At 46.6% G+C, this 139,071-nt stretch overlaps 8 protein-coding genes across 9 annotated transcripts in view; 3 read left to right on the top strand and 5 right to left on the bottom strand.

Moving 5' to 3' along the window:
- Positions 1 to 1,346: 1,346 nt before the first annotated feature.
- On the bottom strand, positions 1,347 to 14,731 carry DIXDC1 (DIX domain containing 1). The gene is made up of 5 exons (XM_070952569.1): positions 14,672 to 14,731; positions 4,704 to 4,833; positions 3,529 to 3,654; positions 2,318 to 2,567; positions 1,347 to 1,461 (listed from the first exon to the last, which is right to left on the bottom strand). Exons 1-5 carry the CDS (start codon positions 14,729 to 14,731, stop codon positions 1,347 to 1,349), a joined length of 681 nt encoding a protein of 226 aa, XP_070808670.1.
- Positions 14,732 to 25,811: 11,080 nt separating this feature from the next.
- On the bottom strand, positions 25,812 to 36,947 carry CUNH11orf52 (chromosome unknown C11orf52 homolog). The gene is made up of 4 exons (XM_070952520.1): positions 36,875 to 36,947; positions 32,015 to 32,055; positions 30,970 to 31,016; positions 25,812 to 29,640 (listed from the first exon to the last, which is right to left on the bottom strand). Exons 1-4 carry the CDS (start codon positions 36,904 to 36,906, stop codon positions 29,389 to 29,391), a joined length of 372 nt encoding a protein of 123 aa, XP_070808621.1. The 5' UTR covers positions 36,907 to 36,947; the 3' UTR covers positions 25,812 to 29,388.
- Positions 36,948 to 43,843: 6,896 nt separating this feature from the next.
- On the bottom strand, positions 43,844 to 48,456 carry HSPB2 (heat shock protein family B (small) member 2). Its single transcript, XM_070952519.1, has 2 exons — positions 48,276 to 48,456; positions 43,844 to 44,776 (listed from the first exon to the last, which is right to left on the bottom strand). The coding sequence occupies exons 1-2, from the start codon at positions 48,370 to 48,372 to the stop codon at positions 44,334 to 44,336; spliced, it is 540 nt and encodes a 179-aa protein (XP_070808620.1). The 5' UTR covers positions 48,373 to 48,456; the 3' UTR covers positions 43,844 to 44,333.
- A 5,112-nt stretch (positions 48,457 to 53,568) lies between these two features.
- CRYAB (crystallin alpha B) lies at positions 53,569 to 56,834 on the top strand. Its single transcript, XM_070952248.1, has 3 exons — positions 53,569 to 53,836; positions 55,327 to 55,449; positions 56,476 to 56,834. Exons 1-3 carry the CDS (start codon positions 53,639 to 53,641, stop codon positions 56,677 to 56,679), a joined length of 525 nt encoding a protein of 174 aa, XP_070808349.1. The 5' UTR covers positions 53,569 to 53,638; the 3' UTR covers positions 56,680 to 56,834.
- A 278-nt stretch (positions 56,835 to 57,112) lies between these two features.
- On the bottom strand, positions 57,113 to 61,319 carry CFAP68 (cilia and flagella associated protein 68). The gene is made up of 4 exons (XM_070952249.1): positions 61,260 to 61,319; positions 59,434 to 59,691; positions 58,480 to 58,546; positions 57,113 to 57,291 (listed from the first exon to the last, which is right to left on the bottom strand). The coding sequence occupies exons 1-4, from the start codon at positions 61,317 to 61,319 to the stop codon at positions 57,113 to 57,115; spliced, it is 564 nt and encodes a 187-aa protein (XP_070808350.1).
- Positions 61,320 to 63,764: 2,445 nt separating this feature from the next.
- FDXACB1 (ferredoxin-fold anticodon binding domain containing 1) lies at positions 63,765 to 67,189 on the top strand. The gene is made up of 5 exons (XM_070952385.1): positions 63,765 to 64,113; positions 64,240 to 64,396; positions 64,820 to 65,023; positions 65,557 to 65,715; positions 66,018 to 67,189. Exons 1-5 carry the CDS (start codon positions 63,924 to 63,926, stop codon positions 67,144 to 67,146), a joined length of 1,839 nt encoding a protein of 612 aa, XP_070808486.1. The 5' UTR covers positions 63,765 to 63,923; the 3' UTR covers positions 67,147 to 67,189.
- Positions 67,190 to 68,334: 1,145 nt separating this feature from the next.
- Positions 68,335 to 88,651, top strand: ALG9 (ALG9 alpha-1,2-mannosyltransferase). 2 transcript variants are annotated; one of them, XM_070952383.1, is made up of 15 exons: positions 68,335 to 68,466; positions 70,296 to 70,434; positions 71,855 to 71,989; positions 73,503 to 73,573; positions 74,969 to 75,057; positions 75,853 to 75,988; positions 77,218 to 77,305; positions 78,455 to 78,560; positions 78,789 to 78,911; positions 80,123 to 80,277; positions 80,459 to 80,588; positions 81,976 to 82,123; positions 83,221 to 83,350; positions 84,518 to 84,648; positions 87,708 to 88,651. In XM_070952383.1, exons 1-15 carry the CDS (start codon positions 68,345 to 68,347, stop codon positions 87,829 to 87,831), a joined length of 1,827 nt encoding a protein of 608 aa, XP_070808484.1. In that variant the 5' UTR covers positions 68,335 to 68,344; the 3' UTR covers positions 87,832 to 88,651. The 2 variants fall into 2 exon arrangements, with proteins under 2 accessions (XP_070808484.1, XP_070808485.1); XM_070952384.1 differs by lacking the exon at positions 68,335 to 68,466 and having other exon boundaries at positions 70,386 to 70,434; positions 71,843 to 71,989.
- Positions 88,652 to 95,779: 7,128 nt separating this feature from the next.
- Positions 95,780 to 139,071, bottom strand: part of SIK2 (salt inducible kinase 2) — a 65,448-nt gene continuing 22,156 nt past the window's right edge. Inside the window, exons 4-15 of the mRNA XM_070952382.1 lie at positions 120,542 to 120,703; positions 115,649 to 115,773; positions 112,406 to 112,529; positions 111,181 to 111,401; positions 107,732 to 107,884; positions 106,753 to 106,905; positions 105,362 to 105,590; positions 102,816 to 103,100; positions 101,813 to 101,976; positions 100,573 to 100,686; positions 100,190 to 100,281; positions 95,780 to 99,823 (exon numbers count right to left, since the gene is read on the bottom strand). Of these exons, the coding sequence (XP_070808483.1) occupies positions 99,256 to 99,823; positions 100,190 to 100,281; positions 100,573 to 100,686; positions 101,813 to 101,976; positions 102,816 to 103,100; positions 105,362 to 105,590; positions 106,753 to 106,905; positions 107,732 to 107,884; positions 111,181 to 111,401; positions 112,406 to 112,529; positions 115,649 to 115,773; positions 120,542 to 120,703 (2,390 nt within the window). The 3' untranslated portion in view covers positions 95,780 to 99,255. The remainder of the gene's footprint in view (positions 99,824 to 100,189; positions 100,282 to 100,572; positions 100,687 to 101,812; positions 101,977 to 102,815; positions 103,101 to 105,361; positions 105,591 to 106,752; positions 106,906 to 107,731; positions 107,885 to 111,180; positions 111,402 to 112,405; positions 112,530 to 115,648; positions 115,774 to 120,541; positions 120,704 to 139,071) is intronic.

Below are 139,071 nucleotides of genomic sequence, written 5' to 3'. Positions count from 1 at the left end.
AATGTGGATTTTGCAGTATCCTTCCCCCCAGGAGTGGGGTGAGAATGGGGATTTTGCAATATCCTTCCTCCAGGAATGGGGTGGGAATGGGAATTTTGCAGTATCCTTCCCCCAGGAGTGGGGTGGGAATGGGGATTGTGCAGTATCCTTCCCCGGCCACGCCCACCAAGCCACGCCCACAGAACTGGTAGTTTAAAAAATTGGATTTCACCACTGCTTTTTCCCCCAGTTTCATGTTTCCCAGAGCAAAAAGTCAGTTGTAGGAACTCTTCTCAGAACCTGCTGGTGAATTATAAATGCCCCCCCCCAAAAAAAAAAAAGATTCCCAAGGAACCCATGCATTATGGAAAGCCAGAAGTGGCACCTAGCGAAAAGTTACTTGGATCCCTGAACGCAAGGAGACGAACAGAGCATGCAAACTGGGAAACCGTCTCGGTTCCAAAGACAGGATTGAACGAGGATTTCAACAAGGGCATCCCGACAACACGACAAAGGTGAGTGCTGGCAGGCAGAAACCATGAGGACTGCTCACCCTGAAACTGATCCGACCGAAGCCATTTTGAAGCTTCAAGTGTTGTCACACTGGAGCTCAGGGATAGGGAGGGGGCAATAGTGATAGCTGGGGTTTTGTAGCCAAAACGAAAGGCTTCCTCCTGGGAACCAAGGTCACTCCCACTCCTCTGGGCTTACTCCAGGTTCTGTTGTGGCTCCGTTGCCTGAGCCTGGGCTATCGACAGATGCAGACTCTGAGAGTGAGGGAGAGGAGTTGCCAAGGCCTCCCTCTCCAGGACCCTCCTCTCTGGCAATGCCTCCGGAGGACACCGAAGGCCAAATGATAGGCTCAGAGCCAAGCACGTCCCCGCAGCCACAGGTGGACAGCGACGAAGGAGATAAGTGCTGGCTGGACCCTCGGCAGAGGCGCAGGGAGAAGCGTGCGCAGCAGAGGGGAAGGCATGCCAGAGATTAGCTGAGTCACTGGACCACACCCCACAGGGTATAAATGTGGGTGTGGTGGCCGGTTCAGTTTGTGACGAGCAAAAACTGGAAATAATCCATGATCTCTGCGTTACTGGACTTTGTCTGCTTGATCGGACTGCATTTGGATTAATCCTTGTATTGTTGACACTCTGCCTGTTTTATCGGAATGCTGGCAGTCTAATCTTTGTTTTGTGTGAGTAAAGTCTGAATTGGCAGCGAGCCACTGGGTTGCTGCCAGCTTTATCTTCAAAGAGTTTTGTTGTGTGGCTTATTAACTCCGGGCCATCTGTGGGGGTGCGTGTGGGGTACGGGGACAGAACAGGTTCCTAGGGGTGACGAAGGAGTGAGTAGAGGAAGGGGAGCATCTCTTACCTGGAGAAAGAGGACTCTGAAGGGCCACTGCTCTGCTGGCCTTCGTACTGCTGGACGAGCGCTCGGACACTCCAGTGCGGCCGCTCAATCTCTCCATGCAGGTGGCTGTTTCTAGAGAGAAGGACGGCACCGTCAGGAGGGAAGGCCAGAGCGCCCCAAAAAGAGAGAGACAAAATGCTTTCCCCTCTGCATCCTTTCCTCTCCATCTGGTGGTTGGTTTTCAAAAGTGCTTTACAGCTCTCTCTGAGCGGTTTACAGAGTCAGCCTCTTGCCCCCCAACAATCTGGGTCCTCATTTTACCCACCGCGGAAGGATGGAAGGCTGAGTCAACCTTGAGCCAGTCAGGATCGATCTCCTGGGAATTGGCAGATTTAGCCTGCAATACTGCATTCTAACGATAGGAAGGGAGGGAGGGAGGGAGGGAGGGAGGGAGGGAGGGAGGGAAAAAGGAAGGAAGGAAGGAAGGAAGGAAGGAAGGAAGGAAGGAAGGAAGGAAGGAAGGAAGGAAGAAAGAAAGAAAGGAATAGCCCTTAAGACTCATAGACCACTTCACCGTGCTTTTACAGCCCTCTCTAAGCGGTTTACAGAGTCAGCCTCTTGCCCCCCAACAATCTGGGTCCTCATTTTACCCACCTCAGAAGGATGGAAGGCTGAGTCAACCTTGAGCCAGTGAAATTCAAACTACCAAATTGCAGGCAGCCGGCAGTCAGCAGAAGTAGCCTGCAGTACCACACTCTAACCACTGCGCCACCGTGGCTCCTATATATAACCCCCGGAGACTGCAATGATCATAAATAGTGTGTTTAGCACCCAAATTTTGACCATGTAACCGTTGTAGGGATGGTGAACTGGTCATCAGTCACTTTTTTCAATGCCACTGTAGCTTCAAATGGTCACTAAGCGAATAGTTCTAAGCCGAGAACTACTTGTAAAGATCGAAGCGTCGTTTTTGCTGCAGATCACGTACCTGGGGTGAGGCTGGAAGGCATCACGGCCCACTCCCGAGACATCCTGGCGGACCTCTGCCAGGGCAGCCACCGCCTCCTGGGCAACAGCTACGGCCGAGCGAGACCTGTGATGGGCCAGCAAGATTCTGCTTCCCCCCTGGATCTCCTCCACGGTTCCTGGTGAAGCGATTTTGCCGGATCCAGGCTTAAAGTGAGCGGCCAGCGCAAGGACCAGCCTCATGATGCATTTCAGATTCCCATCCACGATATCTAGAAGACACAAATTCGCCAAAATGGTCGTGAGCTGATCAAGGGAAGGTGTTCTGCCCCAGCTACGGATCCCGCAGAACACAGCACACACAAAGTTTGTACAAAACTTAATTTACTAAAATAACTCAGTCTTTTTCAAAACAAAGGCTGTTAATAAACTTTCTTAACAGCCTACAAGAAACCAAAGATAAAGTAATCACAATCTTACTGAGGTTGGCAGAAAGCCCTGAAGCAATTTGCAGAGAATCCAGACGCGAAGGAGAGTGAGCTAAAGTTGTTCCCCACAAATTGCTTCAGTCAGCGTTCCTCCTTAAGTTCCTCCTTAAGTCAGCGGCCTGTGCAGCTAGTAGCTGATTCAGACAGCGAGGAGGCTGGTGTGGTGCTGCGCCAGCAGCCTGTGCAGCTGGCACTCGAGTTGGACAATGAGGAGGCTGGAGAAGATGTGTTGCCAGAGGCGGGGATTCAGCCAGGGCCTTCCGAACCTCCAGAAGCTCCCTTAAGTGAAGAGGACGAAGAGGAGGAGCCTCTTCTCGATGCATGGGCGCGCAGAGCTGTTAAAAGGCAAGGGTGGCTCCTCAGGAGGAGGTCTCCTTGAGAGTAAGGCTTGGAGCTAATTGGCCACTCCCTTAGCCTATTTAAGGAGGAACGCCGACTGAAGCAATTTGCAGGGAACAATTTAGTTCACATACCTTCGTGTCTTGTCTTGCTTATCTTATCAGCTTCCTGCAAATTGCTTCAGGGCATTCTGCCAACCATAGTAAGCTTTCGGTTATTATTCTTTGAATTCTTGGCGGCTGTTAATGCAATTAATTAACAGCCGTTGTTGTAAAAAACTGGTTTATTCAATAAACTTTGTGAACGGTATTTGTGTGTCGCTGCGTTCTTTGGGGTCCGTAGCTGGGGCAGAACAGGACTGGAATACCCAGGCCCTTCAAGGTTAACAGTTGAGGTTGAGGTTCACCTTTAGCCGAGGTCTGGTGCATGCGGATCTTCTTGGACGCCACGAATTGTAGGACTTTTTCCACGTTCTCCTTCATGGCCTGCTGGTTGGTGGGCGACTCCTCCACGGCACTGAGTTTCTCTCCAGCTGCAAGAGAGAAGCAGCCAAATTTTAGGGCAACTCTTAAACCTGCCGGTGTGGAGTTTGGCAGGATGACAATGGTCAACCTCCCCACCCCCTCCCTTGGCCTAAGGATGCCACTGTGAATATATAAAATATATTTTGTTCTCTTCTTGGAGCATCATAAAGCTACTACAGGTAATCCTCGATTTACAACGGTCCATTTAGTGACCGTTTGAAGTTACAACGGCCACTGAAAAAAATTGACTTATGACCGTTTTTCACACTTACGACCGTGGCAGCGTTCCCCACCGTCACGTGATCCCAAAATTCAGTCGCCGTGTCCCCGGGATCACATGATCCCCTTTTGCGATCTCCTGACAAGCAAAGTCAATGGGGAAACCAGATCCACTTAAACAACCGTACTACTGACTTAACAACCGCAGCGACTCACTTAACAACCATGGCAAGAAAGGTTGTAAAATGGGGCAAAACCCGCTTGAGAAATGTCTCACTTAACCACAGAATTTTTGGGGCTCAGCTGTGGCCGTTAAGTCGAGGACTGCCAGTACAGTCTTGAACCTGGTGGCTCAGCAGACTGATAGCATTGTGATTAACACCAGCTGTCTGCAATTACTGCAAGTTCGAATCTCACCAGGCTCAAGGTCGACTCAGCCTTCCATCCTTTCCAAGATAGGTAAATTGAGGACCCAGTTTGTGGGGGCAATAAGCTGACTTTGTATAAATATACAAAAGGCTATTGCCTTTTGTATGTATAAATATGTATACATACATAAATATGTATGTATAAATATACATGAAGGCTATTGCTTAACGCATTGTAAGCCGCCCTGAGTCTCCGGAGAAGGGCGGCATATAAATCAAATTAAAAAAAAAAAAAAAACCTTCAACTCCCAGAATTCCCCCATTTAAGTGAAATGTAAGTATGGCAAACAGGCGGGAGGGGAACGGTGATCTCCGGCACCATTTCTCTGCTCCTCCCTCTTAATCCAGGTTAAATCCAGGACGCTGAGCCCCGAAAACCATCTCAACGTCTTTGCAAGGAGGCTACTCACCTACGATCTCAATGAGAGAGGCGAGGACCACGCCATCGCGGAGGTCGCGTCTCAAATCCTGCACCGGTTTAACTTCTGGCTTCTTCTTTAGCTGTGAATTCACCCAGGTGACATACGACTGCAGCTGTTGCTGGAAAAAAGAAAGGAAGGAAGGAAGGAAGGAGGCCACCGTTACACTTCACTAAATGTAATGAAAGCATTAGCTTCTCTACCCCTCCATCCATCCATCTATCGAAAGCTCTACTAAGCAAGGTATATACAAAAGTATGAAGGCTATTGCTTAACGCATTGTAAGCCGCCCTGAGTCTCTGGAGAAGGGCGGCATATAAATCGAATCAATCAATCAATCAATCAATCAATAACTACAGTAGTGGCCAAAATTGTGGAAACCTTTTGGGAAAAGTGCATTTCTGAGATTTAATGGCTAATAACACCACTTTTTCTTTTGGAGTTGCAAGATTATCCTATTATATTGATATTATATTGATATTTTTTTTTATTTGATTTATATGCCGCCCTTCTCCGGAGACTCAGGGGGTCTTACAATGCGTTAAGCAATAGCCTTCATCCTTTTGTATATTTATACAAAGTCAGCTTATTGCCCCCACAAACTGGGTCCTCATTTAACCTACCTTAGAAAGGATGGAAGGCTGAGTCAACCTTGAGCCTGGTAAGATTCGAACCTGCAGTAATTGCAGGCAGCTGTGTTAATAACAGGGTGCTTTAAACCACTGTACTACCAAGGCTCTTATTGATTGATTTATTGATTTAGCTGCCAGCTGCCTGCAATTAGTGCAAGTTCAAATCTCACCAGGCTCAAGGTTGATTCAAGCCTTCCATCCTTCTGAGATAGGAAAATTGAGGACCCGGATTGTGTGGGCAATAAGCTGACTTTGTAGAAACATCGCTTATGGTGGGGGGCCAAAAGCCCTAATAATCAGGTATATACAAAAGAATGAAGGCTATTGCTATAAGTTTATTGTAAGCCGCCCTGAGTCTTCGGAGAAGGGCGGCATATGAATTGAACAAACAAACAAACAAACAAACAAACAAACAAACAAATAAATAATATCAGTACCGTCCACCTGTGGCTTTACTCCTGAGTCGGCCCTTGTTCCTTAGCTGTTCCCTTCTCCTGGCAGCTCTGCATATGCGCAGACTGGGAACAGGATCCAGCTGCTCGTCTGCCCCACTGATGTCTGACTCCGAAGGCAGCTGACAACTGTCAGACGGCCCTGGCCCCCTCTCTGCCTCCGACGCAGAGCCCTCATCCGAGCCTTCCCCAGACTCCAGGACTGGCCCATGTTCCTCCCCAACCTCCTCACTGTTTGAATCTGCTGCCAGCTCTGCTGACCGCTGGCGGGCCACAATAGGAACTGCCGTAAGTCAAGGACTGCCTGCACACCCCAAACCCCTCTTTTTAAAAAGCCACTGCCTTCCTCTTTTAAAGGGGCTGCCTCACTCATCACATCTAGGTCTGGATGTGGACTTTCATGAACAGTTTGAAACTCTTCAGGGAATTTCCCGCAGAACTTCGTGGCTTATTATGCTCGCGGAAAACTCTCTTACGGGGTATTTTTTTTTTGCCAGACTGAATGGAGATTTTAAAGTGGGCCTTGGTAGCACAATGGACTAATGCACTGTTATTAACATCTGCTGCTTGCAATTACTGCAAGTTCAAATCTCACCAGGCTCAAGGTTGACTCAGCCTTCCATCCTTTCAAAGGTAGGTAAAATGAGGACCCAGATTGTGGGGGCAATAAGATGACTTTGTATAAATATACAAAAGTATGAAGGCTATTGCTTAACGCATTGTACGCCGCCCTGAGTCTCCGGAGAAGGGCGGCATATAAATTAAAGAAAAAAAAAAATTCCTCCCAAACGAGAAAAACAAAAACAAAAAAAACTCAGAGAAAGGAGCTATCTGTCACCGATGACAGCTGAAGGATTTAACAAGCGGCCGAAATAATAAGGCATTAAAATTTCATGGAAAGGAAGAACAGCAGAGGGACAGTTAAATGCACAGAAAGCAGAAAACTACCCAAAAATAAATAAATAAAAAGATTTCTGAGATGTGAAAAGGAAGAGAATTTAGGGCAAATTGCTTCTTTATTTATAACTTCTCCCGCACGTCTCAAATTGTGTTAATATAGCGGAAAAAGTGCTTCCCTATAACGCTCCCTGGAGCAGAATGGAAGGCTGGCTGGATCTTGATTGAAAATAAACGTATCTTGCATTCTGTAAGCATCGATGCTCTCTTCCCCTCCCAGGTTCTCTCACCACGAGAAGGTGAAGAAAGAAAAGATGCCCACACACGGCTGCGTTTTCCCGAGATTGCTCGGGTTGTCACATTAGCGAAAGAGGAAAATGCCGCAGTTCGGGTTTTCAAAAATCATGGCCATGCCTTCGCAAACTGATGCGCAACTGCGGATTTCATACTTATTTCCACATCGCTTGTTGAATAAAAGTTCCGGTATTGTCTAAACAGGGGAAGGTCTCAACTCCTATAGCAAGAGGGTCAACGGGCCTTAAATTACGACTTAAGACCACAGAGTCCTCATATTCTTCCTCCACTTCTACTTCCTCCTCCTCCTCCTCCTCCTCTCCCATCTAGCACTGATGATGTTACCTAGTTTGGTAGTAAAAGGTCTACAAGAAAACAATCAAGCTCAGAGGGCACCAAGGATCCCACAATCCTCATTTTCTTCCTCCACTTCCACTCCCACTTCTACTTCCTCCTCCTCTTCCTTCCAGCACTGATGATGTTACCTAATTTGGTAGTGAAACTTCTGCAAGAAAACAATCCATCTCAGAGCCCACCAATGATCCCACAAAAACGATATTTAGAATGTATTGGACATGATGTTTGTAAAGAAAAAGATTTAATAATAATAATAATAATAATAATAATAATAATTTTATTTCTATACCGCCCTTCTCCCGAAGGACTCAGGGCGGTGTACAGCCTATTTAAAAACACAGACAAAACAGCAATTAAAATTTAAAATAATTAAATTTATTAAATTAAATTTAAGATAGCATTCTTCTGGAGATGTAGTAAAGATATAGTAGTCTTCATTTTATGACCCGCGGCTTAGTGACTGTTTGAAATTACAACAGACACAATCCCCAATCGGTACTTATGACCCAGTTCTAAAATGCCAACAGCCGGGCGACATAAATAAATAAATTTATGCAAAATACAGTAAGTTAAAAAAGGAAGCTTTACAAATATATTAGAAATAAATATAGGCAGGCTTAAATAATAATCACATTTGAATACGTATATATAGAATTGTCACTGTTAACAGCTGTAATAATATATTATACTTTGGAGAGACGGGATTGTTGAATTTTTTATTTCCTAAAGCAATTTCTGTGCATTTTGTTTCCTTTCTCAAACATACTGCATTTGCACCGCAATTATCTCTGTCTTTTGTTCTTTTTTTTTCCCCGCTACTATTTTAAAAGCAAGCAAAAAAAAAAAAAATCAATAATAAAAAAAAACCCCTCCCAGCCGATTTCTGCCTTTTGTCTAAAAAGCTTTAATTACCGAGATCGTCCCGTCTGCCGGCAAAAAATCAGGTCAAATTTGCAAGCTTTTCATCTGGAAGGTTTGCCCGTGAATGGAAATCTCTGCTTTGCATTTTTAATGAATTAAGTTTTAAAGTTGCTTGCTTCCTTGACATTTTTAATTACAGATTTCTTTTTGTATGTTAAACCGCGACCAGATGTTCCATTCTGCTTTGGCGCTGCATGGAAATCGGAGGAAACTGAGAAGGATAAAAGGGGAAGAGAGGCATCCGTAATAAGAGATTATTAATGAAGATAAGGAACATTATACGACCGGAGACCTCGGCAGACGACGAAAAAGCGGAATCACGTCACCTTATGTCTAGTCTGGATCGGATCGTTTTTCTCTCCCTGGGGAAGGTTTCTCCGTAGAACTTCCATCACTGAAAACTAAAACTTTGCCTGGTTTTTAAGACCTTATTAATACCTTTAGGCCAATATATATGTCAGGCATGAAAAAGAGGTTGAGACTCTGGAAAGAGTGCAGAGAAGAGCAACCAAGATGTTTAGGGGACTGGAGACTTAAAATTATATGAAGAGAAGGACCAGGGGAGACATGATAGCATCTTCCAGTATTTGAGAGGCTGCCACAGAGAGGAAGGTTCAATTAAACTGATTTATTGCTAAAAGTCTACGCACAGGAATCTTCTGAACTAATGGTCAGTGCCTGGTTAGGATTAGGTAAGAGTCAAGGGCACTCAAGGGGGTGGTGGGATTTTGTTTGCTGGTGGCTACGTAGAGATTCTAGGCTGATTCCTCTTTTCATTCCCCCCCCCTAGGTTTTGACAGTTTCCCAGCCAGTCTCACAATCCCTTGCTCCTTCCCCATCCCTCCTTTCTTACCGGAAGGGAAAGGGGAAGAAGAGGAAGACCAAGAAGGGGAGGGGAGGGGAGGGAAGAAAGGGAAGGGAAGAAGGGGAAGACCGAGAAGAGGGGAGGGGAGGGGAGGGAGGGGGAGGGGAGGGGAGAAAGGGAAGAGAAGATAGGGAAGGGAAGGGAAGAATGGGGAAGATGGAGAAGGGGAGGGGAGAAGGAAGGGAGGGAAGAAAGGAAAGAGAAGATGGGGAAGGGAAGGGAAGAAGGGGAAGATGGAGAAGGGGAGGGAAGAAAGGGAAGGGAAGGGAAGAAGGGGAAGATGGTGAAGGGGAGGGGAGGGAAGAAAGGGAAGAGAAGATGGGGAAGGGAAGGGAAGAAGGGAAAGGGAAGGGAAGACGGGGAAGATGGTGAGGGGGAGGGGAGGGGGAGGGGAGGGAAGAAAGGGAAGAGAAGATGGGGAAGGGAAGGGAAGAAGGGGAAGATGGAGAAGGGGAGGAGAGAGGAGAGAGGGAGGGGAGGGAAGAAAGGGAAGAGAAGATGGGGAAGGGAAGGGAAGGAAAGAAGGGGAAGACGGAGAAGGGGAGGGGGGAGAGAAGAAAGGGAAGGGATGACGGGGAAGGGAAGGGAAGAAGGGGAAGATGGTGAGGGGGAGGGGAGGGGGAGGGGAGGGGGAGGGGAGGGAAGAAAGGGAAGAGAAGATGGGGAAGGGAAGGGAAGGAAAGAAGGGGAAGACGGAGAAGGGGAGGGGGGAGAGAAGAAAGGGAAGGGATGACGGGGAAGGGAAGGGAAGAAGGGGAAGATGGAAAAGGGGAGGGAAGGGAAGAAAGGGAAGGGAAAGGAAAGGAATTTTCAATGTTCCCTGCCAGCTTCCCCTAAGGAAAGTCAATGGGGAAGCCAGCAGGAAGTCGGAAGTCATTCCTGCCCCCACTGCTTTTTGGCCTGCCTGTGGTCATTCTGTTCCTCTCTACAGATAAGGATATATCTCGGAAACAATGACCTAATGGGCCACAGGTTGTTTGGTAATGTTTTAAAACTTGGTGATAGGTCTACCTATTCTAAAGAGGAAGAACAAAGAAGAGCCGGAAAGGAAGCTCCCTTGAAGCATTGATGCTCCGATCCTCGCTCGGGTTCTGATGTTCCTTGTGGCATCGGACGTGGCTGTGGCTGTGGGGAGAGCAACAGGGATCCATCTCAGCTTCTCTCTTCACTCAGCTTCTCCCTGCCTAACCAGACCACCTTGTACGCCGCAGTGCCTAGCAACAAGTTCTGGAAATTTAAAAATAGCTGGCACATTTTCTCTCTGATTTTTTTCGCCCGTTTCCAAGGAGAGGCAATCAGGGGGCAGGATTAAGTCGGGTTCAGCTGTCGAATTCAGCAATTAACCCCCTGAAGCCGGTATAGACTGGGAAATGGGAGTTCTGGCGTTCGCTTTAGGAAACTGGGCAGACTCTGAAACGTAAGCGTTGTCAGTCGGATCTTTTCGATACGCGTATTTAACTCCACGAAACATTCAGAAATGCTTTGTGTATCCAAGCTCTATCCATCTGTGCCTGCGTGTGCTGAATTCTGCATGTGTTTTGCCCCAGTTACGGACCCCAAAGAACGCAGCACACACAAAGTCCGTACAAACCTTAGTTTACTAAATTAAATCAGTCTTTTTCAAACAAAGGCTGTTAATTAAACTTTCTTAACAGCCTACAAGAATCCAAAGAATAAAGAATCTTAATCTTACTATGGTTGGCAGAAAGCCCAGAAGCAATTTGCAGAGCACTAAGATCAAGACGCGAAGGAGAGTGAACGAAGTTGTTCCCTGCAAATTGCTTCAGTCGGCGTTCCTCCTTAAATAGGCTAAGGGAGTGGCCAATTAGCCCCAAGCCTTACTCTCGAGGAGACCTCCTCCTGAGGAGCCATTCCTGCCTTTTGGCAGCTCTGTGCACCCGTGCATCGAGAAGAGGCTCCTCCTCTTCGTCCTCTTCACTTATGGGAGCTTCTGGAGGTTCTGAAGGCCCTGGCTGAATCCCCGCCTCTGGCACCACATCTTCTCCAGCCTCCTCACTGTCCGACTCAGATGCCAGCTGCACAGGCTGCTGGCGCAGCACCACACCAGCCTCCTCACTGTCGGAATCAGCTACTAGCTGCACAGGCCGCATACGGGCCACAACAGCCTGTGAAATGTTTATTCGTTGATTTAAAGGTATTGGCTGCCAACTCTAACGGACCAAGATATACGGTAGATACCGCAGCGGTCAACAAATTGTCCAAAGACAGGACAACTTCATTTATTAAAAAGCCTCTCTCCTCCATGATAAATCTCATCTCATCAATCTTTTTCCATCCATCTAGCTTTAAAAATATGGGAGTGGGGGGGAGAGGTGGAGCTTTTAAAAGGTTTTGTTATCAACCAATTCATTCTCAGCCTTCAGAACTATTTTCCCATTCCAAATATTGGAAATTATTAAAAAGGGTCTTCCCCCCCTCCCCCGAAATCTCCACCGATTCCAAAACTTCAAAAAATAAAATAAAAACAAAATAAAACAAAAAGGCCATTTAAGTGCCTCTTCCATCCCGTGTTTGTCATCCGGTGCTTCTTTTTTCCCTCCAAGGAAAATAAATAGTTTCTTTCTCCTTTTATGACTGTCCAAGTCACAAGATCATGATAAACTCAAATCAGCAACTCCATAATTCAGGCTTCAACTTCTAGGCTGCCCAAATTGGAAACTTCCATAGGAGTGTGTGTGTGTGTGTGTGTGTGTGTGTGTGTGTGTGTGTATAAATTTATTATTTTGCTGATAATGAAATAAAGGGAGACTAGTACAGATCTATTTCAAGCTATTTAGCTCTCATCAGCTAGCCATACCCTTACTTTGATTCGAACTTGGCTTTCCTGCATGTTAGACAGTTGTATCCTCTGATGAAGGGAGGAGAACTTGTGGCTCAGAGGTTAATACAACTGCCTAACATGCAGGAAGCCCAAGTTTGAATCCAAGTAAGGGTATGGCTAGCTGATGAGAACTAAATAGCTTGAAATAGATCTATACTAGTCTCCCTTTATTTCTTTATCAGCGAAATATAAATTTGGTATAAAATGGGGTTTGTCGTGAATGCGACAGCTTGAGGGCTCCTGGATTGGAGCTGAAAGGCGAAAGGGATGCAGTATGCTCCCTCCCACATGCTGGGGTAGACCAGGTGTCTCGATAGAAAAACACTTATTTTCCCCAAAATAAGACATCCCCTAATAATAAGCCCAATCGGGCTTTTGAGCGCATGGCAATAAGGCCAAGCGCTTATTTCAGGGTTCAAAAAAATATAAGATAGGGTCTTATTTTTGGGGAAACACAGTATAAGGGAGATGCGGTGGCTCAGTGGCTAAGACGCTGAGCTTGTTGATCGAAAGGTCGGCAGTTTAGCAGTTCGAATCCCTAGTGCTGCATAACGGAGTGAGCTCCCGTGACTTGTCCCAGCTTCTGCCAACCTAGCAGTTTGAAAGCACGTAAAAAATGCAAGTAGTATATTACTATATATATATATAGTATATAGTATATAGTATATAATTATTATACATAATAATAGTAATTGGTTCTACCATGTTTATATCTCTTCCCTCGAGCAGGGTCTCCCAACCTCAGCAAAACTTTAAGACTTGTGGACTTCAACTCCCAGAACTCCCTAGCCAGCAAGGAATTCTGGGAGTTGAAGTCCACAGCCAGCAAGGAATTCTGGGAGTTGAAGTCCACACATCTTAAAACAGCTACATATTGGCTGGGGACTTCTGGGAGTTGAAGTCCACAAGCCTTACAGTTGCCAAGGTTGGACACCCTTCTTCTAAAAGTTGGGCATGATCTAATATGGAGTTCTGGGGGTGTTCTGGGGGTGCAAAACGAACCCCTCTTCTAACAAGAAAAGGGGGGGCCCTATTCCCTTTGGCTCGGTGACTACCTGGGGTTGAACGAAGGTGGTCTGGGAGCCCACAGCCCACCAAAAAGAAGGCAGGAAGAAGCAGAAACAAAGGAAATTTCTCCACCAGCCTTCCCAAGTCCAGACGCAGATGGACTGCCAAATTCCCCACAGGGTCTAAATGCATTTTGGCTGGGATGAATGAAAACAAGACGAGGGGATTATTGGAGGAGCAGCCATATGTTCCTTGCCGTACAACGCTGTTTAAAAGCACTTTTCCCCCCATCACCGTGATTAATGGTGCGCCTTCTTACCAAGTCATACATTACTAGGAGCAAAACTAAATGGGTTGGAATACAACGGCATTATTGCTTAAAATGCAAAACAAACTCCCACGAATGTCCAGCAGTTTGAAGAGAAGATGGGAAGATATAATGCCACACCCAAGGAGGTTCATGCTGTACCCAAGGAAAAGTCCACATGGGGCCATTGGAAGCTTTGAAGCTTTGAGCTGATTTTTAAGGAACTAGCAGGAAGTCAGAGAACTGAAGTTATGGGAGCCTCAGTTCTCCACAGGAAACATGCTTTGAAAGCTGGAATAAGAACATCTTTATCCTATTTCCTACCCATATTTGAAGCTCTTAGAACAGAAAAGAAAGAGAAATTATTTTCAGAACAAGCCAGACTAATGGTAGTTATCTGCTGTGAAGGGAAGGATGAACATCTGGTGTCCAAAATACAGGACTGGCATACGTGGGTTGGAACTTGGATTGGAAAAAAAAAAAAAAACCATTGAAACCTGAAAACAGATTTATAAAGAGGTCCATCAGCTGCTCTTAGTATGAGTGAAAACAAAGTCAATTGAAAGTTGGATCTTCTGGAGTTTCAACCTACACCATGAAGCACAGTTCCAGACAACTCCTGGACTTCTCCTATCTTGCTGGGCACTCCAAATTTTTCTGTATTTCTGGGAATTGCACATTCCTGACATCAAACTATGATCCTTTGGTGTGGACAGACCACGCAATTCCGTCTCAAAATATCTAGGAACTGGATGGGAATTCCCTTCAGACAATCAGGCATGCAAACGTAACATGGTTTTTCCCAACCCTTTTCAAAATTTGCTTTGGCCACCAACAAATAAGACAACCACATCTTCATGAGACCAAGAAGCCTCAGGTTACTGACACAAATCTATTTTTTTTCTAAGAACGTTGCTAAGAAATCGAAGCATCATCAACCCGAATCCAAATGCCGAGGAGAACCTGCCCATTCTCTTATCACACCAGTTTTCTGCTTTCATTTGAAGCTCCAAACATTAGGACTAAACCTCACCGCAAAGTTTACCGTTCCCATCTCCCGTACTCAGCAAACTGGGAATTATTTAAGCCAGTTTTTCTCAATCTCAAGCCACTCTCAGATGTGTGGACTTCAACCCCCAGAACTCCCCAGCCAGCCAAGAATGCTGGGAGTTGAAGTCCACATCTCTTAAAGTCAGTAAAGTTTGAGAAACGTTGATTTTTAAATTTCACCAAAACGAATGGTTCTTTGCAAAGCACCGGCCAAACTGCCCAGCATTTCCACTCCAGTCCTCTCCCTCCAACTTCTCCCGCACCCCACATCTCCCCCCACGCAGCCCCAGAGGAACTGAGCACCGCCTGGAGATGAAGCCGACGCATCCTTTACCTCCAAGAAGCTCTCTTGCACGACATCCCACGTTTTTTCCCGGGCCTGGCAGGCAAGCATTTTTCACAACGCCTTCCCACCCCAAGCACGGAGTTCTTGGCTCACGCTGAGCAACTCCTCCTGCCTTGGAGAAGACCCCAATTTTCCTCCTTCCACGGGAAGCAAAGATGCACAGCTGATGGCCAACCTCTCCCAGGGTCCCTTAGGGGAAGCCCCTTACTGCAAAGGGGATCCTGGACCCCAAGTCAAGGCTCACACTGGGCATGCTCCAAGGAGAGCAGCCTCTTGGGAGATGCCTTCCCGATCTGTTCCCGCAGAACAGCTCCTTCTGCAAGTCCCAGGAACAAGGCAGGAAAAACATCTGCAACATATTTCCAGAATATGCCGGCCTCTCTCTCTCTCCACGCAAAGAGGCTACAAGCACTTAAAGGAAGGAGGGGAGGGCGAGGAGGGGGGAGGTCCAAAGTGGCCTGGCTAAAAAAAGGGAAATGCATTAAAAAAAATATACACAGGCACACACACATAAGAATTAAAAGGAGCCCAAAGGTTAACAGGATTTCCAACTTTGAAACTCTGGAAGAAAAAGCTGAAAGTTAGTCCAAGTAGAGCACACACTTCATTTATAAACACAAACTTTGCAATGCCTTGCAGGTAGATCCCGTTTAGCAAAGCTAATAGATCCCACAAAACCGCCACGTCGTTTGAATTTACATGATTCCATTCCTTAGGGGAAATAGGGTTCCAGCTTAATGGAAATCAAGCAGTTAAAAATTGTGCGTGCATTTTGTTTTTTAATATGGACATGACTGAAATACTACAGGAAAGTGTAAAAAAAAAAAAGTACCGGTAATTTAAAATGACAGTTCACAAAGTCACAGAGTAGTTACAGAAAGCTAAATGAAGTTTGGTTCTCCCAGCAATCTTGCGGATGTGAGTTGTGTTGCCTTCTTAACTCTTTTTTTTTAATTTTAATTTGATTTATATGCCGCCCTTCTCCGGAGACTCAGGGCGGCTTACAATGCGTTAAGCAATAACCTTCATACTTTTGTATATTTTATACAAAGTCAGTTTATTGCCCCCACAAACTGGGTCCTCATTTAACCTACCTTAGAAAGGATGGAAGGCTGAGTCAACCTTGAGCCTGGGGAGATTCGAACTTACTTTTAATTGCAGACAGCTGGTGTTAAATTACAATGCCTTGTCTGCAGAGCTATCCAGGCTCCTTCTCTTCTCCTTCTTCTTCTTCTTCCTCCTCCTCTTCCTCTTAAGTTTAAGTTTATTTTATTTTATTTGTCAAGATATATAAGATAACAGGTGAAAGATAAACATAATTGGAATACATGAAACGAGTAAGTAAAAAAGGAATATTAGGACAGAGATGGTAGGCACGCTGGTGCACTTACAGACCTCTTAAATATGGGGTGAGGTCAACAGTAGACAGTTTAAGGTTAAAGTTTTTGGGGTTTGGGGAAGAAACTACAGTGTCAGGTAGTAACTCTTTTCTGCATATTTCTAGACTTTTAAAAAGCAGAGCTGAACAGAAGGTCAGAGTGGAGATTATGCAGTGCCAATGAATGTGACATCACGTAGAAAAGAATTGATTGATTTATCTGCACAAAAATTATGGCAATAAGCCAATTGGCAAGACCCAGGAAGTGGATGGTTAATGCGAGATGCAATTAATATCTCAGCCACGTTTGGAGAAATGAGTAACAGGACAAATAGGCTGGAAAAACAGCTTCTATCCCAGGGCAGTAACTCTACTGAATTCTACCATATAATGCAATATTAATGCAATATCGGGTTTTCAGTTCAATTTTATAGAATTTAAAGGATGTGTGTTTGTGTTTTATTTTTATACCGCGTTTCCCCGAAAATAAGACCCTAAACTAAACTAAACTAAACTAAACTAAACTAAACTAAACTAAACTAAACTAAACTAAACTAAACTAAACTAAACTAAACTAAACTAAAACTAAAACTAAAACTAAACTAAAAATGGGATCATGCAAAGAAACTTTTGTTCTGCACAGAAAATGACTTTAGTTCTCTCTTCTTTTTTGGAAGAGATTTTTTTCTCTTTTTTTTAGAATACAGAACAATAGACTTGGAAGGGTCCCTGAAGGTCTTCTAGTCCAACCCCCTTCCTCAAGCAGGAGACCCTATGCCCTATTTCAGACAAGTGGCTGTCCAATCTCTTCTTAGAAGCATCCCATTTTTTTTTTTTAACAGAACCATTTTTAAAAAACAATTTAATGGGGGTGGGGGTCTCTCAGCACTGAGAAAACAGATGGGGAATTAATCAGGGTCAGCCTCAGGAATAATCCTGTCTGCAGAGCTGATTATATACATTTATTTATTTATTTTTTCAATCAACCAACCCAAGGAAGCATTTTTTCTGTTTTCCTGTCTGAACTACTCAGGGCGGCTTCAAAGAAAGACTCAGTGAAGTCAACAGACGATTGTTCTCCAATAGTTGCAAACATAGATTCAGATTAACAGAGTTGGGACCTTGGAGGTCATCTAGTCCAACCCCCCACTCACCCAGGAGACCCACACTAGGGATTCGAACCGCCGAACTGCCGACTTTTCTGACCGACAAGCTCCGTGTCTTAGCCACTGAGCCACCTAGTCAGGCCAAAGTCTTCCTTACTTGCTTTCTGAGGGAAGAAACTGCACAGAAGTGAGATAAAAGCTAATAAAAGAGCGGATTTTGCAGGATGGGGTTAACAAAAAAAATAAAAAAAAATATCAGGGTTTGGAATTATGCGGTGCCTTTTCAGAGACAGGATGTGTAACGCATGTCGAAAAAGTTCAGGGGTTCAGTTGCACTGTTGTGGCCGCCATCTTGATATTTTAACACACAGACACCCTCTAGTCCCGTGATGGCGAAACTATGGCACGCGTGCCACAAGTGGCACGTGTAGCCATATCAGTGGGCACGCGAACTCAGCTCCGGCATACATGCGTGCGCTGGCCAGCTGATTTTCAGGCCTTCTGGGCCCACCAGTAGTAGGGAAACAGGCTGTTTCCTGCCTCCAGAGGACCTTGGGGGGTGGTGGGGAAGGCCCATTTTTCTCTCTCCCCAGCCTCCAGAGCCTTTCTAGGAGTCTGGGGAGGGCAAAAACGGCCTTCCTCACCCCTCCCCGGAGGCCTTCTGGAAGCCAGAAAGGGCCCATTTGGCAACTTCTTGGAACCAACTTGCAACCAACTTGGAAGCTGGCAAACGGGCCATTTTCAGCCTCCAGAGGGGAGGCTGTTTTCACCCTCCCCAGATTCCTAGAAAGGCTCTGGAGGCTGAGGAGAGCAAAAAACAGGCCTACCATTCCATCGCGTGCCAGGAGCGGGGGGAGCGGGCGGGAGTGCATGCGCGGGGACAGGACTTTTTTGCCCCTTTTATGACCATGCAATGAAACAGGTAGATCTTAATTCTTTACCTGTCCATACAGGTGTTTCTGTGTGCAATCTGGACTTCCTAAAATGTTATAAAATAAACGTGTCAGATCTCCACTTCTTAACTTCTGAGGTCTCAATGCACCAGTGTTAAATGAACATTTACACACAACCTTTTTACTATTTCTAAAGTTATGACGCTCGGATGTGGCCACCATCCTATATCGTATTACAAAAAGGATGTTGATTATCGTCTAGTCCAGGGGTCTGCAACCTTAAACACTCAAAGAGCCATTTGGACCCATTTCCCACAGAAAAGAAAACACCGGGAGCCACAAAACCCTTCCCGTGCCTATTTCTTGAGTGGCCACAAAACTAGCATATGTGGTTGAATTAAACGTTCTGTTTTCTTCTGAAACTTTTCTTTTCTTGGATTTATCCATGGTTGGCCTACTGGGGGTTGAAAAACTCAATAAATCGCGTGCCGGCAGGTGTCGCACATTGGCGGTTGTGACGCATATTTTGAGTGACAGGGAGCCACAGCAGAGGGGTGAAAGAGCCACATGCGGCTCCAGAGCTGCAGGTTGCTGACTCCTAATCTAGTCAAAATGCCTGCAAAACCCTAATACTAAAACATTAACGACTGCAGCATGTCAAAAGACCCCTCCTCATATAACCTCAGGGGAAAAGGGAGCCGTAGCTAATTAAACCAAATTGGACTTATTAGTGGAAGACAGAGGGGAAATTTTCAGTGCAAACCTGGGACAGCTGTCTCTCGTTCTTAGCACTTAGCTTTTAAAAAGGGCTATTTCCCCCCCCCCCATAAATTCTGAAATCCTTCAAAATTTCCGCTGAGATGCTTGCTGCCAGGATGAACTCTCTTCAAAGCCGTATAAATATTGAAAGAGATGCAACAGGGCAGGTTAAGCAATATTGATGGGTGGACTGTGGTTTTGAGGTTTTTACACTTAGGCTCCAAAGAAGCAGTCTTTTGAGTTACGACCGTAATCGAGCACCAAAATTTAGGAGTTGTGACGGTCGTACAGCAGGCGACCACACAGCCAGACCCAAATTTTTTGCAGCAATTGTTAAGCAAACACCACCGTCGTTAAAGTAAACCCGTTATCGGCCATGGGGGAGATTTTGCAAAGCAAAATCATCACAAAATCACAATTGTGTAGTTGTGCAAACGGCTGTAAATTGGATTGGTTGCTGAGCATCCAAACTGCAGTCATGTGACTACGGGGAAACCCAGATATTAATTTTGAAATTGGGTTGTAAGTAGCTTTAGGAGAGCCCGTCGTAACTTCGAACCATTGCTAAGCAACCGTTCGAAAGTCAAGGACCTCCTGTGTCATTCCAGAACCACAGTACATAAAACTTACTGCTGATTTTAGACATAAAATTTGAGAAATACCCCTCAAAAATAACATTCCTCTCTTCCCTCTTTGATCTTTCCCCAAAAACCAGCCTTATAAAAATCGATATTCCCGTTTTCCCCAAAGAATTTGATTCCTTCAAACGGGTTTTTTCCTCTGCCAGGCTGAGATTTCAAAGCGCTTAAGAGGAAATCTTGGATCGAGACCCGAAATCTGAAACTGGCTTTAAGAAGCGGGAAGCTGAGAAATTGATCTCCGGATTTGTTGAGCACAATATCACTGGACTCTGGGGTTTTATTTTATTTTTTTGCAAACGAAAATAGACCTTTTTCCGGAGAGTTGGTCCTGCCCCTGGGTTGCAAGGGGGACAATACTGCCTTTGATTCATCTCCAGAAATCATAATAAATGAGGTCATTGGAGCAAAGCTGCTCAGGTCAGCTTAGGAAAGAGATCGGCTGCCAACAGGAACGGGCAGGGTGAGAAAAGAAATGAAAATATGACACCCCAGTCCTAGCATGAGGCACACCCCCCAAAAAACCTTCAACTTACGTTCATAATTAGGAAATAGAATTTCCACTGGTAAGCAAGGCCGTCGGTAAGGGAGTTGCACCATTTTTTGATTCCAAATAATATTTAAACCATTCCAAAAATAAACTTCAAACGTTCAGTTAAAAGTACTTCTGTAAAGGTTACAGCCACAGAGATACCTGTTCATGCAGCCTCAAATAAGCAAAAATTAAGGAAAAACAGGCAGCGATTTTACTGTAGCAGGGAGTTGCTTAGCAACCTAAAATGTACATTTACACCTGGTTGACAATGACTTCTGCTGGTCAATTCTAATAAAATAAATCCTTCTGCCCCCAAATATCTTCTTTTCCCTGTCCAGACACGGTATGTGCCATGTCTGATATATTCCGATATCATTCCTAATTTTTTTATCTGCGCATTTTAAAAACTAACATGCATCCTCCGATTGTAAGAATTTCAGAGCTGCCTTGTGGGACCAAACCGTATTTTGCTCCTAACCAATACGGGGCAAGGTTATTTATGGATGTACATCTCATGGGTTGCATTATGAAGATAGACTACTTGGCACATGGGAGGCTCTTTTGGGCATCTCCAGGCACCAAGGACCCCAATCGGTGGGAATCAAAAGACCCCAGTGAGCCCTAGCTGTAATCTTATCTTTATTTTTGTCGATTTTATCATAATTTCTTTCTTGGATGGTTGCAAGCTACCCACAGTCGTTGAGATTTGGGCGAGCTCCAGGTTTAATCAATTATTATTAGCGTTAACCTTCAAATCCTTCATTTATGAATTGTTGGAAGACTTACTGAAGTTTCTTTGGGCTGTGACGAATAACTAGCTCTTCCTTCCTCAGGTAGGGTCTCCATGCTGGCGCTTAGAAACCAGGATGAGCAGAGAGGGAGAGATCTTCTAGCAAGCTGAGGTCCATTTTCCGTCTTAAAAGACTTCAAGCTGTCAATGCCACCTGCGAGAAAATAAAAACCAGGTGTGTGAAGAGCAGATGTTGAGGGAGCACCACGATCGTCCCTGCTGGCAGAACAGGCCTGTGCTGGTAGAACCAGGTTGCCCAACTTGGCAATTTAAAAATGTATGGACTTCAACTCCCAGAAATCTCCAGGCACCCTATGTGGGACTCCAACTCCCAGAATTCCTGGTCCACCCATGCTGGCCTTAGACTTCTGGGAGTTGAAGTCCACATGTCTTAAAGTTGCCAAGTTGGGAAACCCTGTTAGTAGAACATCAGGAACAGTATAATGTATAATTATACGTAGGCTGCTTTGAGAAGGTGATGTTACCAGACTCCTTCAGGGACGCAAGCAGTCCCGGACTTACAAATCATCCGTTTAGCGACTGTTTGAAGTCACAATGGCATTGAAAAACGTGACTTATGCCCAGTCCTCACACTTACAATCATGGCTGCCTCCCCATGGTCATGTGATCAAAATTTGGACACTTGGCAACCACTGTGTATTTACGACAAGTGCAGCATCCCGTGGTCACATAATTATATACCCAGACATACATAGAGTCATAGACATATATAAATATCTGTATCTATATATGAGATATAGATAGATATAGATACAGACTTTTCAATTTCAATTTAATTTCAATTTTAATTTCAATAAGAATAGAGCTGGAAGGGAGCTTGGAGATCTTCTAGTCCAACCACCTGCTCAAGCAGGAAACCCTATACCGGATGGATAGATAGATAGATAGATAGATAGATAGATAGGTAGGTAGGTAGATAGATAGATAGATAGATAGATAGATATGGATGGATGGATGGATGGATGGATGGATGGATGGATAGACAGACAGACAGACTGATTGATTAGGTAGGTAGGTAGGTAGGTAGGTAGGTAGATGATAGATAGATAGATAGATAGATGATAGATAGATAGATAGATAGATAGATAGATAGATAGATAGATAGATAGATTGGAAGAAATATATACTATAGATATATACTGTAGATATATAATTGTAAGCCACTCTGAGTTACCCTATGATAAGATGGGCAGCCAATATATTTTAATAATAATAAATAAATTACCATTTGCGATCTCCCTAGCTGGCTTCCTAACAACCAAAGTCAATGGGAGAAGTTGAATCCACTTAACATGACTCACTCAACAACTTTAGTGATTCATTTAATAACCATGTGGTTCATTTAACAGCTGCAGTGATTCACTTTGACAACCATGGCAAAAATGCTGGTAAAATCAATGCCACTCACTTAACCCCTGCCTCGTTTATCAAAGGACATTCCTACCTCAATTGTGGTCCTAAACTGAGGACTATCTCTTATATTTACAGCCAGACTGTACACTGACAAAAAATTCATTGTTCCTTGGAGAGTAGGGAAGGCTCCTGAAAAATTTCTTCCCAATGTCAAAACCTACCTAGCAATGCTGATTAACTTTTGTTAACGTATGTGCTACATACAGTATGCATTTTCCATCCCTTGTTATATTTCACCATCAGGGAAAATAATCCAAATTGCCTCTGTAAAAGTGAGCTTATTATGCCTTATTAAATTTCTTATTGCTGACTCTTTGCTCGTTCTACTATGCACGGAGCCTCACTTAAGTGCTGCTTTCTACAGAAAGGAAATATATATATATATATAAACCCTAACTAATAAGCCTGATCTATTACAGGCTCTTCTCCATGTTTATATGAAAGCACTAAATTTAACAGTTTAATAATTCATAATTACGTTTAATTGGAGGTATCGAAAGCTGGTGCTTTCCTGAGCTAAAACGTTCTCTATCAGGGGATTAAAAATAAATTGGAAGGAACAAATGTGCCCCAATAAGACCCATGAATTTCTCATCCTTAAATTTCCTAATATCCACTTTTCCCCAAGGATTATTCATAAGGACAATTTGCACAGATTTCCACTGGAAAACCAGCACAGAAATCCACTCCCCAAAAAACCGGAAAAAAAATAAAAATAAAACACAGGTAGACCTCAAATTTACGACCACAATCGAGCCCAAAATTTATGTTGCTAACTGAAAAATTTGTTAAGTGATTTTTGCCCCATCTTATGACTTTTCTCGCCACGTTTGTTAAATGAATCAATGCATTCTTAAATGAGTTGTTAAGTGAACTTGGCTTCCCCAATGATTTGGCTTGTCAGGAGGTCGCCTGTATCCCCTTTTCCCCAAGGATTATCCATAGGGACATTTCCTTTCCACTGGAAGCCCAGCCAGAAATTCACTCCCACGAACCCCCCCTCCCAAATTTAAAAATAACAAAAGCCTGACCTTCTAAAGGAAGGGGGGGGGGGAATAAAATAGAAATCTTTGGCATATCCTAGCCAGACCCAAACTCCCCACTTCCACAAAAAAGCCCCCACCCACCCACCCAACATCTTCCTTTCGCCTTTAAATCCAACAACTCTGTGACTATTTCCAAAACCCCTTCCCTACTGGTGAGCCCCCAATTTTTGAAACATTGCAAAGTCCGTTCCCTGTGAGCCCCCAAAACTTTTGCAATATTACACCATTCCCTGCTGCCCCTTCCCCAATTTTTTGTAACATTGCAAAGTCCATTCCTTGCTGCCCCCACCCCCAATTTTTGTAATATTGCAAAGTCCGTTCCCTGTGAGCACCCAAAACTTTTGCAATATTACACCATTATTCCCTGCTGCCCCTTCCCCAATTTCTTGTAACGTTGCAAAGTTACTTTTTTAATAACTTTTAAAATTTTTAAATTTAAAATTTGTCTTATGAATTTGGGGTGTTTTAAATTTCGTTTCCGGGGCCAATTATTTAATTGAATTTTAAAGGTTTTTTAACATTTGTATTATATGTATTTTATTTGGCTGTTCACCGCCCTGAGTCCTTCGGGAGTAGGGCGGTATACAAATTCAATTAATAATAATAATAAGAAGAAGAAGAAGGAGAAGGAGAAGGAGAAGGAGAAGGAGAAGGAGAAGTCCATTCCCTGCTGCCACCCCCCTCCACCTCCAATTTTTGCAATATTGCAGCCCATTCCCTGCTGGCCCTCCCACTCCCCCACCCCCATTTTTTTCAACATTGCAAAAAGTCCGTTCCCTGTGGGGCCCCCCCAAAACTTTTGCAATATTACACCATTCTTCCCTGCTGCCCCTTCCCCAAATTTTTGCAACATTTGCAAAGTCCATTCCCTGCTCTCCCTCCCCCCCCATTTTTGCAATATTGCAGCCCATTCCCTGCTGGCCCTCCCACTTCCCCCCCACCCCAATTTTTGCAACACTGCAAAGTCCGTTCCCTGTGGGCCCCTCAAACTTTTGCAACCCTGGAAAGACCCCCACCCACCCCCCACCCACCCCCTTCTTGGAAAAGCGGCCTGGCCCGGTCAAGGGAAGCCCCAGAGGAGGCCAGGCTCGGGGGCCCAGCCCCCATGGACCCAATACTGGGCGCTCTTCGCCCCCAGGACCCACCTTCGGGGTCTGCCCGCCAGCAGCAACGCCAGGCCGGGCCCGGAGGGGTTGCATCGCCTCCCGGGATCAGCCGGCCATCCCAGCGCGTTCCCGTTGCCTTGGAGACGCGCGCCGCGGCGACCCCTGGCGGCTGGAGCGCAAACCGCATCCTCCTTCCCTCCCTCTTGCAGAAAGCTTCATTTTAAATCCAGATTAAATGACACAAACACAACACAACACAACACGCCCCTTTTGCACCCAGGCTCGGCTGACAGGCTGGCTGTCAAAAAGGATCGCCAAAAGCAGAATGCACGAGCCGAACTGGCTGCAGAGCTCCGTTTAGAGTCGGGGTTGCTGTCAATTTGAGTTGTGGTGATGTTTTTGGCTGGTGTGTGTGTGTGTGTGTGTGTGTGTGTGTGTGTGTGTGTGTGGGTGTGTGTGTGTGTGTGTGTGTGTGTGTGTGTGTGTGTGTGTGTGTGTGTGTGTTTTTCTGATCATTTGCAAGGTGCCCGGAGTCGCTTTTGGAGAGCCGGATGGAAATGAATTACAAATATAAATATAAAATATAAATACATGCACACACCCCGACTGGGAATTTGTTTGATGCATGGCCCCTCCTTGGGATGTGAAGTTGGAGGGTGTGATCTCACAAACACACCAAGAGGGAGGCAGTTGTTTGCAACTTGCTGGTAAAAGCCAAGTGAGAAGGAGTTAACCCAATAGGCAATCCACCTTGATGATAAGAGAAGAAAGGAAAGAGAGAGAGAGAGAGAGAGAGAAAGAAAGAAAGAAAGAAAGAAAGAAAGAAAGAAAGAAAGAAAGAAAGAAAGAAAGAAAGAAAGAAAGAAAGAAAGAAAGAAAGAAAGAAAGAAAAGAAGAAAGAAGGAAGAAAGGAAAGAAGAAAGAAAAGTGAAAGAGAAAGGGAGAAGGGAAGAAAAAAGAAACAAGAGAGAGAAAAAGAAAGAAAGGAGGAAAGGAAGAAGGAAAGGAAAAGGAAGGAAAGAGGAAAGAAAAGAGAGAGAAAAAGGGAGAGAAAAGGAGAAGGGAAGAAAAAAGAAACAAGAGAGAAAAAAAAAGAAAGGAGGAAAGGAAAAGGAAGGAAAGAGGAAAGAAAAGAGAGAGAGAAAGGGAGAGAAAGGGAGAAGGGAAGAAAAAAGAAATGAGAGAGAGAGAGAAAGAAAAAGAAAGAAAGAAAGAAAGAAAGAAAGAAAGAAAGAAAGAAAGAAAGAAAGAAAGAAAGAAAGGAGGAAAGGAGGAAAGGAAAAAGGAAAGGAAAAGGAACCCAGGGGAAGGATGACATTTTCCCCCATAATAAAATCAACAGAGCCGCCAGGGTTAACTATAAAAAATATTTATTCTTCTGTAATAAAAGGTGCAGCTCATGAACCAGGAGCCAGGAAATTATTAACTACCTCCAATAATTTCTCTAAACACGCAAGGAGGAAGAAAACAGACCTTTTAACACAGACTTACTTCCCAGAAAATTTTCCTCTTAGTAGAACTTCTAGGGTTATTAAACTATTCGTCTTAACAAATATTGATAATTAGAAAAAAGGGATACACAGATTTTAATACCTTTCAGCTTGGGGGCTGCTGAAAAGAATCCCAGAATCCATTTCCTTCATATAATGGTTAACAGAGTAATTGCTCCGTTTTATTATGATTTTGCCAACGGAAACTGTCCAGTTACTCCAATTATTTGCAAGAGAAAACAGCCTGTGCTCAGATCAAGAGTTGTTCATTATGAAAAGCATGTGTGAATGTAAACACCAGCAAAAAGAGCCTTGATAGTACAAGGGTTTAGTGCACCCTGTTATTAACACAGCTGCCTGCAATTTCTGCTGGTTCGAATCTCTCCAAGGCTCAAGGTTGACTCAGCCTTCCATCCTTTCTAAGGTAGGTGAAATGAGGACCCAGTTTGTGGGGGCAATAAGCTGACTTTGTATAAAATATACAAAAGAATGAAGGCTATTGCTTAATGCATTGCAAGCCGCCCTGAGTCTCCGGAGAAGGGCGGCATATAAATCAAATTAAAAAAAAAAAAAAAATGGGGCCAAATAAAATAAAACAAAACATCCCTTCGGAAGTTCTAGAAAAACATTTCACCCACATCCATTCTCGTGGACTTTAGAATGATACCCATTCAGGCTGAAATACTCTTAAGCAATTCATAATTTATCAGTGAGGCTGGCTAAAAATTAACCCTGATATTGAAGGATAATTATTGCAAAAAATTAACCCTGATATTGAAGGATAATTATTGCAAGGTTACATCTCCAAAGCTAAAATGAACAGGTTGATCAGCCTGCCTGTATCCATATAGAATTCAAAGAGTTTGCAGATGCTAACTCTTTTTAAAAAAAGACATTGTTGTGCCGTTTCTGTAAAAGTGTTGCATAAATTAGCTTGAAAACAACCAGCCACTGATACCTTAAAGTGGATTTAATACTTTAAAAAGAGCATACAATATTCCCATATTTAGTTGTGATGCTTTCAAAGGTTTGTTCACACTGGATCTCTGTTTTTGAATGGCTCTTGGCTTACACCGATGTTCCTGCCCAAACATAACTGCATCAGATGAACATTAAAACAACTGGTATCTATTTTATTCCCCAGTTTATTTTAAGTTGGGAGAGTCCTCATACTTCACGCTCTGTGCAAATATTGTCTCCTCCAATATTTCATTTAAATTGCACCGAAATGCCGGTCTGTGTTTACCAAATTATTTTGACATTAAATATAATTATTGTCACTGTGAATCTCAATATTCACAATCCTGAGAAAACCTTTTAAAGTCATAAAAAAAGTTTAGAAATTTAAAAAAAAACAAAACCCACTTCACAACATCTTTTAGATTCTTTCCAGGTGCCTTGAGGACTAGCGCTGTGATTCTTTTAAAATAATATTCGAGCGGGTCGAGCATTGAGAGATCTCACCCCAATTTCTAACCTGATCTCATTCCAGTTCAATAAATATAAATAGGATTCAGAAACACAGAAAATGTGCCTTCGTGATTGATAAAACTCAGTGCAAATAATAAACATAAATTATTGGGGAAAAAATTTTTAGAACAAAACTGGGGATCACATTTCTGCTATTTAGTGTTTGTTTAAAAAAAAAAAAAGCTAATTCCTCTGTTACTTAGGACAATTTATTTGTGCTTCTTCACAAAACATTGGATTAGCTGTTAAATATATGGTACCTCTTTAGCCAAAGGTGTAAACTAGATTATTTTGCAGGCTAAAAATTCTATGGAGTAGCTGCAGATAAAAGAAACTTTTCTTCGTATATTTTCCACAGCAGGCAAGCAGATGTATCTCCAATCCCTATTTATTCGACAGAGTCCAAAGTTTGATCTGGAAAGCGAATTTCACGCCTTCCACTCCTAGTTTCACTAGCTGTGAAAACACACAGACCAACAAATCTTATTTGGGACAATATTTTGAAGTTCAACAGTAGTGTGTATCCAACAGCAAACGAGCCAAGGGTGATTTCTTTAGGCTGTTTCGCTCTTCCGACATTGTGAGTCCTTTTGGGAGTCTGCTATTCCCACTAGGCTATTCTCCTCCATTTAAATACCTCCCAAATATCGGAGAGCTGTAGTCCCACGGCTCTAGAGGAGTTGGGGAGTATCGAGTTCACCCTTGTCTGTCTTAACAAGGGATGGAATGATCCAAAGGATTCCCATGTCTTTTTGTAAGCACAATGACCACAAGATTACCCCTTGCGTCAGCCTCTTCAATAGTCATCCTTCTCTGCTGACATCTCTTCTTACCACTATCATTGTTGACAGGACAAGAAGCAACGGGTGGAAACCAGAAGTCAGAAACAACCCAGAATTAAAGAGGAATTTTCTGAAAGTGAGAACAATTAATCCGTGGAACAACTTGCCTCCAGAAGTTGTAGGTGCTCCATCACTGGGGGGGGGGGCTGGACTAGAGGACCTCCAAGGTCCCTTCCAACTCCTGTTAATTCTTTATTCAGTTGTCTGATCCACAGTAGCTGGGGAATTCTGGGAGTTGACGCCCACCCATCTTAAAATGGCCAAAACTGAGAAATACTGCTTTTAAAAGAAAGATAGGTCAATGATCTCGCCGTGTAGAAAGAAGACAGGTGAAGAGCTCACACCTTTTTGCCAAAGTCCTCACCCGCCATAATTTCCAAAACATTTCCTCCCAAGGATACACATTTTTAAAGAAGGCAGCAGGATGCCCTGATCCTCTTTTCCCCTTGAAAATAATCTAATTTTAGCACGTGAGGAATTTGCATAATTTTACATCGTCGTTGTCTTTTTTCCTGGATCCATTTCACTGCGTGGAATTTACGGTATGCTGGGAATCTTCTCTTGTATAAAAAAATGTTACAGATCGCTCCGTTCCTGGTCACTCCGGGAGCTAGGTTTTCAGTCTGGTGAAAAGGGGCCATTGTTTCTTCACGAGCTGAGCTGCCGAAGGAATCGTCCACTTGTTACACACACAAGGAAAATCCGTACCAGTTTCCTCCCTTACCAATGGAAGAACATTTCCAACACCCACCAAATTTCATACGTCCTTTGCCCCAGGAATTGCTGCAAATGAACGTCCAAGCAAAGAGCCCCCTCAAAAGTTTTCTGTAGTGTGCTTTCTCCCCCCCCTCCTTTATATCAAAAACAAATCCTCTTGATATAAAGACATCCTGCAATGATTGCTTGGAGAAGGGTTTTTTTTAAAAAAAAAAAAATCTTGCAAAACTTTTATGTTGCTTGCTCCGTATTTCAGCTGGGCTTCGTCCTCCAGCTTGCTCTCTTGCTTGGTTAACACGATCCAAGAAGCCATTTTTCCTCTGTAACCTATTCACTTATCCCACTGCCCAAAGGGCTAATTTTCTCCCCCCCCCTCAAGAAAATAATCCTTCCTCCAAGAGTCCATTCTGACTTGATCCAGACTATGGGTTGTTTCCCCCCCCCCCTGAAACAACTGAGCCCCTGCGGTTTCTCGATGTCATTTAACAGCATCTTCGGCACTTATACCAGAGTCCCATTCTTGTTGTCGTATTTCAGGGGGGCTCGGGGGAAATTGAGGGTGGCGTATTCCGTCGCATTCTGTGACTGGAAGTTTTTCACCTCCTGGGATGAGCGTTCGCGGGGCTTGGCGAAGACCTGAATGTCGGCGTAATGCACGCTGCTTTCATCCAGCTTCATGTTCTTCGGCTTGCTCACCGTGGCGTAGACTGGGAACTCCGAGACGTCGTCGTAGACGGGGGCCACCTCAAGACCCTTGGCACAGAGAGAAAGAGAGAGAGAGAAATCAAATCACTGAGGCTCAGGTCAAACTTTTAAGAATATGAAGTTTACAAGCCAACTGGTGCTCATTCTCCGTTCCTTAACAGGAGCACAAAATATTGAGGAAACTCTGCCCTCCAGGAAGGTGAGCTACATAAAAAGATAATTTGCACCCCATAGGACAGACCTTTGGGATTAAATGAAACAATAGAAATTTCGGGGTCAGTTGTAGTCGTAAGTACAGGACTATGTATAACCAGGGGTGGGCTGTTGAAGTTCGCAGGGGTTCGGGAGAACCTCTAGCTAAGATTCTGTGCAGTTCGGAGAACCCACAAATCCTACTCCTGAATGGCCCCACCCACCACTCCCCTCCCCTCCCAGGAGTCCCCACGCGGCCCGTTTTGGATGCAGGTAAGTGCAGGACGTGCACAGAGGCTTGGGGAGGGCGAAAAATGGGCCTACTGGAAGTTTGGGAAGGCCGCAAATGGGCTCGTTTCCAGCCTCCAGAGGGCCTCCGGAGCCTGGGGAGGCCGTTTTCGCCCTCCTGGAGGCTCAAGGAAAGCCTTCAGAGCCCGGGGAGGGCAAAAACAACCCACCCTCCGTGGTTCAGGAGACCGACTAGGCCACGCCCACCATGGCCACACCCACTCAGCAACCGAACAAAGAACCCCTTGCTAAAATTTTTGAAGCCCACCCCTGCGTATAACCCCTGTAAGAAAGATTGAGAGCTGTTTCGTTGTATGTTATATCTTCCTTTTCTCTCTTTTCTCTCCTTTCTTTCTCATTCGTTTCCTTACTCTTTTCTCACAAATTTTCTTTCCCTTTCCCTTCCAGGTAGCCCTCCCCACGAACACAATTGAGCCCCAAATTTCTGTTGCTAAGTGAGACACTTGTTCAGTGTAATTTTGTCCCATTTTACGACTTTTATGGCCATTGTTGTTAAGTCAATCAATGCAGCTGTTAATTTGGTCACACGGATGTTAAGTAAATTTGGATTATCCATTGATTTTCCTTGTCCAGGTGGTCACAAAAGGGGATCCCGTGATCCCACGACATTGCGGCCATCATAAATAGGAACCAGTTGCTATAAACAGTCTGAATTTTGATCACGTGATTGCAGCGGTCGTAAGTATGAAAAACGGTCGACAGTCGCTTTTTTTCAGTGCCGTTATAATTTTGATCGGTTGCTATGTGAATGTAAGTCAAGATTATTTGTATTTTCTTTTTCCTTCGAATGTTTTTATTCTGTAAATCATGGTTCAATAAAAAAATTAATTATGGAATAAAACGGAAGGTCTCTCCCTAAGAAGGGAATTTATTTACCTTATTGATTTCTGGCGTCTGTAAACTCGGCTTACTGATCCTTGTATCTGTAGGGGAGAAAAAAGGTGATAATTGCTGAATTGACATCGCTTGGACCTCTGAAATCACGAAGCCTTGAATCTGAATAGAATGAGAAAACTCCGTGGCTGTTTTCATATTTAGGGAAATCAATTAAATCTTGGAAAACTGGGCAGCAGGCTGAAATTTCCACAGCTTACCTGGAGAAGAATATCTGTATTTAAATCCAGAATCATATCTAAGCTCCCTGGACCCAGAGATCTGAAACTAAGCATCTTGGGGTTCAAAATCCCTGACCGATTACAAACTGTGCAAAATTATGTTGTGGGTTTGCCTTCTCAGAATGCAAGTTTTCAAGCCGCATATTGGCGTTATTTTGCGTGAATGCAAAACTCCTAGCTAGCTGCTCATTTGTTTCTAAACAAAAAGAAAAGAATTGGCCCCGAAACTAAAATTCTCAGGGTGAAATTAAACCATCAAAAAAAAGAAAAAGAAAAGAAAACCACTTCAAACAACAATTCACGGAGATGGAGACGAATGTGATGGGTGATGCCATTGTCATAATCCTCAGCTGAGTGCCAACAACCTTCATTGTGCCCTTTGCAAATTTTTAACCCAATAGGTCCCCCACCCCAACTCATCCCTTTGGTGTGCCGTTCCCATGAAGCCTCAAGGTGTCCTGGACTACAATGCCCATGTCAGGGTTCAGCCCAGCAGGATCCCAAGCAGAATTTTCTGCTTGTTTCTTTGCAAACTCTCACCGAAGCTGTTTTGCAAGAATCAGTTTCCCCCAGGCAGGTTTTTTTTTTAAATTTACTCTCAGGAAAAACGATGCCTAAGCAGAGAGGCTGAATTCAGATGTTTCTTCGCCCCGGAATACTGGACAGATCCCTGTCACGTCGGTCCAGCCATCTCCAATCTGTGGCCATGATGATTTTCCTGCCTTGTTGCCATTTTATGCTGGCTTATCCAGACTCCCTGGGGCCTGTAAATGGGATAAATTAATAAATGCATCTGCATGGCTTACCTGGTTTTTCTTTGTCCCTCTTCAACAGCGAAGGGCAGTTGCTGTTTTCAGAAAAGAAGAGAAAGAGGCACAAATGAATTTTGAGAGGATTCAAATTATGACAGCGGTTTCGTTACTGTTTTGCAAATAGCATTTGATCTATCGCCTGAATAGGTGGCTCAGTGGCTAAGACCCTGAGCTTGTCGATCAGAAGGGTTGGCAGTTCAGCGGTTCAAATCCCTAGTACAGGTCTCCTGGGTCGGCAGGGGGTTGGACTAGATGACCTCCAAGGTCCCTTCCAACTATGTTACTGCTATGTTACTGCTAGCCAAAAGGCCAAGAAGCGAATAACAAAACAGTGTGCGTGTATAGAGAATAGAATAGAATAGAATAGAATAGAATAGAATAGAATAGAATAGAATAGAATAGAATAGAATAGAATAGAATAGAATAGAATAACTTTATTGTCACTTTGAATGTACACTAATTGGCATACATTAAAAATGAAATTTCATCGCACACATCTCTCAAAGGGTCAGCACCAATTTTACACTACATAAACATGGCAAGATAAATAAGTAAGTAAGTAAGTAAGTAAATAAATAAATAAATAAATATAAAATTATTTATAAAGGTAAAGGTTTCCTTCACACATGCGTTCCAGTCGTTCCCGACTCTAGGGGGCGCTGCTCATCTCCATTTCAAAGCCAAAGAGCCAGCGCTGTCCAAAGACGTCTCCGTGGTCATGTGGCCGGCATGACTCAACGCCAAAGGCGCACGGAACGCTGTTCCCTTCCCACCAAAGGTGGTCCCTATTTTTCTACTTGCATTTTTTACGTGCTTTCAAACTGCTAGGTTGGCAGAAGCTGGGACAAGTCACAGGAGCTCACCCCGTTAGGCGGCACTAGGGATTCGAACCGCCGAATTGCCGACCTTTTGATCGACAAGCTCAGCATCTTAGCCACTGAGCCACCGCATCCCTTAAAATTATGTATATAACCACGCATATTATATGACACAGAGAAGCAACACAGCCTAGTCCGGATGTATACATGTTCATGGCGAGAAAAACCAATCTTGCGAGTTGACCAGACGGATGGCCTAGGGAACAAAGCTGTTCCAGAATCTGGAAGTCCTGCTACAAAAACTTTGAAACCTCCACCCGGAGGGGAGCAACTCAAATCTTCCCTTTCCTCTTTTGGGGGTTTGCTACCGCCACCCCACCTCTTACAACATTCGGTCTCTCTACATTATGGAGTCCTGGGAGCAGCTTGGATGACGAGGAGTGGCTTTCTGAATAGTTTTTGCCTGTTGAGTTTCACATTCAATTCCATGTCAGTTTCCCAGCAACAAGAAAAGGAGATTTTTTTTTTCTTTTAAGAAAAAAAAAGAAAAAGAAAAAAAGGATAGAGGTCTGAAAACTTGCACCGTAAGACATGAAAGAGTGCAGGGAATTCCCCTCCTTGGTCTATTTAGCCCAAACCGGTCGGTCCTTTCTGAGAGACGGCCATGCCTTTAAAACGGGATAGTTTTAAAATACAATACTTTTTAAAAACATGTCCTGCTTGCTCCTTCCTGTTGATGGTGCTGCTGTCAGGGACCCCAAAGTAGCAACCAGTAGTAGCAGCGCTCTTGTTTGGGGGGGGGGGTCTTTTAAAATCTCCCCCTCCCGTTGCAGAGGGCCTCCCTCCCTCCCCACAAAGGGCCTCCGGAGCCTGGGGAGGCCGTTTTCACCCTCCCGGAGTCTTGAGGAAAGCCTCCGGAGCCCAGGGAGGGCAAAAACGCGCCCCCCCCCCACCCGCCATGGTGCAGGAGGCCGACTAGGCCACAGGTCCGTTTCTGGTCTTCCCGCACTTCCAGTAGGCCCGTTTTTCGCCCTCCCCGAGCCTCCGCGCACACCCTGCACTTCCCTGCATCCAAAACGGGCCGCGTGGGGACTCCTGGGAAGAGAGGAACGGGATGGGCGGGGCCAGCCAGAAGTGGGATTTGGGGGTTCTCCGAACTGCACAGAATCTTAGCTAGAGGTTCTCCCGAACCCCTGAGAACCCAACCCTGGCTGTGGCGGACTCCCCCATCCCCACCCTCCTTTCTCTGTAAAAATGCCAAGGGCAGCTGGGCAGCGAGTCAAAACAGCAGCTGGATGACCTTCTGCTGAACAGACACTCAGTTCTAGTCTTGGTAGCCGCAACCCCCCACCTTCATGAAAGGAGGATGGGGGAGGGATATCCAGAGACGCAGCAACCAACAAACCCATCATGCTCAGACGCCCTAAAGAGACCCTCCCCCTTTTTTTCAACCCTCCAAGCAAGGAGAAGGATCTCCTCTAAATAAGATGAGCTGTTCTGCAGCTTTCTTTGGCGGTGGGGAATTCAAGACCCTCCCCGCCCCATTCTGTCCCCTTCCAGGGACATCTCCCTCTCCCCCCCCCCACTGCAGGGAAGGGGGGTCCCTGGGCTGGCTAAGAAGCCCCTGCAGCCCTTTTCATCTCCCCTGAAAGACAAAAGGGCCTGTTGCCCTTTTAGGAACAGGGAACAGCAGGGGAGGCCAATGCCAAGACTGCCTTAAATAGCTCGGCCTTGAATCGGAGTGGGGCATAATCATTGGCGCTCCATCGTTGGCATCTCGGGCAAAGAATGAAAAGGGCCCAGATCGCTTTTCCAGATCGCTTTTCTCTTTGTAGGGGAGCGAAAGAAATAGATGGCAGAGGCTGGCCCCCGCCTCAAATAGATCCTTTCCCCAACCTCTGCAGCTGGAAGACAGCGTGGACTTCAAGTCCCAGAATTCCCCAGCCAGCTGTGTTGCTAGGGAATTCTGGGAGTTGAAGTCAGCGCCCATCTTCAAGCTGCGGAGGTTAAGAAACTCCGTTCTAGGTCCATGTTCAATCTTGGGGATATACACCCCACGTAAGAAGAAACCCCCCAAAATTCAACATTGACCTTGATGTATGAATTTAGTAAATAAATATTATAAGCACTGGGTTCTTATTTTTTATGTAAAAGAAAAAAAAATCAATGCTTCCAAAGTAACCATTCAACAGGGAGGCATAGATTTTTTTTATATATATATATATACATACATATATATATATATACATACATACATACATACATACATACATATATATATATATATATATATATATATATTCTGAGGTTTTCGCAGGTGTTTGTATGTAGGTCTTTGGTTATTCGGATTTTCTCCCGCGTAAAATTGGAGGTGTCTTGGCAACGTTTCGACGAAGTCTCATTCGTCATCTTCAGGCTGGTGTTTTCGGCTTCGTGCTTCTAGGAGCAATGTTGCATTGCTCCTAGAAGCACAGTGTCACATTGCTCCTAGAAGCACGAAGCCGAAAACACCAGCCTGAAGATGACGAATGAGACTTCGTTGAAACGTTGCCAAGACACCTCCAATTTTACGCGGGAGAAAACCGAATAACCAAAGACCTACAGATATATATATATATATATATTCGTGATTTGGGGCAATTCTTGATAGGAGGTGAGGGCTGAATTAGGACTAAGGAAAATATTGTCAACTTTGGGGGGGGGCTCCAAATGGGCATATAGGAAGGAGGGAAGAGATCATGCTCCCCCACCAGCCAAGATTAATTGCCAGAATTAAACTCCTCTCCCCAATCAGTGCGACACTTCCTTGCATCTCCACTAGGTGACGCTGTTTCCTCCCATTTGGCCCCAGCAGCTGGATTGCCTTTTCCATGAAGCTAAAAAGCGAATTTTCCCAGAAAAAATGATCTGCTAGAAAGCAAAGGGAATTGGCCCAGGATCAGGGGGTGCAGGACTTTAGGAGACCCCCCGACCCCCCCCACAAAAAAAAATAATAGAGAGTCTTAAAGCAGGGGTGTCCAACCTTGGGAACTTTTAAGACTTATGGACTTCACCTCCCAGAATTCCCCAGCCAGCAGGTAGCTGCTTTAAGATGTGTGTGGACTTCAACTCCCAGAATTCCTTGCTGGTTGGGGAATTCTGGGAGTTGAAGTCCACAAGTCTTAAAAGTTCCCAAGCTTGGAGGCTCCTGGGGTCCAGAAGCTAAAATCCCAAATTCCACCGGGGGAGGGGGGGAGGGAGACTAGAAGGGAGTAACCCCCACCCCTTCAAGTTTGGCCCCAAGAGAGCTTCTGTGTTTGTGTGTGTGTGTGTGTGTGTGTGTGTTTGTCTCTCTGTGTGTGTATTTGTGTGTGTGTGTTTGGGGTGTGGGGGGTGTGGGTTTGGGGTATGTGGATTTGTGTGTGTTTGTGTATGTTTGTGTGTGTTTGTGTGTTTGTATGTGTGTGTGTGTATTTCTGTTTGTGTGTTTGTTTGTCTGTGTGTGTGTGTGTTTGGGGTGTTTGTGAGTGTTTGTGTGTGTGTGTGTGTGTATTTGTTATTTGTGTATGTGTGTTCTGTGTGTTTATCTGTGTGTATGTTTGGGGTGTTTGTGTGTGTGTGTGTGTGTGTATTTGTTGTTTGTGTGTGTGTGTTCTGTGTGTTTATCTGTGTGTGGGTTTGTGTGCATGTGTTTGTGTTTGTCTGTGTGTGTTTGGGGTGTTTGTGAGTGTTTGTGTGTGTGTGTGTATTTGTTATTTGTGTGTGTTCTGTGTGTTTATCCGTGTGTGTGTTTGGGGGGGGTGTTTGTGTGTGTGTTTGTGTATTTGTGTGTGTGTGTGTTGTGTGTGTGTGCCCGGGAGCCGCGCCAGCTGAGCCGAGAGCCGCTCCCAGAAACCTCTTCCTTCCCCCTTCCTCTCCCCCAGGGCTCTGGGAACACAAAGCCCATCCTCCGCGGCCGGAGCGAGAGAAGCCCCCTCCCTCCCTCCCTCCCTCCCTCCCGGCGCTCTGTGCATGGGCAGAGGTTGCATGGGGGGGGGTCTCTTCCCCGCGGACTCACCGGCCGGCGCAGCAGCCGCAGCGGTTCCCCATGGCGGTGGCCGCCGCTTCCTGGTCCCGGCTCGGCCTCGGGATGGCAGCCCTGCCGCGGGCGAGCAGGAGGAGGCGGAGGAGGGCGGAGGTGTCGGGTTTCCCGGCCGCCCTCTGCTGGCGGCGCTGCCGGGCGGCGCGGGGGGCTCGGGGCTCGGCCGGGGGGCGGCGGCCAGAAGGGGCGTTTCCCCACTTTCGGCCCCCGCGGAGGGCGCCTTCCCACGGAGACCCTCCTCAGCGCTCTCGGCTCCATCATCCACAGCCTTTCCGCTCCCATCGTCCACAGCCTTTCCGCTCCCATCGTCCACAGCCTTTTTGCTCCCAACATCCCCACCCTGCCCCATCATCCACAGCCTTTCCACTCCCAGCATTCTGCCCCATCATCCACAACCTTTATGCTTCCAGCATTCTGCCCCATCATCCACAACCTTTCCATTCCCATCAACCACAACCTTTCCATTCCCATCATCCACAGCCTTTCCGCTCCCATCATCCACAACCTTTCCGCTTCCAGCATCCTCATCCTGCCCCATCATCCACAACCTTTTCACTCCCATCATGCACAACCTTTCCACTCCCAGCATCCCCCTCCTGCCCCATCATCCACAACCTTTATGCTCCCATCATCCACAGCCTTTCCATTCCCATCATCCACAGCCTTTCCACTCCCAGCATCCTCATCCTGCCCCATCATCCACAACCTTTCCACTCCCAGCATTCTGCCCCATCATGCACAACCTTTCCACTCCCAGCATCCCCCTCCTGCCCCATCATCCACAACCTTTCCACTCCCAGCATTCTGCCCCATCATGCACAACCTTTCCACTCCCAGCATCCCCCTCCTGCCCCATCATCCACAACCTTTATGCTCCCATCATCCACAGCCTTTCCATTCCCATCATCCACAGCCTTTCCACTCCCAGCATCCTCATCCTGCCCCATCATCCACAACCTTTCCACTCCCAGCATTCTGCCCCATCATGCACAACCTTTCCACTCCCAGCATCCCCCTCCTGCCCCATCATCCACAACCTTTATGCTCCCAACATCCCTACCCTGCACCATCATCCCCAATCTTTCCACTCCCATCATGCACAACTTTTCCACTTCCAGCATTCTGCCCCATCATCCACAACCTTTCCATACCCATCATCCACAACCTTTTTGCTTCCAGCATCCTCATCCTGCCCCATCATCCACAACCTTTCGGTTTCCAGCATCCTCATCCTGCCCCATCATCCACAACCTTTCCACTCCCAGCATTCTGCCCCATCATCCACAGCCTTTATGCTTCCAGCATCCTCATCCTGCCCCATCATCCACAACCTTTCTGCTTCCAGCATTCTGCCCCATCATGCACAACCTTTCCACTCCCAGCATCCCCCTCCTGCCCCATCATCCACAACCTTTCCGCTTCCATCATGCCGTCCTCCTCATCCTGCCCCATCATCCTCAGTCATTCCAGTCCCATCATCCACAACCTTTAAGCTGTCGCAAGGAAAGAGCTGGGAGGCCTTCTCCGCCCAGAAAGTCCCCACTGGGGCAGCTGATTTGGGGCGGGGCCAGGGCCAGGGTGACAGCCCCAATGCCGCCATTGAAGCTGTGTGGCTTTGGAGGCGCTGTGATGGCCGCCATTTTGACTTTTTTGCCCCACTTTCCATTTTAGGGACCCCCGTGCTGCTGGCACACTCCCCAGAAAGACGCTCTACCCATTGGGACGGGCATAAATACATTTTCTAAGTGGGGAGGGGGAGCAGAGAGGTTTTTGGGGGGGGGTGTACACAGCTTTTCACGACCAGCAGATCTTCCTGGTGGCTTCCTTCCAGATCCCTGGAGATCCTCTCCTACACTCCCCACCCCACCCCAGATCCCCAAAGAAAGCAGAAAAACAGGACATCCAACAGGAAAGGCTGCGTTTTGCAGGAGGGTGGGGGGGAGCAGCCCTGTTGGATTGCGGCTCCCTACATTACGCGCAGCTGTTAAATGGGGAGGGGGCAACCCTTCCGAGAACAGCAGCAACAGGTGGACCTCTGGAGCCATCACCCCCCACCCCCCAACCCAGACTTTGACACCCTGGGAAGGAGGCCCAGCCTGTCCATCACCTCCCATCATTTGGCAGGCGGCGGAGAGGTAGAAGGAGAGAGATTGACACCTGTCAGGGTGTTTTCTTTAATGAAAACCCTTTGCTAAGAGGAGGGGGCAACGGCCAGGTGGACGAAACCTCAGAGGAGACATTCAAAAATGTTTATATCCCACCCTCCTCCCTCCCTCTGGAACAGGGGTCTCCCACCTGGCTGGGGAATTCTGGGAGTTGAGGTCTGCCAGGCTTAAAGTTGCCATGGTTGGAGACCCCTCCTCTGGAACATCGTGCCCCCCCCCACTCAGGTGAGATCCGCACCCATCCCCATGGCGTTCGGAAAGGGCCTGGAGACTTAGCTCGGCCAACTGGCTTGGGACCCCGATGGAGCCGTATTATTCTGGGGTGGGGGGTTAACGGAGTTGGAAGGGACCTTGTAGGTCATCTAGTCCAACCCGCCGCCCAAGCAGGAGACCCTACTCCATTTCTGACCGATGGCAGTCCAATCTTTTCTTGAAAGCTTCCAGTGATGATGCTCCAGTGGCAAGCTGTTCCATAGGTTGATTGTTCTCCCTGTCAGGAAATTTCCTCCTTATTTCTAGGTTGAATCTCTCCACCTCATCCCCTGTACGTCATTCACCCTTCCTGGCCGTCTTGGTGTTTTATTATTATTATTATTATTATTATTATTATTATTATTATTATTATTATTATTATTAATTTAATTTGTATACCGCCCTTCTCCCAGAAGGGACTCAGGGCGGTGAACAGCCAAAATTAAAAATACATACAATACAAAAGTTAAGATAATTAAAAAGAATTAAATCATTGGCTTCCCAATTTAAAACCCCCAAGTCTATAAAATAAATGATAAAATTTTAAACCAATTTGAGTGTTTAGTAATAGTAATACTGCTACCATTTATTATTTTAAGGTTTTATAATGGTGATTGAGTGATTGATTGCCTCTACAGATATTTCTTTCTCTGGGCACACTGAGAATATATCTGCTGAACAAAACTCCTCATTGGCGACAAAAAAGGCATCCGGCCATTAAAATGCTCTGCTCCATTCAGTTGCCCAGACTTCACCCTGCAAGGGATTATGGGGTTGTTTGATGATGATGATGATGATGATGATTGATTGCCTCTAGGCAAGAAGGGCGGCATAGAAGTTTAATCAGCGGGAGGCTCTGCACATGCACAGAAGCGTTGCGCGCCCACGAGCGAACCGGTAGCGAACAAAATTTAAACCCACTGCTGCCCCAGACCCATAATGCAAGCATGTCCCGGAGGGGGTCATGTGATCCCCCCCCTTTTTTTTAAATTTGATTTATATACCGCCCTTCTCCGGAGACTCAGGGCGGCTTACAATGCGTTAAGCAATAGCCTTCATACTTTTGTATATTTTATACAAAGTCAGCTTATTGCCCCCACAAACTGGGTCCTCATTTCACCTACCTTAGAAAGGATGGAAGGCTGAGTCAACCTTGAGCCTTGGCGAGATTCGAACTTACAGTAATTGCGGGCAGCTGTGTTAATAACAGGGTGCTTTAAACCACTGTACTACCAAGGTCGCAAAGCTTTTGCGACCTCCTGCCGAGCAATGTCCATTGGGAAACCCGATTCGCTTAACAACCGGGTTCCTAATTTAAGAACCGCAGTCATTCACTTAACAAAGGTGCCCCCACCCCAAAAAAACTCAGAAAACTCGCTAACTAACTAAATTAACTAACTAAAGTAACAAATTTCTCAGCAGGATAAATTTTTAGATTCAATCGTGGTTTTGTGAGTGCAGGACAGCCTGTATGGTGATTTTTGTACGGCTGGAACCGGACAGGAAAATGCAAAAAAAAAACCCCACATTTTGCAAAGCTGCTCGTCTAGGTCCCGTCCACCCCCTGGGTTTGTGTCCCTGGAGTAGCTTTTCACTTGAGTGCAGAAACAAAAAAGCTTTCTCAACAACCCTGTTTCCCCTCCCTGTCCTGCCCTCCCCTCCGCCACCAAGCTAGTCTTGGCTGCCTGTTCACATTCCCTTTTCATAACACGTCTGTGGGCACAAAAGAGCCCCCGCTTAAGAGTGCCCTCGGGTGTGTTTTTGTGGTTTTTTTTTTTTGTGCTTTCCTGATCAAATCCAGCCGGTGAGCAGGCATCCAAAGGTAAGACCTGCGTTTTAGTAGGGAGTAGGGGGGGATGGAGGCAAGGGGGGGTCCATGTGGGAGATGAGGGGTCAGCCATCGTTGAGCGCCAAACGGGAGAGGGCACCGTGCCAAGCCGTGGAAGATCAGATCAAAGGAATTTCTGGACTCCAGAAAGATTTGGGTCCTCGGGGAAAGCGAAGTCCAATTTACGGCGAATAGATTAACCGGTGGAGCAAATGTTTAAGCGCTGTCCCAAATGCCTTTCTTAGGAAGAACACGTGGAATGTTAACTAACGGACAGAGGTCCAAATTCTTGCTCCTGTAATTCATTTTATATTTTATATTTATATTTTATTAAATTTCTATACCGCCCTTCTCCCGAAGGACTCAGGGCGGTGAACAGCCAGAAGATAAAACACAGAGATACAAAAATTTAAAATAGATTAAAAACGAATTAAATAATTTGGCTGAATTTAAAATACCCCATAACTTAAACCGATTAAAATTTGTATTTAAAATTCATTGCTTAGCGATCCAATTTCCTTGTCTCTCCAATTTGCCTCTGCCAAGATTTTGTCAGAACAAACCTGGAAAATCTCGTGCGTTGCTCTTGGAATCAAAGGCAATGAGGGTGACCTGAATAATTTATAAAACTTGTGAAAACCATTTGGGGGTCCGATGGCCGGCAGGAAATGAACGTTTTTCGGAAGATGCTCCCATGATTAGAGAGGCCCATTCGGCGTTGCACTTCACTCCCTGTCCAGAAAATCCAAAAGTGGACAAGCTAGCTTTAAAAAAAAAATTGTTAAAAAAAAAACACACACACACAAATGTAATTAGAATTCCGCACTGCAGACAGGTTTCACGCAGCCGGAGTTGTTATTGCAGCGAGCTTTCCGAATTATGTGGGTCAGTGGCTGCGACTCAAAATTGTGCTTTCTTTTCGGTTGTGGCTTTAGGGCTGGCTGTTTCTCATTGCACTGAAACACAAACAAGCTGTGAGTTGGACGGGCCCTCCAGCCAAAGAATGTGTTTTTTCTCCCCAGTGAAAATACGCCGGTGGTCTTTGAATCCCCATAAACATCAAACCCCAAGTCGTTCCCAAAAAAATTGGGTCTGTGGTTGCAATTGGCTCGATCACGGAGAGAAAACCCAGATCACAATTCGGTTTAGGGAGGCCCCCAAGAACACGATTCCCCACAATTATGGACTCCTCAGCTTTCGACCATTCGTTTCGTGGCCATTTGAAGTCAGAATGGCGTTGAAAAAAGGTCGTAAGATAGGACAAAATTGACTTAACAGCTGTCTCGCTCAACACCAGTAATTTTGGTCTCAGTTGTGGTTGTAAATCGAGGATTATCTGTATGTCTAACACAAGTTGCACAACTGTGCCTACTGTATGTGGTCCCTTCTATCTGCAGGGGCAGCTATGCTAACCAAAGACTGCAGGGTAAAGCATCATATAAGAGCCTTGGTGGTGCAGCAGACTAAAGCACTGTTAAGTAACACCAGCTGCCTGCAATTACTGCAAGTTCAAATCTCACCAGGCTCAAGGTTGACTCAGCCTTCCATCCTTCCGAGGTAGGTAAAATGAGGACCCAGACTGTGGGGGCAATAAACTGACTTTGTATAAAAAAGAACACCGCTTGGGGGGGCCGAAATCCCTACTAAGCAGGTATATACAAAAGTATGAAGGCTATTGCTTAATGCATTGTAAGCTGCCCTGAGTCTCCGGAAAAGGGCGGCATATAAATCGAACCAATAAATAAATAAATAAATAAATAAATAAATAAATAAATAAATAAATAAATAAATAAATATGAATGGCTTTACTCCTGGCTTTTTGGTCTTCAAGGAACGGTGGTTTGCAATGGTTTAGAAATGTTTAAATTGGGGCTTGTAAGAGAAACAACAGGCCATGGTTTGGGCATAATACTTTCTTAAAACTTCTTTATGAACTCTGAAACTCTTCAAATGAAGCAGGGAACTGCAAACTTGCTAGCCAAATTTTAGCTTAGCGGGCCGCACAAATCTAATTTGTAACCCTAATGATTTCAATGGATTGGCTAAATGTGATCAATGATGAGTAATGCAAATATTATGCAGCTTATCAAACTTCATTGTTAATGGATAACCATTTGTCTGAAGTGATGTAGGGTTTCCTGCCTAAGCGGGGGGGTTGGACTAGAAAACCTCCAAGGTCCCTTCCGACTCTGTTATTCTATTCTATTCTATTCTATTCTATTCTATTCTATTCTATTCTATTCTATTCTATTCTATTCTATTCTATTCTATTCTATTCTATTCTATTCCATTCCATTCCATTCCATTCCATTCCATTCGAGACAGGAAAATTTGCTTTATGTCAGTATGATGGGAAAAGTTGATTGGATGAAAACTTTAGCTAAGTAATCTAGAGTTAGATGAACGTGGGATTTTTTATGACTCTGCGTTGAACTATTTGCGTTTATTTGTTTACTTACTTTCCTCTCCCAAGTTATGATTCATCAATAGTTCTGAAAGCAGGCTCTTTGCTTTATTTATTTATTTATTTATATATTATTTTAAAATCTCATTTAATCATCAATGGATAAGTAAAAGAAGCTAAGAACAAAAGAAAGGGTAGTAAATAAAGCTTTACAGAATTCCGAAACAAAAAGGGCCGATCATTTGAAAATGGAAGGAATTATGAAGGGTAGTTAAACTAACAAGGAGGCTGATTAATTCTTTGGTAAAGAAAGTAAGGTTTAATCATTTTGAGACTGTCTTAACGTCAGTGACATTGTGAGAGCCATCTTCTCCAATCTACTGGTCTTCCAAATGCTTTGGACCACAACTCCCATCAGCCTAGCCCATTGGCAGAAAAAATGGTAGGAATTATGGAACCCCTTCAAAATGAAAAAAAAAAAAACCCGAAAAGGAATCCGGTTTACCCATATCACAGGTTTCAAACTGGTGCGGTGGCCTTTACTGTCTTCCATCCTAATCCTGGGAATTATATTTCGATGAAAGAAGGGTTGGAAGACATCTGGAAAGATAAGCTGTAGCTCTGAAGACCTGGTGGGAGAAGCTTCTTGGAATGAAAGCCCTAGATATTTGGGGAGGAGGAGGAGAAGAAGAGGCCAAGGAGACCAACTGGACATGACCTTTTCCAGACCACTTCCAGACTCACCTACTCAAACTGACCAAGATTAGGTCATCCTAGAAGGATGTTTTAGGGATCTGAGATCTCTCCTGAACCTCCTTCTTTCCTTTCAGGTTGTCCTTGGCAGGTGACTTCCACCTCGTTGACTTTGGCCTTCAGTTGCTTCCCCGTCCGCCGGACCTCAACGCTCAGGATGCCATCGTGAGTCACGGTGGCTTTGACTGATAAAGGATCGACATCCAAGGGAAGGATGTAGGTCCGGGTGAATTCACGAGAGATGAATCCATGTCGGTCGACCTTCTGAGGATGCTGGGCCGTCACCTCCAGGAGGTTGTCCACGGTGCGGACAGCGATTTCATCGGGGGTGAACTGGCAGACGTCAAGGAAAACCTGGAATTTGTGTTCATTGAGGGTGACCTCTGAAATCCCTCGTTCCAGCTGTTTGTTGATCCGGGGCCTGATATAGTAACCGTGGTACAAAGTTGGAGCCAGAATATCTCCAGGGGAAAGGCCTAGAAGAAACAAGGATGGTGGCTTAACATATTTGATGGTTTATAAGAGGTCCTTGGGGGGGGGGGGTCTCTGAACTTGGTTGTTTCCTTGGAGACGTTTCATGACCCAGCTAGGGAACATTATCAGTATGGTGCATGATGTTTGGGTGGTGAAAAATCTGCAAGAAGACAACCAAGCTCAGAGAGCACCAAGGACCCTGAGCTACAAAAATTCTCTTCGATGGATTATGGTTTGTTTTTTTTTATTTTATGGCTGAAAAAGCAGGAGGGGGCAGGGGTCGCGGTGAGAGAAAACAATTTTGAGCAGAGGAAGGAACCTGTGAGAAAAAGCAGAGGGTTTTAATTCCCGCAGATTAGAAGCAGCGGTATGAAATTGTACGAAAGCGGTATGAAAGAAGAAGGGGTCAATTTATTTTCTAAAGCACCCGAAGGCAGGAGAAGAAGCAATGGGTGGAAACTAAACAAGGAGAGAAGCAACCTGGAATTAAGGAGAAACTTCCTAACAGTGAGGACAATTAACCAGTGGAACAGCTTGCCACCAGAAGTTGTGGGTGCTCCATCACTGGAGGACAATCACTTATCTGAAGCTGGAGTAGAAGACCTTCAAGGTCCCTCCCAGCTCTATTCTGATTGATTGATTGATTGATTGATTGATTGAAACCGACCCCCAGCTCGTGACTTGCTCCCACCGTTGCTTCCAACAGCTAAGCAAGATATTTTTCAGAAGGCCGGTCCTTGGTTTTTAAAAACCCACAAAGCCTGAAGGCTGGAATGGATTCAAAACCGCTGAAAAGCCATGGTCCTCTTCCGATAGCTTCAAAAGGGCTGCTGGTGGAGAAGACGGATTCTTCCTTGGAGGAGAAATGACAGCTCCGTTGCTGAGCATGTCTCGAGTCCCTTCCCGGCTTGTCCTACTCCAAGATGCAGCTTGGCAGAGCTGAGGAAGGACCCCACCGGGGGTTGCGGGGGGGCTGCTGGGGGTTCGCAGGGGTTCGGGAGAACCTCTAGCTAAGATTCTGTGCAGTTTGGAGAACCCCCAAATCCCACTCCTGGCTGGCCCTGCCCATCCCTCCCCTCCCCGGAGTCCCCACACGGCCTGTTTTGGATGCAGGTAAGTGCAGGGCTCTCGTGGGGGGGGGGGCAAAAAACCTACTGGAAATTCGAGAAGGTTTTTGGGCCCGTTTCCGGCCTCCAGAGGGCCTCCGGAGCCTGGGGAGGCCGTTTTCACCCTCCCGGAGGCTCAAGAAAAACCTCCGGAGCCCGGGGAGGGCAAAAACACGCCTTCTCCACACTGTGGTTCAGGAGGCCAACTAGGCCACGCCCACCATGGCCACGCCCATCCAGCAACCGGGCAAAGAACCCCTTGCTAAAATCTTTGAAGCCCACCCCTGGTCCCTACCCGGTGCCAAGAAAGACCTCCACTGCCAATAAAGCCGCCTTCTAATGGGTTTGCTTTGGGGGGTCTCCAGGGAGAGGGCAGCCCCATCTCTCTCTCTCTCCCACCCTGCAGAGCCCCAATCTCTTCGGCCTCCCCGTCTCCCACTTCTGCCGGTTTCTCTTCACCAAGTGGGCTCCATCCTGGTTATGTCGGGAGGCCCTGCCTGGCACGATTAGCCGGGCCACAAAGATATTACCCCCCCCCCCCTTGTGCAAGACAGTTGTTCCACCGGTTCATGCCAAGAGCTCCACCCCCTGCAGGCTGCCCGACAGGGCTGGGAAGGGGGGGTGGCGGAGTTGATGGCTGCCTCTGCATTCCTTCCAGGGGCGTTTCAGCCTCGCGTGCCAGCTGGGCTTTTCAGCGCTTAAGTGGGCTTCCCAAAGTCTCCGGCGGTTTTTTTTTTTCTCCAAAAGCTCCCTCTTCGTGCCAGCCGACTGCATTCCACCAGCTCTGTTTGTGTGCCAGGGAAGGGGAGGGACGGGGAGGGAGGGAGGGAGGACCGGGCAGAAACATCTCCTTGTCTGCAGCCAGATGGAGATTATTATTAGCTTCTCACCAAGGAGAAGTCCAAATCTTTTGCAACCTTATCTTCATTACCCTCGTGCTTTCAGAGGACTTATTTTCCTTTGTCCTTTATTCACTTTTTTTTTTAAAAAAATTGATTTATATGCCGCCCTTCTCCAGAGACTCAGGGCGGCTTGCAATGTGCTCAGCAATAGCCTTCATCCTTTTGTATATTTATACAAAGTCAGCTTATTGCCCCCCCCAAACTGGGTCCTCAATTTACCTACCTTAGAAAGGATGGAAGGCTGAGTCAACCTTGAGCCTGGCGAGATTCGAACCCGCAGTAATTGCAGGCAGCTGGTCTTAATAACAGGGTGCTTTAGACCACTGTACTACCAAGGCTCATTGTTCCTTTGTTCCTCTTTCTATCTTTTTTTTTTTTTTTACTATATCGTGAGCTGCCCAGATTTGTTCAGAGTTGGGTGGCAGCTAAATTGAGTCATTAAAAGCAATCTCTCTGTAATTAAAGAATGCTGCCACCAGCATCCAAATGAACCACCGAAAGGCAGGCTGGCAAGCAACTTTCCAGACCTCAGGAATTCAACCGAGAGCCACAAAGCGGGGACTTCTCTCGCCTTCCTGTAGAAGCGGAAGAAAAATGGCCAGCCGTTGGAAAGATTTTCATTCGGGTCTCTCTGCCTGGAGCTCGATGGCCTCAAGGGAACCCTTCCAACTTTCAAGATTCAAAGCAAAGCCAAGCTTTTCCTTGGAAAAAACTCTTTTTGTCTTTGCGAAGCTTTGGGGCAGGAGAGGCAGGGAGGATAGTAACAGTAACCGAGTTGGAAGGTACCTTGGAGGTCATCTAGCTCAACCCTCTGCACACGCAGGAGATCTGTACTAGGGATTCGAACCGCCGAACTGCCAACTTTTCTGATCGACCAGCTCCGTCGATCAGAAAGTTCCCTGTAATATAATAAGCTTCCCTATCCGATGAGTCTATGAAACACAACCAGCAGCACGATAAAAAAAAATACTACAAACCTCACAGCAAAGAAGGAACTTTTAAGTTGTGCCCGAATCATCTACGAAACTGAGTTACTTCTGGACAACTGACCCACCTTACAAGGCTGGGATCTCCAGAATGAAGTGTCATTCCCCCACCTCCCCCAAAAATGGTCCCTCTCCGCTCCTCACCGAGCATTGACGGTGGGTAGGATGCTCAGCGGGGCTCCCTCCAAGACAATTAACCAAAACTAATCCGGACGGTCCTCCTTCCCAAACACAGGATCTTCCAAGTCTCCGTAAGGGTGGTTACTGATCCAGATATCGTCTCCCTCTTTCCATCTACACAACCACACAACCAAACCCTGGGAAAGATCAGGCTCCAGCCATACAAGGCTCACGATGCACTTTTTAGCACATTGAAATGGGGAAGGGGGAAAAAATGCCCCCCAGATTAACTATTCCAGGAAGGTCCTTCCACCCCAGAGCAGGAAACATCTGAAACCTGCAACCTGGAAAAGTGGGGTGGGGGGGGGATGTCCCTGCCCATCTTACCTTCTCCAAAATTCTGGTCGTAAATCTTGCTGGGGTTGGCAAACTCGCATTCGGGGCTCATGGGGTAGGCGTGGGGCAGGCTGTGCTGCTGAGCCATGGTGGGGAAACTGTCTTGATATGTTCGCTTGTCCAACGCCTTCCTTTGGGAAGCTTGCAGCCGGCCGGCTGGCTGGCTGGCTTGGACACTTGGATCAAGCAAATTCCACCGGGGTAGGGTGGGGGAAGAGGAAGCGATAAAAGATGGACCGAAATAGGCAGGCGGCTGCTTTGCTGAGCCCCCACTCAGCTGGGACTCAGGAGGCAGAGAATAGATGGAGACGGGGCCAGTCAGAATGTTTACTACCGGTTCTTCGAACTACTCAAAATTTCCACTACCGGTTCGTCAGAACCTGCTGAAACCCACCTCTGGTAGGGTCCCCTGCTTGGGCGGGGGGTAGATGACCTACAAGGTCCCTTCCAACTCTGTTAATCTAATCTAATCCAATGTTTAAACTGTGTGGGTTTTACCCCGTTTCCCCCAAAATAAGACACCCCCTGATAATAAGCCCAATCGGGCTTTTGAGCGCATGGCAATAAGGCCAAGCGCTTATTTCAGGGTTCAAAAAAAATATAAGACGTGGTCTTATTTTCGGGGAAACACAGTAACAGATACTGATGTTCAGAAACCAGAAACCCCCTGCACATCTTTTGGGGTAGCGAATGCCCCTTGTTTGCACACAGCGAAATCGGAGATTGGAGCCTGTCTGTCTACTTCGCCGCTGAAGCCACTGCCTCTGCCCCATTTCCTCCGCCCTAGAGATCAGACGCTCAGCTGGCATCGGTGGCATCTGAGCCTGGCTGTCACAGAACAGCCCCAGAGACAGCGGCGTGCCCGGGACGCATGACACATGCAACCACACGCTAACCATATTTCAGTCTTGGGTACAGTGCACATCCAATACTTACAACTGGTAGATGGTTGTGTGGTGTGTACCTTTATGCAATTAGTTCATCGTTGATTAGGAATGAGTGTTTGGCACGAACACAATTGATGAGGCTTCCTTCCCCATGAATTCTGCTGCAGTCAAAGGACAAGAAAGCTAAAACTACTTTTACCGGTAATGAGATCGGCAATAATAGCAGAATCTTGCAAGCCTGATGGAGCTGCCCCATCTCCTCCTCTTCCTCCTCCTTATAGGTCACTGAATCAGGGAAATCTCTGTCTGATCCACTTCCAGATGTTATCTTGTTGCTCTGGACTTTAAAAAAAACATTTCAGCCCCTTTTGGTCAAGATTCTCGCGTGTCTTAGTCATCTTCCTTACTATCTACGGCCCCTAATCCCAAATTCCCACCAAGTCTCAACATCTCTTTTTGCCAGATTTGAGGGTGTCGCTGGACGCCATCCTCAGAGAACTAAAATTTGACTCCATTTGTTTCGCCTGCCTATTAAAAAATCAAAACAGATCCTGTTTCTTCCCTCTTGACAGATTGCAAGTGACAAGCTAGTCCCCAAGAGTTTTGAGGTTTCGTGCAACCCTAAACCTTAGTGTTTCAATAGCTACAGCTCCCATAAACCTCAGCCTTTAAAGTCCTATGATGGAACACGTAGTACATCTTACATTTACATCTGTAGATTAGGTTGCAAACCTTCACTGCTCCCAACTGCTGACAGCCAGCGACTGCATCTGGAAGCATTATTACCAGTGGTGAAATCCAAATTTTTTTACTACTGGTTCTGTGGCCGTGGCTTGGTGGGCGTGGCAGGGGAAGGATACTGCAAAATCCCCATTCCCTCCCCACTCCTGGGGGAAGGATATTGCAAGATCTCCATTCCCACCCCACTCTGGGGCCAGCCAGAGGTGGCATTTGCAGGTTCTCCGAACTGCTCAAAATTTCCGCTACCGGTTCTCCAGAACCTGCTGGATTTCACCCTATTATTTCGCGTCTAGGAATAATCTTAGGGGTTTATTGCCATACAATTTTTCAACAGTACACAATGCCTTTCTTTATTCCAAAGGGCTCCTGAAAAGAAAATTCGGAACTTAACCTGCATAAAGTTTTGGAAACTTGTTTTCTTTTTTTTCTTCTTCAAGTGTTCACACTCAAAACCTAACCAAACTGTTGTGCTACATATCCACTCCACCCTTTCACAGAGTCACAACATGTGTTTGTTGACCTCATGGTTGCATATAAATAGGCACTTTATTGCTGAATGCAGGCTGACTCAGATGTTCCTTAACTGACACTTGTCGAGTGAAAACACACCAGGACAGGAAGGACTTGACTTGGGAACAAGTAACCATGGACAGGTCCTCTACTCAGAGCTTTCTTCATGATTCCAGGATCTGATTTCCAAGGAGAACTACTAATTACTCAGGAAGCTGCAGAGTAGAGGCCATTGTTCTGGCTTCTCCCAGCATCTGATGACAAAGGAAGGTTTATTTAACCCACCCTCTTCTCACCGCCTGGAAATTGTGTCAAGGAGATAGATAGATAGATGATAGATAGATAGATAGATAGATAGATAGATAGATAGATAGATGATAGATAGATAGATAGATAGATAGATAGATAGACAGATAGATAGATGATAGATGATAGATAGATAGATAGATATAGATAGATAGATGATAGATAGATGATAGATAGAAAGATAGATAGATAGATAGCGATAGATAGATAGATAGATAGATAGATAGATAGATAGATGATAGATGATAGATGATAGATGATAGATAGATAGATATAGATGATAGATAGATAGATGATAGATAGATGATAGATAGATAGATAGATGATAGATAGATAGATATAGATGATAGATAGATAGATGATAGATAGATGATAGATAGATAGATAGATGATAGATAGATAGATAGAGATAGATAGATAGATAGATAGATAGATAGATGATAGATGATAGATGATAGATGATAGATGATAGATGATAGATGATAGATAGATAGATATAGATGATAGATAGATAGATGATAGATAGATAGATAGATAGATAGATAGATAGATAGATAGATAGATAGATATTCAGCCAGTTCGCACCACTTCTGGAGAACCGGTTGTTAACTTTCTGAGCAGTTTGATGAACTGGTTCTGGAAGAAATAATTAGGGCAGAGAACCAGTTGTTAAATTATTTGAATCCCACCACTGGATGGATAGATAGATAGATAGATAGATAGATAGATAGATAGATAGATAGATAGATAGATAGATAATAAAAAAAGATATTGAGACTCTAGAAAGGGTGCAGAGAAGAGCAACCAGGATGATTTTAGGATACTGGAGACTAAAACATGTGAATGGTTGCAGGAACTGGGCATGGCTAGTCTAATGAAGGACCAGGAGAGACATGATAGCATCTTCCAATATTTGAGGGGCTGCCACAGAGAGAAGGAGGTCAAGCTATTCTCCAAGGCACCTGAAAGGCCAGAGAAGGAATAATGGATGGAAACTGAACAAGGAGAGATTCAACCTGGAAATAAGGAGAAATTTCCTGACAGCGAGAACAATCAACCCATGGAACAGAAGTTGCCTTTGGAAGTTGTGGGAGCTTCATCACTGGAGGCTTTCAAGAAGAGACTGGACTGCCATCTGTCAGAAATGGAGTAGGGTCAATAGGACTGGATGCAATAGGACTGGGTGTTTTGTTAATATGATTTATTGGGTTAGGGATTTTCTGTCTTCACTGTGAGTTGTATTGTGTTGGGAGGGTGTGCACTGAGGGAGCTCAACCAATCTCATTGTACATACGTTGTGCGCTGACAATAAAGATTTGAAATTGAAATCAATGCGATGGGGGGGTTTAGACTCAGCAAAGGCAACTCCAGATCTGACAAGGAGAAACTCTCCGCTCCCGGGGCAAAGGCATGGCAGCGCTGACACCCTCACATAGTTTGGGGGTGAAGAAAGAGGAAACGAAAGAGAGAGACGGGGGAAACTGGTCCAACCACATTCATGGCGTGCTCAGCTGGAGGTGCTGTCACGACTGGCAGGAGCAGCAGCCTGGCGTAGTTCTCTCGCCCGCCTGAGCAAAGAGGTTTAAATTTAACCCAGTGGGAAAAAATGATTCACCTCTTCTATCTCGCCGTCCTATTAAAAGCATTTGGTCCAGGGGTGAGGTCAAGGAAGCAACCTCCCCCCCCATATGGTCCCCAAGGCCGAAACTAAGGACCTAGGCTGCGTCCGAAGCCTTCTGGTGAAGCTAGGGGTCTGCAAGAGGAAGGGGGGCTTTGGGGGACAGGGGAGGGAAGAAGGGAAAAAGAGAGAGAGAGAGGAAGGAAGGAAACAAAGGAAGGCAAGGAAGGAGAAGGAAGAAAGGGAAAATGAAGGAAGAAAGGAAAATGGAGAAGGAAAGAAGGAAGAAAGGAAAGAAGGAAGGAAGGAAGGAAACAAAGGAAGGCAAGGAAGAAGAAGGAAGGAAGGGAAAATGAAGAAAGGAAGGAAGGAAGATGGAGAAAGAAAGAAGGAAGGAAGGAAAGGAAGGCAAGGAAGGAGAAGGAAGGAAGGGAAAATGAAGGAAGGAAGGAAGGAGGGAGGGAAGGAAAGAAGGAAGGAAGGAAGGAAGGAAGGAAGGAAGGAAGGAAGGAAGGAAGGAAGGATCCATTGAATCCAACTTCAAACTACCATCAAAACTCTTTGCAACATCCCAAGACAAATTGATTGTTTACCCTTTTGCCGTGACATTCACAACAGAGATTAGATATTTGGAGTGTGACCCTCCATGCCCTTCCTTGCCTTTCTCTTCTCTCTCCCCCCGCCTTACGCTCTCTAACCCAATGGCCATCATCCTCAAGTGTTACGGTGGTGACCTCATCTTCCAACCTTTGGCGGGCCTTCCATTCATCTGGCCAAGATGACTCAACTCCCCCAGGGAGGGTGGGAGGTCCTGTGTCCCTTCCCGTGGCCGGTTCAGCCCAAGAGGAGGACGAGGAGGCTGTTGTGGGCCGGATGACCGAATGCCAGCCTGATGCCAGCTTCCTTGCACTCTTTCCGAGACAAAGATAGTCAAGGCAGGATTCGCGCCAGCAGCCAAAGAAGCAGGAATGCGGATCACGCTGTCTGAGCTTTTCTTTTCTTTTCCAGAGACAGGAGAGGAGGGGAAGAGAAGCTGTTTCTGCTGACCAGCTAGAATTTCACCGTGTTCTTTTCCGTCCGCCATGCGGGCGCTGAGATGCCTCTGCCAGCTCCCCACCCCCCCAGCCAATGGCCGGCCAACGCAGGCAGAAAAGCAGGATCAGGGGGGGGCTCTCTGACATCATGGGTTGGGAGGATTTAGCCAGGGCAAAGCCTGGCACCAGGGAAGCATATAAAGCCAGGGCCCCTCGGCTCGCCGGTATGCACTGCCACCGGCTGCTTCCTTGGGGGAGATGGATGTCACCATCCACCACCCCTTCTTCCGCAGACGGCTCTTCCCCGGCCCCTCGTCCGGCCGCATCTTCAGCCAACATTTTGGGGATCCCCTCATGGAATCCGAACTCTTTGCGGGCAGCTGGCCCCTGGGCTCCTTCCTGGGGAGGCCCTTCACCTTCAGGAACGCTGGATGGATAGACAGTGGACTCCCCGAGGTAACCTTGCGCCGATGCCAGAGATGCCCGTGGAGAGGGCACCTGCTGCCCGTTTATATATTTATTACATTAAGAATATTTATATAGCTGCTCCAACTCGCTCGTGTTGGTTCCAGGAGCTTACAAAACCCCCAAGTGCATCGCTCCTTTCCATGCGACCGGCTAAAAGGGATGGGTATTTACCCCACCCCACCCCTCCCAAGGACAAGTCATACCTTGCTTGCTCCTTGCAATCTTAGATTGGGTGAATGTTTTGACTGGGTTAATTTTAGAGCTTCCTTGAGGTTTTATAGGTCTTTTAATCTTGGATTGGGACCCGCCCAGGGTGGGTTGAAAGATGGGTGGCTATATAAACGTTGTAAATAAAATGTTTTAAATAAATAAACAAGTAAACCAGACCTCATAAAGGGAAAAAAATTAAAGCGGGGGAGGATAAATTAGAAAAACAAGAACCTTTAAAGAAGTGGAAGGCTGGAATATGATGGGAGAAAGCATGGAAGTTAAGGGTTACTGTTTTTTGGGTTTGGACTAAGGATGTAAGTAACCAAAGATGCTCGGTTCACACATGATGCAAAACCACATACAAAAAAACTGAGCTAAAGATTAAGCAAACCAGGTTTCCGATGTCATGAGAATGTATCTGCTCCTTTTGCCCTGATCTTTTAACTGATCTTGTTAAACATATTTGCGAAACCAACCCAATGAGGGAATAGAGCAGAGGTCTTCAAACTCGGCAGCTTTAAGATTTGTGGACTTTTAACTCCTATGCTGGCGGGAGAATTCTGGGAGTTGAAGTCCACAAGTCTTAAAGCTGCCAAGTCTGGGGATCCCTGGAATAGAGAGATTCACAGCAACTTCCACAAGGTGCAAATTTTGCCAATTTTACAAGGGGTCCAAAGACCCACATCGTTTATTTTGGGCCTCCTGTCTTCCCATACGGCAGTGATGGCTAACCTTTTTGCCATCGTGTGCCGGGAGGGCGGGGGTGGGTGGGTGGGTCGCGTACATGCCCACACCCATAATTCTATGCGCCCCGCCCCACACATGCACGCATGACCCCCTCTCCCCTGCTCCTGGCATGCGATGGCCCAGTAGACCCGTTTTTCTCTCTCACCTGGCTGCAGATTCTCTCTATGCATCTGGGGAGGGTGAAAACAGCCTTCCCCATCCCCTCGGAGGCCGACCCACCCACCAGGCCCTCCGGAGGCAGGAAACATCCTGTTTCCCTACTTCTGGTGGGCCCAGAAAGCCTGAAAATCAGCTGGCCGGTGCTGAGTTGGTGTGGCCACTGATATGGCTACATGTGCCACCTGTGGCACGCGTACCATAGGTTTGCCATCAAGGCCATACGGTAAGTATTTTTTATCATAACTTGGGCTCAAAAGTTTGCAACGAGGTGTCCAACACACCAAAGCGTTCTGGGTCTGGAATTTCCCAACTTCTGATAAATACGAAATCTTCTTTCCCAACCCCAAACTGTTTGTCATCAGATGCGTTTGGAGAACGATAAGTTTTCCGTCAACCTGGACGTGAAGCATTTTTCTCCCGAGGAGCTGAAGGTCAAAGTCTGGGGAGACGTGATTGAAGTCCAGGGGAAGCACGAGGAGCGCCAGGTTGGTCCTTTGGGGGATGAGCCCGTTCGGCACAGCAACAGGAGGGGAAAATTGATTACATTTATATGTCGCCCACCTCACTCTCCGAAGCGACTCCGGAGGCCACACGGCCACCAAAGCTGCACCTGGAAGGATATCACAAAGCGAGGCATATAGGGAGGCCAAATTAATTGTCTTATCCTTTCATTTAAAAGAATAATCGGGGCAATCAGAGATGAGGTTAATCACGAGATCAGTAATTGCCCAGGCTGTTTCGGGGTGGCTTGTCCAGTTCTCAGGGACAGGATTGTTTTTAACCCGGTACCCAGAAATATAAATTGGAAAGCTGAACAAAGAGCTTTCCCACAGTAAGATGCTGCTTATTTCATCTATTTATTCATTAGATTTATATCCTGCCTTTATTACTGTATAAGTGATTCAAAGCAGCGAACATACTCAATACTCCTTCCTCTGTGAGGTGGGTTGGGCTGAGAGAGGGAGAGGGACTGGCCCAAAAGTCACCCAGCTGGCTTTCGTGCCTAACGCGGGACTAGAACTCACAGTCTCCAGGTGTTTGGCCCAAAGTCAACCAGCTGGTTTTCATGTCCAAAGTGGAACTAGAACTCCCAGTCTCCTGGTTTCTAGACCGCCACTTTCACCACTGGACCAAACAGGCTCCAGGTGATTGGCCCAAAGTCATCCAACCGGTTTTCCTCTCAGGGTGGGATTAGAACTCACTGTCTCCAGGTGATTGGCCCAAAGTCACCCAGCTGGCTTTCATGCCTAACACGGGACTAGAACTCACCATCTCCCAGTGATTGGGCCAAAGTCACTCAACCGGTGTCCCTCTCCTTAAGGTGGGACTAGAACTCACTGTCTCCAGGTGATTGGCCCAAAGTCACCCAGCTGGCTTTCATGCCCAAAGTGGAACTAGAACTCCCAGTCTCCTGGTTTCTAGACCGCCACAGTCACCACTGGACCAAACAGACAGGATGATTCCCAAACTGACCATGCAATGCCTTTTCTGCCTCCCCACCACCACCAAAGGACGAGCACGGCTTCATCGCCCGCGAGTTCAACAGGAAGTACAAAATCCCAGCCGATGTGGATCCCCTCACCATCACCTCCTCCCTCTCCTCGGATGGCGTCCTGACGGTGAATGGACCAAGGAAACTCAAGCAAGTTCCGGAGCGCAGCATCCCCGTCACGCGGGAAGAAAAATCGGCCCTCCTCCCAGGACCGAGGAAATAGAGAGAGAGACCCTCGGAGACCCTGGCCCCTTTTTTATACCAAAGAAAGCCTTTCCATAGGACAGAAACGGCAAATTGATTTTTCTTCATTTATTTCTCTGTGCAAAGATAGGCACGCGAGCTTCTTTAGTAACAAATAAACGGGGTGGTAGCTTCTTCCTTGAATCTTCATGGCCAGCTGCAACCTTAGCCAAGGCTCGGTCCTGAACGGGAGGGTTTAATCCAGATGTGGAACTGCGAAGAGAGTCACACACAAAACTAGGAAGGAACCAGAATGGAAACGCGAACTTATGGGGAGTCTCCTGGCGGGCGAAATTTCTTTTATTTTAGGAACTGCTGCCCATCAACCGAGCTTCTAATCTTGGTGGTGGTGGGGGGGGCAAGGAGACCCTCCGGCAGAGATTTCCAGCCCCAGGGGATCCTGGAGCAGCGGCCTACTGCTTCGGCGGCGTCTCCGTTGCTTCCTTGGGCTTCACTTCGACCAAGGAGCAGGTTGGTCTGCCGTGCGGAGGCTCGTAATCGATCATGTAGCACGAGCGGGCGGTGGGCTTGATCGGAGGGGGCTCCAGCTCAGGCTGGTGTCCGGGAAACCAGTGAGGTTCTCGCGTCACCCCTAGGAGCATAGAGAGGACGGGAAAAGGCAGGAAAGCAAAGCATGGGTGTGTGTGTGTGTATTTGTGTGTGTGTAGCAACACTTAATCCACACGCTGGGCTCCTTTTGCAACAGCCCAAGGCAGCCCTGGCCTGGCCTTCTCCTAACGAAAGGGGATCCCCCTACCTCAGAGGTCTTCAAACTTGGCAGCTTGAAGACTTGTGGACTTCTACTCCCAGAATTCTCCGAATTCTGGGAGTTGAAGTCCACAAGTCTTCAAGCTGCCAAATTTGAAGACCTCTGCCCTAATTAATCCCCCTAACGAAAGGGGAGGCTGCTGGTAAGGTGTTAAGTGAGTTTCGCTCCATTCTACCACCGTTCTTGCCACCGTGGTTAAGCGAATCACCGCAATTTTGTTAAATTAGTCCCACGGTTGTTAAACGGAAATCTGGCTTCCCGTTGAAAATTCGCTTTGTCAGAAGGGCATCCCGTGACCGTCACGTGAATCGGCAAATACGAATCAGCTGCCAAGGGTACACATTTGGATCACGTGACTATGGACGGCGGTAGGTGTGAAAAACCGTCCTGAGTCCCTTTTTTCAGTGCCGTCGTTCACTTCAAACGGTCTCTAAACGAATGGTTGTAAGCCAAGGACTGCCTGGAGTTGGCTGCCTCCTTTTCTATCTTTCCCAGCTTTGGAAAATCACACCTGGACCCTTATGCCAGCCCAAATATTTGGGTTCTCGAAGGGGGCTTAACTGGAATGGGGAATGAAGGAGGAAAGGCTAGTCAAAGGCTGGGTTTCAGAAGGGTTGAAAAGCCGATGCTAAAAGGAGACGTCAGTTGCAGGACTGTCCACGGTACATAAGCATCGTCCAGAGGTGGGCAGATGTTATTTAAAAAATGCTGGGAAGAGGGAGGAGCAACGGCTCCCTTGCACATCTGGGTGTGTTTTACTGATTGTAGCGGGGTGCACTTGAGGTCTCCCTCACCCCCCCAAAGTCTTTGCTTGGGATATCGACTCTGATCTGAGACCCCTTGAAATCTCTCAGCTCACATGCTACCGATGCTTATATCTGTCTTATTTCAACTCTCCTGCTAGGAATCTTTTGGGGGAAAAATATATATATATAAAATATATGAAATATAGACGCCCTGGCTCTCTTGGCTGCGTGTTTTCTTCCTGCGTGTTAAGTTTTGTACACCTACTTCTTAATCTGCGAGGCTTTTCCTTGGAATAGTCTGACGCGTAGGTGGCCTCGAAATAGTGAGCGTACTGGAAGGGAAAGTCGAGGATCAGTGTGCAGGCTTCATTCGGGAGGCCCTTTTCCTCCACTCCAACCTTCAAGGAGAGGGGACCCTCTCCCCAAAGCAGCTCTGCGACTCGGAGGCCAACAGGGCTTTAGGCAGCACAGAGGAAAACGAGGAGTGTGACGTGATCACCTCCGAATTCCTGAACTCGGAAATCAGGCCTTGCTAGGTTCAATTAGGTTGCTGCCAAAAAAAATAGGCACACAGGGTGGCAGACAAGGAAAATAACCCAGGAACTGAACAGAGAAAGTAAGACAAAACAATAATATTAAGAAGAGAATAGAGAATAGAATAGAATAGAATAGAATAGAATAGAATAGAATAGAATAGAATAGAATAGAATAGAATAGAATAGAATAGAAAATTAGAAAATTAGAATAGAATAGAATAAGAATAGAATAGAATAGAATAGAATAGGATATTGCAAAATCTCCGCTCCCACCCCACTCCAGGGGAAGGACACTGCAAAATCCCCATTCCCTCCCCACTCCAGGGGAAGGATACTGCAAAATCTCCATTCCCTCCCCACTCTGGGGCCAGCCAGAGGTGGCATTTGCCGGTTCTCTGAACTGCTCAAAATTTCCGCTACCGGTTCGCCAGAACCTGCTGGATTTCACTTGATTCGAACCGCTGACCTTTCGATCGACAAGGTTGGCGTCTTATTATTATTATTATTTATTGAATTTATATCCCGCCCTTCTCCCCAAAGGGACTCTTAGCCACTGAGCCACCGCATCCCTATGAGGACTCCATAATTATAAGAAGCCCCAAATGCTACCTTGATCATTAGCAACGGCCCTTTTTGTGGCGCCCTAGCGAGCAAAATCCCGTCCCAAGGACGGACAGCCTGACCTGGGAAGGGAGAGGTTTGAGTTGCCTCCTTTTCTGGATGTCGTAACGCTCCTCGTTCCAGTTTCCCAAGAGGGTCTTGTTGGCATACATGTCCTCGTTGGTGGTGCACCTCCAGCCATACTGGAAGAACTTGGAGGTGCTGTTCCAGTCCGTCCACACTTCCCCGTGGCCGTCCGCGTGGAGCAAGCAGCCATGAAGAGGGTTAAAGAAGCACGACAGGGACATGTCCTGTATGGAGACAGGAAAACAGGCCAAGGGCTGTACAGCAAATCAAGAACGCCCTTACAAGCAGTCCTTGACTTAAAAAGCGAAAGGTTCCCCTCGCATGTACGTATGTGCTAGTCCAGTGATGGCTAATCTTTTTGCTGTCACGTGCCAAAAGTGGGGGGTGTGTGTGCGGGAGGGTCGAGCACGCGCATGTGACACCCACAATTCAATGCGCTCTACCCCCACCACGCATGCATGTGCCACCCCCCCACGTGCTCCTCCCGTTTTTGGCACACGATGGCATGGTGGGCCCGGTAGTTCTGTTTTTCGGCCTCCCCAGGCTCCAGAGGCTTTCTAGAAGCCTGGGGAGGGCGAAAACTGCCTTCCCCATGCCCCTGGAGGCCCTCCGGAAGCCGGAAACGGCCCATTTGCCAACTTCTGATGGGCCTGGAAGGCCCGAAAATCGGTTGGCTTGTGCGCGCATGTGCGCTGCAGCTGAGCTAGGGCAATGCTCGTGTGCCCACTGATATGACTCCGTGTGCCACCTGTGGCATGCATGCCATAGTTTCGCCATCACGGTGCTAATCGTTCCCGACTCTAGGGGGCGGTGCTCATCTCCGTTTCAAAGCCGAAGAGCCAGCGCTGTCCGAAGACGTCTCCGTGGTCATGTGGCCGGCATGACTCAACGCCAAAGGCGCACGGAACGCTGTTCCCTTCCCACCAAAGGTGGTCCCTGTTTTTTCTACTTGTTTTTTTTTTTAAGTAAAGGTTTTTTTTTAATTTTTTAAACACACAAACAAACAATACATCTTTTCTTGCGTTTTTTACGTGCTTTCCAACTGCTAGGTTGGCAGAAGCTGGAACAAGTAACGGGAGCTCACCCCGTTACGCGGCTTACAGTCAAGATACGTCAAGTTAACAAGTCAAATTACCCTTGACTTATAGATTCATTTAACAGCCGTTCAAAGTTACAGCAATGCCCCCCCAAAAGTTATTTATGACTGCTCCTTGCATTTACAACCAAACAAGTCACATGATCTTCTACTAAATTCAGGTGCTTGGCAACCAGCACGTATAGGCCGCCTTTCGACTTAACGGTCCCCAAATTTCTGTCGTTAAGTGAGACATTGGTTAAGGGAGGGGTTTTTTTGGCTCCATTTTACGACTTTTCTTGCCACCGTTGTTAAGTGAAGCAGCGCAGTTGACAAAATAGCAACCCCGGTCGTTAAGTGAATCTGGCTTCCCCATCGACTTTGCTTGTCAGGTCACAAAAGGGGGATCGTGTGACACTGCGACCGTCATAAATATGAGTCGGTTGTTAAGCATCAAAATTTTGATCACGTGATCATGGAGGAAGCTGCAGAGGATGTAACTTTGAAAAATGGCCGTAAGTCACGTTTTTCAGTGCCCCTGGAACTTCGGTCACTAAATGAACCGTCGTAAGTCAGGGCGACTATCTGTATTTCTCCCCTCTGCAATGTCAGTTCCTTTGGGAGTAATTTTAATCCAGAGTAGCAAGCAGATGGTCAAGAGAATAATTAAAGGGGGAAAAAGGAATTTTTTCCCAACGTTTCAACCTGGAATGGTGAGAAATCTGGACGCTCGGCAGCCGGAAATACCTCGGAGTTCGAAGTCGTAGTAGTGATATTGGAACTACTGCTCTCGTCCAAACTCCACATTTTCTTGCTACTTTTTCCGTTTCTCAATTGGAAGATCTCAGAAAAATGGAACACCTCAGTAACCTGGGTGCGAAAGCTACCGATGGATTTTTAAAATGCCAAGGGCTTTGCTGGGGTGGGGACCTGGGGCAGCCAGCCCCCCAAAAAACCCCTCTAATTTGCTTAGTTTGTGATGTAATCTCCTGATCATTGGGGAAGTCTGAAGTCACTGTCCCAAACTGCATCTTGCCAAGGGAGGTGGGCACTAAGAGCTTTGGCCCCTTTGCCCACCAGCCTGGCATGACTAGGTCCCGGTTTCTTTTCTGCTGCATCTTCATGTTGTTGTTTTTTAAATTTATTTATTTCATTTGTTGGTCATGTTTATGTAGGGGTATATTGGAGGTGGTGAGCCTTTGAGAGCTGCATGCAATGAAATTTCATTTTAATGTATGCCGATTAAGTGTACATTTAAAGTGATAATAAAGTTACTTTAAGTCTTGTTGCCTTTCTCTTGTTTTCTTTCTTTCTTTCTTCCTTCCATCCTTCTCTTTCTTTCCTTCCTTTCTTTTTCTTTCTCTCACTCTTCCCTTCCTTCTTTCTCTTTCCTTCCTTCTTTCCCTCCCTTCCTTGTTCCCTCCTCCCTTATTCCTTCTCTTTCTACCTTCCTTCCTTCCTTTTTCTCTCTTTCCTTCCTTCTTTCTCTTTCCTTCCTTCTTTCCCTCCCTCCCTTGTTCCCTCATCTCCTTCTTTCTATTTTTCCTTCTTTTCCTTTTCCTTTTCTTTCCTTTTCTTTTTTCTTTCCTTCCTTCTTTCCCTCCCTCCCTTGTTCCCTCATCTCCTTCTTTCTATTTTTCCTTCTTTTCCTTTTCTTTCTCTTTTTCCTTCCTTTTCTTTCTCTTTCCTTCCTTCTTTCCCTCCCTCATTCCCTCCTTCTTTATTTCCTTCCTTCCTTCTCTTTCTTTCTTTTCTCTTTCCCTCTCTCGCTCCCTCTGTCCCTTCTCTTTTCTTTCCTCCCTCCCTTATCCCCTTCTTTATTCCTTTATTTCTTTCCTTCTCTCCCTCCTTCCTTTTTTTTTTGAATAAACAAGCCATGCCTTGCCTAGCTTTCAGACTTCCGCCCCTCCCCCCCTCGTTTTTTGTTTTTTTTAAATGTCATTTTTTTTTCTTCCACCGGTGACCCGTATTGAGCTCAGTAGGCTTTGACTCTCCTCTCCAGCCAGGCAGCCCTCGAAATGCATTGTCCAAAAAAGAAAAAAAAGAAAAAAAAATTAAAAGAAAAAAACAAACAAACGAGAGAGACGATAGACTGCTCCTGAACATGGAGGCTCCACCCACCAGGCTACCGCCTCAACCCTTCCCAAAAGTGACCCCCCCTCCTCCCCACCGACCACGAAAACAACCCTAACAGCTGCAATAAAAGAAATAATTGGCCCCCCCTGCCCCCCCCCACTCGATTCCCACCTGCCGAAGACGCCCCCGCCGCCCAAGAAAAGCCTCGGAAAGTCCGAAACGGGGCGGGGCGGGAGCGAGGGAGTCGTTCCTATGGCAACCGCAGAAGCCGCGCGGCAGGAAGAAGTGACGCGCGAAACGCTCGACCGCGCCGGAAGTGACGCGCAAAACGCTCGACCGCGCTTTCGGAGCCCTTTCCGGAGGGGCGGGGCTGGGAAGAAGGTGGGGGGGAGGAGGAGGAGGAGGAGGAAGCGAGCAGGGGAAGTTTGGGATAGTTTTTGCAGTATTTTTATCCTTTTTTTCCCCACCCCGTGAATTTGTTTTATAAGTTGCTCAGAAGGGAATTTGGGAAGGGGGATAAAAATAAGACTAGCTGCTAATACTACCGTACCCATCATCCCCAGCCAGGGGTCAGCCTGTCCTTTGCTAGGGATAAGAAAAGAAATATAATATATTACAATAATGTAACATATTACAATAATATATTACAAATAATATAATATATAAACACCCCTGAGGTGTGATTTGAAAGAAAGCAGTGGAATGAAATCGTAGGCTGATAGGGCTGCAAAGGGACCTTGGAGGTCATCTAGTCCAGCCCCCCACCCCCGTGCCCAAGGCAGGAGGCCTCATATATCCTGGATAAATAATTGTCCAGTTTTTTTTTTCTCCCTTGAAAACCTCCAGCGATGGAGCAACCATAATTCTGGGAAGCAAGCTGTTCCCTTGATTAATAGTTCTCGCTCTCAGGAAATTCCTCCTTAGTTCCAGGCTGGATTTCCTTTTGATCAAATTTTCCACCTATTGCTTCTTTGTGCAAAAGCAACCCGAACTGTGACATTTTACCTCCTTGGTTTCACTCCTGCAGCATCCTTGGAGGTAGATTTGCCAGAGGACCAAGATCTTTCTCTAATCCAGCAGGAGCCCTGAGGTGCTTCCTGCAAGATTTGGGGCACGGCTTTCCCACTTTGCAAGCTATTTGTCTATCCTGGCTGGCGCTGAGCGATGCTTGGTTGCTTCTCTGTTATAGAACCAGGGATCTGGTGAATTTGACAACTCGCATCTCCTCATTTCCTATTCCAAAAATGATTCGGCCAATTGCCTCAGAAGCAACAGACTAAAGGAGCAGAATCCCCTGAAGTCTTCTGCAGTCCGGACTCTGGCTTTTGACGGTGAATGTTTTCCTCCATGCAGCATCAACAAGCACGTTTCCTCCTGGTTGGGGAAGGAAACTTTTCCTTCTCGGTCCATCTGTACAAAGAGAGAGGTGGTGACACTCATATTATTGCAACCTGCTATGGTAGTGAAGAGTCTATATCTGAGCAAGCTTTCACCAAATCCAACATACAGTTTCTGAGAGACAAAGGTAAACGAGGTGTGGGGGAAGCAGTATTGTTGTTGTTGTTGTTGCATTTTTGTTGTCCTTATATTTTGTTTATTTGGGGGGGGGGGAACCCTGTTAAACTGCGTTATTGTTCTTTTAATGATCCAGGTGCTGAAGTCTACTTTTCTGTCAACTGCACAAAACTGAAGGAATACTTCTTGCCGGCTATGAGGAATTTTGATCGTATTTATTTCAATTTCCCCCATTGTGGAAAAAAGGCTGGAATAAAAAAGAACAGGGAGCTTCTTGCCAGGTTTTTCTGCAGGTGAGACAAGGCAAGGCTGCATACCTTTTTCTGCTTCCATAAGTGTGTCTGTTTCAAGACCATTATGTTTGCAATAGAAGCCTCAAAATATAAGATGTCAAGAAGATATAGCTACCTTTTGATCTTCTAAACAGGCATATCTTTGTTACTCTTAAAAGCATTGTGCAAAGAGCTGCTGGATAGGACATGGTATCGGCAGAGGAAATATAATTGAGGATTTCTATGACTTTGGTTCTTGGTCTTGCTATCCCTGTATGCACCTCCAACAGCAAAGATTTTTATGCAAAACAATATTTCAGAAGTTTGCTGAAACGACGCCTTTGGAGCTGTTTTTCCTTTTTCTTTTAAAAAAAAATTCTGAGAAGGACAGCTTGCTACATTAGCTGCGTGGCAATGACACCCCTCTTTTTTTCGTTGTTCCAGCTGTGCAGATATTCTGGCAGAGAAAGGAGACGTCCACGTGGCACTTTGCAAAGGACAAGGGGGCACCCCTGCAGACCAGCCGGTGCGTGAGTGGCACAACAGCTGGCAAGTTGTGGAGATGGCAGCAGAAGCAGGATTCATCTTGAGTGGCATCGAGCCATTTAATATCAGAGATGTCAGTGGATATAAATGTACAGGCTACAGGTAAGCTATGGTTGACCCTATTCCAGGTGCCATCTTGGATGTTGCACAAGAAAGGGCCTTATTACTAAGTGCTCCTGTCTCTTTTGGGAAGCATAGTGCAAATTCTGTGGGTGAAAACTGCACATACAGAATTTATTCCTTATAAAACTAATATGTCCCATATTTAAATTTCTATCACCTCTAGCAGAAAAAAATTATGACTCTGTTGGTTCTCAGGCCTTTGTGGGGGCAAATTTGTTGAAGGAATAGATTAAATTTCTAGTAAAACTCTATACAAATTTGGGGAATAATCAGAGCTATACAGACTTCCTTAACTGAATTATTTCTGTAAATGTTGGACAACAGCTCCTTTGTCTCACAAATATTGTTCTGTTGACACCTTTCAGTATGAATCTTGCCTGGTGCTTCAGCCAGCTCAACGTTAACCTTCTGTATTTTGGATTCCATTGGTTTGTTTTCAATTGGTTCAGCTAATTGTACAAACGAAAAGCACTGATTCTTCTGCCTCCATACTTAATCTGCTTTCTTCCTAGGAATCAGGATAAATCTTTCTGCATAGAAGGCGCCCTAAATCACATATTCACCCGGAGTGTGCCATTTCTGCATTCTCAACCTTCAATTTGCAAAGTGGAGCTGGAAGGCGAATCAATGTCCTGCCAAATTCCACAGGTGTTCCTAGATAAGATAAACAGGTATGCAGCAAAATTTCCAGATCCTTTTGAGTCTGATCTCTGCATAATGTAATCACCTTGGCTGATATGCTCTTAAATGGAACATTTAAGGGGGGTCTACATTTCCCCTTGGTATCCAGATGTCTTTTGGACTGACATCTGAGAAACTCGAATAATACTAAGGAATGGGCTAAAAATCGTAACACATTCACATTTACTGCTCCATCAATAATTTATTGTTTTTGGAAGTACAACATCTGAGGTTAGTGGCTTGCCCTGTTTAATACTTCTTTTTTTTCTAATATTTTCATAATCTGAACTAGGAACTATTTAAGTATTAATTCGAATCATCCTGTGAGAACCATAAATGAAAAACTAATTGATGGCCTCGGCAGATCGTTCGCAGTTCAGAAGACGAATTCTTCATTTCCCTTAGTATTCAAAGATGGTTCTGCTTCTCCTTCATCGGACGCCATTTGGATGGTTCCTGTTGCCAAGAGTCGCCCTGAAATTAAGTCTGTGGCTTCTAAAAGTGACACCGGAACTGATGAGGACCAGGATTTGAGTTGGACCTTAGGACAATATTACCTTCGGCCTTCCCTGTTGGTTTTTCTTCATTCTATTGTAAAGCAGAGGGGTTTTTCCCCTCAGAGTTTGTTGGCCCTGAGTGGACTGGCTTTTAAAAAATGTAAAATTTCTGTTCACGTGCCTCCCATTTTTCACGAGGCTCTCTTTATCTGCGCAGTTAAGGAAGACGTAGAAGACTCACAGCTCCTGATGGAAAGCCTCAGAGGCACATTGAATTCTTTACTGCGATCATCCAATGTTAAGTTGGACTCTCTGAACCAGGAGACAGAAAGCCCCTGTCAGCAGAATCCCTTCCTACCTTCTTCCGAACCGTTTCTGCTCAACCCAAAATACGCTGTGACTCTGAGCTGCCAGGGCTTGGATTCCGGCCCCAAAGAATTTCGCGTCGGAACAATAAGCACCGTTCGGTGGCAACCTTCAAGCGTTAATCAAAACATGGTTTGCGTTTCTTTGAACCTCGATCTTCTGGCGATGTGCGCGTGTGGCATTTCTGACTGGCGGATGCTTTGGACTTCGGACGAGCGTTTTGCGAGCCAGTTTTTTGGGGGCCGTTTAGGCGTTTTCCAGAGCTTTTCCCTCCACCCGCCGACGTACGTGCACGACATCAGCTTCTGGCTTCCAGAGGCAGAAACATTCCATGAAATCCAGCTTCACGCCATTGCCAGGCGTGCGTCTTTGGACACGGTTGCGTCTGTCCAGCTGCTTGACCGTTTTCGGCACCCGGGCGCAGCACACGCCATCAGCCTGTGCTACAGGCTCACATACCAGTCTTGCGACAAAGCGCTCGCTCGCCCCCAGGCGGCGGCCATGCAGATGGCGCTGAGGGAAGAACTGCAGCGTTGTCTCCGGGTGGTGGTTAGGTAGGAGGACCAGGAGGAGAACTTGGCAGGGCTGGTGGTGCGGGTGAAAAAGGGAGAGGACGAGGGAGGTGTGTTGGATGTCTTGGCCGCCTCGAGTTGTTTATATAAATAAGAGAGCTGGAATTTAAATAAAATAAAACGATAAAACAGTTTCCCCGACAGGCAGTTATTTATTTACTTATTCAATTTATTAGATTGAACAGCACAGCTGCATAGAATAGAAGGGAATGGAATGGAATGGAATGGAATAGAATAGAATAGAATAGAATAGAATAGAATAGAATAGAATAGAATAGAATAGAATAGAATAGAATAGAATAGAATAGAATAGCACAGCTGCATAGAATAGAATGGAAGGGAATGGAATGGAATAGAATAAAATAGAATAATGGAATGGAATGGAATAATGGAATGGAATAGAATTAGAATAGAATAGAATAATGGAATGGAATAGAATAGAATAGAATAGAATAGAATAGAATAGAATAATGGAATGGAATAGAATAGAATAGAATAATGGAATAGAATTAGAATAGAATGGAAGGGAATGGAATGGAATAGAATAAAATAGAATAATGGAATGGAATGGAATAATGGAATGGAATAGAATTAGAATAGAATAGAATAGAATAATGGAATGGAATAGAATGGAATGGAATGGAATGGAATGGAATGGAATGGAATGGAATAGAATTAGAATAGAATGGAATAGAATAATGAAATAGAATAGAATAATGGAATGGAATATGGAAGGAATTTGTCTTTGGTGCCTATGCTCTCATATGCACCAAGCATGAGCTATATATGAGCATAGCAAGCATCGTCTCTACAAAAAAGCAATCACATCTGCAGCAATCACATCCTTCCGTCCTTTGCAATTACACCCCATTGCCCACATCGCAGTGGGGTGCAATGGAGAAAACCAATCTCGGGGGGGGGGAAAGGCAATTTAGAGCGGGAGGACCTTCGGGATGCAAATGAGAGAGAGAGGGGGGGAGCTCTTCCCACTAGGCCCTGCAGCTGCCCCGCCTACGGGACTCCCTGCCTTTTCTTGCTGCACCAAAGCGCCGCGCGAGCCCGCAAGAGCAAGGAGAGGGGGGGAAGCAACTGCGCCTGCGCCGTGCCCACACTGAAGATGGCGTCGGGCGGCGTCGCGTCCCCGCACTGAGCACCACGAGCCCGGCCGCCTGCCCACACTCGGCATGGCAGCCAAGGGGGCCCGGCAGCGGCCTCGATGGGGCGGCGGGGATTCGGCGGCGCCCGCCCGGCAACGAGACGAGGGTCCTCCTCCGCCGCAGACGCCCGCCGAGGAGAACAAAGCCGAGTAGGGGCCGAGAGCGGGGAGGGAAGGCCTGGTTTCTGCCCCAGCGGGCTCTCCGGGGGTGGTTTGGACTACAACTCCCATCACCCCTCAGTGTCTTCAGCCTTCAACTACAAGGCGGGAGGTACTGAGGGATGCTGGGAGTTGTAGTTTACTGCCCCCCCACACCCGCCGCTGAGAACCCAGGCTTCCAAAGGGGAGGGGGGGTTGTCTTTCTTGTGCTATTAATAGAACGAGGGTATTATGGGCTGGCTGGCTTGGGGGGGTAGTAAATGGGGAGGGGGGTGTCAGGCCGCTGATTAATCCCATTCTGCCTTTGGGATAATCGGCGCCCTGACACCTGGTAGCAGAGGATGGTTTCGATCCATCTACCTCTGCTACCAGAGTGGTAGAAAGGAAGACACCCCCGCCCCCCCCCCCCAATTTGGAAAAAGGGGGAGAAGGAATGAGCTTGCAATACTTCAGTAACTAACTGAGTTGGAAGGGACCTTGGAGGTCATCTAGTCCAACCCGCTGCTCTCGCAGGAGACCTGTACTAGGGATTCAGTGAACCTCCTTTTCATTCAAATCTAATCCATTCAATGGCCAGCCTTGGGGTGCCCAGCCTAGTGGCATCCACAAGAGGAAAGGTAACTTTAAAAATTTCTCCCATCCACAAATCATAATTCCCCCCCCCCAAAAAAAAAAAAAAACCCAGCCCAAAGTTAAAATATTGACTAAATATTCTTTGTAATTGTAGGGAAAAGAAAATTGAAATAATATTGGGTTAGGAGTTTTAAGATTTAAGTAATGGGTTTTAGGATAGATAGTAGCATTGTCGAATAAATAGAATTTAGGGTAATAATGCTGTAAAATATTAAGCTGTGTTATTTGAAAATTAAGATTGAGGTGAAACAATAGAAAGGTAATTGTTTCGAGTAAATCATTATAAGTTAGGCATTCTTTTTTTGTTTATTTTTATTGTTATAAGATGGTAATTAGGGGAGATTTGGATAAAGCTTTTGTTAAAAAGGAGTTAATAATTGTACCTATTTTTGACCGGATCAATGGCTCGTTCTGAAAAGATGTATTTTATGTTTATGTTTTTTTTAAAAAAACTTTTTTTAAAAAAAAAAAAATTTCCCATTCACAAATCATAATTTTGCACAACCCCCCCCCCAAAAACTTTTAATAAGTCCCTTTAACTAGGTTCTCCCCTATAGGGGAAGGGTTTGACAAGAGGAAAGGTAACTTAAAAATTTCTCCCATCCACAAATCATAATTTTGCACACACACAAAAAAACTTTTAATAAGTCCCTTTAACCAGGTTCTCCCCCTACAGGTGGGGGAGGGGTTTGGTCTTTATAGGACAGGCCAGTTTTAAACCTTAGAGGTGGCGTTTGATTGATTTGAAACGGGGCTCTCCAAACTTGGCCACTTTTAAAGACGTGGACTTCAACTCCCAGGATTCCCCAGCCAGAAAACCCCAAGTTTTCAAAGAATACCTCATATATTGGCTGGGGAATTCTGGGAGTTGAAGTCCACAAGTCTTTTTAAAAGTGGCCAAGTTTGGAGAGCCCTGACTTAAAATAAGAGTAGCGTTTAAGTGAAGAATAAGTGAGGTTCGGATCCAAGGGAGCATTTTCATCCCACGATTGACCTTTTTTTAGGCCTTAAATGCCCCAATTTGGCCCTCTGATTGTCTTCATCAGCCTTTCCGGATGCTCCATTGGTATCGGAAAGCCAGAATAGCTGTCCAAGCAGCACCCTTTTTCCTCCTCTCTCTCATTTCTCTCCTTGCTCTCCATCTTCCTTTTACAGGGTTAATAACAGCCGCTTTGCTTTTCTCTTAGATCCTCAGGAACCAAAGCGGGTCACGTCTGGGCTCCGGAAGGATCAACAGCTTTCAAGTGTCTAATCTCAGCCAGGTTCTGCGCAGCTCTGCTAAGTAACATCTCGGACTGCGATGAAACCTTTAACTACTGGGAACCTGTGAGTATCGTTCTTGCCTGTGATAATAATACACCTCTTATTAGCTTTCAGGAGAGTGAATGTTTCATCGGCCTCTTTAATCACTTGCTGGATTTAAAGGTCTTGACTTGCTCTCAGCCGAACCCTTTGAAATCAGGTCACGGATCCTGTAGAGATTAGCTTCCTAGGCCAGGGATCTGCAACCTTAAACACTCAAAGACAAGACAAGACAAGAGCCTTGGTAGTACAGTGGTTTAATGCACCCTGTTATTAACACAGCTGCCTGCAATTTCTGCAGGTTCGAATCTTACCAGGCTCAAGGTCGACTCAGCCTTCCATCCTTTCTAAGGTAGGTGAAATGAGGACCCAGTTTGTGGGGGCAATAAGCTGACTTTGTATAAATATACAAAAGTATGAAGGCTATTGCTTAACGCATTGTAAGCCGCCCTGAGTCTCCGGAGAAGGGCGGCATATAAATCAATTTTTTTTTTTTAAAAAAAAAGAGCCATTTGGACCAGTTTCCCACAGAAAAAAAAACACCGGGAGCCACAAAACCCTTTTCCGTGCCTGACTGTTTCTTGAGCCGCCACAAAACTAGCTTATGTAGTTGAATTAAATGTTATTTTTTTTCTTCTGAAACTTTTCTTTTCTTGGATTTATCCATCGTTGGCCTACCGGGGGTTGAAAAGCTCAATAAATCATGTGCCGGTGGGTGTCGCACATTAGCGGTTGTGACGCATATTTTGAGTGACAGGGAGCCGCAGCAGAGGGGTGAAAGAGCCACATGTGGCTCCAGAGCTGCAGGTTGCTAACCCCTGTATTAGGCCTAGGGCAGAGGTCGGCAACCTTAAACACTCACAAAGGTACTAATTGGAAGCCCCCATTCAATTCTGGAGCTGACCGGAAGTCCGGTTCCCCCATCATAGAGTCTCCTCCTAGCGCGGCATCCTTTTTCCTCTACCTGTCCTAACCGAAAGCCCTATCAATTGTGGAGCCGACCAGCAACAGGGAGCCGCAGCAGAGGGATGAAAGAGCCACATGCGGCTCCAGAGCCGCAGGTTGCTGACCCCTGGCTTAGAGCAATCATCAGGGTACCAAAATGCCTCCCATGTCCTCCTTGATGACTGACAGGTATCCCAAACAGGTACTTTTCCAAAGTACTTGGGGTTTTCTTCTTCGTTTGGCTTCTTTGGTTCTTCTCGGATGAGAAGCGAAATGTTTTCCAACAACAAAAACCCCAAGAAAGTCCAGTTTCCTTTTTTTGGGGGGGGGGAACCCCCCCACCCCCCCATCTTTGGGACAACCATGACCTGAATGATTGAGACTCTCCATAGACACTTTGTCAGGTCTGGGATGAGTGCTTAGTATTCTTCCTTGTATGCCTATATGTTGTAGAAAGCAAAACGTTGGACATTTTTTTCGTTGTGAGTTTCTTTTGTAGATGCACTACCTCGTTTATGGCAAAGGATTCCAGACGTGGGAATATTCTCCGGTTTATGCCATTCGCTCCTATGCGTACCTGTGGCTCCATGCTCTGCCGGCCCTCTTCCATGCTAGAGTTCTCCAAACAAACAAGGTAACACGAATCAGAGTCACATGACCTGTTGTTGTTAGTTGCAAAGTCGTGTCCGACCCATCGCGACCCCATGGACAATGTTCCTCCAGGCGTTCCTGTCCTCTACCATCCTCTGGAGTCCATTTAAGCTCCCGCTGACTGCTTCAGTGACTCCATCCAGCCACCTCGTTCTCTGCCGTCCCCTTCTTCTTTTGCCCTCCATCGTTCCCAGCATTGGGCTCTTCTCCAGTGAGTCCTTCCTCCTCATTAGGTGGCCAAAGGATTTGAGTTTCCTCTTCAGGATCTGGCCTTCTAAAGAGCAGTCAGGGTTGATCTCCTCTAGGACTGACCGGTTGGATGGCCTTGCAGTCCAAGGGACTTGCAGGAGTCTTCTCCAGCACCAGAGTTCAAGGGGCTCCATTCTTTGGCGCTCAGCCTTCCTTATGGTCCAACTTTCACAGCCATCCATTGCAACTGGGAAAACCATCGCCTTGACTATATGCACTTTTGTTGACAGGGTGATGTCTCTGCTTTTTAGTACGCAGTCGAGGTTTGCGACCATTTGCAATCTAGATTTTGACCATTTGGACATCCCCACATGACCTGGGGATGTCGCAAATGGTCGTAAATGCGGGCCAGTTGCCCAAAATGCAGGTCATAAATCCCTTTTCAATGTCCATTGTAACTTTGAACGCTTGCTAAGTGACCAGTCGTAAATCAAGGACTATCTGTATGCATTAATTTTTCTTCCTTAAGCCCGCTCTGTCTTAAGTCCCTTGTCTCTGCGATTGATTCCTTCTTCTTTTGTGTTCCTGGCCAGTAGGGAGAGCTCTTGCCCCTTTTTAAACATTGTGTGTTGTCGAGCTGGGCTCTCTGCTTCTTTTCGTCTTTGGGGGGAAGTTGCGGTTTTATTGGCAATTCCCCCATGCCCGGGCTGGGGGGGAAAGGCTCCTAATGGGAGGGAGGCAGCTCCAAGGCCTCCGATTCTGCTCTTCTGCACCTATTCAACCCAGGTCTAAATCGAAACACGATTTAATCAACCTAACGGACATACCGAATGGCAAACTGGATCGAGTTGCGGGGGGAGAGGAGGGGGAAAGAAAAAACTGGTAGTTTTATCATTTATTTTATTGTATTTTATTGGTTCGATTTATATGCCACCCTTCTCTGGAGCCTCAGGGCGGCTTACAATGCTTTTAAGCAATAGCCTTCATATTTTTGTATATACCTGCTTAGTAGGGCTTTCGGCCCCCCCTAAGCGGTGTTCTTTTTTATACAAAGTCAGCTTATTGCCCCCACAATCCGGGTCCTCATTTTACCTACCTCAGAAGGATGGAAGGCTGAGTCAACCTTGAGCCTGGTGAGATTTGAACTCGCAGTAATTGCAGGCAGCTGGCAGCTAAGTGCTACTTAACAGCACTTTAGTCCACTGCACCACCAAGGCTCCTGCATTTGTGCAAATCATCCTGCATTTTGTGTGAACGCAGCCACTGTCTGTTTCTAGAAATTTTGTAACAGGAGCTGTTCTTCCTAGGTCCTCATCTTCTACTTCCTGCGCTGCCTTTTGGCCTTCCTGAGTTGCGTTTGCGAGCTTTATTTTTACAAGTGAGTATCGTCGAGGGCCTCCTCGGTTATATTTGTGCAACTGTCGAGGAAGATCTGTGGGAGGGGCATTTCTCCATCTGCAATGTAATGTTTGTCGTTTAATGACCCCGTAATCCTTTGCGGGGTGGAGTCGGGGCAACTGAATGGAGCTAGCTGAGTGTTTACTGGCCGGATGCCTTTCCCGTCACCGATGCGGAGTTTTGTTCTGCAGATATATTCTCATTGTGCCCAGAGAGAGAAATATCTGCCTCTGCCTAGGATCGAACTCACAGCCTCCTGATTGTGAGGCGAGAACGCCACCTCTAGGCCACCCAACCACTCTCCATCTGCTATGTAATGATTACAGCAAATCACAGCAGCAAAAAATGTTGGCTCCTAGTATTCTCCGATCTTGGTGAGCTTCCTGCAGACATTTCATTACCAGACTAGATCACACCAGATGTGTGTTGTGCATTGGCAAGCAACTCTATATAAACAGCCAGCAAACTTCACTCCCCCATTCACTGATGATGTGACCTGGCCTGGTAATGAGATGTCTGCTGGGAAAAATCCCAAGTTTCAAGTTTCATACCCGCCCATTCAACTTTAGCTACATATACTTTTGGTTGTGGTGACAAAACTCTTGGGCGTGTTTCAGGATATATTTTTTAAAATTTGATTTATATGCCGCCCTTCTCTGGAGACTCAGGGCGGCTTATAATGCGCTAAGCAATAGCCTTCATCCTTTTGTATATTTATACAAAGTCAGCTTATTGCCCCCACAATCCGGGTCCTCAATTTACCTACCTTAGAAAGGATGGAAGGCTGAGTCGACCTTGAGCCTGGGGAGATTTGAACTTACAGTAATTGCAGACAGCTGGTGTTAAATTACAGTGCTTAGTCTGCAGAGCTATCCAGGCTCCATTCATGTCAGCCACACCGAAAGGCCTGAATCAATTAAAAATCCTGAAAACTGCTTTCAGTTTCTGGATTGTTTTATCCAGGTTATTGAGCCAAAAAAACCCCCAACGCTACCGTTATTTTAAAAGCATTACAATATTAGATGAATTGGGCACAATCATAACTGCTATCCCATAATATTACTGTATGTCTCTGCTGCTTTGAGGGTGATGAAGGGCTGATGCCCCGAGGAAATCTGAGGCTGAACTGCTAGGTCAGCCACGGTTAGTAGAGTAGGAGAGGCGCGCAAATTAAACTTGGCGACGCGGTGGGGGCAAGCGAGCCGGAGATATCTAGGACCGGATAGCGTCGGGGCAGGTGGGCGGGGCCAATCAGTGCTCGGAACTACCGGTTCGTGCAAACCGATCCGAACCGGCAGCAGCCCACTGTAGGTGAGCCGTCCTTAAATGCTTAGCACCACCAGAAGAGGCTCCGTTTCTCTCCTCTGTTTCTCAGGGCAGTGTGCAAGAAGTTTGGCCTTCACGTGAGCAGACTTATGCTGGCTTTCTTGATACTTAGCAGCGGGATGTTCTGCTCAGCCTCAGGTGAGTTAAGAAAGGTGTCGGGCGGGGACCAATTTTGCGGTTCGACTAAGTACATCCCGTTTTCAACTTACGAGCAACTAACCGGGGTTGGAAAAATCCTTCGTTAAGCAGCGCAGTCCTTAAGCAAGGGGTTGTGTTCAGCCTGTGGAGCTGGCAGTGAGGAGGCTGGGGAGGAACATGGGCCAGTCCTGAAGGCTGGGGATGGCTCAGATGAGGGCTCTGCGTCGGAGGCAGAGATGGGGCCAGGGCCATCGGGGAGCGATACGCGGACTCCGGAGCCTCCAGAGGCTGACAGTGGAGAGGCAGAGGAACAGGAGGAGCCTGTTCCATCTCTGCCTCTGACACAGAGCCCTCGTCCGGGCCTTCCCCAGACTCCAGGACCGGCCCAGGTTCCTCCCCAGCCTCCTCACTGTCCGACTCCGCTGCCAGCTACGCAGGCATGGATAAGCAGAAGGCAGAGGAGAGGAGAGCAGTGGAAATCTATGGGCCGGTCCTTGGGACTGCTAGCGAAGCCCCAGCCTACCTCTGGGGATAAACGGCAGGGGGCGGAGACGAATAGGTGTGGCAGACAACTGTTCCATCTCCCTGCCTGTCCGCCACTGATCATCTATACTTCCAAATCCTGTCTCGGAATGATCAGAATTCTTCTTGGAATCTGCAGCGCCTTCTGGGTGTGTCTGCTGTGAGAGCGCAGCGGCTGGCGCTCCTAAGAAAGGGAACGTTTCGTGTCTGGGAGCCGGGTAAGAACACTTTCCGGTTGCCAAACTCTCTTCTGCCTCCTCTTCTTTTTTGCAGCCTTCCTTCCCAGCAGCTTCTGCATGTACTGTACCATCGTAGCCATGACAGGCTGGTACACGGACCGAACATCTTTGGCAGTCCTGGGTGTGGCCGCCGGAGCCATTGTGGGTTGGCCATTCAGCGCAGCACTGGGGTAAGTGGGGGGGGTCGGGTCAAAAGGAGGGATGCCGGATTTGTTTCAGGATGGCAGGCGGTGAACAGAAGCGTCCAGAGGCTTGTTTCTCAGCCTTGGCGACTTTAAGATGAGTGGACTTCAGCTGCGCTGGCTGGGGAATTCTGGGAATTGAAAGTCCGGCCATCTGAAAGTGGCCAAGGTTGAAAAACTCAGCTCCGGAGGGTCGTTCGGGAACTGGGATTGGAGGATGCTTCCCAAACACCGTCTTTCTAAGTAGGTAATGTTGGTGGTGCTAGAAGAGACTAGGATGTGTAGAGTGGAGGAGGAGAAAAAGAAAGAGAGGAGGAAGGGAGTCGTGGGCTCCTTGGTGCTCTCTGAGCCTGGGTGTTTTCTTGCAGACATGACTCAACTAGGTAACTATCAGTGCTAGAATGGAGTGGGATTTGTGGAAAGGAGGAGGAGGAGGTCTCTGAGCCTGGGTGTTTTCTTGCAGACATTTCATGACCCAATTAGGTAACATCCTCAGTGCTAGAAGGGAGGGGGCTTTGTGGAAAGGAGGAGGAGGAGGAAGAAGTTGGAGGATTGCAGTGTTCTCTGAGCTTGATTGTTTTCTTGCAGACATTTCACGACCCAACTAGGTAGTAACATCATCAATGCTAGAAGGGTTTGCTCTATTGATGTACTGGTGGCTGGCTCTGTCCATGTTTGGTGGGAGTCACCTTGGTGCTTCTTTGGATTAGGCTGTTGATTACTATTTGTCTGAGTTGGTAACTCCTCGATTTATTTATTTGTTAATTCAATTTGTATGCCGCCCCTCTCCGAAGACTCAGGTCGACTCACAATGCATTTAAAATCATTATAAAAAACATTGAAAAATTAAAAACATTAAAACCCATACACTCCATTCATGGCCGGATCTCGCCGGATCGCAAGAGCGAGATCAACGGCCCCAGGCCTGCCGGAAAAGCCAGGTCTTCACCGCTTTCCGGAAGGCCAATAGGGTAGGGACGGTCCGGACCTCAGGAGGTAGTTGGTTCCAGAGAGCCGGGGCAGCCACAGAGAAGGCCCTCCCCCGCGGGCCCTCCAGCCGGCATTGCTTAGCTGACGGGACCCGGAGGAGACCAACTCTGTGAGATCTTACCGGTCGTTGGGAGTTATGTGGTAGAATCGGGGTATTGGGTATGACGTTGAGCTGAAATAGTTTGCCGCACCTTCACTAATACCTCCCTCGGTCTTCCATTGGGCAGCCTCCCAATTGCCTTCGACTTGCTGGTCCTGAAAAGACGGTGGAAGAGTTTCCTGCAGTGGTCTTTGGTGTCTCTACTGGTGTTTCTGGTGAGTCTTCCAAGGTCAGCGTGGGGTGAGAAGGGAGCACCTCTCAACCCTTGCTTTTGGTGGGCTTCTACATCACCCTTTGCCCTTGAAAACAAAGACTCCTTCATTCACTACGCTACCGTTTTTCTCCGAAAATAAGACCCTGTCTTATATTTTTTTTGAACCCCCAAATAAGCGCTTGGCCTTATTTTCGGGGAGGTCTTATTATTTTGGGGTGCATGGAACAAGATGGGGCTCCTCTTGCCGTCTTACCTGATTTCCAGCTCTGCATTTAAATATTTTCGGGGAGGGCTTATTTTCAAGGGGGGGGAGGCTTATTTTAGCGTATGCGCTCAAAAGCCCGATTGGGCTTATTATCAGGGGAGGTCTTATTTTCAGGGAAACGGGGTAAGTAGCCGTGGGCTTCACATAATTTAACAACCAGTTCGCCTAGTGCAGAACTGAAAATGTGAGCGCACGCAGGCGCGCTCACCTTCCGCCCTTGCACACTTCTTCAAACACACGGCAATTTCATACGTGTGGCTTCCAGCACACCTTCTCAGGTGGCCGCGGGGAGTAGAGCGAGCGAGGCACGGAAATCAGCTGGGCTGCGTGGACGGGGGCAAGCGAGCCAGAGAATGAGATATATATAACTCCCCCCGGAGTTACGAAACATCCAAGACTTACGCATTTTCCGCCGAGCCCTGAAAACATTTCTATTCCAACAAGCTGGTCTGGCCTAACTCTCCCTTTTTAATTGGCTTTTAAACTGTCTTTTAAATTGGGTTTTAAACCTCTTTAGATACATTTGGATGTTTTTTAATCTTTGAGCCTAAATTACTTAATCTGTTTCTTAATAGTTTTTAACTTCTATATGTATTTGTATTTATTATGGCTGTTCACCGCCCTGAGTCCTTCGGGAGTAGGGCGGTATACAAATATGAAAAATAAAAATAAAATAAATATAAGATGGGATAGCACCGGGGCCGGTGGGCAGGCGGGCCCAGCCAGTGTTTTCGGAACTACCGGTACGTGCGAACCGGTCCAAACCGGAAGCAGCCCGTCTGCGTTCTGTCCTGCATTTTCCAAACTGGAGAATCCCGAGCGCTGGCCCGTCATGGTCCAAAGTGCAGGGCAAAGCTCTGAATGGTGGCTTGTTTCTCAATGAAGGTGCCGATGGTGGCCATCGATAGCTACCACTATGGGAAGCTGGTGGTAGCCCCTCTGAACATCGTCTTGTATAACATCTTCACCCCACACGGGCCAGACCTTTACGGTGAGTCTACCTGCGGGCAGGAGGAAACGTTTTGGGGCCAGCGGTAGGGGGATTGCATGGTCTTCCTTCCCCTTCCCCGGGTTTTATTCCCCCATAGAAATAAAACTTTGCTTGTCGGAAGTCAGCTGTGGTTACAAAAGGCAATCACGTCACACGCACAAGCTCCTGGCTGGGATAGAGCCTCCACGGAGCTCCTGACCTCTTTCTCCTTCCTTTCCTTCCGCGCAGGCACGGAGCCCTGGTCCTTCTACTTCATCAACGGCTTCCTGAACTTCAACGTGGCCTTTGTCCTGGCCTTGCTGGCTTTGCCCTTGACCTGCCTGATGGAGAGCCTCCTGCAGAAGTTTCGCGGTGAGCCCCGTAGACCTCGACACCCTGGGTTGTGGGGGAAGAGTCCCTGGGGAGACACCCTCTCAGCATCTGTCCCTGCCTCCAAAGAGGAAGCATCTGGATGGCCTGCTCTGACCAAGCCTTCCAAGCACAGAAGACCTCCTTCTGGTTCAGGAAAGAGCCTGTCCCTCCATCCAAAAAGCCTCCTCCTCCTCCATTTATTTATTATTATTATTGCCGTATTTTTCGGACTATAAGACGCACCTACCTTTTTTGGTGAGGAAAAGAAGAAAAAGAAATCTGCCTCTGCCTCCCAGCAATTTTGCCTCGTTACAGCAAACAGCCTGCATTACTTTCATTTTCGTTTTCAGCATAGCTTGATTAGCACAAGAAAAAAAAAATCTGCTCCCAGCAATTTACTTCCTTGCAGCAAGCAGCAGAGCCCTGCGCGAAACAGCTGAGAGCAAAGCAGCTGAGAGTCTGGAGGCCGATCCAATCAGCTTGTGCTAATTAGGCTGTGCTAAAGCTGAAATGAACGAGGTAAACTGCTGGGAGGTAGAGGCCAAAGGGTGGGGGCCAGTGGGGTGGGTGGGGCTACATTCGGTGTATAAGACGCACCTAAATTTTCACCCCTTTTAGGGCGGAAAAAGGTGCGTCTTATACTCCAAAAAATACAGTATTTATTTTATTCAATTTTTATAAGGCAACTCCGGCCCGCTTACAGCTTATACAAAGACAAATAGAAAAATACTGTATTTTTCAGAATATAAAACACACCTTAGTTTTCGGGGAGGAAAATAGGGGGGAAAAAATTCTGCCTACCAGGTATTCATCTGGCTAGTCTAGTCAGCTCCAGCACATTAGTTCGCTGGTTTTGAGCTTGTGCTGTTTTTTATCCCTGGTTGGGGATAAAAAAAAGCTTCTAAAGCACAGCTGATCGTTGGAGAGAGAAGCAATGAGAAAAGCAGGCAAATCACGGAAGATCGCTTCACTTGCTAGCGCCTCATTAGGGCTGAAAAAAAGCTTTAAAAAAGCTACATTTGGAGTATAAGACGCACCCAAATTTTCAGCCTCTTTTAGGGAGGGGGGGAAGTGTGTTTTATACTACGAAAAATATGGTAATCAGAGTATTAAACTACACAAATTGACATTTTACAACTCTACATACACAAAAAACTAGTTTTCTCGTTCCTTCTGCCACTGATCCTCTTCCGGTCTGTCTCTTCTTCCAGTCCAAAATCTGGGCCGCCCATACTGGCTGACGCTTTCTCCCATGTACGTCTGGATCCTGATTTTCTTCAGCCAGCCCCACAAAGAGGAGAGGTTCCTGTACCCCATCTACCCCCTGATTTGTCTCTGCGGAGCAGTGGGGCTCTCGGCCCTCCAGGTGCGTTTGGGGGGCAGGAGCAATGTGGGGCAGGGGGCAAGAGAGGAGGGATGGGGGGTTTCTCCCGGTTGGCCTTACTTTTGAGCAAGGGTCTCCTACCATGGCAACTTTAAGATTTACGGACTTCAACTTCCAGAATTCCCCAGCGCTCATGTTTTTCTCTCTCCTCGTCCCCCTCCAGAAATGTTATCACTTCGTCTTCCAACGGTACCGTCTGGAGCATTACACTGTCTCTTCCAACTGGCTGGCGTTGGGCACCGTCCTGGTCTTCGGCCTGCTCTCCTTCTCCCGCTCGGTGGCTTTATTCAGAGGTGGGTTTAGGCAAAGTAAGGAGGGATCCTGGAGTCTACGACCATTCGCCACGGCCAGCTTGCCACGGGACAAGAGTTAACACTAATATCAAAGAATTAGTGGAATAGACTCATTAAAGAAAGGTTGCAAAAGGAGGGGCAGAATGAAATGGGAAAGGCAAAAATTAAAATAATTTTTATTTATTGCAAATCATTAAATAGAATAGTTAAAATTGTTCTGCGGGGAGTTTTCCCACAGCGAGTTGGCCATGGTGAGTTGACCATGTTGAGTTGGTCATGTTGAGTTGACCATGTTGAGTTGGTCATGTTGAGTTGGCCATGGTGAGTTGGTCATGTTGAGTTGTCTGGTGAGTTGGTCATGTTGAGTTGGCCATGGTGAGTTGGTCATGTTGAGTTGTCTGGTGAGTTGGTCATGTTGAGTTGGCTATGGTGAGTTGGTCATATTGAGTTGACTGGTGAGTTGATCATGGTGAGTTGGTCATGGTGAGTTGGCCATGTTGAGTTGGCCATGGTGAGTTGGCTATGGTGAGTTGGTCATGTTGAGTTGACTGGTGAGTTGATCATGGTAAGTTGGTCATGGTGAGTTGGCTATGTTGAGTTGGCCATGGTGAGTTGGTCATTGTGAATTGGCCACGGTGAGTTGGTCACAGCAAGTTGGCTGTGGCAAGTTGTCCTACTCCTGGCTTCCCGTTCTTCCTTGACCACACAGAACAATTAACCAGTAGATCCTCTGCATAGATCGGTTCCTCTTCCCCATCCCCCACCCTTACCACCCCCTGCAGCGATCCGCCAGGTTACAATCAGGCTTCTCAAAGGATTTAGGCCCTGATTCATCATTCAGCAATGATGATTGAGTGGGATTTTATCTAACATGGCTTTGATTCCCTATAGGTTTTGGGGGGGGGGGGCAAGGAGGGAGGCCTATATTGACTCTCCAGAGTTCTAAGCTACGTTGAGTGCATAATTTGGAGGAGGGGGTGTCTTATCATAGATAAGCAGAGTGTTTTTCACCCTTGGTCACCTGAAGTTGGTGGACTTCAACTCCCATAATTCCCCCAAGCAACAAGCTTGAGCAATGGCTTAAGCCTTCTGGCTGGGGGATCCTGGGAGTTGAAGTCCACCCATCTTAAAGGGTGGGGGAAAAAAACTGAGCCAAGACAAGCAGCCCGGTCTTCCCCAAATATTGTGGTGGTATCTCCCTGAACTCCTCAAACAACCTGGGACTTTTGGGGAGTTCTGGGATTTTTTTCTGTCTCAACACATCTGGTTGGAGAAGCGTTTGAGGGGGACATTAGCTAATTTTCAAAGGATTACCATTTTTTTTCAGTAGCCATGGTCGACTTTTCTCCTCTTTTTTTTCCTCCCACTTGCTGCTTTTGCTGCCCAGGTTACCACGGGCCTCTGGACCTTTACCCAGAGTTCCACAGGATTGCCACGGATCCCACAATCCACACCGTGCCCGAAGGCAGGCCGGTCCACATCTGTGTTGGGAAGGAGTGGTACCGGTTTCCTAGCAGCTTCGTCCTCCCGGAGAAGTAAGTTCCTGGTCCAAATTGAAGTTTGATGACTGCCTGGGGGCACAGGAGGTATCGCTCATGCCAGCAGTAAGGGGACCCTGTCTGGGCCATGAAGACTGGGGAGGTAGGAAGCCATAGAATCACAGAGCTGGAAGGGATCTTGGAGGTCTTCTAGTCCAGCCCCTGCTCAAACAGGAGACCCTAGACCATTTCAGACAAATATCTCTTCTTAAAAACCTCCAGTGTTGGAGAAGGGAGGGAGGGAGTCAACCAGTCCGCCTGCACATTGCACACCCTGGATATGTGCTCCGCTGTCAAGGAGCCAAGGTGTCTCTCTGCCCAAAGTCCCAACCTCCTGGCCTCCAGCATCAGGAACTTGGATCTGGTGCCCCCCTGGCGATTTATGTGCGCCTATGTAGCGACATTGTCCGTGAGCACTAAAACGAGCTTGCCCGAGAGAGATCCCTGAAACCAATGGAGAGCCAGATACACTGCTCTCAACTCCAGCCAATGGATGTTCCATCGTTGTTCGCAGGTGCTCCAATTTGCCCTGAGCAAACCCGCTGTGAAGTTTCCGAAAGATGCCCTAATTAATTTATGAGCCATGAGCCGAACTTCAAAAGAAATACAGTCATTTATTAGGAGCACCATTTCGGCAATATTCAGATGCAGTTAGAACTAATCCCACGTAGATGTACGTTCCGCTATGACCCTGTCTCTCCCCTCCTCTCTGGCCATGTCATAAATCACATTCTCCAATTAACCACTTTGGCTGGCTGTGAAATCCAACACCCTCCTTCTGATTGCCGTCAGGAAGAATGTATGGAATGCACTTCAGTTAGGAAAATCAATCAGATCTATCAGTTCTCCCTCCCTCCTGCTCATGGCAACTTGAAAGCTTTGCAAGTTGACACCCGCGACTGGAAGTGTGCCCCCCAACGGAGAGGCTTCTCAGAGCCTCAGAGCCCGTTTGGACCCATGGCAAGGGTGCCCCCTCCACCACAAGCCAGCCATCCCTTGCCCAACCCACCCCTCTGCCTTCCCCCATCTTGTGCTCACTCACTTAAAAGCCCAGGAATGCCCTTTATAAAAACCTCTATTCCTTCTTCCCGCAGCTGGCAGCTTCAGTTCATTGCCTCCGAATTCCGGGGCCAGTTGCCCAAACCGTTTGCCAAGGGCCCGGGGGCCACCCGCCTCGTTCCCACGGACATGAACGATCAAAACCAAGAAGAACCTTCCAGATACGTAAGTAGAGGAGGGGGAGGGTCTTCTTTTCATCTAGGCCCATCTCTCGTGGCACGTCGTCACCCCCCCCACCCCACCCCCCTCTGCAAAAGTGGGTTCAAATCTTGCCAGTTTGATTGGTGGCCTCTGTCCCCCTTCAGTAGGTTTAGGTCACTGCAGTGAATCTGGATCGCTGAAGGTGTTTTTTCTGCCAGCTGTGAGACCTGGTTCCTCTCGTGCCATTTATTTTCTCTTAACTTTGTTGTCTTCACGAACCTCTCAAATCAACACTTTTTTGTAAATCGGGGAAATTGTTGCTCAGAGTTGGTAGGGGGCTATGGCAGCTTTGGCCACCTAATGAGGAGGAAGGACTCCCTGGAGAAGAGCCTCATGCTGGGAAAGATTGAGGGTAAAAGAAGAAGGGGACGGCAGAGAAGGAGGTGGCTGGATGGAGTCACTGAAGCAGTCGGCAGGAGCTTAAATGGACTCCAGAGGATGGTGGAGGTGCTAGAAATATGATGTTTGTCAAGTTTCGTGGTCGTCTCGAATAAAATGCATTTCAAACAGAATCTTTGCAGAAAAAACTCCTTTTTATTGAGCACGACATCCTAACATGACTCCATACGAAGCCAACACTGACGTCCAGCCCCAAAACCCTCCCTTTCCGTTCCCCACTCCCCTGCACTCATTGGCCATCTTCCAAGTCATTCTACCCCTAATCTACTCCAACTCAAAGGAATTCCCCCCTCCCATCTCATCTCCTCGGAAACATTATCTCCAGGGAAAATAAGTAGGTGAAAAGTCAAACGTCCCTTTCCAGACGCCTTCGCTTCTCCTCCTTATGTCAGCACTAGAGTAAATGCAGGTTGAAGTGCTGACAATGTTTCTACCCCAAGATAATTGGAATTTCTTGGGGTCTTTTTTTTTTTTTTTGTCTGTTTGAAAATGTTTCCCTTCTCATCCAAGAAGCTTCTTCAGATTAATTCATTCCTGGGGGGATGTTTTTAGCACTGATGATTTTACCTAGTTGGGTCATTGAAACGTCTGCAAGAAAAACAGCCTTGCAGGAAGGAGTTCCTGTGCCATGGCCAGGATCAGCTGCCCTGCTTGCTGCTGCCCAGGCAGCTTTGCTCAGAGAATCCACCCAGCAGCCTGAGGGACCCTCTCCTCTCTCTTTTCCTCCCGCAGTTCGACATCTCCAAATGCCACTACCTGGTGGATCTCGACAGCCCCGACGAAGCTCCCCGGGAGCCCAGATACGCAGCTAACAAGGAGGAATGGATCACGATCGCTTACAAGCCTTTCCTGGATAGTGTGAGGTGAGAGTCCAGGGCAGGCTGGCCGTGCGGGGGAACCCTCTGGCTCCTTGTGGGTGAAAAATGCCTCGGAGGCCAGCTTGGGCGATCAAATGGCGTCGTGTCAGGCCAGCTGCCGTCTTCGAGCCAAGAAGGGTTAGTCATCCCAGCGAGAAATCAGGCTGTGGGTCATCAGTACTCCCAGCCACCCACCTCTGCCAAATGAGTTTCTAGGGGGCTGGCATTCTCCCCACCCCACCATCCCGTCTCAGCCAGATCAGGGGGTGGACTAGAAGGCCTCCCAAGCCCCTTCGAACCCTGTGAATCTATGAACTTGCATCCGTCTTCGGTCCTCTTTTTCCCCTTGCTAGGGGGAGATAGAGGGACGCGGTGGCTCAGTGGCTAAGATGCTGAGTTTGTCAATCGAAAGGTCGGCAGTTCAGCGGTTCGAGTCCCGAGTGCAGCATAATGGGGTGAGCTCCCATGACTTGTCCCAGCTTCTGCCAACCTAGCAGTTCGAAAGCAGGTAAAAAATGCAAGTAGAAAAATAGGGACCACCTTTGGTGGGAAGGGAACAGCGTTCCGTGCGCCTTTGGCGTTGAGTCATGCCGGCCACATGACCACGGAGACGTCTTCTTCAGACAGCGCTGGCTCTTCGGCTTTGAAACGGAGATGAGCACCGCCCCCTAGAGTCGGGAACGATTAGCACAGATGTGCGAGGGGAATCGTTACCTTTTAGGGGGAGATAGAGGAAGTGCCAGCCATCTGTGAAGCGGGTCCTGGAAAAGATGAGGAGGTCTAAAAGGAGGGGGAGGGTGGCTCGGAAGTGGCAGCCCCTTCCTCTCCTCTCCCACCTTGAGTGGGGGTGGCGGCGGCAGCCTTTCCCGAAGCGTCTGTTTCCCCCCACGCATTGTAGAGCGAGACGAGACGCAAAAGGGATGGAGAACAGCTTCTCTCTTTAGCAAAGAAAAACTAATTGCTGGATGAGATGAGGGGGTGGAGAAGGCAGGGTGAGAATTCCCCCAGGGAGAGAAAGCAGCGGAAGGACGGTTTGGGAGGAAGACAGGAAGAGCCAGGTCAAATCTCTTCCCCCCCCCGCCCCCCCGCCTCCCAAAATCCGTAGCAAGGTGGTTTGGCTCTTTGCCTCCCCGGTCCTTGCTTCTCAGAGGCTGATAGCATTTATCAGCTGGTGCTTTGCAGCCCCATTGAAAGGAAGGAAGGAAAAAGAGAGGGGAGGGAGGAAAGGAAGAGAAAGGAATGAGGAAGGAAAGGGAAAGGGGAAAGGAAAGGAGGATGAGAGAGGCAAGGAAAGGAAAGAGAGGAAGGAGGGAAAGGAAAGGAAGAGAAGGAGAGATGAGAGAAGGAAGGAAGAATGAGATGAAGGAAAGGGAGGAAAGGAAAGGAAAGGAAAGGGAGGAAGGAGGGAGGAAAAGGAAGAGAAAGAGGTGAGAGAAGGAAGGAAGGAAGGAAGAATGAGATGAAGGAAGGGGAGGAGAGGAAAGAGGAAAGGAAAGGAAAAAGGAAGGAAGGAAAGGAAGAGAAGGAGAGATGAGAGAAGGAAGGAAGAATGAGATGAAGGAAGGGCAGGAAAAGAAAGAGGAAAGGAAGGAAGGAGGGAAAGGAAGAGAAAGGAAGAGAAGGAGATGAGAGAAGGAAGGAAGAATGAGATGAAGGAAGGGGAGGAGAGGAAAGGAGAAAGGAAAGGAAAAGGAAGGAAGGAAGGAGGGAAAGGAAGAGAAGGAGAGATGAGAGAAGGAAGGAAGAACGAGATGAAGGAAGAGGAGGAAAAGAAAGAGGAAAGGAAAGGGAGGAAGGAAGGAAGAGAAGGAGAGATGAGAGAAGGAAGGGGAGGAAAGGAAAGGAAAGGAAAGGGAAAGAGAGAAATACGTATGGAGGGGTATGTGGGGGGGAGTGTGCAGAAAGGGTGAATGCTCCCCCCACCTCCTCAGGGGGGGACCCTTTGTCCTCCTTGCAAAGGCTGCTCAGCTCCTTCTGGGAAAGACCGGATCTCTCCACCCGCCGGATTCCCGCTGGCTGAACCAGGAGCTTCTGGGACAGCCGAGTCTCCGGCTGACGTCACCAAGAGCCGCAGAGGCAGCTCTCCCTTGGCTCCGATAAATGGGGCTTTAATTGAATTAGAGAACACGCGGAGCCATCGACTACTTACGGTGTCCGGCTAGCAGCTTTGTCTGGGCTCCCCTGACTCCTGCATTGTCAGCAGGAAGGCCTGGGGTTCCTGGCTGGGGTCCAGCTCCTCCCCCCCTGCGAGCCCCCCACCCAATTTTCCTTCCTCCCCCCCCCAGTGCTTCCAAGGGAGGGGCTCAGCAGTCCTCGGCCAGGTTTCCACCAAGCTGCTTGGCAAACCCCTCAAAAGCCGTCTCCCCTTCGGGCCAAAATGGCCCCCCAGACATGAGCAGAGATGGGGGTCTTTGCCTTGTGGGGTGGTTGGGACAAGGGACAGCCTTCCCGGGCGAGGTGGGCATGGAGATCCTGTAGAACGAGCCCCAGGGGGCAGAGCCAGCAGCTGTGATGGGAACGAAATTTCAGTTCCGTTGAAAAATACGGCTCCCGTGATTTCTTTCCAGCTACTTAATCATCTTCCCCTGTCACATTGAAATATCATTTAATCATCTTCCCTGTCACTTGGAGACTTGTGGACTTCAGCTCCCAGAATTCCCCAGCCCTGGGGAATTCTGGGAGTTGAACTCCACAAGTCTTAAAAGCTGCCAAGTTTGGAGAGCCCCTGCCTTAAGGTGGGCTTCAAAAATTTTAGCAAGGGGTTCTCTGCCTGGTTGCTGGGTGGGCGTGGCAATGGTGGGAGTGGCCTAGTCGGCTTCCTGCACCACAAGGGGGGGGGGGAGCGTTTTTGCCCTCCCCGGGCTCCGGAGGCTTTTCTTGAGCATCCGGGAGGGCAAAAACAGCCTCCCCCAGACTCCAGAAACGGGCCTGAAGGCCTTCCCAAACTTAGCTAGAGGTTCTCCCGAACCCCTGTGGACCCCCAGCAGCCCACCCCTCCCTTAAGGGACCCCCCCCATCCAAGATTGCTTAGGCGTCGACCTGAAAACCTTCTCGTCTTCTTCTAGATCTTCAAGGTTTTTCCGGGCTTTCTACATTCCTTTCCTCTCCGACCAACACACGAAATATATGAACTACACCATCTTGAAACCTCGGCGGGCGAAACTCGGCCGGAAGAAATCGGGAGCCTAAAAGGGCCGGAGATAGATTCCCAGCTTCCCCTTTGAATTTTTGTGATCCTCTTCCCCAGTTTTGCGAGTTCTAGTCTAAGAGAGCTTGGAAGGAGATTAAAAAAAAAAAAAGAAAGAAAAAAGAAAGAAAGAACAAAAAACTTGCTGTGTTTGTGACGGTTTTCTCATTTTTCGACCGGCCGTTCGGCAAGACGCAGAAGAGATCAAGACGGTTCCTTTTCAAAAGAAAAAAACTCCCGGGATAAATATTTACAATATTGTTCTTAATTCTGGCTAAAGGAAGCCAAAAGAGCACACTGGATTCCTGGCTGCAGAGCAGGGCTGGGCTGGACAGGGCTGCGGTGGGGCTGGGGCCATTTCCAAACACCCCACAACCCCCCCACCACAACCTCCCCCCCGCCTATCTATTTGCCCCGGAGCATCTGATGTTTTGAGGGGCCTCGCCAGGTCACCCCCTTTAAATGTCTGCAAAAAAAGAACGAGCCTGAGCCGAAATAATTTGCACTTTCGAAAATTCAAGCGAAACCCGACTCGTGGGAGGGGAATTCGTTTTTTTTTTTCAAAAGCGCCGCCGTCTTTTTTTGCCTGCTCTTTTCTCCCCAAAACCCCTTTTTTTTAGGATTTTTCCTTCGGAGACTCTTCGCCAGGTTCTGGATTCGTCAAGAAAACATCTGGCTGGATTGTGTTTCTGGATTGTGTTTCTGGATCTGGGGAGAGGGGGGGCATCCAATGTTGATTGTGTGTCCCGTCCCCGACACTGTTGGCTGTGAAATACCATTTCGTTCCATCCCACCCGATCCGGGAGTCTGTAAAACTTCAATGTTGAATTAAAAAAAAAAAAATGGGCTTTGGGTCCCGTGTGTTGCCTTCCCTCCCCTCCACTCAGAAGGAGGAAAGCAAGACAGGGGTGCCCTTGTTTTCCCTGTTGCCCCCCCCCCAACCTTTGTTTAATAGCTCTATCGTTGTGGAGTTTTGTGTAGACCCTACAGCAGGAAAAAGAAGTTGGCATTGTGCAAGAACAGCATAGCATAGAATAGAATATATAGAAAATGAATAGGATAGGATAGAATCTAATCGAATCGAATCTAATCTAATTAATAAAGAAAATGAGTAGCATAGAATAGAATAGAAAATGAATAGCATAGCATAGAATTAGAATAGAACAGAATATAGAAAATGAATAGCATAGAATGTAGAATAGCAGAAGGGCGGCATATAAATAAATAAATACAAAAAAAATGTCCAGTGCTCACAACTTCTGGTGGCAAGTGGTTCCACTGGTTAACTCTTCTGACTGTGAGGAAATTTCTCCTCGGTTCTAAGTTGTTTCTCTCCTTGATTGGTTTCCACCGGTTGCTTCTTGTCCTGCCTTCAGGGGCTTTGGAGAATAGCTGGACTCCCTCTTCTGTGGGACAGCCCCTGAGATATTGGAAGACTGCTATCATGTCACCCCTAGTCCTTTTTTTTCATTAAACTAGACATGCCCAGTTCCTGCAACCGTTCTTCGTATGTTTTATGAAGAACTTGTTTTGATACTCCCGTTGATCTGTCTGATAAAGAAGGATGGTTTGACCTCACTGAGGACTAGGAGCATAGGCTTTCCAAGCAGAGGGAAGACCTGCGGAAGTGCAAGGCCAGGTAAAGTCACCTGGAGGCTCAGTGGGTTGAGATGGTCAGCCAGTTCCAGGCCACGATGCAGTCCCACTGGAACAAGGATCTCCGGCTCTTGGCCACCAGCGGCGCTTCCCTCCAACCTTCGCCCAAAGCCCCACACCAGGAGGCCGAAGCAGACCCCAAGTCGGAATTTCTGCCCCCCTCCGACCCACACAAAAAGGGGGAAACTCTCGGCAGCAACACAAACGTTCATTGCACATATCCGGCCCAGGGGCCGTAGTTTGAGGACCCCTGATTTAGTGCAATATAAAAAATGCAAATAATTTTTCTGGGCACCACCAAAATTTTCTCGTAGACCACCAATGGTCCACGGACTACCAGTTGGTGACCGCTGGATTAGAAGACCTCCAAAGTTCCTTCCAACTCTGTTATTCTGAGGCTGAAAAACACGTGACGTCTCTCATCCTCCTGTAGACCACAAGTGAATTTGTGCGGAGCGTCATTTTCTGCAAACAAAACTTCGTCCCTAGCCTCACCTCACATGCATTTCCTCCTCACGCACCAACGTGGCATTCTTCTTCCCCGGCTTAAGAAAGTCTTCTCTAAGACCTCCGTAAACAAACCGCAAGATCTGGACTCCAGGGTTGGGTTCCAGCGGGCAGGACCGCCATCTAAACAAACTCAAAGCAAAGCAAAACAAAAAATAAAAGATTTAAGTGCTGTTAGAAATGCTAACAGCTTGTTCGGAACAGCAAATATTGATGGATTCATCTCCAGTGTTTTTTTCCCATGTTCTCAGCTTTGGAAGGCGGGTTTCTGGCAGAGGCGACCCGAAATCCTATGTAAGGATGGACTGGAGAAAGTTTTGAGGATGGAGATGGAGTCGCTGAGGCCAGGGGTCTCCAATCTTGGCAACTTTAAGCCGGGAGGACTTCAACTCCCAGAATTCCCCAGCCAGCTGGTTCCCTTCCAAGCCCAATGGGAAAAAGTAGAGGAGGGGGAAGAATGCATTTGGAGCTCCCTTGTCTGATTTCCAAAGGTCCTGCCACAGGATTCCCATGGGGGTGGGGTGGGGGGGGGAAAGGATCTGGTTTCCGTGGCTACTGCTAATGATGTAATTCTTGCTCGGCAGTCAGGACCCCTGCATGTTTCAGGTCAGCTGGGGAGTGGGGGGGGGGTTGCATGGGGTGGGCTGGAGGAAAGCAGTGGAAGCAGCAAACCCCCCCCCGCCAGTCTGCTGAACTCTGCAGCTCATATCCTGCAAGGGGGGGCTTTGCAATCCGCGGTCCATTTTGCAGATGGGAGATCAAAGTTGCAAGAGACCATGGCTGTTCTGGGGAGTGGAGGATATTTCCATCCCCCCCAAAATCTCAGGCCTTCTCAATTCTCAGCTTGGTTGCCCCAAGGGGAAAAGCACTTTTCAGCTCTGCAGCCAGAAAAAGAGGCAAGGGGAGGCAATCTTTTCAAACAGTTAGCGGGGATTCATCCAGCAGGCATTGGGTGCAAATTCTGCCTTTGCTGTTAATTTTTTTTAATTATTATTTATTTATATGCCGCCCTTCTCCGGAGACTCAGGGCGGCTTACAATGCGTTAAGCAATAGCCTTCGTACTTTTGTATATTTATACAAAGTCAGCTTATTGCCCCCACAATCTGGGTCCTCAATTTACCTACCTTAGAAAGGATGGAAGGCTGAGTCAACCTTGAGCCTTGGCGAGATTCGAACCTGCAGTAATTGCAGGCAGCTGGTCTTAATAACAGGGTGCTTTAGACCACTGTACTACCAAGGCTCAATGAGGCTGCGGATGGGTTGGGCTCTGCAGCTCGAGTAGGAGACCGGAGGCTGAGCTTGAACTCAGGAGCTCGGGGCCCTCGGGGACCCCTTGCTCTGTGGGGATGGCATTGGAGCCCTGCCTTGGCATGCAGAGTGCCAGGCAGGGCGAGATTAATGAATAATTCACACCAATCAATTTGCGGCTGCCTTTCCTGTGGAGAGTGGGGGGCGGGGGGGGGGAAGAGGATGGCATCCCCCACTCCCATTCCAGGTGATTATGGGCACGTACCCGCGGTCTCCTTGGAGCCGTTGCCATGCCAACGCATCTGCTCGGCTGATTTTGTCACTTGCGGAAAGTTTGACTTTGCAGCAGCTGCTGGAGGCTGTTTAAAAGGAGGGCACCCCCACCCATGAGGAGGACCATTTGGTGCCCACTGTTGGCAAAAGGGAATGGGCACATCAGCCCACCCTGGCCTGGCCTTACACACACACACACACAGAGGTTAAGGGGTTTTTCTTACAATGGGAACTTTTGGGTGCCCAAAAAGTGTGCCAACGAGGGACAACGTCCAAACACTTGGGACCCACCCAAACCCCCAGAATTTCACCATCTTTTGCCATCTGTGGCGCATCTGAGCTTTGCCAGCTGCCCATCCTGATGAAAGGATCTGTTTCAGTACGGGGGGGGGGGTGTCTTTTTAAAATAGCCCCCCTCCCCCGGGATAAAGGATCAGAGGCTCCTTCTAAACCATTGGCCAGCTTGAGAAGGCAGAGGGGCAGCTGCATCCAGACAAAAGAGGAAGACCTCTGGCCAAATTCATGCATTTTGCCAATTCACACGACCCTCCCCGGCTGGCCATAGCTTGCAGCTCAAGGGTGTCTTTCCTGTTCAGGGATTGTAATTCAGTTGTGTGCGTGTGTGCATTGCTTTGCTTATCACACAAAGCCACAATCCAGAGGCTTCTCAAAATAGGTGAAGCCTATTATAGGCTTGGAGGAAATCAGAGGCCAATTCTTGGTATTTATTATTTTTCTTTTTTTTTTCTCTCTCTCTTTCTGCCCTTCTATTTCTATCTCTCTTTCCTCTTTCTCCTTTTTTTTTTTTTTTCCTTATTTTATATGTTCGTTCTTACGGGCGGTGGGTTGTTTTTTTTTTTGTGTGTGTGTGTGCAAAATTTAATAAACTGGTTCAGAAGAGCAGGCAAAACTGCCAGGCAGTGACTTCATGCAGTGTGAGAAGGCAGCCATTGGCTGTCGCTAAGCTTCCTTTCCACACTCGGCCTATTTCTACACTTGTGTGTGTGTGTCTGTGTGTGTCTAAGAAGCCACACTTGATTGCTGGCAACGACCTGAACAAGTTCCTGCATTTTTGGAAGTGTTTGACTTTGCTTTCAGAGAGAGAGAGAGAGAGAGAGAGGCAGACAAACAGCTGCCTCGGTGCCCTAAGGGAGGATTAAAACTCACAAGGTTTCTGCTTTCCAGCCTCGAGAGTTTCACCCCGGGTGTGCCAACTTTTAAAGACGGGGCTCAGCTCCCAGAATCCCAGGTTATTTTAAATAACCTCTTTTTCACAAAAGCCTGCGCAACCCACTGCTGTCCGTTTTTTTAAAAAAACGGGAGTAAAAATCCCACAGGTTTATTTGCAAAATGGCGCTATCGGTTGCTTTTCAACTTTGGGCAACTTTTAAGAGGGGTGGGACTTCAGCTCCCAGAATTCCCCAGCCATAGCTATGGCTGGGGAATTCTGGGAGCTGAAGTCCCACCCCTCTTAAAACTTCTACTTCTTAAAAGCTGAAAAAGGCTGCTTTAACCACTCCAACCAACTGACTCTTTGGTCATTTATTCTATCTCATAATACAAAAGAGAGAGATGCTTTTTCCAACTGCAGTGAAATGCCACTCAATACAACTTAAAAACGCCTTTTCTGATGAATCAGCTCAACATCTTAACCTGCGGAATCAATTTGCCATCTCGCAGGCTGGATTTCCACTCTCAAGGAAGAGAGCGAGAGAGAAAACGAAATACCCCAGCGTTATTTCCCATGGCACCGTCCAAAGCGACTTGTTTGCGTTCGGTATTACTCGTGCCGTACAATAATCCTTAGGGTAGAAATCAAACTTGGCAAGGGATTAGGCTGCACAGGGAAGCACCCGTGTTTGGGCTGGAGGAAGGCTTCCACCTGCTTATTATAAATAGAATAGAATAGAAAAACAGAGTCGGAAGGGACCTTGGAGGTCTTCTAGTCCAACCCCCTGCCCAGGCAGGAAACCCTACACCACTTCAGACAAATGGTTATCCAACCTCTTCTTAAAAACGTCCAGTGTTGGAGCATTCACAACTTCTGCAGGCAAGTTGTTCCACTTATTACTTGTTCTAACTGTCAGGAAATTTCTCCTTAGTTCTAAGTTGCTTCATTGGCAGCCTGTAGTACCAAAGGGGAAGAATGGCGGGAATTTAAGGCTACCTGTATTTTTGGAGAAGATAGCTGAGGTCCATCCCGCACGTTTGGTTTCTGATTTTAAAAAAATAGGTAAACGTAAAGGTTCCCCTCGCATATCTGTTCCCGACTCTAGGGGGCGGTGCTCATCTCCGTTTCAAAGCCGAAGAGCCAGCGCTGTCCGAAGACGTCTCCGTGGTCTTGTGGCCGGCATGACTCAACGCCAAAGGCGCACGGAACGCTGTTACCTTCCCACCAAACATGGTCCCTATTTTTCTACTTGCCTTTTTTACCTGCTTTCGAACTGCTAGGTTGGCAGAAGCTGAAACGAGTCACGGGAGCTCACCCCGTTACGCGGCACTAGGGATTCGAACCGCTGAACTGCCGACCTTTCGATCGACCAGTTCAGCGTCTTAGCTATTGAGCCACTGTGTCCTCTTTTAAAAAAATAATGTATTGTTATTGCACAAGACATTTATAAGCGAAGAATAGGAGACGAGAAATCCTGCTGATGATGTTATGTAGTCTGGTAACGAAACATTCAGAAACTAAATTGAAACAAGCTAGGGAGAGGAAATCCAAACTGCCAAAATAATATATTATTCTCTAACTTTATGATTCCTTCCTATTCTGCATAGGTTGAACTGCACCAAAACTTGACGAAGTAGAGCAGCCCTCGGGACAGCAAACTCAGGAAGAACTTAAGAGGAAGAGGAGGACGGATTAGGTACACAGGTAGTCCTCGTTTAGTGACCACAATTGGAATGGGCAACTTGGACGCGCAACAAAGTGGTTGCTAAGGGAACCAGCGATGGTGCGGACGGTATTTCAGCTTTCCTGCAAAGATCGCAAATGGGCAGACTGGTTGCAGAGCTATTTTTTTCTGCGAACAGTTGTTAAACAAGGACTACGTGGATATTTAGCCTAGGGAAGAGGATATTGTGGGGAGGAACTGAAGGGCGGTCAGGTGGAAGACAGGTCAGATTGATTCAGAGCTGTTCCCCAAGACAGTCCAGGAATCCATTACAAAGGAAGTTGATTTTGATTGGACGGTTGACTGGATGACCATTGGGTCAGAGATATCAACCAAGGATTCCCGCGTTGTTAAGAATTACTTTCAACCCTTCCCTTTTTGAAAATCAATCTTTCCCCCCCCCAAACATGACTGCACCCCCAATTCTGACCATGCCGAAAAGAAATCTTGAACATTTGCACCTCTCTTGTGCCCTGGTGGCGCAGTGGTTAGAATGTAGTATTGCAGGCTGACTCTGCCCACCGCCAGCAGTTCGATCCTGACCGGCTCAAAGTTGACTCAGCCTTCCATCCTTCCAAGGTGGGTAAAATGAGGACCCAAATTGCTGGGGGGCAAGATGCTAGGTCTGTAAACTGCTTAGAGAGGGCTGGAAAGCACCGTGAAGCGGAATGTAAGTCATAAGTGCTATTGCTATCTTCCTTCCTTGTGGTTAGAATGCAGTATTGCAGGCTGCTAATTCTGCCCACCGCCAGCAGTTCGATCCTGACCGGCTCAAGGTTGACTCGGCCTTCCATCCTTCCAAGGTGGGTAAAATGAGGACCCAGATTGCTGGGGGGCAAGATGCTATGTCTGTAAACCGCTTAGAGAGGGCTGGAAAGCACCGTGAAGTGGTATATAAGTCTAAGTGCTATTGCTATCTTCCTTCCTTGTGGTTAGAATGCAGTATTGCAGGCTGCTAATTCTGCCCACTGCCAGCAGCTTGATCCTGACTGGCTCAAGGTTGACTCGGCCTTCCATCCTTCCAAGGTGGGTAAAATGAGGATCCAGATTGCTGGGGGCAAGAGGCCGACTCTGTAAACCACTTATAGAGGGTTGTAAAAGCACGGTGAAGCGGCATATAACTCTTAAGTGCTATTGCTTCCCAAGTCAGAATCTTAATCCACTGCAACGAAGGGCCTTCCCAGCTGTGCTAAGAGGTACCTGGGATCAAGGTGGAAACCTGTTGCTTCTGCTGCTGGACCTTTGATTTATAACGCCGCCTGCCTTTTGAGCAGCTTCCTGAAGATCCGTAAGAGAGAGGCTGCCGATGCCCCAAAACAGGAGCTGATGTCACGGAGCTCACCAAAATTTTTTTAAAACAAAACAAAACCGGAAGGTCCATGTTCTTTATTCTGCATTAATACATCGCAATTGCTTTGACAGAGTCCGGCATGTAAATACTACAGAGGGAGCCCCCCTCCCCCAAAAAAGAGGCGTTTGCAACCTTAAGTGCAGGTTTTCCCCAAGCGAAGGCTAAATCTTTTTTAACTCTTTTGTTTGTTTGCTTTTTTGTTTCCTTAAAAAATACATTAAAGAACGTACCACACACATATTGCACTTGTCTCCAGAGTAAAAGATTGTGGGGAAACCCCTCTACCCCCCCCCCCCAAAAAAACCCCCAATGTCTCACCAAAGTCTCTTCAAAGGGACCTGCATTTTCAACGGATAAAGCTAGTTGTTTCCTAAAAAAACCAACAACGAACAGTAGCGTTCACGAAACCCCTCCGAAAAGACCTGCACAGTAAATTGGACGAAAAGCGGCTACACTTTGAACGAGCTGGAACACGGGAGGAAGAAGAGGTGGCGGTCCTGGGAGGCAGGGTGAGCCCGGCTGGGAAAACACCCGTTCCCTGGATCGCCGTTTTGTCGGAAAGACAGCAAAAAGGGTCCAGAAACACCAGAGACTGTTTAAAAGCAGAGGGAGAGATGGAGGGGATGTTTGAACTCGTTTTACATTCAGAGGCTCGGTCCCAACATGGGGGTGGGGGAGGAGAGGAGAAAAAGCAACCCCTCCCAACAAGAGAATGAGGCTGGGGGTCACTCGGGGGCCTCCCCCCCCCAATCTGCACCAGATGGCCACAAGCTGGGCCCTTGGAAGCAAGAGTTGGGACCCCCAGATCAGCTCGGTTGCTTAGCCTTCAGTAAACCTGGCGTCCCTTCCGAGCCCTCCTGGAATAGATCTCTAGCAAAGAGATACCTGCTCAGGGGTTTTGCTACCTGTGCAGTCTAGAGATGGGGAGGGGAAGAGGCGGGTTTGCACAAAATCAGCATCCTTCTGCACCGGGGTTGTCCCCTGCCTGGGTAATCGGGATGCTACGAGAAAGTGTGTTAACGCTCCTTGGAAAGGTCGCAACCGAGCCGCCGTGTCTGGCCCGGCAGGATTCTTGCTAGCTCAATCTGGTCTGCTTTAAGGCTGGTGGTAAGGGGAGGTCTTCCTCCAGGGTTCAAAGAGGGAAGGAAGGGCTGACCTGGGCTACATTCCCCCCCACCCCGCTCCACCTTGAGGTCCCCAAGATGGCCGATGGATTTCCTTAGGCTGGGGCGATCTCTTCCCGCTCATGAAAATTGAACAAGGGTTGACCCCATGGAAGGAGGCAGGTTTTCATGCCCCGTTGGGTGTGAAACGCCTGGGGGTGGGGGTGGGTGGTAGAAAGCACCTTCCAAAGCCACCAGCCCAGCACCATGGGAACACGGATTCCTTCTCCCAGGGGTTGGAGCTGAGGAGGAAGGGAAGCGACATCGCCATTAAGATGGCCCTTCCGCCCTTCCCGGAGATGGTCCCATTTCAAGCTGTTCCCGATGAGATCCGATGGGCGTTATTTCACGGAACCGATTTTCTTTCTTGCGGATTTTGGAGAGCCACCGCAGGGCAGACTGGAGGGCATCGTTATCGGGGCAACCTGTTTCTCTTCCTTTCAAACTGGTCCAAACTTTTCAAACAGAGCGGAAGAGATCTAGGCTATTTGGGGCTGAATGGCTTCTCCCCCAAATGTTTTATTGCAGTTACCCTACAACTGGGTTTTTCAACCATGGCCGTTTAAAGACGGGGTGGACTTCAACTCCCAGAATTCCCCCTAACTTCCTGGTTAGGGGGAAGTTCTGGGAGTTGGAAGTCCACCCATCTTAAAACAGCCAAGATTTGAGAAACCCTCTCTTACGGCATCAAATGGGCTAGCAGATCGCCAGAATGGATCGCAGGAACGAAACCTTTGCTTTCTACCAGGTTAATTTTGCTGAGTGACCCTTTTTTTGTTTGTGCTTAAAAAAATGGAGAGGTTGTGCTTCAATTTTTACCCAGTTTCAACAGAAGGCTTCCAACCCACCGGTCTGTCTCAAATGCTAAGCCTCCCCCCCCCCCACCTACTCCTCTTGAAATAAATTCGCAGTATATTTGTGTCTTTCCTAGGGAGGCCGATGCTTTTACAGAGCAGACACCTGTTGAAGTGATGAACGAGTCAATGGTTACCGATCCTAAATATTGCTGTAATACTTCTTTTTTTTTTCTTCCCCAAGGAAAATTAAAATCAGGTCTATAGATGAGTGAGTCAGAAAGAATTATTAGGGGGAAAAGAAACACGAAACCTGCATTCCACACGGTGGAACCCAGTCTCTGAAGGGACTTTGGTGTCAGCCTAGACAAGAAATGGGGGTGGTTTTTAAAAAAAAACAAACCAAAAACTTCAGAATTTTTAAAAAAAAAGAGAAAGAAAGGGTCTTAGAAAGAACCGAAAAAAAGGCACGGCACTATCACTTCACATGGGTTTTCTGGTAAGCTTATTCTGCTTTGTCCTTAAAACACTACACCCCTAAATAGTTGCCCAAATATGCAAAGCCTAAGAACAACGCACACTCTTGAAGTCCAAGTAGATTTGCTTCCTCTAAAAAAAGAAGAAGAAGAAAAAAAAAGAGCTACAAAGGGCAGCTTAGAACAATTTGTCCAGTGATCAAGCTCTTCCCAAGGTTGCTTTGATGCTGCTTTAGCTTCAGACTCTTGGATCTCCTTCCCTGCTGATCTCTGGAGGACCTCAACAATCCCTAGATGTTGACTCCCAAGCTGAATTTCAAGATGGACCGAGGGACGTTTTCGTCGATGATCCAGGGAGCTCTCGAGATGTGCAAAGGTTCGGAGTTCCCAGCAAGTCATCCGGCCGACAGAAGTCCAAAGAGTTCCTGCAAGTTCTCTGAAGAACATCTACACAGGAACGGGGAACTATGGCAACTTTTAGGACTTATGGACTTCCAACTCCCAGAATTCTGGGAGTTGTGAAGTCCACAAGTCCGAAGAGGGCCACGGTTTCCCGCTTCTGATCTACAGCCTAGCCTAGCTTAGCAGACCAATTCTCAAGCCCTGGGACATCCTACATTCCTGACTGGCTTCCGTGTCAACGACCTCTCGGCCAGATTCCAATGGAAAAAAATAATAATAATGTATTGCTTTTATTGCCAAGTATGGTGTAGAGCAAATTCTTCACTCCTCTTCCTGAATTCTCCCAGGTTTCCTCTGACAAAGAGGTTTGAGCGGTGAGTAGAACACCCAAAATTTCTGGAAGGACCCTTCCTTCTCAGAAAGCGGGGTTTCCCCTTCCCTTCAGAGTCGTCCTTCGTTCTGTGTGAAGGTGCAGGGCCTGCCTTCAGCCCTTCTCCGCTAGTACCAGTTCAGAGAGTTTGGCTCTTCATCCGCGAAGCTCAAAGGTTTGGAGAAGCAGCCGTGGAGGCGGGAGACAAGAGCCCAGACGGAAATCCGCAGCCACGGTGTGACTTGACTTCGACCCACCGTCTCCTTCTCCAAGGAAGCACCCCCAAAGCTGCTAGTTCACCAAGACGTAGCCTCCGTGTTGGGGATCGACCGTCTCCATCATTTCACAATCCAAGAGCCCGGGCAACTGGGCAAGGTTTAAGGTGTCATAGCTGGACTGAGACCCTGGAGGTTCCGAGCCTCTCTGGATGTTGGTCATGGCTACGCCGCTCTGCTGAGTGGGCTCCAGGGGATACGGAGGCTGGCCGGCATAGTCTAGGTCGGGCGAGAGGCCGAGCGGCCCTTCGCAAGTCTGGTAGGGATATTGTTGCTGCTGGGGTGGAACTTGGGGGGAGCCGTGGAGGGTGGTGGGAGGTTGCTGGCCAAGCTGCAGCTTCTGATACTGGCTGAGGAAAGGGTCGTATTGCATGTCTTCGGCAGATGGCGGCTCCATGACGGGGCTCAAGGGCTGCACCAGGCTGAACTGGGAAGGAGGAGGAGGAGGAGGAAGAGAGGGCTCCTCGTGGCAAGGGAGGGGCAGCTGGCTGGATCGGGAGTAGGTGCCCTCGGCGATCTGCATCTGGTTGAAGTAGGTCTGCAGCTGGGATTGCTTCTGGAGGAAGAGGTGCTTCTGATACAACCTAAATCAAGAGGTGGAGAATGGCGAGTTAAGTCTGCTTTCCCATCAGCCAGGGATCTCCAACCTTGGCAACCTTTAAGACTCAACTCCCAGAATTCTCCAGCCCAGTTTGACAAGAGAATTCTGTTAACTTCATGATGTACTGAGTGGGAAGGGAAGATCTGGGCTAATTAGGTTGCGGCGAATTTTCTTCCAGCAACAAAGGGAGTCTTTGGGTGTGTGTTTGTGTGAAAAGTCTATTTCCAGTGGAAGAACCCGCTGTTAAGATGGGCCATGCTTTCCTGAAGTTGCGCTGCTTATTCAGTCTTTGCAAAACGGGGCTTGCTGGGATCCTGACCTTCCCCCCCCCCCCGAGCTTAGGGCTCACCTGTGCTCCTGCAGCTGCTGTTCCAGGCTCCGAGGTATCTCCTTGCAAAACATCTGGCACGCGTGCTGGGCTTTGGAAAGCAGGCTGGGCTTCTGGAAGGAGAAAGGGAAGAGAGAGAGAGAGAGCTGGGCCTCGTCGCAATGCACGGTGTTTCAAGGCTGCCATCGGAAGTCTTGACAAGTCAGGTGGGAGGGCTGAATTCATGGGCTGGGTCTAAGACTCGCTCTCCCTCTCTCCCCCCTCCTGGGAAGGAGGCAACAGCTTTGCAGAGAAGACACAACCCCTCCCCTCCTGCCCCCCACCTTCCCACTCAGTGGATCTGAGAACGAAATGCAGCCTCTTATCTCCGTCGACTTTAAGGCTTCCCAAGGAAGGCGATGTACCTGAAGCCGGTGCTGCAGATACTGCGTTTCTAAGCTCTGACGCCTGGATAGCAACGGGGGATGGAGGCTGCTGGGGAAGGTGGAAGCTGCCTCCTGCGGCAAGGATGCTTCTTCCTTCAGAGAAAAAGAGGGGTGGGGGTGGGAGAGAAGAAGACCTTATTGGCCAAATGATCTCCTTTTGCGGTTTGGAGCCAAAGGTGGGCTCAGAAAGGTGCAGAAAAAGAAATGGCCACTGATCAGATTCTTGGGGAAGAGCCTCCAATTCAAAATAATTCCACCCTCCACCGCAGCTGTGAAATCCTACTGGTTCGCACCGGTTCAGGCAAACCGGTAGGGATAAAAAAAACCTACCGATTCATCCGAACCGGTATTTCCAACAATCAGCTGTGCTGCACGGTTTATATTCACTAGAAAACAGGAAATCCTGCTTTCTAGTGAATTTAAATCGTGCAGCACAGCTGTTCCCCCCCTCGCTCTTCTACTTACCTTCCCAACCCTTCTTTTTCCGCATGTGTTGGCACATAGCATGCATTTTGTGCGCACTGGGCGTGCGCAAGCAGCAAACCGGTAGCAAACCGGGGAAAATTTCACCACTGCTCCACCACCACCTCCAAAGCCACCCTCAAACATTCAGCCTGCATTTCTCTGGTACGGGGGAGGAGGTCTGAGCAGAGGTTTTGGCCACCAAGAAGATCTCCAGATCCTCAGTTTCCCTAGAGCGGCAGGAATGGCACCAAGACAGTAGACAGGGCCACATTTCATGCCCAGATGAATCAAAAACCTGTTCCTGACATGCTGCAGCTTCTATCATCCCACATCGATCTAAGACCGTGATGGCGAACCTATGGCACGCATGCCACAGGTGGCATGCATAGCCATATCGGTGGGCATGCGAGCTCAGCTCCAGCGCTGCCCAGCTCATTTTCGGGCCTTCTGGGCCCACCGGACGTAGGGAAACAGGCTGTTTCCTGCCTCCTGAGGGCCTCGGGGGGTGGTGAGGAAGGCCCGTTTTTCGCCCTCCCAGGCTCCAGAGCCTTTCTAGGAGTCTGGGGAGGGCGAAAACGGCCTTCCCCACCCCCTTGGAGGCCGGAAACGGCCCGTTTGCCAACTTCCGGTCCCACCTAAGACCTCTGCACGCCTTCCAAGGTAGCTTCAGGAACAGGTTTGTTTATAATGTAGGAGCTCAGTGACTCCAGAGAGCCCCAACCCAGATGATAAAAATTCCTCTCCAAGGACGTACCTGCTGGGGACCACTCTCAAGGTCTTGTAAGTGAGGAGAAGCGGATTCCAGAGAAAGTTCGTCTTCGGATCTCATCTGGTCATACAACAACTGGACTTTGTTCAGCTCCAGGATGCCTTTGGTTCTGGCCAAGTTCTGAAGGTGTTGCCTGAACGCTACAATTCCTGTTGGAAGGTTAAAGAGCAGAGTGTGTCCAATGAAGATTCTCGGCCATCCAGGTCACGGTTGTCCCAAAGGTGCTTTTTTCAAGAGGCCACTGGACTTTCTGGTTTTTCTTTGAAGACATTTCGCTTCTCATCCAAGGAGCTTCTTCAGCTTACTGGAGAAGCTTCTCGGATGAGCTGCAGAGCTGAAGAAGCTTTTCTTTGGAGAAGAAGTGAAACGTTCCTCAAAGAAAAACCAGAAAGTCCAGCTGCCTCTTGAAAAAAACACCTGTGCGTAAAGAGCAGAGCAATTCCAAGTATTTGTTTGTTTTATTGATTTGTCAAGCATATATAAGATTACAGATAAAGGTATAAACATGATTATGAATACATGAAATATATATATGAATAAAAAGGGACGGAAGGCACGCCTGTGCGCTTATGCACACCCCTTACAGACCTCTTAGGAATGGGGTGAGGTCAACAGTAGACAGTCTAAGGTTAAAGTTTTGGGGATTTGGGGAAGAAACCACAGAGTCAGGTAGTGCATTCCAGGCATTGACCACTCTGTTGCTGAAGTCGTATTTACTGCAATCGAGTTTGGATTGGTTTACTATGAGTTTGCATCTATTGTGTGCTCCTGTATTGTTGTGGTTGAAGGGATTTAAAGATTCTTTCACGTGATTGTGGTGTCTGAATTCTCTTTGGGTTCCAGCTGCAAGTTTGCAAGAGGCAATCCCAAACCCGCCTTTGGCCAAGTCAACCCATCGCGGCCCCAACTCCTGCAGCCAATGGCAATGAGGCTTCGGCCATCAAAGACTGCCTGTCCCTCTGACGCCCCTCAATCCAGAGCAGTTTACCTTGTGTCAGGGAGGTGTCCGATGCCCTGCGCCCCTCTCGAAAGCTGACTGGGGAACGGTTGTGGGCTTCCCGCTTGTGGGCCGCCAATGCCTGCATAGCTGGATTAGGCGGTCTCAGGCCAATGAAAGGGGGGGTCAGCCTCGGAGCTGGCGGGTTGGCCAGAACCATTTCCTTCAAGGAGGAGGTGTCTTCCAGGAAGTTTAAATCCCTCTGGATAGACCCCATGTCGTATTCCGAGTCAACGCTGCTCAAGGATTGGTTCTCCTCCATGGAGAAGACTTTTCCTTCAGGACCCAAGAGGAAACACAAGAAACAGAATTAGCCAGGATCCGCCAGGATCGTTGTGTCTAAAGTCCTAGAAAGGCAAACAGATCCACTTCGGGGGACCTACAAGAAGGGTTTTTTTTCTCAGTAGTGTTTTCACTTATCCTGGCCCACAATAGGCTACTTTTGACTTTACAGAATGCGGCCAACATTTCTCCTCTGTGGCTTCCTTTAACGCAAGGCTCTCTTCAAGTCTTGGCAACTTTAAGACTTGTGGGCTTCAACTTCCAGAATTCCCCAGCCAGCCAGTTCTGCTTCCAACTGAACAGAGCAGAGAGCCCCATGCTTCTACCCCGCTGAAGGCAGGCAGGAGAGGGATGTCTCCTCCTGCGTCCTTTGGAGCTCTCCACCGGGCCTTTGAAATCTTGCTTTAGTTTCGACACTCTGTGACCTGACCTCCCGTTCAAGCCAGTTATCTCTCCCTCTCTCTCTCTCTCTCTGTCGGGCCCTGGAAAATCCAGAGTCTACAGGAAATGCAAAGGCATGCATGAATTGCTTTAGAGGAAGGACCCTCCTAAAAGGAGCCGTTTGATCAACTGTGATTTTGGTAATCCTACTTCTTCCTTCCTTTCTCTTTCTTTTCTTTTCTTTCTTTCTCTCTCTCCTTCCTTCTTTCTTTCTCTCTCTCCTTCCTTCTTTCTCTTTTTCTATCCTTCTTTCTCTTTCTTTTCCTTCTTTCTCTTTTCTTTCTTTCTCCTTCCTTTTTCTTTTCTTTCTCTTCTTCCTTCCTTCTTTCTATTTTTTCTTTCTTTCTCCTTCCTTCCTTATCTCTTTTCTTTCATTCCTTCCTTCCTTCTTTCTCTCCTTCCTCCCTTCTTTCTTTTTTTTCTTTCTTTACCTTCTCTCTCCTTCCTTCTTTTTTCTCTCTCCTTCCTTCTTTCTCTCTCTCCTTCCTCCCTTTTCCTTCCCTCTCTTTCTTTCTCAAAGCGTCCTTTCGAGGGTGGGCAGGCCTTCCCTCTTGCAGACAACTAACATATGCCACGCAAACGGAAACACGTGAACCGAGAGAAACGTTGTTCTCCTGGAGGGCTTGTCCTGCTTGCCACCAGCCCAACAAAGCCCTTGCCAGCTGGTGGCTTCTGAGCTGACACTGTTTGCTCTCCCCAATCTTTGCACCCTGTCATGAGATGCCTTGGCACAGCAAGCAGCCACCATCTGTACGCTTCTTCTACTCCTCGGGTCTTCCTACCAAACAAATTCACAGCTGGTTCCCAAGGCGGGCAGAAAACTCCTTTCTTGATGGTTGAATGCAGTGGGAGGACCTTCTACTGCACCCCTTCAGTGGTCTGTAGGGTTAGACCTCCTACCGGTCTTCAGCTTGTGACATGAAGTCCATGAATTGGGTAGTTTTATTTTGATTAGATACGGGCCAAACTATTTAATATTTTTTAAACTGTTTTTAAATTTTATATTTGTGTGTTTTATGCTGGCTGTACACCGCCCTGAGTCCCTTTGGGAGAAGGGCGGTCTATAAATTAAATAAATAAATAAATAAATAAATGAAATTACGCAGAGTGAGGACTGCTTTTCGGCCTTTAAGTGGGACTCTATGGAGTTCTCAGTCATCGAGGTCATGGTTGAAAAGACAACTTTGGGATGTCCTTCCTTCCTTCCTCCCTCCCTCCCTCCTATCTTTCTTTCCTTCCTTCCTTCCTTCCTCCCTCCCTCTTGTCCTTCCTTCCTTCCTTCCTTCCTTCCTTCCTTCCGTCCTTCCTCCCTCCCTCCCTCTTGTCCTTCCTTCCTTCCTTCCTTCCTTCCTCCCTCCCTCTTGTCCTTCCTTCCTTCCTTCCTTCCTTCCTCCCTCCCTCCCTCTTGTCCTTCCTTCCTTCCTTCCTTCCTTCCTTCCTTCCTTCCTTCCTCCCTCTTGTCCTTCCTTCCTTCCTTCCTTCCTTCCTCCCTCCCTCCCTCCCTCTTGTCCTTCCTTCCTTCCTTCCTTCCTTCCTTCCTTCCTTCCTTCCTTCCTTCCTTCCTTCCTTCCTTCCTATTTGTCTGGAGTGGTCTAGGCCAGGGTCTCCTGCTTGAGCAGGGGGTTGGACTAGAAGACCTCCAAGGCCCCTTCCAACTCTCTGATTCTGTGATCAACCTTCTTCAACCTGGTGTGGTGAGATCGTCCTTCCAGAATTTCCCAGGCAGCATAAGGCGGGGGAAGGTTGGATCAGAAATGACCCCTTAGTCTGAAGCTCTGATCTCCAGCCTGGACCCTCGGACCCCCGTTTCGTACCTGGGCCTGGCATGGCCAAGAGGGGATTGGTCACTTCTGCCAGGGTATGTCGCCTCTTCCCACCGCGAGATCCTTGCAACGCCGCAAAGGCCTGGGCAGGATCCGTCTCAGATTCCCCTTCGGCTTCGATCCCTTCATCGATGGACGTTTCCATCATGCTGGTCGGGAGAGACTGGCACCCCTTCCTTACCATCATTGGGGGGACAGGATCTAGCAGGCAGCCGTTCACCTAATCAGGAGGAGAAAAGAAACCGGGGGGGGTTGAAGAGAGGAACCTGCACGGAAGCCATTCGTTTAGTGACGAGATGATCACCGATAGTCATTCATTTAGTGACCAAACTTAAAACGGCACTGAAAAAAGTAACGAATGAGCAATCGTTCGCACTTGTGACAATCAAAGCACCTCCCATGGTCATGTGATCAAAAATAGGGATAAGAGTTGATTTAAAAGAGCCAGAGTGGCACTGTGCCGAGAATGCAGTATTGCAGGCTGATAATTCTGCCCGTTGCCAGCAGTTCGATCCTGACTGGCTCAAGGTTGACTCAGCCTTCCGTCCTTCCGAGGTGGGTAAAATGAGGACCCAGATTGTTGGGGGCAAGAGGCTGACTCTTTAAACCACTTAGGTAAAGGTAACGATTCCCCTCGCACATCTGTGCTAGTCGTTCCTGACTCTAGGGGGCAGTGCTCATCTCCGTTTCAAAGCCGAAGAGCCAGCGCTGTCCGAAGATGTCTCCGTGGTCATGTGGCCGGCATGACTCAACGCCAAAGGCGCATGGAACGCTGTTCCCTTCCCACCAAAGGTGGTCCCTATTTTTCTACTTGCATTTTTTACCTGCTTTCGGTTGGCAGAAGCTGGGACAAGTCACGGGAGCTCACCCCGTTACGCGGCGCTAGGGATTCGAACCGCTGAACTGCCGACCTTTCAATCGACAAGCTCAGCGTCTTAGCCGTTGAGCCACATGTCCGTTGTTAAACCACTTAGGTTATGAAGGGGTTTGTAAGTCCAATTGCTAGACGAGTGCTTCTTGACCTTAGCCAGTTTCAGATGGATGGACTTCAACTCCCGGAATTCCCTAGCCAGCAAGGATCACCATGAAAGGGGTTTTCTCATACCCTCCATGATCTTTTCACAACAGAGCCTGCCCCTCTCTCCAGCTTGCCGTGGGTCTCTTCAGCCCCCATCTCTGCTGAAGTCTTAAGCCCAAGCTCACCGGAGGAGCTGGGCCTTTGTATAACCATGGTGACAGTGTCGCTCCCCATTAATCAAGCTTAGAGCCAGCCCCTTTTACTGGGGGAGGGGGGGAAGAAGTGTGCAGGGAGGGGCTGGAATGCAACCACAAGAAGCAACCACAAGCATCACGCCACGCAATCCCCCTGCAGACGCCCTTACTTTGGGGGTGTCGATTCTCTCTTCCTCCATGAAAGCCGTTTCCGCCTGGCAGACGGATCTGGAGAAGGAGAAGGCCTCGGCTGTCGGAGGGAGGCCAGGAGACCTGCGGAGCCGTAGGTTTTGAGAGTGCAAGTTTACAGGTGCAACAGAAGCCTGCGAAGGGCGAGAGAAAAGGACGGTCAGAAGAGGATTCAAGCAGAAGCCAAAGATTCTATGACGGAAAGGGGGGGGGGGGAAGTGAATAGAATAGAATAGAATAGAATAGAATAGAATAGAATAGAATAGAATAGAATAGAATAGAATAGAATAGAATAGAATAGAATAGGAATGGGAAGGGAAGGGAAGGGAAGGGAAGGGAAGGGAAGGGAAGGGAAGGGAAGGGAAGAGAAGAGAAGAGAAGAGAAGAGAAGAGAAGAGAAGAGAAGAGAAGAGAAGAGAAGAGAAGAGAAGAGAAGAGAAGAGAAGAGAAGAGAAGAGAAGCAGAATAGAGGATGGGATGGGATGGAATAGAATAACACAGTTGGAAGGGACCTTGTAGGTCATCTAATCCAACCTCTTTCCCAAGCAGGAGACCCTACACCATTTCTGACAGATGGCAGTCCAGTCTCTTCTTGAAAGCCTCCAGTGATGAAGCTCCCACAATTTCCGAAGGCAACTTCTGTTCCATGGGTTGATTGTTCTCACGGTCAGAAAATTTCTCCTTATTTCCAGGTTAAATCTCTCCTTGTTCAGTTTCCATCCATTATTCCTTACCTGGCCTTCAGGTGCTTTGGAAAATAGCTTGACCCCCTCCTCTCTGTGGCAGCCCCTCAAATATTGGAACTCTTATTTAAAAGGGGGCTACCAGGAGCTTGGAATAACTGGTGGTGGCACGGTGTACGGACTGGAGCTTTCTGGGCAGAAAATTCCTCGCTCTTCCACGTTCTAGATTGTCCAACGGCTCTAGAACAGAGCCCGGGGGGTGAGGGGTGGGGTTTACCTTGGCGACGGTTTGCTCGGCGATGGTGCTGGGTCGCCGCTGGCGAGAGTCTAACCGCTGATCGATGGGGAAGCTGCTGCGGTGGGACTTCAGCCTCTCTACCAGCAGGTAGTAGATAGCAGCAAAGTGGTTGTAGCTCTTATCCTGCAGGGACTGAGAAGGAAACAAGCAGCCGAGAGTTACGTCAGAGCATCGAGATTTCCAGAGGGGGAAAACAAAATTGCACACCACAGGAACCAAGACTCAGGCGGCCCTGAGGAGACAGATAAACCTCCAAGTGCTTCAAAGACCCTCTAAAAGGATGCATGAGTGGCTCTCTGCAAGGGATATCAATCCTTCCCTTCCCCACCATCCTGTCAGAGCTGAAGAAGCTTCTTGGATGAGAAGCGAAACGTCTTCAAAAGAAAAAAACAAGAAAAGTCCAGCTGCCTCCTGAAAAAAGCACCTTTGGGACAACCATGACCTGGAGGACAGAGAATCTCTACAGACTTTTTACATGCAGTGTACCCTTGGGGGGGGGGGGGGGGTTGCAAAAATTTTTAGCAAGGGGTTCTCTGCCTGGTTGCTGTGGCCATGGTGGGCATGGCCTAATCGGCTTCCTGCACCATGGTGGGAGGGCTGTTTTTGCCCTCCCCTGGCTCCGGAGGCTTTTCTCGAGCCTCCGGCAGGGCAAAAATGGCCTCCCCAGGCTCCAGAGAGCCTCCGGAGGCCTGAAACAGGCCTGTTTTCGGCCTTTCCGAACTTCTGGTAGGCCCGTTTTTCACCCTCCCCGAGCCTTTGTGCGCGCCCTGCACTCACCTGCATCCAAAATGGGCAGTGTGGGGACTCCTGGGAGGGGCGGGGCAGGGTGGGCGGGGCCAGCCAGGAGTGGGGTTTGGGAGTTCTCCGAACTGCACAGAATCTTAGCTAGAGGTTCTTCCGAACACCTATAAACCCCCAGCAGCCTACCCGAGTGTACCCCAATCATTTCAGCGTAATGGGGGACAATGGACTCTTATACCTGGTGGCCGTTGGAGGTGCCCCCACCCAAAAAAAACCCCTTTTGCAGAGGGGAGCTCAAATGGGGAGCCCCTGCCCTTTGGAATGAACTCCCCCCAGAAATTTGTAAAATCTCCGATCTCCGTGTATTTCGCTGTGCCCTCAAAACCATGTTGTTCCGTCAGGCTGGGCTATCAATATAAAGATTTTAATTGGTTTTAAATGGGATTTTAAATTCGGGGTTTTATAAATTGGGCCTATTATTTAATAATTTTAATTATTTTTAAATATTGTCTGTCTTTGTGTTTTTAATTAGGCTGTACACTGCCCTGAGTCCTTCGGGAGAAGGGCGGTATAGAAATAAAATAAAATAAAATAATAAAATAAAATAAAATAAAATAAAATAAATAAATAAATAAACAAACGAGGACCCGGATTGTGGGGGCAATAAGCTGACTTTGTATAAAAAAGAACACCGCTTAGGGGCCCCCGAAAACCCTACTAAGCAGGTATATACAAAAGTACGAAGGCTATTGCTTAACGCATTGTAAGCCGCCCTGAGTCTCCGGAGAAGGGCGGCATATAAAATCGAACCAATAATAATAATAACCTCCCCACCAAGTCAGGTTTTCTGATCCCTGCAAAAACGAAACCCAACTCCGGCTGGGTCTTTCCCAATTCTGAGGCCCCCGGACAGAAGCGAAGCTCAAAGTTTCATTGACGTACATCCTCCCACCCCCACCCACCCTTCCTAACCTCTCCCCCCCCAAACTCCCCACCCCCTGCTGGAGTTGCTGGCAGGGAGCATTAATATTGCAGGCTCCACACCAGCTAAAAATATCGACCACTCTTAGGAAGTGATCGCACGGAGTCCGCCGGGAACACTTGAGCATTTATTTCTGGAAAGAAGCAACTCGGGTTGGAATCCTAGCCGAGAGACCGAAAATATAAAAGGCAGCTCTGCACGTTTCTTAAGGAGGGGGTCCGTTCTCGGGCCCGGCAGAAGCTTCGATGCGAAAAAGAGGGTTTTGATTTCCTGTTTTTCTTCCGGCTCGTAATTTCCCAAAACTTCCCCCAACTTCTTGGAGAAACAACCGCTGCTTGTCCTTTGGATGCTAAACCTTGAACGTGAAACTTTTAAGGAGCGTTCCTGCATTTATAAACCCAAGGGATAAACATTCCTGCGATTATGAGAACCGGCTCCTTTTTTAAAGGAAGAAAAGAGTGATTTGGATTGCCTGGAGGGAATTTCCAAAAGTTGTGGTTAGAAAAAATACCAAAACAAAACATGAAAGGAAAACTACTTATTTTTTTCCCCAGTTCTGATATATATTCCCCCACCCCCCAGAATTGCACAATAAATTAGGAGCAACAATGGGAATAAAACATGCTAATAAAACAGCCCCCTTCCCAACATTTTTGGAGACCTAAGGTATAGATACTCCTTGAGTTACAACAACAATGGGGATCGGAATTTCCACTGCTAAGCAAGGTGAGTTCTTAAGTGGCTCACACCCGATTCGACTAACGTTTTTGGCCACCTTCGTTACATGAATCCCTGCGGTTGTTAAGTGGACATGAGGTCATTAAGCGGATCCACTTTCCCCCACGGACTCTGCTCGTTGGAAGACTTGGCTTGTGATCTGGGAAGGATCCCAAGGGACATCGCAAGTATGGTAATATCTGCCTGTTGCCCCAAACACCCAAATTTTGATCATGCTGTGACCGAAAGTTGTGTCGGTCATAAGTGCAAGGACCATGAAAGTCAAATGGTCACTAAACAAAGGGTTGCAAATTACAGGACTACCCTGTAAACGGGATTACTTTTATTCCGCAATTATTTTACTAAAGCAATGCAAATATTGTAGAGGCAGATATTTCTCTCTCTGGGCACAATGAGAATATATCTGCAGAACAAAACTCCGCATTGGCGAGAAGAAGGGCATCCGGCCATTAAAACACTCAGCTCCATTTTGTTGCCTAGACTCCACCCCGGCAAGGGATTATGGAGTCGTTAAAAAGAGATGATGATTGCAAGTATTTAGGCCCCTCTGCTGGAAGTATCTCCCCCAAAGTCCTGAGAATGAAATAAAAATCAGGTTTTGCGCTTGCAGAGCAATAATCCAAGAGATTAAACCAGAAATCTCCAAACTTGGCAGCTTTAAGTCTTGTGGACTTCAACTCCCAGAATTCCCTGGCCAGACGTGAAATCCAGATATTTTTAAAGCATGCTGGTTGGGGAATTCTGGGAGTTGAAGTCTGCATGTCTTCCAGTGGCCAAGGTTGAGAAACATGGGTCTGGCTGGGGGGAATTCTGGGAATTGAAGTCCATGCAACTTCCAGTGGCCAAGGTTGGGAAATATGGGACTGGCTGGGGGGAATTCTGGGAGTTGAAGTCCACAGGTCTTAAAGCTGCCACTTTTGGAGGCCTCTGGGTTAAATCATTTCTTAATGCTGGAGATTGTTTTTACCTCAATGGTCTTTTGCTGGTCAATTCCCAGGCTGTGCATCAACCTCAGGACTTGCTCGTTGTATTCTCCGATGGGAGGTCCGTTCTCTTGCCCCTGGGAATAGAGAGCGGGTCTTTGGACCGGAACCTCCATTAGCATCCACTTGTGCTCCTTAATCTGAGCAATGCTCAGTCTCTTGGATGGATCCAGAACCAGCATCCTCCGGATGAGATGCTCGCACTCTGCGCGGGCCCCAAAAATGAGAAAGAGAGTTGGATACAGGAAGGGGAGCGTCTCGATATAGAATAGATATAATAATAGAATAATAACTTGACTGTCACTTCTGAATGTACACTAATCGGCATATACCGTGTTTCCCCGAAAATAAGACCCTGTCTTATATTTTTTTGAACCCCGAAATAAGCGCTGGGCCTTATTTCTGGGGAGGTCTTATTATTTTGGGGCGCGTGGAGCAAGATGGGCCTCCTCTTGCCGTCTTACCTGATTTCCAGCTCTGTGTTTTAAGTATTTTTGGGGAGGGCTTATTTTCGGGGGGAGGCTTATTTTAGCGCATGAGCTCAAAAGCCCGACTGGGCTTATTATCAGGGGAGGTCTTATTTTCAGGGAAACGGGGTATTAAAACAAAATTTCAATCAGAGGTAACCCAAACTTTAGTGCCATTAGGTTTAAGTTTACTTTATTGTCACTGCACTGCAACGAAATTAAATGCCGTCTTAAATGTACATCATATATAAGAAAACTATATAAAAAAAATAAAACAAAAACACACATCCTTCACGATTATTATTCACATTCCACACATTATTACATCATCTATACATTACAAGCCATTGATACAGGTAATCATCCCTTAATGGCCCCTACTGGGACCAACAACTCCGTCACTAAGTGACACGGTTGTTAAGTGAAACATCAATGGGCAAATGGCTGCAAAAGGTGAGGGAGTTAGCAAAGATGGCTAAATCAATTGCTTTGATTAAAGAATAAAAAAAATACAGTTCATTTTGTTTCTGCTTGGAAACCACTTCTGGACTTTGTGCTTGGGGAGGAAAAAAAACGAAACTTTGATTAGATAGGTTTGTCGTTAGAGAAGCGGAGAAGCTGTTGTGGCCCGTCTGCTTGTTGGAAACCAGATGTTAAGGCTGCAAACGGCGATGTGACCATGGGGAAACTGGTTGCAAAGTGCCCGAATGTCAATCATCTGACTATGCCACGGTGGCTGTACCTTCAGACATGAAATAGGGGATGCGGAACCTTCCTTCCAAAACTCTCTGCCGCAGGATGGGGAGGGTCGGTCCGTCGAAGGGCAAAGCGCCACAAACCAAGACGTAAAGGACCACGCCCATGCTCTGCAAAAGAGGATGGCGTGATCTGAGATCAGGGGACACAAGATGCCTTCAGCGCAACTCTGTTCCATACACAGTAGTCATCGTATCATGTTTCGTTTCCTTCCTTCCTTTTCTTTCCCATTCCCAGCTCCTTCCTTCCTTTCCTTCCTCCTCCCTTTCTTTCCCTTCCTCCCTCCCTCCTGTTTTCCCTTTCCTTCTCTCCCTTTCCTTCCTTCCTCTTCCCCTCCATTCCCATCTCCTTCCTTCCTTCCCTCCCCTCCTCTTTCCTTCCTTCCTGCCCACTCCCATCTCCTTCCTTTCCTTTCTCCCTCCCTCCCTCCCACTCTCATCATTTGCCTCTCCTTTACTCTTCCTTCCTTTCCTCCCTACCATTTTTCCTCTCCTTTACTGTCTCCCTCCCTTTCCTTCCTTCCTCTCTCCCACCCATTCTCATCTCCTTCCTTTCCTCCCTCCCTCCCATTTTTTCTTTCCTTCTCTGCCTCTCCTTCCTTCCGCTCTCCCTCCCATTCCCATCTCCTTCCTTCCTTCCCTCCCCTCCTCTTTCCTTCCTTCCTTCCTGCCCACTCCCATCTCCTTCTTTTCCTTTCTCCCTCCCTCCCTCCCACTCTCATCATTTTCCTCTCCTTTACTCTTCCTTCCTTTCCTCCCTCCCATTTTTCCTCTCCTCCCTCCCTCCCTCCCTCTCCTTCCTTCCTCTCTCCCACCCATTCTCATCTCCTTCCTTCCCTTCCTCCTTCCTTCCTTTCCTCCCTCCCTCGTTTTTCCTTTCCTTCTCTGCCTCTCCTTCCTTCCACTCTCCCTCCCATTCCCATCTCCTTCCTTCCTTCCCTTCCTCCTCTTTCCTTCCTTCCTCCCCACTCCCATCTCCTTCTTTTCCTTTCTCCCTCCCTCCTTCCCACTCCCATCATTTTCCTCTCCTTTACTCTTCCTTCCTTTCCTCCCTCCCATTTTTCTCCTCCTTCCTTCCTTCCTCCCTCCCTCCCCAATTTTACAACATCTGGCCGAGCACTTCTCTGACCAGCCCTGGTTCCTATCAAAGCCACCATTAGGGAGCAAACATTGACCGGTTTTGTCAGCAAAGCTGGCCCCGCCCCACCGATCTCCGTGCTCTAAGGCACATTCTTTCCTTCTGGGATCCACAAGGCAGGATGTTTTCGTTAGCAGCCCGGCCAAGTCAACAGCTCCTGCCATCAATCCCCGTTGTTTTGGCACGTTTGCGGAGAGCGTGAGGTGCTTTCGTCAGCCTGCTTGGGGTGTGCAGAGGATTTATTTGGAAGTGAAGGGCAGGGAACCCTGGGCAGGGGGAAGCTGCTCCTCACTACAGAGCCCTGATGGACGAAACCGGCTCACTGGTCCAGCAGGGTGGGAGAGGACGGGCGCTGATGTTGGGACCCTGCCCTGCTTCCGATGGACCAACTTCAAAGATGGCCTTTGGTCCTTAAGGGACTCGCCCTACATCCGCCGTCCGGGCCTGCAACCGATCAGCAGATAGGCTGAACACTGCTGAAAGAAAACCAAGTCTCTAGACCACTTCGTGTTGTTCTTCCCTCGCCTTGCGTGACCCAAAAGGGTGGAAGACTTTGCCTCCAAATCCACAAGAGACTGCAAAAGCATCTGCAAAAACCCTGCTAATCCCAGGAGAGGCTCAGAATCCATTATAAAAAAAAAAAACCTCATAAGGCCCTGGGCTCTGCTAGGTGTCCTCTGAGGGACTCTGGGGTCTCCCCCGTGTTTTCTTTTCCCTCAAGAGCTGCATGAAGGAAGGCAGCAGAGGGCTTGGATGAGGCCAGGCTTTCTTCCCCCTAGAAAGCTAGCAGCCAAAAATCCCTCCAGCCTTTTGAGAATCTGGTGGGGTCTCCCAAGGGGGAAGAACTTAATCTGCTAAACCCAGCGCTGACACGCCAACACAGCTTGATCCAGATTCAGGATGAGAGAGAGAAAGAGAGAGGAAATGAGAGAGGATGAGGGAGGGAGAATGAGGGAGAGAAAGACAGAGAAAAAGAGAGAGGGAGATAGAGAGATAATGAGAGAAAGACAGAGAAAATGAGAGGGGGAGAGAGAGAGAAAGAGAGAGGGGGGGGAGATAGAATGAGAGAGAGATAATGAGAGAAAGACAGAAAATGAGAGGGAGAGAGAGAGAATGAGAGAGGGGGAGATAGAGAGATAATGAGAGAGAGATGAGAAAAAGACATAGAAAATGAGAGAGGGAGAGAGAGAATGAGAGAGAGATAGTGAGAGATAATGAGAGAAAAACAGAAAATGAGAGGGGGAGAGAAAAAATGAGAGAGAGAGATGAGAGAGATAACGAGAGAGGGAGAGAGATAATGAGAGATAATGAGAGAAAGATAGAGAAAATGAGAGAGGGGAGAGAGAAAATGAGGGAGGGAGAGAGAAAATGAGAGAGAGAGATGAGAGAGATAACGAGAGAGGGAGAGAGATAATGAGAGATAATGAGAGAAAGATAGAGAAAATGAGAGGGGGAGAGAGAAAATGAGAGAGAGAAAATGAGGGAGGGAGAGAGAAAATGAGAGAGGGAAAGATAGTGAGAGATAATGAGAGAAAAACAGAAAATGAGAGAGGGGGAGAGAGAAAATGAGAGAGAGAGATGAGAAAAAGACATAGAAAATGAGAGAGGGAGAGAGAGAATGAGAGAGAGAGATAGTGAGAGATAATGAGAGAAAAACAGAAAATGAGAGAGGGGGAGAGAGAAAATGAGAGAGAGAGATGAGAGAGATAATGAGAGAAAGACAGAGAAACTGAGAGAGGGGGAGACAGAAAACGAGAGAGAGAGATGAGAGAGAGAAAATGAGGGAGGGAGAGAGAAAATGAGAGAGAGAGAGAAAGAAAGACAGAGAAAATGAGAGAGAGAGAGAGAAAGACAGAGAAAATGAGAGAGAGAGAAAGAGAGAGAGACAAAGGAGGAGAATTGAAGTCCGTTTTCTGCATCAGCTGAGCTGCTTCCCGTCTTGCAGGTTTCAACGGGAAGCCCTTTTTGGTCTCAAAGCTCCCTTCTTGCGACAAGGAGGAGGTATTTTTAGCAAGTCAGAAAAACAAAATGTAGAAAAGAAACAGGGCGTTTCAAGAAAAAGGAAGTGCTCCGTTTAACATGATGCAGATACCCAAATGTCCAGCTGCGGCCCCTCGTACTGCTGGCCTTCGAAGACCTCGGGAGCTGCGTAAGGAGGACTTCCGCACCACGTGGTCAGAGGCTCCCCGCTTTTGTAGAAGTTTCCAAACCCAAAATCTGCAGAGGAGGAGGAAGAAGAGGAAGAAAAAATCACCAGATGGACAAGAGGTACTGCTGTTCTACCTGGCTAGGTCAAGAAAACACAAGCGGAAGATGATTTCTCATGGTGCCAGCGGCCAGCGGAACTGGTAGCAGATTCGGACAGTGAGGAGGTTGGGGAGGAACATGGGCCAGTCCTGGAGCCTGGGGAGGGCTCTGATGAGGGCTCTGCGTCGGAGGCAGAGAGGGGGCCAGGACCGTCTGACAGTTGTCAGCTGCCTTCGGAGTCGGACATCAGTGGGGCAGAAGAACAGAAGGAGCCTGTTCCCATTGTGCGCATGCTCAGAGCTGCTAGGAAAAGGGAACAGCTAAGGAACAAGGGTCGACTCAGGAGTAAAGCCACAGGTGGATGATGAAGGGCCCTTCCCAGAGGGAATAAAAGAGGAGCAAAAGGGGAAGGGGGAGTTTGCAAGAGACAATTAGTTCACTTAATTGGTTCGTGACTCTCCGAGACTCCTTGCCAAGTTTTGAAGATATCGGCCTGGCAGCTCTCCAAGCCAGAGAAGGTCTGTGACTGTAAATTCTCCCTTGAAAGACTTTGCTGGATGTGAATGAGAGGAATTCACAGTCACTTAATAAAAAGGGGGTTTTGTCTGGACAAAGAGCCTACTTCATGTTCTTGGGAAGCCTAGGTTAGAACATATATGTAGAATACAGCAGTCTCTAACCCCAGGAGTCAAATTCAATGTCCCTTACATGTCACTTAAACGTTTTTGCTTAAACTTCTACGAAAAATGTAATGTTCTTGGAAGTCTCAACCTGTGTGACTGCTAGAGACTGGAAATGGGTGTTTTGGGTTTTTTTTTCTTCCTTCCTAAAAAGGCAACTGGACTTCCTTGGTCTTTTTCTTTGAAAACGTTTCGCTTCTTCATCCAAGAAGCTTCTTCAGTTCTTCTAGGACATCGATAACTACGAGACCGCCTTCTGCCTCCGATAGCCTCCCACCGACCAGTACGCTCCCACAGAGAGGGTCTCCTCAGGGTGCCGTCGGTTAGACAGTGTCGACTGGCGACCCCCAGGGGGAGTCTAAAAATGAAGTTTTAGGAGATCCCCCCCTCGCCTTTGCTATTTGATTCAAAAAGCTCAGCCGACTCCAGTTGGCATTTCGAAAGGAGGCGACCTGTGGCAGCTTAGATGGGGAAGTTGGAAAAAAAAAACATCTGGGGATGAAAAAAAAAAACAAAACAAAACCCTGCACTGTTCCACCGTTGCTAAGAAACTGCCTGGGACACCTGAGGAAATCACCTGGCATCAGGCTTGGCTGGAGGCCGACTGGACCTCTCCTCCCTCTGCTTCGTCTTCTTCCCCCCTGCCTGGTTTGACCTCTCCAAATATCCATTTCACGGATTCACAATCATGTTTGTACTTATATCTGTTATCTCAGAGGTCTTCAAACTTGGCAGCTTTAAGACTTGTGGACTTCAACTCCCAGAATTCTGATCTAAAGAACCAGCAAAGCTGGTTGAGGAATTCTGGGAGTTGAAGTCCATAAGTCTTAAAATTGCCAAGTTTGAAGACCTCTGGTATAGATAGGTAGGTAGGTAGGTAGGTAGATATAGAAGATGGATGGATAGATAGAAGATGGATAGATAGATAGATAGATAGATAGATAGATAGATAGATAGATAGATAGATCGATCCTAGAAGCACGAAGCTCCTAGAAGCGTGAAGCCGAAAACACCAGCCTGAAGATGACGAATGAGACTTCGTCAAAACGTCGCCAAGACACTTCCAATTTTACGCAGGAGAAAACCCGAATAACCAAAGACCTACATAGATAGATAGATAGATAAGATAGGTAGGTAGGTAGGTAGGTAGGTAGGTAGATATAGAAGATGGATGGATGGATAGATAGAAGATGGATAGATAGGTAGGTAGGTAGGTAGGTAGGTAGGTAGGTAGGTAGGTAGGTAGATATAGAAGATGGATGGATGGATAGATAGAAGATGGATAGATAGATAGGTAGATAGGTAGGTAGGTAGGTAGGTAGGTAGGTAGGTAGGTAGATATAGGATGGATAGATAGATGGATGGATGGATAGGTTCCTGCAACCATTCATTGTATGTTTTAGCCTCCAGTCCCCTATTCATCTTGGTTGCTTTCCCTGCACTCTTTCTAGAGTCTGTCTATCTATCTATGCCAGACTTGGCAGCTTTAATTCGTTAACTTCAACTCTGGGAGTTGAAGTCCACAAGACTTAAAGCTGCCATGTTCGAAGATCTCTGTGTTATCTAATACGTGCGTGCGTGACAAAAATAAATAAATAAATACAATAAAAATAAATACAATTTGAAAGAGCCAACATGGAAGCTGTGGATCAGCCTGGCCGAATGGAGCAATTTCTGGTTTCCCAAATATATAGGTTGTTGTTGCTGCCAATCCACACACACACACACACACACACACACACACACACACACACACATCTTCCAAGGAAGGGTTGAAATCCCCACCTCCTGAAGGGCCCGAGCATTGCAAAAAAAAATTAAATTAAATTAAATTAAATTGGTGGCTGAAAAGGGCAGAACTTCTGAGCGAAGAAGGAGCTAAGTGGGAAGGGTAGAGGAGACAATGGAGGAACCAGAAGGACCTGTTTCTCCCCTTTCACGAGTTAACGTCACCTGCCCAGTCAGCCTCCGGCAACGAGGCAGCCAGAGGGAGGGGAGGGAGGGAGGGGTGTGGATTCGAACTAGCGCCAGCACAGTCCTTGGTGGGAAAGCCTCCAGGAGACATGGAAGTGTGTGCAGTTTCATTTGTCTCGGCAGTCTGTTCTTTCGCACGCTGCTGTCAAAGAGTCCCAGGGTGGTGTTAGCTTGTAAATCGAGGCTTTCTTTCTAAAGAGGCTGCCCTGATTTCTGGGGCACGAAGTACAGAGAGGCGGTGGTTTTTTTTGCAACCAATCCCTTCTCGGGTCAAATGCCTTTGTGTGTGTGTGTGTGTGTGTGTGTGTGTGTGTGTGTGTGTGTATTTGGGTGAACGTGCATCTGATCCCTGGTGAATTTCAGGAGAACCGGATGGGTAAATGCCACAGAACTGTGGGGTTCTTGGTGCTCTCTCAGATGTTTCATTACCTGACCTGATAACAGAATCAGCACTAAAAGGCCCTTGTATATAAATCCCCCTCCCTTCTGGCACTGATGATGTTCCCTACTTGGGTCATGAAATGTCTGCAAGAAAACAACCAGGCTCAGAGAGCACCAAGGACCCCTCAGTCCTCCTCCTCCTTTCCACAAACCCTCCTCCCTTCTAGCACTGAAGATGTTCTCTAATTGGGTCATGAAAGGTCTGCAAAAAAACCAAGCTCAGAGAGCACCAAAGACCTCACAGTCTTTCTTTCTTTCTTTCTTTCTTTCTTTCTTTCTTTCTTTCTTTCTTTCTTTCTTTCTTTCTTTCTTTCTTTCTTTCTTTCTTTCTTTCTTTCTTTCTTTCTTCCTTCCTTCCTTCCTTCCTTCCTTCCTTCCCTTCCTTCCTTCCTTCCTTCCTTCCTCTTCTCCTTCTTCCCCCTCCCTTCTAGCATTGAAGATGTTCCCTGATGGGTGCATTTAATACCGTATTTTCCCCAAAATTAAGACCTAACCAGAAAATAAGCCCTAATGCATCTTTTGGAGTAAAAATTATATTAAGACCCGGTCTTATTTTTGGGGAAACATAGTAAGTACCAGCCAAGAGTTGCAAAAATATCGAAACCTTTTAACAGCATAAAATGGTCCTTTACAAGCAAGTAGAAGGGACAATATTTTATCCAAACTTAACTGGGAACCACCAAGGTTTATTTTCCAGATCGTGGTTCTCTCTCCATTCAAACTACCCCAGATGCAAAATTAAACTACAATAATAGATGACCTCCGTTACTAATGCCAGCTGCTCTGAAGTCATTTCAGCATCCATTCTCGCTTCCCCATTGCTGTCAATCCCTCTGGAACTCAATGCCCACAATTCTGAGTTCCTCCTTCTTGGAACCAAACGCTCTCTGCCAAAGTTGCAAGAGATCATTTCTTCCAAGAACTTGACAGCGTTACAAAACGCTCGAGAAGCTCAAACACCTCCCCGCTTCTCGTTCCTCTCAAAAAAAAAAATTAAAATTCTAGTCGGGCAATCCAAGAACCCTTTGCATTATACAGAGTCAGAAAGGGAAATTATCCTACTGCGGCAAACATCTGCTGTATTTAAATTTGTAATTAAAACGGAATCAAGCGTGCTAAAATAACCCGAGAGTTTCCATTTTTGAGTTGCTGCTGCTTCTTTCTAACCCACCCTCCCCAAATTAATTAATTTGATTGTAACCTACACATCTGGCAGGAGGTGGTAGGGGGTGGGATGGGCTATTGTTTTTAATTTTATATATATTTATATAGATAGATAGATAGATAGAGAGAGAGAGAGAGAGAGAGAGAGAGAGAGTGTTTGTTTGTTTTTTAAATTTGATTTATATGCCGCCCTTCTCCGGAGACTCAATGCGTTAAGCAATAGCCTTCATACTTTTATATATTTATACAAAGTCAGCTTATTGCCCCCACAAACTGGGTCCTCATTTTACCTACCTTAGAAAGGATGGAAGGCTGAGTCAACCTTGAGAGATAGAGATAGATAGATAGATAGATAGATAGATAGATAGATAGATAGATAGGTAATAAATTCTATAAATAAATAAATTGATTAATAAACAAACAAACAAACAAACAAACACCCCCACACTCCATGCGGAAGTGATTGACGTCTGGAATACCTGCTATCTTAATATTCATGTTGTTATCGAGCAGGAGATTCTCGGCTTTGAGATCCCGGTGTACGATCTTCCGGCCGTGACAATATTCCACAGCTGAGAGGATCTGCCAGAATTTGCGCCTGGCATCCGTCTCGCTCAAACGTCCCCGGTTGGCCAGGTAATCTGCGGAAAGAGGAAAGGCGAAAGGTGAATTGGATGGAAGGCAGCTCAGGAGGTGCTTCTGGGGGTGTGTGTGTGTCCCCGGGGGTGGGTGGGGAGGAGGGGGGGTCTCTCCTCTCTCCCAAATTGGGAAGCCGAGCGTGGCAGCATCTCGTAACGGGGCAACAGGAGGGGATGCTTTGAGCTGGGAGAGTTCATAGGTAGGTGGAAGTCCCTACATTTGTATGCAGGGCTGCCTGCTCTGCCTGGCCTGATGGAAAACAGAAAGGAGGCACGGCCAATTCTTCCCTGGAAGAGCGAATGGCCTTTCTTCCTTCCTAGGACATTCTGTCCTGGCTCAAAGTGTTGCTTGGAGGCCACCTGGAATTTTCTGCGTGTGCCTGGGAATGGGTGGGGTGTGGGGAAGAGAGGGAGAGAAAGAGAGAGAGAGGGAGAGGGAGGGAGAGTGAATGGGAGGGAGGGAGGGAGAAAAAGAGAGAGGGAGAAAGAGAAGGAGGGAAAGAGAGAGGAGAAGGGAGAGAGAAAGAGAGAGAAGGAGGGAGGGAGGGAGAAAGAGAGAGAGAAGGAGGGAGGGACAGAGAAAGAGGGGGAGGGAGAGGGAGAGAGAGAAAAAGAGGGGGAGAGAGGGAGGGAGAAAGAGAGGGAGGGAGAGAGAGAGAGGAAGGATGGAGGGAGGGAGGGAGCGGGAGAGAGAGAGAGAGGGAAAGAAAGAAAGGGAGAGGGAGAGAGAAAAAGAGAGGGAGAGACTAAGGGAGAGAGGGAGAGACTAAGGGAGAGAGGGAAAGAGGAGGGAGAGAGGGAAAGAGGAGGGAGAGGGGGAGAGAGGGAGAAAGACTTCAATGCCTTCAGCCCTCCTTAACGCCGTACAGGTTGGCAGGAAGTCAGGGCTAACCCAGCCATCTGGTACATTTTCTCACAAGGTTCAGGATTCGAGACCTCCTGCTTCTGCAAAAAGTGAAGCGAGGTCTTTTTCTTTTGATTATTAATTTTTTTTTTTTTTTTTTTTTTTTGCAAAGCTCGGGACAGCAGTCAAGTAAGACATCGCCAGATGTCCTGGCTTTACCCTGCAGGAACTTCCTCCTTCCATTTTCTGATAGGGCAACTATGCTCTGGGTGAAAAATCACAAACAGGAAGAGGCATCTGAGGCTAGAACTGAAGTCCTAAGGAAGGGCTTTCGGTTATGTTCTCACACCTGTTTATAAGGTTATTATTATTATTTTTCTGAACTACACTCCCCACCCCTCCAAAACTATATTCCCTAAACCAGAGGTCTCCAATCTTGGCAACTTTTAAGACTTGTGGACTTCAACTCCCAGAATTCCTCAGCCAGATTTGCTGGTTCTTTAGATCAGGGGTCTCCAACCTTGGCAACTTTTAAGACTTGTGGACTTCAACTCCCAGAATTCCTCAGCCAGCAAAGCTGGCTGAGGAATTCTGGGAATTGAAGTCCACAAGTCTTAAAGTTGCCAAGGTTGGAGACCCCTGCCCTAAACTACATTCCTCTCCAAAAGCGAAGTTTTAAGGTCTTTCTGGAACCCCAGGAGGGCAGGAGACATGTCATAGAACAGGGCCCGTTTTCTAGATCCCTTTTAAGACGAGCCAGAGGCCATACTGTCTTTATTATAAAGGTCAGCCTTTCATTTTGGAACGCTGTCCTTTAGATTTATTTATTTTGCAAAAAGCTCCCTTCTGTCCTTTACGCGGGGCCCTTTCCTGCAAATGGTACCACTTAATGCGCGCTCTTTCAAATTCATGCGAAACATGTGAAGAGGGGAATTGCCCTTTCAAAATAAACAAGTTTGCATCATGTGCCCTTCGATGTTTTCAGTATTTTTTTTTTATTAGAACAAGCCTTTTTTTGTAAAAGTTTGCCCTTCAAGTTTTTCTTGCAAAGCTAAGTTCTAAACATAAAAACAACTAAAAAAAGAAAAGAAAAGAAAAGAAAAGAAAAGAAAAGAAAAGAAAAGAAAAGAAAAGAAAAGAAAAGAAAAGAAAAAAATTGTCCTCTTTCAGATTTTTTTCCCCAGGCTTGTCCTTTATTTTTCCCCTTAAAATTTTTCTTGCAAAGCTAAGTTCTAAATGTAAAAAAACGAAATGACCGTCTTTTAGATTTTTCCTTTTATTTTTCCACGAGAAAATAAGGTCATATACCAAGGAGAGAACTGGAAGCAGGGTGGATTTGATTTAAATCGAGTTGATTTAAATCACGATTTAAATCATGATTTAAATCACTAGTAAAAAGGCTTGTTTTAAATCAACTCGATTTAAATCATAATTTTTTAAAGAGCAACTGTCATCTCTTCTACTCCTTTGACCCACCGATAGTCCCAGTATTGCAGAATATACAGCCTCATGCGACATAACTAAGCTCCATTTCATGCTGAATAAACTAAATTATTTATGTATCTTAAATAGAAAACTATCTTACCATAGATTTTTACCCCAAAAGTTTTTTATTAAAATAAATTGGATAAAAATCAAAAAAATCCGATTTAAATCAAAAAAATCCGATTTTTTTGGATTTTTTTTAAAAAAAAATCATTGATTTTTATCCACCCTGACTGGAACGCATGCCACCCTGCCCGAAAGGTGCCCGAAACGATAGGAAAATAATATCTTTCAGATGAGCCCCTTTGTAAAAAAACCAAGAGCACAAACACACTACGCTTCTATTCATCACACAGTTTCAGCCAATACAGGTAGGCTGATGTTTGAAGTTACAACGGCACCGGGGGGGGGGGGGAAATGTGACTTATGATCCTTGCAGTGCGCCCCCCCCCCAACTCCAAATCCCAGCGATCAAAATTCGGGCACTTGGCAACCTGCCCCAACCAAGAGAAAATCCACCCTTCTTCCATGCCCCTCTTCTTCCCTTGCCAAGAAGGGCTTAGTAACCCCTTCCCTTGCCAAGAACGTTTTAGTCAACGTGGGGTTTACGAAAACTCATCTCGGCGCCTGCCTCTTTAAGACGATTTGTACAGATTGGGGTGGACACGCAACGGATGGGAGTGGAAAAAAGTCCTGACCTTCTATGGTGCATGCACGAGGTGTGTATGTGTTTGTGTGTTTCTTCGGAAATGGACAATCAACACAGCCGCTGGCAGCTACGCAAGAGAGGAGGGGGGGAAAAGCCAGTGGGTTAATCCAGATTTGCATCGACGGAGAGGCCGTTTCTAAAGCACCTGGAAAAAACCTGTGGTTGATTATTTCAAATTGCAGGACACACTCATAAAATGAAAAAAGAAAAGGCTCTTTTGTTCCTTTAAAACGTATTTAATTAGCTAGACCGGCGGGGGAAGAGAGAGAGAAATTAAAGGTGTTTTTTTTTTTTAAAAAAAAAAGATATTTCGTATATATCTTTATAGAAAACAGGGCTAAGAAAACCGGCACTCAAAATTACCGTGTGTTTCCTTTCTGCAACCAAACTGCAACTGAACTCTCCAGGAAGAGATCAAAGGGGCTGAATTTCTCCCCCCATCCTGCCCCCCCCCCCCAGTATAAACAAAAGGAGATGATGTAACCACGGATGCCAGCCTTGCTTGCCTTTGCAATAATCTCACCGTCAGATCTGATTAGTGGTTTTAACTTACGGATTTTCAGTCCAACGGGTTATACAATTGCCAGGCCACCAAACGAGGTTGGCCTAGAAACCTCGGGTCTCAGGAAGAGATGAATTTGGGGTGGGGTGGGGTGTAAGGGAAATAAACCCCCCCTCTAAATAAGCAGTCCTGTTGAGGTGGGGGTAGAGCACCCCCCCCATTTTGTATGCTTTCGCGATTTACGCGATGACTTGCAAAGTTAGGCGAGCTGCGTTCGTATTTATAAGGGATGCAAAGGGTAAGGGAAAAAAAAAAAAGAAGTTGTGTTAAACTTTGGTTGAGTTGTGTTCCTTTTTTGTATGGGGGACAAAGGGTAAGGAAATCAGCTCTGCGCCAACTTCCCCAGGAAGGGATCTTTTAAGGGCTGCATTCGGGACTTTTGGGGAAGTTGATTATTATAATATTTTATCTTATTTATTTTTTCAAATTTCTATACCGCCCTTCTCCTTTCGGACTCAGGGCGGTGAACAGCCAAAATAAAACATTTGTACACAAAAGTTAAAATAGGTTTAAAATAATTAAATAAGGTTTGGCCCATAATTTAAAACATTTCAATTAAAATCAATATCAAAACTTTAAAAACCAACCATAAAATCAGGACAGCCCGGCTAATTGAAAAAAATAGGTTTTAAGGGCCTGACGAATATATATAATTATATATATGTTTTCTCAGGTTTTCGCGGGTGTTTGTATGTAGGTCTTTGGTTATTCGGGTCTTCTCCCACGTAAAATTGGAAGTGTCTTGGCGACGTTTCGACGAAGTCTCATTCGTCATCTTCAGGCTGGTGTTCTCGGCTTCGTGCTTCCAGGAGCAATGTTATATATTATATATATATAATATAGACTTAGTGCTGTGTTTTTCAACCTTGGCAGCTTGAAGGCGGGTGGACTTCAACTCCCAGAATCTGCCAAGCTGCCAAGGCTGAGAAACGCTGAATTAGCATATAGCTGGCTGGGGAATCCTGGGAGTTGAAGTCCACCTGTCTTCAAAGCTGCCAAGATTGAGAAATGCTAAATTAGGTTATTTATTCTTGCTGCCTTCCATCTTTTCCGAGGTGGGTAAAATGAGGACCCAGATTGTTGGGGGCAAGAGGCTGACTCTGTAAACCGCTTAGAGAGGGCTGTAAAAGCATGGTGAAGCGGTATATAAGTCTAACTTCTATTCCTATTGTTATTTCGTTTAAGGGAATAAAAAAGGAGGGCTAAATAATCATAAATTAAATCCCTTAAATCCTTTAAGGGAATAAAAAAGGAGGGCTAAATAATCATAAGTTTTAAATTTTTGGGGTTTTTAAATTAAGCCAAATTTATTTAATACTTTTAAATTATTTTAAATTGATGTTTATTCTGTTTTTAAATAGGCTGTACACCGCCCTGAGTCCTTCGGGAAAGGGCGGTATAGAAATAAAATTATTATTATTATTATAAAGCAAATTTATTCGCCTTGCTCCATAAGCAGTAAATCAGGTAAGGTGGGCCCTTAAACGTTGCTACCTGATGAGATCCAAGAGCCGTGTGTGTGTGTGTGTGTGTGTGTGTGTGTGTGTGTGTGTGTGTGTGTGTGTTGGCCCCCTAAAAACTTTGGGGAGCAAAGCCTTCTCCCTTGAGGTTCAGCAGGTGCCTCCTGAAAAACATTTTGTACCAGGCTTCCCAGCCCCTCCACAGTGCTGGGCCGAAATGAGGTGGATGGGAGGATTTAACCACAGACTCTACATCAGGTAATCCTCAATTTATGTCCATTTGTTTAATGATTGTGCAACAGTAATGACAGCCGTTTAAAAAAAGGGACTTACGACATAGGTCCTCATAGGACCTATGACCGTTGCAGTGTCCCCCACGGTCACACGATCAAAATTTGGGCACTTGGCAACCAACACATATTAATAAATATTTCCACATTTGTTAAAAGATTAATGGTATGATGATTAACGTTCTTCCTAGGGTTGGGATCCTAGTGTTGGAAGAAACCTCTCTCGCAGCATGGACGTGGTCCATTTGGAGCAGAGGTCTCCAAACGTGGCAACTTTAAGACTTGGGGACTTCAGTTCCCAAGATTGAAGACTTGGGGACTTCAATTCCCAAAATTGAGTCCTCAGGGAGAAGGGCGGTATAGAAATTTAAATAAATAAATAAATAAATTTAAATAAATAAATAAAATTCCGCAGGCAGCATGATTAACTGAGGAATTCTGGGAGTTGAAGTCCCCAAGTCTTAAATTTGCCAAGTTTGAAGACCTCTGATTTGGAGTTTTCTTCCTGATCTTCATCTTGTTTCCGTTAGCAATCGGACTTTCCAAGACACGGATGTCTCTGAAAACTGTCAATCTCTTTCCCCCAAGAAATCTCCACAGCCCTAACAGGTGGCTAAGATTTTATTTGCGTAGGGCCCCGTTGCAACGACACGTAGGATGCTACTACATCCAATCTTCAGAGGGGTTTTTTCCTCTTGGATCATCTCTGGCCACTCTTTGAGAAGAAAAGCAGATTAGAAGGGCACCAGTCTGATTTTAATTACTACAGGCAGCCTGAAAACAGTTGTGTGCTTCGAGAAGGCTTTTGAATTCAAGGGATGGGATTAAAAAAAAAAAAAACCAATAAAGTAATTATGACACTGTTGAAAAGGACAGATATTCAATCAACAATATGTCTCTGCACCAGTTGGGGGTGGGGAGGGGTGGGGGTTGAAGGTTGTGTGGGGATAAAATGGTTGTCTAATTTTTAATATAATTAAAAGATAGATTAAGGTATTAATAGAGAAGTAAGAAAAACGGGGGAAATGTTATAATAAAGGGAATGACAATATTAAGATATGATGAATATTGGAGGAGTAAAAAGAAGATTTAAAAGATGTACTCAGAAGATATATTGAATGATGGATTGTGTATTATTTGTTTGTTTGTTTACAATATTAAGGTATGATAAATATTGGAGGAGCAAAAAGAACACTTAAAAGATGTGTTCAGAAGATATAATGATTGATTATGTATTGTTTGTTTGTTTGTTTATAAAATAAAAAAACTTTTTAATAAAAAAAAGGTTTGGATCTAAGAAATTTATAAACAGATCAATTTAGAATATTGACTTTGCTATAAGATTTTGGAATTAACTGTAAAAAGTAAAGTGTCTTGTCTTTTTCTTCTCTCTCTTTTTTCTGCACTTTTTGTTCCTTTTTTTCATTCTCTTTAAGTTTGGTTTGTATTAGTTTTTACTACTGCAATTACATTTTTAATAAAAAAATATATTTAAAAAGGTTGAGAAACAAAAAAAAGAAAAAAAGAAAAGAACAATATGTCTCTGCACCAGAAGCATTTGGCCCTGTGTGGGGTTGCCTGTCTAAAGGCATTGTCGGCAAACATTTACTCAACCTCTAATGTACATACACAACCAACGGAAAGCAACTTCTCTACTGTTGCCAAGAAAAAGACACGGGGATGTCCATGAAATGAACTCAGAGGACAAGATGGCAGAGTTAGCAGAGATGGCTAAACTGACTGCTTCGATTAAAGGGGGGAAAACAAACAAACGAAAACAATTCCTTTTGTTTCGACTTGGAAACCGCTTCTGGACTTTGTGCTTGAGGTGGGAAAAAAAAGCTGAAACTTTGATTTTGGGGTTTACCAATTAGATAGGTTTGTTGTTATAGAAAAGGCTAGTTTATACGATTATATAAAAATTAAAAAAAATGAAGGTTTGATGCCATTATCTTATTCTGCTGCACCAAAGGGAGTCGGAAGTCAATGCCTTTTCTTTCTATTTCCCCCCTCTTTTCTACACTTTTCGGAAGTTGTGGGAGCTTCATCCCTAGAGGCTTTCAAGAAGAGATTGGACTGCCATTAGTCTCCTGGACTACCATGTTTCCCCAAAAATAAGACCCCGTCTTATATTTTTGGGAACCCTGAAATAAGCGCTTGGCCTTATTGCTATGCGCTCAAAAGCCCAACTGGGCTTATTATCAGGGGATGTCTTATTTTGGGGGAAACAGGGTAGATGGATGGATGGATGGATGGATGGATAATAGATGGATAGATAGATATAGATGGATAGATGGATGGATAGAAGGACAGACAGACAGACAGACAGATAGATACCGTGTTTCCCCAAAAATAAGACCCTGCCTTATATTTTTGGGAACCCTGAAATAAGCGCTTGGCCTTATTGCCATGCGCTCAAAAGCCCGATTGGGCTTATTATCAGGGGATGTCTTATTTTGGGGGAAACAGGGTAGATGATCTACAAGTTTCCTTCCAACTCTGTTCATCTGTAATCTTCCCTTCCCTTTTCCCTCCCCTATTGTTCCTATTATTTTCTCTTGCATTTTTGTATTTTATATTATTAACCTTATAACGAAATCAACTTTTTATGCATTAAATTGTGAGGCCTCCTATTTCTTCCGTAAAAAATACGGGTAGAATCAAAGCTGAGGTTGCAAGCAAGTCTGGCATGAAGCATTGCAAAGATGGAAGTGAAGAGTGTTTGTGGAAGAACAAGACTGATATAATTTGGCTGAGCGATATTAAAAAGTCTTTTTTTAAAAAAAAAGAAGCCTCCACTGGGATAGGATTGCTGGGTGTGAACTTGTACTGTATTACAACTGCAGGATTTTTGACCAAAAAAAAAAAGCCAGCTACTTGCTACTGTTCACAAGAGGCTGTTGAAAACACCAGCTGGGCTTTTCCTCTTAAGAAGATTTGGGAGGACTGACCGGATAATAATAATTTAAGAGGCAGCTTTCCCCCAGAGTGACAGCTCATTGACGAGGGATACTATGAGATCATCTCAAAGGACAAGCCAGGATCGGATCAGTCAGGGAGAAGAAACAAACACGACCCATCAACCCCCAAACTCCAGTGACTGTTCTCACTGTCAGGAAATTTCTCCTTATTTCTAGCTTGAATCTCTCTTTGATCAGTTTCCATCCATTGTTCCTTGTCTGGCCTTCGGGTGCTTTGGAAAATAGCTTGGCCCCCTTCCTCCTCTCTGGGGCAGCCCCTCAAATATTGGAAGACTCATGTCTCCCCTGGTCCTTCTCTTCACTAGACTAGCCAGGCCCAGTTCCTGCAACCGTCCCCTCATCATCTTGGTTGCTCTTCTCTGCACCCGTTCTAGTCTCAATATCTTTTTTTATAGTCTATCTATCTATCTATCTATCTATCTATCTATCTATCTATCTATCTATCTATCTATCTATCTATCTATCATCTACCATATCTATCTACAGTATCTATCTATCTATCTATCTATCTATCTATCTATCTATCTATCTATCTATCTATCTATCTATCTACCTACCTTATCTATCATCTATCTATCTATCTATCTATCTATCTATCTATCTATCTATCTATCTATCTATCTATCATCTATCTATCTATCTATCTATCTATCTATCTATCTATCTATCTATCTATCCTATCTACCTACCTATCTTATCTTCCATCCATCCATCCATCCATTTACCTATCCTATCTATCCATCTATCTATCTATCTATCTATCTATCTATCTATCTATCTATCTATCTATCTATCTATCATCTACCTACCTACCTACCTACCTACCTACCTACCTACCTACCTTATCTATCTATCTATCTATCTATCTATCTATCTATCTATCTATCTATCTATCTATCTATCTAGATGATTTATCTATCCTACCTACCTATCTACCTTATCTATCTTAGATAAGACCCTGTTGTTCTGCCAGGCCGGACTATCAACACAATAGTTTTAAATTGGGGTATTTAAATTTATTGGGGTTTTAAATTTGAGTCACTTTATTTAATTATTTTTAAATTTTATATTGTTGTTTTGTCTGTGTTTTTAAATAGGCTGTACACCGCCCTGAGTCCTTCGGGAGAAGGGCGGTATAGAAATAAAATTATTATTATTAAATTATTATTATTATCTATCATCCAACTCTCCATCCATCCATCCATCCATCCATCCATCCATCCATTCAATTTACCTATCCTACCTACCTTCCAACTTACCTACCTATCTTATCTATCATCCATCCATCTATCCATCCCAAAGGTCTTCAAACTTGGCAGCTTTAAGACTTGTGGATTTCAATTCCCAGAATTCTCCAGCCAGCTCAGACTCCTGATCTAGCCTTTCCTAGAAAACATGTGGCTTTCACCCCCCCTCTCGCCCCCCACGCACGGAGGTCCCACTTGACCTACAACCTCCTGAAGTCATCTTAATTGGGGTAATTCAGAAGAACTGGAAACCACCTCAGTTTCAAACCGAACAATAGCTGGAATAAACAGATCTTTCACTTGGAAATGAGGCCGTTTCCTGCCCCTGCTTGCAGCAGCAACCCTCTCGGCTCTCATTTGCAAGAAATCCCAACGCGGAAGGACGATTTGGAACAGGCCGATATCCCAGGGATGACGACTAAACAGGAGTCCAGTCCAATGAAGATACCAGATGTTTGGGCTTTCCTTTCTCGAGAATTTCCATAGTCTTTCCTCTCTCTCTCTCCCCCATTCTTATTACTACGTATTTGCCAGCTAGGAAACCCTGGGGGAAAGTTTGTTAAAAGGAAGCCGAGCAAAGAAAATTAAAATGCATGCACTTGGCAGTCTCTTTATGTATTGTTTGGAGACTGGTTGGAAAGGGTCACCAGAGAATCACTTCTTTTACAGGATCTTCTGACCATATTACTTCCCCACCCCCCCACCTCCTGTTGCTGACCACGAGAGCCACAAACCTTTAAGGGAACGGTGGATTGCCAAATCAGCCTGGGTGAAGTTCATGATTTTGTCCGGTGCCAGCTTTGCCTCACCATTCATGCTTCGGCAAGAAAGCAAAGCCCTTTGATTTAGCGTGCTCGGGTACAGACGATCGGGTACAGGATTAATAAATCAGATGGTACGAAAAGGCAAGCAACTTTTTAAAAGAGGCTCCACGTGCCACGTGCCACGGGGGCTGGTGACCCAAGAACAGAGGCCTTTCTCTCTCTCCTGTTTCACACGCCGACAGCACCAAGAATTTGGCTTGCCAACGTTTTTCCGATTTAAGGAAAGGAAAAGAACAACAGCCAGAACTTGCAATACTGAGATCAATGAGAGATCGGTATTTTTCTAACCTTAACAGGTGTGGACTTCAAGTTCCAGAATTCCCCAGCCAGCGCTAAACATTTGAAAAACATCGAATGAGACGAACGTGGGTTAAGATATGGCCCTTAATTCTCATTTAGCCGGGAGAAGATGCGTCCTGTGGTCTTCTATTCTTTATAAGAGTCTCTGAGGAATAGCACAAACCCTTGGAGAGCAAGCAGGGCCACATGTAAAGACGACTTTAGATACAGATTAACAGAGTCAGAAGGGACCTTATAGGTCATCTAGTCCAACCCCCCGTCCAAGCAGACCCTACACCATTTTTGACAGATGGCAGTCTGGTTTCTTCTTGAAAGCTTTCAGTGATGAAGCTTCTACAACTTCTGAAGGCAACTTCTGTTCCATGGGTTGATTGTTCTCACTGTCAGACAATTTCTCCTTATTTCCAGGTTGAATCTCTCCTTGATCAGTTTCGATCCATTGTTCCTTGTTTGGCCTTCAGGTGCTTTGGAGAATAGCTTCACCCCCTTCCTCCTCTCTCCTTCAAATACTGGAAAACTGCTATCCTGTCTCCCATGGTCCTTCCCTTCACTAGACTAGCCAGCCCAGTTCCTGCAACTGTTCATCGCATGTTTTCGCCTCCAGTCCCCTCATCATCCTGGTTGCTCTTCTCTACACTCTTTCTAGAGTCTCCACATCTTTTTTATAGTGTGGTGACCAAAACTGGATGCAGTACTTTAAAGGGGAGTAGATCAGTGGTGAAATCCAAATTTTTTTACTACCGGTTCTGTGGGCATGGCTTGGTGGGCATGGCAGGGGAAGGATACTGCAAAATCCCCATTCCCTTCCCACTCCAGGGGAAGGATATTGCAAAATCCCCATTCCTTCCCCACTCCAGGGGAAGGATACTGCAAAATCTCCATTCCCTCCCCACTACTGGGGAAAGGATACTGCAAAATCCCCATTCCCTCCCCACTCCAGGGGAAGGATACTGCAAAATCTCCATTCCCACCCCACTCCTGGGGAAAGGATATTGCAAAATCCCCATGCCCACCCCACTCTGGGGCCAGCCAGAGGTGGCATTTGCCGGTTCTCCGAACTGCTCAAAATTTCCGCTACCGGTTCTCCAGAACCTGTCAGAACCTGATGGATTTCACCCCGGAGTAGATCCTTGAGTTCCTGTTGCTTACTTTCCGGCAGAAGTAGTGGGGGAAATACACAACCAGGAGCTGAAACGTCTTGCTTCAGTGTTCCACGTGTTTACATAGCTTCCTCTAACTATTTGCTTTCTGGAGGTGGTTATCAGTACAGATACCCTTCTGTGCCTTGCTTAGCAGAAGGGTACATCGGGCCAAACACGGCAGCTATGACCAGAGGTTCTTCTCTGATATCACGTTAGATAAAATGAAATATTAACCGGGTTTGATTTTTTTTTTCTCCCCCTCTTCTTATCGGTTCTGAACATTCGCAAGGCTCCTGGGAGAAAGTCAATCATTGGACGAGTAGCTGCTGCGGTCACCAAAAGAAAACTCTCCAGCTGGAACAGAAGAGGCCGATAAAAGTCACCTTACACGCAACCAGGCCAAACACACACTTGGTGGGGAAGTGGCCAGGGAGGCACACCTGGCAAGAGAGTCCCGCAGCTTTGCTCAGGGTATTAAACACCTTGTTGGAATGCCAGAAGTCCGGTTGCAACAAGAAAAGTGGATTTATTATAAACCCAACCGAGTGTTGACCGGGGGGGGGGGGAGGAAACGTTTCACCAACACAAGGCAGATCTATGATTTATTTCTGCTGACTTTTATTATCAACAGCGTCCCTATTCCGGGCTCTTATACAATGTCTTTGTACGCATGTGGCTAATCTGCTTTTGAGGCAATGGAAACTCTACTTTAGTGGTAAGGCTTTTGAAGGGGAAAAAAAAGAAAGCAAACTTAGAATGACAGAATAATAAGAGCTGGAGGCCTTCAAATTCAACCTCCTGCTCGGGCAGGAAATCCTAACCCTAGGGGTCTCCAACCTTGGCAACCTTAACCCTGGCGGACTTCAACTCCCAGAATTCCCCAGCCAGCAAAGCTGAGGTTGCCAAGGTTGGAGACCCCAGATCTAAAGAACCAGCAAAGCTGGCTGGGGAATTCTGGGAGTTGAAGTCCACCAGGCTTAAAGTTGCCAAGGTTGGAGACCCCTGCCCTAGACTATTCTGGATAAATGGTTTTCCAATCTCTTCTGAAAAACCTCGACTTCTGGAGTCAATCCGTTCCATTAATTAATTGTTCTAACCGTCTGGAATTTTCTCCTTAGTTCTAAGTTGATTCTCTCTTTAAGGTTGATTCGGCCTTCCATCCTTTCTAAGGTGGGGGGGTTGTTTGTTTGTTTATTTATTTATTTATTTATTTATAGAATCTATCTATCTATCTATCTATCTATCTATCTATCTATCTATCTATCTATCTATCTATCTATCTATCTATCATCTATCTCTCAAGGTTGACTCAGCCTTCCATCCTTTCTAAGGTAGGTAAAATGAGGATCCAGATTGTGGGGACAATAAACTGACTTTGTATAAATATATACAAAAGGATGAAGGCTATTGCTTAACGCATTGTAAGCTGCCCTGAGTCTCCGGAGAAGGGCGGCATATAAATCAAATTAAAAAAAAAAAAAAGATCTTCCACCAGTTAAGTTCTTGTCCGGCCCTCAAGTCTTTGGGAGAACAGAATCCTCCCGCTGAAAGGGACTATTAGATGTCTTCTAATCTAGGCCAACTCCCTGCTTCAAGCAGGAGACCTTATGCCAGTGATGGCTAACCCTTTTGCCATTGTGTGACAGGAGCGGGGTGTGTATGTGTGTGTGTGTGTGTCATGCACGCATGTGTCCACACCCATAATTCTATGCACCCCACCCCCGCGCATGTGACACCACCACCCTCCCCCGCTCCAGGCATGAGATGGCCTGGTAGGCCCATTTTTCTTTCTCACCAGGCTCCGAAGACTTTCTAGGAGTCTGGGGAGGGCTAAAACAGCCTCCCCTCCCCGGAGGCTGGAAACGGCCCATTTGCCAACTTCCTGTGGGACCGGAAGGCCCGTTTTTTGCTGTCCCCAGGCTCCAGAGCCTTTCTAGTTGGCCAACGGGCCCTTTCTGGCCTCTAGAGGGCCTCCGAGGGTGGTGGGGAAGGCTGTTTTCGCCCTCCCCAGACTCCTAGAAAGGCTCTGGAGCCTGGGGACAGCAAAAAACGGGCCTTCCCCACCACCCCTTGAGGCCCACCGGAGGCAGGAAACAGCCTATTTTCCTACTTCTGGTGGGCCCAGAAGGCCCGAAAATCAGCTGGCTGGTACACACATGTGCGCTGGAGCTGAGCTCACGTGCCCACCGATATGGCTACATATGCCACCTGTGCCATGGGTTCACCATCAAATGGCTGTCCAATCTCTTTTGGAAAGCCTCCAGTGATGGAGCGCCCACAACTTCTGGAGGCAAGTTGTTCCACTGATTAATTGTACTAAATGCCAGGAAATTCCTCCTTATTTTTAAGTTGCTCCTCTCCTTGATTAGTTTCCATCCGTTGCTTCTTGTCCTACCCTCAGGTGCTTTGGAAAAATAGGTTGATCCCTTCTTCTTTGTGGCAAAGGCAAGGCACTGGAGCAATTTTGGAGGCATCACCCACAGCTTTTCCCCTCCTCCTTCTCCAGTCTCATTGCCACAAGGCAAATGCATGGAGTTCTAGTTACTCTTCTACCTGTCACCGCAACCTTATTGCCATTCAACTGGGACTTCCTCCAAGCCGATTACCAAGACAGTCCCCGACTTACTTTATTTATTTATTTATTTATTTATTTATTTATTATTTTATTATTCATATTTCTATGCCTTCCACTCTCCAAGGACTCTGGGCGGCTTACACCAAAGACAGTATACTAAATAGCATATTGCCCCCAACAATCTGGGTCCTCATTTTACCCACCTCGGAAGGATGGAAGGCTGAGTCAACCTTGAGCCGGTGAGATTTGATCCACTGATCTGCTGAACTAGCAGTCAGCTGAAGTAGCTGCAGCACTGCACCCTAACCACTGCGCCACCTCGGCTCATGAGGTGAATTACGATCATTCGCTTAACGAATGTTTGAAGTTACCATGTCACTGAAAAAGGTGACTGAAAAAGACAATAATCCACATAGCCTATCGGTGTTTTTAAGGCTCTCCCACTCTCTTCTGCGTTATTCTTTTGTAATATCTATCTATCTATCTATCTATCTATCTATCTATCTATCTATCTATCTATCTATCTATCTATCTACACACACACACACACACATATATAATAATTTATTTGCAAAGAAAGAAAAATGCCCATTTTTCTAAAGCAGCCCTTTTAGAGTTGAAACCATTTCTAAAAGGTCAAAAATAAGGTTACCAGGGATATTTTATGCAAAACCGGTGACATAATATAATTCCGAGCATGGCTCTGCATAATTTTTTAATACCAGGGAAGACTTCCAATTCACATACATTATGTATGTAATTAAAAACATATGCAAATTCTACAGCACATTCCAAAATCGGTTCTTTGGATCGTGGCCCTTGACTTTCAATTGAAGCATTACTTGCATGGAATTCCTGGTGGGCAATTTTTAACCTTCTTTTGAAAGCAGGTGGATTTCACAGTATACAGATTAACAGAGTTGGAAGGGGCCTTGAAGGTCATCTAGTCCAACCCCCTACCCAAGCAAACCCTACATCATTCCTTCCACAACAGCAGCACTAAGAGATATACAGGTAGCCCTCAATTTACAATCATCCGTTTAGTGACCATCCCAAGTTACGACGGCACTGGAAAAAAACCCGATCCTCGCACATATGACCATTGCAGCATCCCGAGGTCACATGATCACCACTTGCGATCTTAATGACCGTGTGCTTCACTTAACCTCTGCAGTGATTCGCTTAACAGCCATGGCAAAAAGGTCGTAAACCCGGGGCACAACTCACTTAATAAGCATCTTGTCCCAGCAGTGGAAATTTGGGTCCCAATTTTGATTGTAAGTGGGCTGATAACACCCCCAACTGAGCCCCAAACATTTTTGTTGCTAAGTGAAAAATTCGTTACGTGAGTTTTGCCCCATTTTACGACTTTTCTTGCCACCGTTGTTAAGTGAATAAGTACAGTTGACAAGTCAGCAACCCGGTTGTTAAGTGAATCTGGCTTCCCCATTCACTTTGCTCGTCAGAAGGTCACAAAAAGGGGATTGCGTGACCCCAGGACACTGCAACCGTCGTAAGTACGAACCATTTATCAAACATCCAAATGTAAATCACATGACCACGGGGATGCTGCGGCGGTCATAAGCGTGAAACATGGTCATAAGTCACTCTCTTCAGCGCCGTTGTAACTTCAACCAGTCACTAAACGAACTGTTGTAATCCAGGACTACCTGTATTCAAGAGAACACACCATCTTTTCCCCATCAAATAGAGTTTTTAAGTCCACAAAATTGATCTGGATATTTATGTTCAAGTACAGATGTCAAATCTGCTTGCTTGTATGCAATGCGCTAGACTTAGTTATGTTCTATGTTATAGCTAAGATGTGGAGACTCTTGAAAGAGTGCAAAGAAGAGCAACAAAGATGATTAGGGGACTGGAGGCTAAAACATATGAAGAACAGTTGCAGGAACTGGGCATGGCTAATTGAAAAGAAGGACTAGGGGAGACATGAGAGCAGTCTTCCAATATCTCAGGGGCTGCCCCAAAGAAGAGGGAGTCAAGCTCTTCTCCAAAGCACCTGAGGGCAGGACAAGAAGCAATGGGTGGAAATTAATCAAGGAGAGAAGCAACCTAGAACTAAGGAGAAATTTCCTGACAGTGAGAACAATCAATCAGTGGAACAACTTGCCTCCAGAAATTGTAAATGCTCCAACACTGGAAATTTTTAAGAAGTTGGATTACCATTTGTCTGAAGTGGTGTAGGGTTTCCTGCCTAAGCAGAGGGTTGGACTAGAAGACCTCCAAGGTCCCTTCCAACTCTGTTATTCTATTCTATTCTATTCTATTCTATTCTATTCTATTCTATTCTATTCTATTCTATTCTATTCTATTCTATTCTATTCTATTCTATTCTATTCTGTATTTCTTTTCTTTTCTATTTTATTCTATTTCTATTCTATATTTTCTATTCTGTATTCCTATTCTGTTCTGTTCTGCTCTGCTCTGTTCTATTCTATTCTGCAGCACATTAAATTCAGAACACATTACTGATCCTTAACCTCAGTAAAACTGCCAACGTTAGAACGGGACATTACAGATCATACCAGAGGAACAAAATCCAGAAAAAGTTCCTGCAGAGAGAGAGAAACGGACCATGAATAAATAATTAAAGAAAAAAACAACACAAAACCCCACTGATTTTGTTCTTGCACGCAAGTTGATGCCTCAGTGAGGAATTTCCTCTTAAAAGAGATTTCTCTCCGAGCTCTGGAAATACTGCACAATCATGCATCCCGCCCCCCAAAAGAACGCTAGGCTTTTTGGGAAACCTGTGAAAGCACCGAGGATCTGCGAAACACAGAAAGACTTTTTAAAAACGGAGAACAATAATATTTATCCGCCAAGGATGATTAAAATGGGTGAAATGATGGGGCCACCGTGCCTTCCAGGAAATCGGGCATCTGCAAAGCAGCACACAGCCTCCGTCGATGAGGAAGTGAAGCACGAACAAAAATAGTCCAAGCTAATATTTCTCAACCATGACCATTTTCAGATATGCAAGGCCAAAGCAAAGCTGGCTGGGGAATTCTGGGAGTTGAAGTCCTCCAGGCTTAAAGTTGCCAAGGTTGGAGATCCCTGGTCTAACCTTTCTCCATTTTATGCTACACAGAAAATGGGCTCAATTGAGCCCGGGAGAATATTCTCCAATCCGCTTAATAATGCCGACATGGCTGATACCTTCAAGAATTCTCATCGGTATTTCTCTTCTTGGAAGGGTTTTGGAGCCGTATAATGTTCGTCCCACCGTTTGAATTTTATCTAAACATTCTGCAGAAGCTGGGCCAAGGGATGGATTAAGCCCAAGGACGTGGAAGATAACTCACCCTACCAGAAGACCAAACTCTTGTGGTTGTCCTTGGTGTGCTCCGAGTTTGGTGGTTATCAGTAGGTTATCAGCCTAGATAACACAATCGCTAGCTCTGATGATATTACCCAGTTTGGTCACGAAACGTCGGTAAGAAAACCGCCGTGCTCGGAAACCAGAATTCAACCTTGAGCAACGAATATGGCGCTCTCTTCTGTTGGGACCAAACTCTTGTCTTCTGCTTGTCTATCGGAGACCCCCGCACAAATTCCCTCTGCCGTTCATCTAACAAACCCTCAAAGCTATTCCGAAATAGAAACCAAGATTGCAGCCTGACTATTAGTCATCGTCTGGATTTTGTGTTCTGAAACATCCCGGCACAAAGTAGTATCCAAGAAATATTGGAGGAAGTCGCCCTTAGCCATATATATAATCTATCATGTGCCACCGTTTGTTTTTTTTTTTGCACAATCCAACCTCAGAACTGGCAATCTTATCCAACCACGACTCAAGATAAAGCTGCCTAATTAGATTAAAGGCAGCCTTTACGTTTCAGCTCTTAAAAGACTTCTCCGGTTGACTTCTTACTCCCGAGGTCCTTTGCATGCCTTATCTGGTTAAACAGGACGTTCTGATTATTTTGAT

This window comes from Pituophis catenifer, unplaced genomic scaffold, assembly GCF_029215685.1.
Source record: "Pituophis catenifer annectens isolate HBS135680 unplaced genomic scaffold, rPitCat1.0.hap2 SCAF_12, whole genome shotgun sequence".
Classification (NCBI taxonomy): Eukaryota; Metazoa; Chordata; class Lepidosauria; order Squamata; family Colubridae; genus Pituophis; species Pituophis catenifer.
This window is presented reverse-complemented; position numbering and strand designations above follow the sequence as displayed.

Bases quoted from the DNA above. Each gene is read 5' to 3' on its own strand.
- DIXDC1 (XM_070952569.1), bottom strand. From the start codon at position 14,731: ATGCTTGCCTGCCAGGCCCGGGAAAAAACGTGGGATGTCGTGCAAGAG. The intron at 3,655-4,703 runs GTGAGTAGCCTC...TCTCTCTTGCAG, and splicing joins CTCTCTCATTGAGATCGTAG to CTGGAGAGAAACTCAGTGCC. The intron at 2,568-3,528 runs GTGAACCTCAAC...TGTGTCTTCTAG, and splicing joins GCACCAGACCTCGGCTAAAG to ATATCGTGGATGGGAATCTG.
- CUNH11orf52 (XM_070952520.1), bottom strand. From the start codon at position 36,906: ATGGGGAACCGCTGCGGCTGCTGCGCCGGCCG. The intron at 31,017-32,014 runs GTAAGCCATGCA...TCTCCCCTACAG, and splicing joins GAGGGACAAAGAAAAACCAG to ATACAAGGATCAGTAAGCCG. The intron at 29,641-30,969 runs GTAAATAAATTC...CTCTGTGCCAAG, and splicing joins AGACGCCAGAAATCAATAAG to GGTCTTGAGGTGGCCCCCGT.
- HSPB2 (XM_070952519.1), bottom strand. From the start codon at position 48,372: ATGGCTCAGCAGCACAGCCTGCCCCACGCCTACCCCATGAGCCCCGAA. The intron at 44,777-48,275 runs GTAAGATGGGCA...TGTTTCTTCTAG, and splicing joins CGACCAGAATTTTGGAGAAG to GCCTTTCCCCTGGAGATATT.
- CRYAB (XM_070952248.1), top strand. From the start codon at position 53,639: ATGGATGTCACCATCCACCACCCCTTCTTCCGCAGACGGCTCTTCCCC. The intron at 53,837-55,326 runs GTAACCTTGCGC...GTTTGTCATCAG, and splicing joins TAGACAGTGGACTCCCCGAG to ATGCGTTTGGAGAACGATAA. The intron at 55,450-56,475 runs GTTGGTCCTTTG...CCACCACCAAAG, and splicing joins GGAAGCACGAGGAGCGCCAG to GACGAGCACGGCTTCATCGC.
- CFAP68 (XM_070952249.1), bottom strand. From the start codon at position 61,319: ATGTGGAGTTTGGACGAGAGCAGTAGTTCCAATATCACTACTACGACT. The intron at 59,692-61,259 runs GTATTTCCGGCT...TTTGCTGTACAG, and splicing joins CTACGACTTCGAACTCCGAG to CCCTTGGCCTGTTTTCCTGT. The intron at 58,547-59,433 runs GTCAGGCTGTCC...TTTCCCTTCCAG, and splicing joins TCAAACCTCTCCCTTCCCAG to TACGCTCACTATTTCGAGGC.
- FDXACB1 (XM_070952385.1), top strand. From the start codon at position 63,924: ATGTTTTCCTCCATGCAGCATCAACAAGCACGTTTCCTCCTGGTTGGG. The intron at 64,114-64,239 runs GTAAACGAGGTG...TTAATGATCCAG, and splicing joins ACAGTTTCTGAGAGACAAAG to GTGCTGAAGTCTACTTTTCT. The intron at 64,397-64,819 runs GTGAGACAAGGC...TCGTTGTTCCAG, and splicing joins CTTGCCAGGTTTTTCTGCAG to CTGTGCAGATATTCTGGCAG.
- ALG9 (XM_070952383.1), top strand. From the start codon at position 68,345: ATGGCAGCCAAGGGGGCCCGGCAGCGGCCTCGATGGGGCGGCGGGGAT. The intron at 78,912-80,122 runs GTGAGCCCCGTA...CTCTTCTTCCAG, and splicing joins CCTCCTGCAGAAGTTTCGCG to TCCAAAATCTGGGCCGCCCA. The intron at 84,649-87,707 runs GTGAGAGTCCAG...GTCTTCTTCTAG, and splicing joins CCTTTCCTGGATAGTGTGAG to ATCTTCAAGGTTTTTCCGGG.